The following is a 139,086-nucleotide window of genomic DNA, read 5'->3' on the forward strand; positions in this document are numbered from 1 at the left end:
GGCCACTTGGCTGGTCAGTTAAACACAGTAATACCATGGTCAGCACACCAATTACTAGTAGTGTTGGCACTGTGGGCAGGTGACAAATCGAGCTGGAAAGGAAAATCAGCATCTCCATAAAGCTTGTCAACATACTGAAGCCCAGTGCTCTAAAATATCCTGGTAGATGGCTCTGTTGACTCCAGTGTGAAGTTTTCACTGTCAGTGGACCAACACCATGCAGATAACATGGACCCAAATCATAACTGTGTTTTATCAATTTTTAGAGACAACACAACCATCTATTAGGATATTTTACAGCACTGAGGGCTGATTTTCATGAGCTGTATGCCAGAATCATCAAGATTAAAACAAAAAAAGGTTTTAAATATTTCACTTTATGCGCAATGAATCTAAAATATATGAAAGTTTTACTTTTTGAATTATATTACGGAAGAAAATGAACTTTTCCACGATATTCAAATTATTTTAGATGCACCTGTATATATGTTAATATTGTCTTTAATTAGCCTTTTCTCTCTTTTGCAAATTTGATAAACTTGTGTACTTTGGGAAACCTGATTACCTAGAGTAGATGTTTAGTGTTATTGTCCTGTTCCTATGGGAAGCAAGTCGTTTAGGCCTTAACTGAATAGTCAACTTGCACATAATATATGCATACTTCACTTATGTGCAAGTGAAGTATATACATATGTATTTTCTAAGTGTCAGAGTTTGGAAGCAGTCGTTTATCAGTAAAGCAACCTCCTGCTGCCTCCTGCATTATGTGCACATTCTATACAGGTGGTACACATGGACTGTTGAGTGATAGTCAACGAGCTCTTCCAAACTCCAGTAAAAAATCATCTGCAAGGAATTTCTTGACAGGGAGTAGCTCATAACATGTCTACTGTGGATTTTTATTAAACAAACACATTGCAGATAGAAATAATATAATTCAAGCTTTCCGTACAGCTGCAATGTTGGTGAGTTTGACGTTATTTAATACAATTAGATAGGACTGTTCTGTTTGGATGAATGGGCTGTCTATGGGAAGTTGCACCTAGGTAGCACCTTGCTGGCAAGATGGCAGCTGTGTGCATATCATTAATTGCATCTTCTCATAACGAAATGTATAGTAAGTCATTTTGAAATATTAAGATTTTCTGTACCCAAACACTTTCTCCCACCCCATCAACTGAAGCTGCAGATGGTTTGTTAGTAACTATTGCCAACTCCCCAAAATACTGGCCTCTACCACGACAACGAGCAATCTCAACCTCTGACTCATCCTGCTGGCCAGCCTTTGTCTATAAGAGAGAGAAATTATGTTTATCACCCAGTAATGTCCACATCAATGTGACTTGTAATCATTATCCCCAATGGCAGTTGTGACTAGTTGCATTGGTGCGGTCTGACCTTAAAGCCCAAACCACACCAACGGGTCGGGTCGGGACAAAAGGGCTTAACGTTTTGTCCCGACCCGACCCTTTGGTGTGGTTTGGGCTTAACTTCAGACTCACATTTGTAATGGTACCTCCACATATTTCCATATGTGGAGAACTAAAACATTGCAACTTGCTTGCATGCCATCATGGCAAGAATTATAAGATAAGTCCAGAGGCAAAAACCATCTTGTGAAAAAAACAACACCACACACACATTTGATATAAAATGTATTACAACCAGTTCTTACTGGTCGCTTCTCGCCCTGACCTCGCCCTTTACACATCTGCCTGGCTGGGTGACGTCAGGGCTCCATATATGCAGATCTAGGTGATGATCCAGTCTTCTCCATGTATGGTTATCCAGGGTTAGATGAGGTCAGTGTCGTGATCTTCATATAACATATGACGTCACACCACCATATATGGCCATCTCCCTATTATGGAGATGGCCATATATGGTGGTGTGACGTCACGTGGCGTGATGTCATCAAGCGTTAAGGGTCTCCATGATGTCACGAGGTCAGATCCATATATGGAGATCTAAGGTTCTCCATGATGTCATGAGGCATGGTGGTTTTGCAACCATATATGGTGGTGTGACAGACGGACGCACCATATATAGTGGTGTGACTATAACCGAGTATAACCGATTATAACCGAGTGTAGACAAAAACACAATCACAACATTTCTGGATACAGATATTGCATTTTATTTACATGCTGACATTCAGTGACATGATGACTATTATTGACAGTTTTAATATACTGTAATTAGTCTCTTTATCGACAAAAAAATAGTTATTTGGTTATTGATACACTGGCTGGAATTCGGCCACACAGCAAGCTGATCATCTGAAAGGCATTTGTTGTTGAGACTGAATACATACAACACAAGCTGCACCTTTCCCCTGATTATGCAGACCTCACTGCAGATAACAAAGGTAAGGCACATGTCCATATTCACTTATTTTATAATAGGGGGGAAAATAAGTGTGTGTATGCATTCATTACTGTATAGCATTCAATATCTGCAGTGAGACCTTAGCTTCTACAGTAATATGAATGCCCTCTATGTTCAATACAGTACCATAAATTATCTTACAAAGGAACACAAACTCAAGCAGTACAATGTGTTGATGTTAGACAGTGTGTGTGTGTGGGGGGGGGGGGGGGGGGAGAACTAGAGATTCAAATAGGCTCTGTGCATAATGCACAACTGTAGTCCCAGTTTTCAGAAGGTGATATTCTGGTTTCCTGTTCCAGGAACCATGTGAAGGTCATGTGCGTTTCCAGTTCAAATCTGCTGCTGAGCCAATCAAAGAAAGCTATGGGAAAATGAACTGGAACAGGAAACAGGTTTGCCTCCTTCTTCCCTAAAATGGGCCAACAGTTTTGCACAGCCGATTATTGCGCATGTGAGTTGTGGACATTCTTCTTCTTAAAAGAGCTTCCTCGGCGATCGAGATGTGATTCATCACAAATTAGGTGCTGCCCAATTCAGGAGCTTCATAGACAATTCAAATCCTAAAAAGCAAGCCTGAAACAGAAAGGGTTTGTGTGTGAGAGAGTGCACAAGAGGAAGAGAAAAAGAATAGTAGTTTATGCAGGACGTCATTAAGTCCCACGTCAAATTCTGCTTGTTTTCTAAAAAGTATATATTCCCTTTATTTCTACTTTTATTTTTGTGGTTTCTGACATTTGTGACAATCTTGTTTAATGAAAAGCGCTTTATATACGTCATATATTAAAAAAAACAGAGCCGTCTCTGCAGATTTTAGGTGCATGTGTATTATTCATGAATAAATACATTCTCATCCCCCCCTTAGTTTCCACCAGGCATAAGCTGATTCCACTGGGGAAGGGGGGGTGGGGGGAGTAATGGAAATAAAGATCTTATATAAGTCTCAAAAGATGTGTTGAGTTTTACATACCGAGTTAAAACTGCACAATTGTGCAAATTCCCTGTTCTACCCCGGATTTGAACCTTGAACTCCTGGATCTCACATTTTTACCAAATACAAATACAAATACAACCACACCAATTGTACTTTTCTTCTTTACTTAAGAACTTCATTGTTCTTTGAAACCATTGGACTATAAATGTTGAATTACCTACTCCTACTCTCTGCTAGTTATAGCCTGGTTCCTGTAAATATTTCATTACTAGAGGTTCGGGCCAATACGCAGCCCTTATATCTAGTGTTTGACACCTATGTCGCACCGCTGATCCGACCAGTATGTCTGAGTCCTAGTGAGGGCTTTGTCAGAGTACCCGTTGTACCCGTCTGTCTGTGTCCCTTTTGTGCCCATATATGGGTATGTCTGCACTCCCTTTGGTCTAATGACAGCGACTGTAGGTGTGGCTTTGAATTGCTAGTATTGTTTACACACAATAGAAACTAAGAATTATATATTTCAAGAGCGAGAGATCACAGTAAAAATCATAAGCATTCTTCCTCCATACTGGGAAAAAACAGCATATGAAAGTTTGAAGGGATGCATTTTTACACTTGAGTGACTTGCATCTTATGAGCGGTCGTCTGATAAGGGGTTTATTGAACCCCATGCTTATGGAGGGAAGCACTGTCCTCTAGTGGAAGGTAGCATTTTTTTATCATCCTATTCTCAACTTTTTCCACACATTCCATATTGTTTTAACAGACAAAACCAGTCAAGCCATGATAAAAACGTCGTATTGCACTTACTGCATTGGCAGGGAAAGCTCTGAGCATGACAGCAGTGAAGCCTTTATAAAGAGAGGCCACTCCCTCCTCCCTTATCAGCTCACGTAGAACATCCCGGACACCATTTGGATACTTTCCCATAGGAGCTGTAGAGAAAATGTATTAAGACGAGTTCATATTCAAAGAATGTGTTACTGTAAAATGTTTCTCATTAACGGCACTCTAACATAAGTCTGGTATGCTAGCACAGTGTCCTGATGTAGGTGCAATGTTTTTCTTCAATATACTTGAATAAATAGTAAAGGTTTCTATAGCCGTCAGCCTGAACAAGTTTCCCAAGTTAAATAATATTGGTTTAGTTTAATAAGTCACAGAATTATTTAAAAAAGAAAGACACACCTGTTTGGAAACGAGACTTAAGAACATCGGGTGGAATTGCCACAGCCCAATTAAAGACCCCAGCCATTCCTCCCGCAAAGAGAATACTTGGAACACTGAGCTCGCTATGACTGTGGTGTAAAAGAAAATGCAACACTCAATAACAGATTTAAGCACATTAATTTCACACTATAACAGACATCTTCAAATTCTGCTCTAAACAAATGTACTCAATCACCTCTTTCCTGCTGGTGTGAGAAGGTTCTTCAACCATTCATAGGTCATGAAGTACATCCCACTTGCTGGCAAATCTAGATTGGGACAAAGTACAGACAGAGTCAGAAAAGATCAGGACTTTGTTTTGCTACAGTAAGAATACCCATTAACTTGCATAAGTATGAGAGCAGAAAGACAACCGGTACCTCGCATAAGTGTGAGAGCAGTAAGACAACCGGTACCTCGCATAAGTATGAGAGCAGTAAGACAACCGGTACCTCGCATAAGTATGAGAGCAGTAAGACAACCGGTACCTCGCATAAGTATGAGAGCAGTAAGACAACCGGTACCTCGCATAAGTATGAGAGCAGTAAGACAACCGGTACCTCGCATAAGTGTGAGAGCAGTGCCTCTGTAGATTCCTCTGATCCCACTTTCTCTGTAGATCTGTTTGGCACAATCCAGGGCCCCTGCATATTTAGCCTCTCCAGATGCTGCCTGGATCTGCATACACACACAAGCACACACTTTATTTCACAACTGAGAAGAACACAGGTACCCGCCATTTCTATCCAACATTTCTGGAGGTGTTGTGGGCCTATTTGAACAAAGCATCTGCGATGGCAGGTGCCCACTCCATAACCCAATAACGTACTTGTGTCCTTCCATGTTAAATAGCACATCAGATCCTGTGTGGTGGTCAAATGTATAGAAGTATAGCTGACCTGAAGAAGGCATTTGATACGTTCTCCAGGAGCCATGATGGCTGTGGTGAACACCCCAGACAACATTCCTGCAGCAAAGAGCTGTGGATACCTAGAAAAGGGTAATAATGCACATTGCAATCACATACAACCACCATCAGAATTTAGTTCAGGAGATAACAGATAACTGAGCAATCACCTACGTAAGAATATCATCAGGACTTTTCTGCTGTAATTTCTTTCCCAGGCCAAATCCAAAGAAACAGACAGCAAACATGGGTGTTACTCCAATTAGTGGGGCTGCCATACCTTTATATAGGCCTTTCACGCCCTGCAATAGAGGTAAGAAGGGAAAGAGGATAATAACATTTAGTGTGAAATATATAACAAATATTGGCTGTAGTAAAGATTTACAGATTATCATGCTCATTTACCTCTTTAGCAAGGGTCTTTTTGAAGCAATCAATGGTTCCCGAATACATGAGGGCAGCCCCAGGTTTAGGCTTTGGCTGAGTTTGCAAGCGCACCTGAAAGAGGAGCAGATGCATGCGTACAATCAATATTAATTTTAAAGCGGCAAAGAGACCTAGGGTAATTCACAGACAGTGCATTGCATGCATGGGCACATTCTATCATTTATTATAATAAAAACAGAGTAGTGACAAAACACAGCTCATCTGCCAGTAAACTTGGGTGAGCCAAAAGGAAACCAAATTAACAATAAGGAAGCCTCTGCAAAAGCTGTACAAAAATCTGATCTTTCTCTTATAGGCCTTCTTCTGCATTACATTATAATCAATGTTTTGCCAATTATTTAATATCCTCATGCCCCTCGCTGATGTAGAAAGTAGAAACTAGACGCAATTTGCAACTCTAGATTTTTTTATAATGGGATGAATCTGAGTTGCAATACCCTCCATTGACTCCCTACTCATCCAATTTGCTTTTGCGATCTGCTTGTATTAAACAACGTTAAACTCACCAACATTGCAGCTCTAGGCCAAGCAAGTTTCACTCTGGGAGCGCATTCAGTGCACCCTGTCAGTTTACATGACAGACCGTCTCCTCCTCCACATTGGCAGGAGGAGGAGACGGTTCTTTTGGATCACATTATGTAATGTGGGTAACTCACTCATTTAATGGGAAAGGGTAACTAGTTACCTTAATAGTTACCACAAAAAGTAGTTTAAAGTAACTCTTTAGTAACTAGTTACTCCCAACACTGGTTATGAGCTACTTTCTGTCAAGAAATTCTTTGCAGGCGATTCTTTTTCGAAGTGTTGGAGTTTGGAAGCACTCGTCGAAGTCACTGAACGGCCCTGCGTACCACCTGTTTCGCATTTGCACATAATGCAGGAGGCAGCAGCGCGACCCGTTTATAAAAACAAGTGCTTCCAAACTCCAACACTTCAGAAAAAGACCTGCACACCGCCTGCACTTGCAAGTTGCAATACGAACACTTTATTTAGGCAACGTTTTGGTCAAAGACCTTCTTCAGGCATCTGAAGAAGGTCTTCAGGCAACGTTTCGGTAGACCGAAACGTTGCCTAAATAAAGTGTTTGTATTGCAAGTGCAGACGTAGCCTGTCTCCGGACCCCCCGGGTTGAGCTCCTTTGGACCCCAACCCATAGGGTCCGGTGACACCAAAGCAAAGCTACATGCTAATTCTCAAATGCACACTGACACCATTGCTTTTGCTTTTGCTGCGCTGTGTGTGTGTGATGCTGACATATTCCCGCGAACGGCGCAGAAGCCGTTAAGTATTTTTAATCTTTGTCAGACCGTTTTGGCAGCTCTGAAATTCTCTCTTCCGTCCTTCCTTGTTGACATCCCATTGTACCGCCTCCAGCATCGGGGTTGGCTAGCTGCGCCTCCCTACACGCCTCGTAGGCGCAGCTAGCCAACCGAGATGTCAACAAGGAAGGACCGAAGAGAGAATTTCAGAGCTGCCAAAATGGTCAAGCAAAGTTTAAAATACTTAACGGCTTCTGCGCCAAAGGAAAGTTTCATTGATGTTTCCGTTGGCTCCTATAGCAGATATATGCTTCTTTTGGAACAAATAACTAGCACACACACACAGCGCAGCAAAGGCGGTTGTGACGGGAAATCGGGTTGTACATTATATTTAACATATAGATTAAGATACGTGGGAAGGGACCCTACGTCTAAAGTCATCAAAATGTCAGAAAACTTTAACGTAGGGTACAGAGAGGGGCTAGTGCAGACGGTGTGTGGGTCTTTGTGCACTTGTGCATATTTTCTGAATACATTGAGCCCTGCCTATGCACCCGTCTCAGAGCATATCAGGTGTGCATAAGACATTGTTGCCTAAACTCCAACACTTAAAAAAATAATCACCTGCAGAGAATTTCTTGACAGAAAGTAGCTCATAACATGTCTACAGTGGATTTTTATGAAACAAACGCTTGGCAGATTGAAAGAGGATAATTCAATCTTTCCCTACAGCTGCAATGTTGGTGAGTTTAACGTATTTTAATACAAGCAGATCACAAAAGCAAATTGGATGAGTGGGGAGTCAATGGAGGGTATTGCTCTAGATTCATCCCATTATTAAAAAAAATCTAGAGTTGCAAATTGCGGCTAAGTAGAAACATGACTACAGGAGTCAGGAGCCAACAACAATCCTCCGGTTACCTGACTGAGCAGTCTTACCTGACTGAGCAGTCAACCTGATATAGAATATGGGTCAAAGGGCAGCTGTTAACTAGCAGACTCCAGTCGAAAAATATATGCCTATTAACTAAATCTATGTACCCAAAATACTAATTGTCATTTAGTTTTTTTTAAGCTAAAATGACAATTCAACAATATAAAGCAAAGCAAAGCAAAGTTACTATATTTACCCAGGGTAACTGGACTAAGCATCAGATACTTGTTTACAGCCAGCCATATTCCTTTTATGCATTGCAATTGCTATTAGCACTCAGCCCAGCACTGCAGTAACGTTGGCTACAATGATGCCAAAGTATATTCGTTGACATACATGTTTATGTGAGACACTTTAAACAGACGCATTACTTTTATGGTATCGAGTGGATGTCCAGTAAAGACCAGGCACATTCCTCCAAACCCCCCGGCTAGGAAGTTCTTCCCTGGACTTATTGCTTGCTGCTTAGACATGGTTTCGGTTCTGTAAAAGCAAAAAAACAATAGCAAATTAATTACCTTCATTGATAATTTATATAGATTACATTAACGGTTCTTTTTAAAGGAAATCAGGGAAAAAAACAGACCGTCAGCTGCCTGCCACTGAGCTCTGAACTGTGAACCTTCTTTGCTGTCACTTCGGCTGTCCGGCAACGAGGAAGCTAGACCAGAGTAATCTGAGCTAGACCTTTCACCCAAATATTTACCCGGACATAGTTCACAGTAGCACAGACTAGTACGTCTCTTTTTGCCGTCCGACTAGATTCAAACCACACTGATTTAAATATGGTTGCTGAGCAGAATCAGTATGTAGCTGAATGGCAGGAAGACGAGTGCCCACTGCCTAGGCTACAGCACGCGAATAATAATGATTATAATCTATTTATAATTACTTTACATTTCTTCAATGGTGAATTCTCAAACATGACATTCACACAGCTCATTGTTATCATTTTGTATTTATTTTGTAAACGTTAGGAAAATACAGTTTGATACTATTATCCTCTACCAACATCTGTTCCAACCATTTCAATTGGGAAAAAATATAGTTTTATTGTGACAGTGGGAAAAGCAAGTTTATGAACAATGATAGACAAGAGCAGATGAAACCCAAATCTTTCACAATGTGTAAGAACAACCACTGTAGGTACAGTATGCATATACGCTCTCAACATATAGGAACATTCACAATAAGCATACGCTCTCTTTAACACTAAAAATAGACTTAGGGCACTATGCTCATACATGAGTGAATCAGGAAAGTGAGAAAGAGAAAGTTGGCAACATTTTAGAGCGTGTTTAAAGTAAGCTTCCAGAATAATCCATGAGAGGACAGTAACTATACAAAAAAAACATAAGAATGCATGAGATAATGGAACAAATAAGGATATGTACATTTGTGCATTTTGCTTTTTTAAAGTATTAGACCTTGATAAGACTAAAGGCATGCCCCCATGTGTTTCTACTTCAGTAATTCTCAACTGGACCTATTAATGGAGCCAATTAATTAATTTAGAGTACTGCATTGGCTGATTTATTGGCACCGCAGCAATATTCTGTCTATTATTGAGCCACTTACATGTAATGAAAACTGTTACTCTTGCCTAACATTTTTAGACATCTAGGCCAAAATAGTCCATGGATTGCCTTGAGGTAAACAATATTAAAAACTCAAATTTCTCTAATATAAATAATAACAGTGGAATACCTTTCCCTTTCAACGAGCCACTGCTCATACTGTAAGTAGTCAGCCAAAATGTTATGCATTGAAGAAAGCTTAGGCCTATTCCTTATTATAAAAGCTTTACTGCAACAGTTAGTCAATATTAATGCAGTATACAAGTAAATAGAAGAACACAGGAAAAAACAATAGGCCTAGGCCTATATGTAAACAGAAAGTGACTTTTGACAATTTAGTAACTGATTATTTTCCATGCACAGTAATCTGTATTCATTATATTTATTTATAGTGAAAAGTACAATACAGACTAAATAAGAGACCGGGCCATTTCAGTAAAGTAGACTTAAAAAGGTTATCTTTGAAAAACAAAGAAGAGACCCGCACACTGTCAGAAAACTTGCCAAAAATGTTGCTCTTTATTCAACGTTTCGGTCTATTCAACCTTCATCAGGACAGACAATGACCTTGTCTGTCCTGATGTCTGTCTGGCCCTACGCACCTGTCACTAGCCTTCTGAGGTGTGCATCGGCCTTTTGCTAAAAAGTAAAGTAGACTCATCATGTAGCAGCATTGCCAATTCAATAAATAGTGAGTTACAAAGATCATAGCATTGCAATTGTAACCACTAAAGCACGCTGTATTTTTAGGTAACCAAGTTGGGTAACTAACTTCTTGTATTTGACAGGCCATGCCAGTTTGCGAGATGAGAGAGATGAACACCATGACAGACTAAGAATATAGCATTCTATGAAATGAACAGTGCTCTCAGTAATCCACAGTAGTTTGGTCCCTTGGGTGTGCACATCATGGACTTCCACTACGCTTAACTTCTGTATGGCTGAACATCAATGTCTCTCTTTTTGCATTCACATGTTTATTCCTTTCTTCAAATGTATTGAAGGAGAAAACTTGACCATATTGGTCAAACTTTTGAAGAGAGAAAAAAAACCTGCATGAAAGCAAAATAAGCAAATTCCTGTTTTACCCCAGGTCTATGTATAAATGGAATCCTGAAAGACAAGTCAAGTCAGATTCCTGTCAGTTGGCACTGGCAGAAAGTTCAACCTCATCAGTGCTATCCCACGCCATAAGGGACCATTCTAGAGTGTGAGAGCATTATGCTGGTATGGTTAGTCCTTGTTCTCACAGATCTGGGGGAATTCCTTGTAGATCTCCTGCACTATTAGCTTATCCATCTGTTTCACTGTGGCGCTTCCACTGTCCTCTCCTGGATCCTCTTCTTCCCTTAAAATCCTCTGCAGCGCTGACTGCAGGTCGGAGAGGCGATGCTGGTGCTCTAGGTAGTCTGTTGAGCGCATGATGGAGTGCATGAGGGAGAGATATTCCATCCTCAACTGCACATAAGAGAGAACATGGGAAAATGAGACCATTTGCTGAACGGCATTAAAGAAGATTTCTAGTAAATGAGGCTTTATCAGTCAAAAGATCGGAACAGGAACAAGTTGTCCCTATGTCTGCATTTTACCTTGTCTCCGGGTGAGAGGTCAGATATCTGTCGAACAGCAATGTCGATCATCACCATCATATCGTTGCGGTAGAAGATGTCTGAGGAGTCTTTGCTAGCAAAAACATCCTGCAGGAATTTAAGTACTGAGTGTGGGGCAGGTGGGGTATGTTTGAATACACATACGGGGTCATCTAGAGAGGGGACACATAAAGAGTGAGTTATAATAAAAACAAAATAAATAGGAAGAAATTATTATAATAACAGAAAGTGAGATTACATTTTGGATTATTATTAATAATAATGTATTTACTTTCATATTCATGTTGTTGTAATGTTAGTGAGGTGAATCTCCAACAATGAAAGAAAATCGAAATAATATGTAATATATATATATATCTGTGTAAAAAATATCAAATTGACTAAATTGATAGACCGCTTAACCACTTAAAGGAGCATATTTATAGATATATTTGATATAACAAAACCATCTTACCGCCACTGTTTAGAAGCAGCAGGACTTTCTCTGTCAGGACCTTCATATTCTTCTTAATAAGTTCCTGCATAATCACATTGGTGCTGGGCACTGAAAAGACAACATGCACACGCACACACATTTACAGTATATTACAATAATTATTAATAGTTTTGTTGGTAAAGTGTTGCAAGAAAACTGAACAGACTTAAAGATGGAGTGCCACAATTTTTGTATTTTTCCAGTTTTTCTTGTGTTTATGAGGTGCCAGTACTTCATTAGACACCCTGGAGTCGTTTTTATGTGCAATGGTGTATTAACTTTGTATTTAGGGTTTCTTCCTGGAGGCTGAACCCTTGACAGTCAAACGGGCCAATTATATAAACACTGATAGTGTGACGTATAACTATTGCACACGCACCTCCCCCTCATTATATATTTTTTTAAATAGGACAACCTCTGTGGGCGGAGCTGCCTGTCACATACACACGTGTGAACTGAACGGCACAGTTTGCTGCTCTGTGCCTAACTGTGTGACAGATTTTCAAACAGTCATTTCACACATTACCATACCACACATTAGATTGTTTTTCGTTAGATTGGAAGCAAGTAAATGTTCATGTCCTCAGGATTAATCAAGGAAACCACAAACCAGCCTCTGCTGTCCAGTTGCTCTGCTGTTCTCAAGGAGTTCAGGTTGTTTCTTTTATAATCACAGTGGTCGGGCTTTGATTCAGAGTGTAGTGTCACAGTGTGCATTCTTGTTTGGCTGTTGTCAATATGTAGGTCCTAATACTTATACAAGGCTGTAAAGTCAAGAATTAGAAGTTGTGTCGCGCTGGAAGTCATGTTGCCATGTCTGGCTATTACAAGCTACTTGGGCTTGTTTTCATATAAGTAACTTATATGACTGTGGAATGCACTTCCCGTTGCAGTCAGAACTGCAGCATCACTCCCAATCTTCCGCCGTAGTCTGAAAACCCACCTTTTCAGACTCCATCATGGCCCATAGCACTTACCCTACCCCCTTAGATAGCATTTCTGTAGACTTAGATATCATTTGATACAGACTTATAGCATGTTATGTAGACAGCACTATAATTGCATTGTATGTAGTCATAGCACATCGAAGTACATATGTATAGTATAGTATATATGTATAGTTTTATATGTATAGCTTAATTATATAGATATTCCACTGTTACATTCTTAGCTTACGGTACGCATGTTTCATGATAAATGCTTTTTATGTGATGTATTCCCATGCTTTTTTGTTCTTGCTTAATGTAAATCGCTCTGGATTAAGAGCGTCTGCTAAATGCCTAAATTGTAAATTGTAACTTGCAGGGGAGATGTGGTTGACTTGACCAATGGTTCATGTGAAGGACCCTCAGGTTAATATGTTGTTAAAAGGATTGCTGTTGTTGAAACGTTTTCATAAATATTCAAGGCAATTTCTGTGACTTGTTTCTGTGGACCTGGCCACTTGTTTCTTTAAATCTGGCTCAAACTCAATGCAGTCAGAAGGAAGAAATGGGCAGTTTCAATGCCAGGGTGCTTAGCTGGAGGAAATCAATAGCCTGCCCTACAGTATATTGGGAAATTATGCATGCTAAATTATCTATCAAACGAATTGTTTCTGCTGTTAAACTATGATTTAATTGGATGATGAGATGAGATGATTGTGACAATAGGGTCAATATAATTGGAGGAAATAAATAAATTAAAAAAACCCAGAAAAAAACAGGTCTGATATGGTATGGATGCGTGGATTATAGGCCTATGCATGGATAAATGGTGGCAGTATAAGTGCATAATGGTGCTTATCCGACATCTCAGACATATGGGAAGTGTTAACTTCTAACATTCACAAAAACATGAGTTTTTGTTACATTACAGACACCAGTCTTAAAGGAGGAGTCGGAGGGACTGGATTAGGTGGGTGGTGCTAAGGTTAAACTCATGCATACCTAATGAACTGATGTCCGCATAAAACCATAATTTTAACAAATACTGTACACTTTTTTGTTTTTTTAAGTTCTTCCTCCTTATATAATAATAATACCTGATGATCATGTTTAAGGGTGGAAAAGAATCACGGCACTCCATCTTTAAACAAAGTGTCAGCTCACCTGTGTGGTGGAGGTTGAAGGCCAGGAGAAGGTTTAGAAATAGGTCAGGAAGCTGTTCTGTGGGGTCTGATGGAAGCCCCTCTTCCACCACATTCAGAAGGTACTGAACAAACTCTGCATTCAAATGCTCTGAGAACAGAGTCAAGGAGGCACTGTTATCACAAATGTGTGGTGCCCCTGAGCAAGACACTTAATCCCTAACTGCTACCACAATGCCTTATTAATTAATGGCAGCCAGTCACTGCTCCCAATAGTTAGGATGGGACAAATTCCACGTATGTGCAAATGTGCCATATACCCTAAAAACAACAAAAGGGGACACAATTATATTATTAATAATATGTGTCTCTGTCATCAATGTTGGCCGGGTGTGGCTGATGCTGTAGCTGGTTGCACCTCGTGATGGCTGCGCCCGGGGCGCCCCTCTGTCTGGATGAGAGGGGCAGTGATTTAGCCAATCAATGCTGACCCACCAACTGGAGAGTGTAGTGGTTGAGGGTTTATCCATTAGCAATGGAGTATAATCGCATCTTTGATGTATTTACAAACTGAACTCCCTGGGCAACCAGTGACTTCCAGGAAAGTCTTGATGGCAACCGAGGAAGGTCGGTGACGCTGGAGAGACAGCTGACCTCCAGGAAAAGACTAGTGGGGTAACACGGGCCAGCGACCCCTGTTGCAGCACTCGCAAGAGGGCACCAAGCAAGCTATACAGATCGTACAAATGAGCAATAGTCTCCCGAGAGGAGGGGAGGAAGAGAGACTCGCTAGGACAGATTCAACGACAACGACAATAGTGACACAGACTCAGAGAAGGCTCCCTTGACTCAAATACACCAGAATAAGGCCAAGTGTGGGCGGGTGCAAGGACGGATGCATGGACACCACACAGACAAACAGTCTGGTGAGACATAGGAGGACCCTGGGCAGGAGGCAAACCATAGAGACCTCTCAGTGCCTGCAATCCCCTAGAACACACAAGGCAGAGAGAGCCTCCTGTTGTCTATTATCGTAAATGTGTAGAATTACTGGTGTTTTGATTTATATGAGTGATGTATATCTATCTATAACTTTCATTTATGTAGCTGCATTATACAATGTAATAGTTCTTTCACAAGCGTATCACAAATAATGTACATACCATAGTGATGATATGGCACCTGCTCCCCCATCGAGAAGATCATGGTAAGTACCAAGGCTGTGTAACACATCTTCTGGTGTTCTGGGAAAGGGAAAGACATGACAATAAAGTATAGAAGTGTGAATTGCAACGGCATGTGCGTCAACATGCTTTGAGTTTGTAAATGTTTTAGTGCAGGACACTGGTATACGATAAAGGATAAATTAGGCATAACACTCTGGGTTCATATTGAGAGGAGCTGTGCAAAGGGTAAAAAGTAGCAATTGTTACCCTGGTTCTCAGTTTGCAGATCTCTGGCCAGCTCCATGGGCAGAATGGAGTTGATGAGGGTGGAGATGAGGGCAGCATCCAGGCTACATATTGCTCCAAACACCTTGAGCAACAGCAGCCGCAATGATACACGATTCTCCTGCAGAGCCACACAGCAGCAATGACTTAGTTTCTACCAAGTGACCATTTAATGGGAGAATGTACTGGTCCGAGAGGGAGGGGAAATTACTTTTCTGCTTCCACCCAGCCAATGGCTGCTAAGATGGTTCAGATGCTGTAATCAGTAGTGTCTTGCTCAACAACACTTTAAAGTAGGGTCAAAATGATGACCTTCTGGCTCCCAGACTGCCTCTACTGACTCATCATTCATGAAATTACATTTGCGTAATCAAATATTGGTTTGGTGACACTGATGATGTATCATGTAAAGGTTTCAAATATCCATCCTTTGTTCCATGTTATAAAATGAAAGGTAATGGTTTTGACTGCTGGGTAAACATATTGATAACTTGTGATGAGTATTTTCATCCTTTTATGGTCTAAATGAATTGCATATATATAATATCATCCTCATATAATTCCAAATAATAGATGCAGCAATAATGTCCTACCATCTGATAATATGACACTAGAGACAGGACCGGCTCAGAGTGGTTGTCCTTGCACATCCTCTTGCACACCACTGGATCTGCATCAGTCTGGAGACAAACATAGAGCGACAATGATATTCATTAATTCATGGTGATCCTTTGTATTTGACACTATGGCCCCTTTTCCACCAGGGTTGAACTGGCCCAGTTCTTAGTCCATGAGTCAGAGCTCCAAAATTAGAACGTTAATTGTGAATTGAGTGGGAAAAACCATACCTATATTGAAATGTTATAATATCAATATAAATAAATTAATATATGATAACCCCTCTACAGGAGTAGCTTTTTCAAATTTATCACACATTGTTATTTTCATCTACTATACATGAGGTGAGTATGTACAAATTAAATTAATAGTGAAACTTCCCCAGTTGATTGACATGAAGACATTATGATTTATTACAAGTTTTCTAAAATTTACATTTAAATATGCAAATTATGCATTATATATGCAAATAAATATATATGAAAAAGATACTACCGTGTTAGGGTTATTTATTGTATATTAATTTACTAATATTGACCCTATAAACTATTTAATATAGGTATGGTTTTGCTCACTCAATTCATAATTAACATTCCAATTTTGGAGCTCTGGCTCATGGACTAAGAACCGGGCCGGTTCAACCCTGGTGGAAAAGGGGCCTCTCTGGACTTGGAAAATGATAGGTGAAAGTCACAATATGAATGCCTTATTACCAGTATCTTCAACAGTTCCTCTAAGTAACAAGCGATCAGTTGATGATCTTCATGAAGGGCCCAGCTACGCTGTTGGGAATCATCACGGTGGCGTGCCAGGTCCATAAAGATAACCTCCAGACGTTGTTCATCATGACAGACCTGACCCTGTGGCAACGCGAAGCTCAGGTTCTGCAGAGACACTTAGCCATTAGTACACATCGCTGCTATCACTGACAAAGCAGTCAACTCCTGTCTGTTTGAAGAAGCATAGTCCATCTATGAAATCACAAAACCTGTGTCTGTCTATCTTTCTATGCGAATGCGGGTCTGTACCGTTTGACCGGTTGACTTCAAACTTGGTGAGTGTCAGCGATGAACTGAGGGTTGTGCTAATGGTTTCTTAGAACATATCTGTATCTAATTTATCGGTCTGCAGGTCTGTGGAGGAAACACTGAATCTCTGTGCGTTTGGAGGGGAGTAGGCATCAGTTTTTTAATTGGCAAAATCGACCGGTAGGCTTCACAGATACTGTAGGCGTGGTTTGCATCACATTTTTACCTCTGCATCATTGTAAGGCGCGATTCATACTCCTATTTTAGAGCCGAATAAAAGTCGGTTCGGCTCTGTAGAGCCTACAATGTGACGTCATTTGAGGTTCGGGGGGGCGGGTACCGTCCTAAAGTCGGCGCTTCGGTGCTACTGAAAATTTCTGACGAGCCGAAATCATTTCGGCACTACAGCGCCGAAACAGCGGTAAAATAGGAGTATGAATCGGCCCTAAGTGGTGGCGTGCACTGCACATTAGAACTCCAAATATGGACATCCCCACTTCTCCATCTTTAGTTGGTTGCATGATAGTCAAGTGGGTAGCACAATGGGTACTCCTACAACGGTACTCTAGTTAACCGAGTCGAGACCCTTGTTGGTCATGGACACATTTTCATGGGTCCCTTTATTTTTTGTTTACTACATTTTGTTTAATTATTATTATTTCAAAACATTTTCAAAAAATATTCTCATCTATAATATTTGTATCACTAATTTCATGAAGAAATCAAAGAAAATCTAATTAGTTACAAATCTAGTTACGGGAGTGTAGATAAAACATGACTAAATACTGAATATTGAAATCTGGTCAACTAAAATTATTAGTTTTAACCCATAGTCTATACTTTATATTGGACATGTCATTATATATAGATCGGCAAGTTTTGTTAGGCCTACTTGTCATACAACTAAGTTTTTAGGGCTTCATTGGTTATGTTATTCACTGCACATGTTCGTTTCATCTTGAATTTGGGCAATTTTTCACAAGTTAATCTCACCTTGCCAACCAACGAGAGAAGGACTTTCTCCAAGGCAGAGGAAGCTTTAGGTAAGGTGATCTGCAGATGGCCCACAACCACACCAACAGCGACCCGCGACAACTCATAACTCAGGCCTGTGTTCTTCCGTACCAACTCGATCAGTTCGGCCCCAGTTGTCATGGGAACTGGCTCAGAGGTAGTGGGGCTGCCAGGAGGGCTTTCAGCGACAGAAGGAGGGGCAACTGGCCAATCGCTGTCAGGCTTGTCCTCCTTAGTGGGTAGAGTGGGGGCAGTTGGCTGAGGGGGCTGCGGTGCAGGGCTCTTCCTGGCCGGAGCTGCTTGGGGAGAGGAATCAGAGGGCAGCTCATCTGGGGCAGGTGGGTTTGGCTTGACAACGCGGCTTGGCACAGGAGGGGGTGGGGTGCTGGCAACACTCGGGAGGCTTACATCAGTAGAGACCAGTGAGCGGGAGGAGCCAGATTCTATGGAGGCGGTGCTGATTGAGAGGGAGGGGCCGGGGGACGGCGGGAGAGAAGAAGCCCTGGAGGGGACTTCTGGTTCTGCACAGAGGATCAGAAGGAGACATAGAACAGGGCTCCTGTTACAGTCACCTAACTATAAGGAAGTGACCCGACTAAGAATAGAGTACGGGTGTTGAGGCCAGTTCACACCAATGCAACTCCTTGCAACATGCAACTACTTACAACCACTTACAACCATTATCCCCAATGGAAGTTGCAAGGAGTTGCATTGGTGTGGACTGGCCTTGAAACTGTTTTGTTGCAAGGAGTTGCGACTAGTTGCATTGGTGCGGTCTGGCCATTAAACGTATGTCAGTAGCCAGTAATATGAGCAAAATAAATAGTTGTAAACAACTGTGGTATGGTGTATTACAACATAATATGCAGTTGAATGATAACGCCGTGAATGATAAATCAAGGAATAGATATAGAGCATATCAATGAGAACATGGGATAATATTAATGCTGCTCTCCGAGTTCTGACCTAGGCGTCGGCTGCCTCTCTGTTTTTCGGGGGGTGGGGGGGTGATGGGTGCAGCACGTCGGGGCTGAGGAGGCACCTGCATGAGAGGAAAAACAGTGTGAACTGTGAAATGCATTAAACTCTGATTAAATTGTAAATTGGCCCTATACTTATACAAGTACTAGTATAAAAACGAGTAGGTATAAATAAACTAAATAACGACGAGTAACTAAAATAGCTGGTCTGCAAGCTCACAACACATCGCTATGCGTTTTTCCTTTTTTTTAATGTTCAGCTATAATGATATGCCCAAAATATGGACACCAGGCTGAAAGTGGTTAAATTAGCTGCAAAATGCTTCAGTGTGTTGTGCAAGCATTTTACCTGGTAAAAACCCTGTTCTCCTTGCATATTGTCCAGACTTCCTGACAATGGCACACTGCCCTGTCGCCCATAGTCTCGGTTAAGGCCATTGGGTGGTGAAGGGGTTTGACTGAGTGTTATTTCACTGGAAGACGAGGGGAGGCCCTGCTTTTGACCAGAGGTTACTGGGTTTCGTCGTGCCAAAGTCTCCTTTCTGTGATGGATCAACTTTCTGTTAACAAAAGTCATAGGGGAAATAATTATCTATATACAGTATTATCTGACTCCACAGTAACTGTATTTATCGTGTCTTATTTGCACTCACTGTAAGACATCTCGTTGCTCCAAGTTGTATTTGCCTCCATTTTTCATTGCAACATTATGGATGCCTTCGATAGCTCTATCAATGGATTGCAACACCTCATCCTGCTCTGGAGCCTAGAAAAGAAAAGAGCACATACAAAATAGGGTTAAGAGAGTATTTTCTTGTTCCCTGGGGAGCCCGAGGGCAAATTGCTTTTACAGCTTCACCCAGCTGATGGGTGCTAGGATGGCTCTGATGAGATGTTGGGGGTTAAGTGTCTTGCTCAGGGACACTTTGACTTGGGCGAGCTGAGCATCAAACTGGTGACCTTCTGATTCCTAGCGGGCCTCTCTACGCAGTACGCACTCATCTACTGCCGAGTGGGTAGAGAGGGAGTGAAATATTCATTAATGTGGCAGCATGCATAATTATGAGATTGGAACCCAAAGGGAACAAATGTGTGGCCGGAAGGCATATGGGACCGCGGCTGTTAGAACTAGGGCAGTTATCTAACATAATAACGACTTTTAAGCAACGTAACACACATAGCTCAGCATCATAGTCTCCCAAAAAGAACATAGCCTAAATGACAGTAGACAACCTGTGTACATGAACAGCAAAGTACAACGCAATCAAAATATTATGCCGTTGCGAAGTCTATTATGTAATAAATTACAATGCATGTTCTGACAAGTTTACAGTCTGTATTGAAGTTTATCAAACCCTTAAAACTCTAAACAACTAGGCTATAAGTAAATGAGTACAAACCAAAACTATATAGGGTGGAACACAGCACTATCTGTCAAGAGTCAGCTAGATTAAGACAATTAATGTCATAGGTTTCTTTGGTGGGACCTGTTCTGTCCTGTCAGTCCTCTTGGTGAGGTTGCAGTCAGAACTGTCTGCGCGTGACACTGTGACAGGAAAGTACGCACCTCCACACCTTTGTCGCAGTAACAACGTCTGTCTGACTGCAGTGACATAATATTATGTAGTATGTACCTTGCTGGAGTATTTGTCTGTCCCCAAAATGTATCAAAATCACTACAAAGTATTGGTTCTTCTGCACACACACAAACATCACTAAAACAAAAAGCAACATCACTTGCTGGAGAATATTCTTCTGGCCTTCTGATTTACAGCATGCATGCAGACAAGCGGCAGCCCCTTTATCATAACTCTTCCCAGTACGTAGTACCCGACCCGTCCCACACAGTGGCACACACCCTACGACACGACTACACGATCGGACCCTTTGAAATGATCGTTACGGTTTCATTCACTACACACGTTCAAGTTAAAGTCCCTACCTGGATTATTTCGATATAAGAGGATGGTATGTAACCGGTTTCGCCCGAGCTGCAGCGCGACCCCAGCCACCAGTGTTTATTGCTCCTCTCCAGGATTAGGAAGCTCTCTCCAGCAGCGAAGTGAAGCGAGTTGGGCTCCGTTGATCGGAAGGAATACAGAGACCGATACATACTTCCACTTAATCCACCACAGTGTCGCCGAATACCTCTATGAGTACTACTACGAACGCCGGACACCCCCTTCTATGGTGGGTGGTTGTTTGTTGAGGCAGAGAGATGATTCTACAAGTCTCTTCAAGACATGGCCTGATCACAGATCTCTGCCTCCTATTTACAACACAAGCTAACCTGAAATGTTACCCAGTAAACAGCAGGGGGCGCGTGTGATCTCTGGGCACGCCCCCTAGGCTAACGTAATCAATGGCAGATATAATTGTTTAATCTGCGAAGTCACGCTGTATGAACATGTGATTCGTTTTTGTTTCGTTTTTTTTCTTTCTTTTTCGTAAAAGTCACGTGTGAGTGTGGGCATATTTTAGGCTGTACTTGTTAAGGCCACCAATAAATACAAATGTATATTATTTTGTAAATCACTCGATTTCACCTTGCAGTACACTACCGGAAACTGTGCCTGGTGTTACAAAGAATTCTGTCCTTTCACACTAGACTCCATCAACAACAAAATGCTGTGTGCCAGAGTCCTGCAAAGTTTGAACCTCTCCTCTCGAGCATCGCCCGTTTTGTCGAGGTATGGACATGATTTGATACGATGTTTTATGAGACAGGCCTGCCTGGTAGCCTCGCACTCTCCCGCATGTTAGTAGTTTTAATTAAAGCAGAGTATCACGTACGTTATTCATAACAACTACTACTCTGTTTCCCATACTTTTAATGAGGTCGGGAATAAATTGTTAAATATTCTGTTGACTAAAATCTAGCAAGCCAACCTGTCAGAACTTGTGCTCTTGGCTGCCTCTGGCAGAAATAAGCCCACATTCTTTGCTTGTCTACCATATGACAGTTTGTTTTATTAGGGAACATTTTGCCTTTAGACTACCCACTACCCCATATGCCATCTGTTCTCTCATTTGGTTTGATCATTGATGTTGGACAAAATAGTTTGTAAAGACGAATGGATAAGTTTAGGGCTGCAAATATTTTTTCTTTGAATTCGTGGAATAATAGCCTACACACACACGAATATCGAATCGGTGTGAAAATATCAAATTGATAGATTGCTTAATCATTTAAAGGAGCACTTCGCCTATTTTCAGCCTTATCTTCATATGATGGTACCTAGCCCCTTTCGGGACCCTCGGTTACCTTTTCTGAATTTTGGACACGGTACCCTAGGGTCCCTCGTAGCTTATTCCACCCTCCATAGGACGCAGATTTACCCACTCTCTGTTCAAGGAGAGCCGCGGGCGCCGCTTGTGTGTTGGTGAGATGTTTCCAAGATGCATAACACAGAGGAGACAACGGAAACGTGTGCGAAACCGCATGGGAAGTGAGAATTTCAGCGAAGCAAAACTTCAAAAGAAGATTCAAAATACTTAACGGCATCGGCGGTTAATGCGGTTTCGCACACGTTTCCGTTGTCTCCTATAGCTGTGTTATGCATCTTTGAAACATCTCACCAACACTCAAGCGGCGGCGCGGCTCTCCTTGAACAGAGAGTGGGTAAATCTGCGTCCTATGGTGGGTGGAATAAGCTACGAGGGACCCTAGGGTACCGCGTCCAAAATTCAGAAAAGGGGGTCCCAAAAGGGGCTAGATGGTACCATTTCTGTCTACTTGCTGTGCATCTCAGAGGTGGGCTGTGGACAGTTCAGAATTAAGTAAGTAAGGTTTCTGAACAGTCTAATGACAGCGTACTTTCCTGTCATTAGAGTCTAATGACATCATCGGTTTCCTCCAGTGACATTGTTGGTGGTAATTTCATACAAGATTTAACTAGAGTTTAGAGTTTCTGATACCTTGGAATCCCCATCAATGAAGTCATTAGACTCTAATGTCCACCTCTAAGACCCAGAGTGAGTATAGACAGAAATGCCCTTATAGTGTCATACAATGTTGTCATAAAAACCAGCAGAGTTCTATTCAAATAGATAATTGTTTATAATCTTTTAAATCGATTTGTTCCATCGCACCTCTAATCATGTTTATACATTAAATATTGCAACATAGAAATTATTCTATACAAAATAGACGTTTCAAAAAGTATTTAATTTGATTTGATTTTTATTTGGATCTCTTTTAGCCTTTCGGCTAATCTTCCAAGAGTCCAGAAATAAATTACAGAATACATTACATTACATTACAAAATAGTACATTGCATTTCAAAAATACATAAAAAATTACACTGATGCTAAAAGACAACAGTGAGTATTACAGCGTAACAAAAATACCTATACCTCTAATCCTCTTCTCATACAACCGCACACACTCACGCACACACAGGCACAGCATATGCCTGCCCACAGACAGATACAGTACATTCACCTATCTATAGTGTACTATGCAGGGTCGTCCTCTTCCCTGAGCCAGCTGAAAACCTGACCGCATACCAACAAAGACCTTTTAAGCCAAACTAAAAAGCCAACTCTTGTTTCGACAAAACGTTGTGTTTATCGTCATGATTTAATCATGACGATAAACACAACGTTTTGGGCCGATCAAATAATTGGAAAGAAGAAAAAAGGGCAGGGTACAATACTTCTTTCTAATTATTTGATTGGCCCTAAACATTGTGTTTGTTGTCATGATTTGTCACAACAAGAGTTGGCTTTGTCCAAGGCTTAAATGTCTTTAAATAAATACTTTTTGAAACAGGCCTGTCGTCGTCATGAAAGGGGGCGGGACTGCGATGCTCTATACTATAATTACATTAGTTCTCTTTTCTTTAAAGCAACTGACCAGCTTCAGGAATATTTCGTAAGAGCTCACATGACCCTTGCCAGATTATGTCATATCTGTCTTTGTCTGAGCATCATGTGCCTAGTATTGTCTTAAGACAGTAGTGACTGTTCAGCTCTGTTCAGCTCTTTATCTGACCTATTCAATCAACAGACTATCACGTGACTTTTGTGTCACATGTAACATCCACTACAGATTTCTGCCTTGACAATACTGCATACACTAAATTAAATAATACTACAGTATGGTTTCTATATACTCACAAACCAATATTATTACATTTGGTGAATGTAATTAAGCTTGTGTCTACTATTCATTCTGGTTCCAGTCTCATTCTGTTCCGGGGTCACAGACTTGGTCCGAGTGATGATGAGATGTACCAGCGCACCACTGTGTCTATCATGAAGAAGGAGCCAGGCGATGGGGTCATGATCCGTAGCTACAGTGCCAGAGGATTTAACATTGATGGCAACAAAGTGTTTGGGCCCTGTGCTTTACTGCCTCCAGCTATCCTGCAGTGGAATGTAAGGATGCATTTAGTTGAGATGATGCTCCAACCTCTTTATTGATTTTACTTTCTGCAGTGCTGTTCACGAACATGAAGATTTTGCTTTGTGTGTGACTTGGTTTAGCAGCAGGTAACTGGAAGAGTGGACACCACTTGGGCATTATTATTAAGTCATTATTGGCAAAAATGATCACAAGCTTGTAGAATGTCCATTTCTGCTGTGTGACACACTGTTGTAAACGAAAAGTGTAAAAAGTATAAATAGTTTAGTTGAGTTTCTTTCCCTCTGCAGGTTGGCAGTCATATAGACATCACAGAAGAGAGTGTCGCACTTTTTCACATGTTATATCCACGAATAGGTAAAAATAGGAGAATTCAACATTATAAATGTCCCATTTTACGGAAAGCTGGCACCAAACATCTCATTTCTTTCATGCTCTTTTGTCATATTGTCATTACAGAGATTCTTGTGCTAGGAACAGGAGCTCGGGTTGAACGGATTGATCCCAACGTCCTATCCCTTCTGAAGAGTAAAGGCATTGCTGTGGAGGTTCAGGACACGGTAAAATAAACATAATCTGTTTATCAATTCAATTAAAGTTTTGTGCCGAATCTCAAGACACTTTACATATAAAGAAGTGCCCCCCCACCCTAATATAACATCAGGCAGAGAACTATTTGCCTTGACCATTCGGAGGGGGGGACGAGAGAGAGGTAGATACAGAAAGATGTCTTTCTGACTGTAATACCTATTTATTTATAATTCTCTAATTCTATTTTCATTTTCGTTTCAGCCAAATGCATGTGCAACCTTCAATTTTCTGTCCAGTGAACGAAGAGTAGTAGCCGCTGCTCTGATCCCTCCACCTATCAGCACAGCACTGGACCTAACAGAATAGGTCAACGAGAACCTCAATGTTCGTCTGTCAGTGTGCAAGCCTTTTCTGTTGTTTATCAACAAAGTGTTTTTGAGCAAGGCACTTAACTTCCAACGTCTACAGTACAGCTGCTCAGCAGCATGCATAGACTGGTTGTACTGAAGCTCCCAGGTGTGAGTAAGTGAATGATTGTGAAGCATGGCGTTGGCTGCTGAAAAAGAGCATTTGATTTGTGTCCAACAAACTGTGCAAACAAGGCTAAAATAATAGTATTTATGATCTGCCATGCATTAGTGTGGGGCAGTAAAATGTTTGACACCCTTCATGCAGTGGGTGGGTATGTATTATTTGTGGGTAAACTATGCATTTGTACAGAATGACTGCTGTCAATATGTTTATGAGTATTTTGCTATAATAAATGTGTGTTATTGACTAGGTATGCTGTGTGTAATAATTAAAAATTAGATTAAACATTAAATTACTTATTTTGTTATCTGCTGTACTATTTAGATTGGACTCTGTAAGAGTTTTCTTTTAACATCTCCAAATCCAAATATATTAAACTTTGTGTAAACTTGGCAATAATATTAATACATTTTATTTATAAGGTGCCTTTCAGGGCACTCAAGGTCGTCATACAACAAGTTAAAAACAGTTAATACAAAACAGTTAAGATAGATACTTTATTAATCCCGAAGGAAATTTGTTTTGTCCAACAGCTCCAGTGTAAAAACATACATACAGAATAAAAAAGAGCATGTAAAAGTACAATAAATATAATATATATAATAAAAGCAATAGCAAAAAATATATAGTACAGCTGAGGCAGACCTAGACCCAAATCTGTAATAATCATCTCCTGAAGGTGGCAGACTGTCCTTCATATGGATAAGCCTTCCTAATCTGTTTGTTTGCTACCCCTGCCAGATGGCTAATTTTGTCATACGACTTGCTCATGGAGACAAAACTAAAGTAAACAAAAGTAAAGTTTATTTGTACAGCACCGTTCATATGAAACATGAAGATAAATTAGAGCTAAAAAAGGAAACATTAAAAGGAAGCAAATTAAAAACAGGTCTTTGCATTAACAAAGAAAGCAAGCAAAAAGGTTTAACTTAAGTCAAACAACGTTTCATAGAAGGTTAAATTAAACGTCGAGAAATGGTAGCCTGGTTAATAAACCAGACCGAATCAGCCGTTGGCAAAAATAAATTTGCCTGCCAGCGGATTAGGGTCTGGCGAGGCTCAGTAGCACGCCTCTTTCCTACAACTGAGAACAGGTCGGGCCAATCGGGACACGGTATGCAATATGGGCGGGCTTTGGTACAGTGACGTTCAATGCTTGAGACCTTTGACTGACAGTAGCTCTGACCAATTGCGTCAAAGAGAAAATGTTTGAACCCGCCCCCCGGGAAATGAAATCCAAGTGGAGCCAGCCCAGACTAATATTGTGTGATATTAGTCTGGCTTATTAGCCAGGCTAGAGAAATGGTGCCATAGAAAGGCTTGTTTAAAAAGATGTTTCTAATTGTTAAAAGATTTAAAAGAGCCTGCCTCTCTTTAGGCAAGATGTTCCATAATTTGGGAGCATACCATAAATAAAGAAAGCTGCATCTCCAGTTTTCTTTTGGATTGGATTATGCATGCAAGCTTGCTGCTAGTTGAGGTGAGGGCTAGTGTAGGAATATAAAACAGGAAATCTGTGATAGGCCGCTAGCTAAGACTGGAGTGATGTGTTCTCTCTTTTGTTTTAATTAACAATCTAGCAGTATTATTCAGAGTTCTGAATAAGCTGTAAACTTTCAATGGACGTTTTTCAGCATCTTGATTAGTTAGGAATGGTCGTACCTTGGCAATATTTCTGAGATGAAAGAATTATGTTTTCAGTACTTGGTTTTGTTTGACAATGTGTAAGTATTATACCAAAATCACTTTAATGATGGATAAGACAGATGACAGTAAAATTGCACCCAACAGAATTTCAAGGGGTGCTGGAATAATTTAGTTTTATAACACACACAGAACTACCACAACTACAATATAGGTGGGCAAAAACAGAATGCAGGCCTATGTTTTTTTTTAAATGTCCAGTGTGTGAAGAAGATAACTACACATTGTAGGCTTCTAATCTATATCACATCCTGTCATGCCATCATGTCTTTATTTGTCATTTCTCATTCATCATCATCCGAGTCCACCATTTGGTCTCTGCGCGCATCAATACAGAGCTCTGTTCCCGTGATTCTGCGATACATGTCTTGAATGTCATCACAGTCATTGTCAAAGTAGCTTGTTGCATCATATGAGCACGACACAAATATCTACAAACCAGAACAGAAGATATAGAAAAATCAGTACTTATAGTTCTACAATTAATTTGGTCTGTCAGATGCTATAATATTCATGCAGCCACTTGACTTAATCCATTGAGACCTGGAACGCATCCATGTCACGTTAGCGTTTAACCACATTAACCATTAACCCATTTTGGGCGGGAACCCCTTTTGGTGTTATAAACATTGTTATAATTTAGCTATTGAAAAATAGCAGATCTACAAGCGTGGCGCGCTATGAACTTGTAGGTCTGCTATTTTTGAAAAATCTTTAAAATGTGCCTCAAATCTTTCCGAAAATTGTCATGATTTAGAAAACTTTTTATTTTTAATTTCGACGTCAGGCCTGAATAACAAGAACCCCATTACCTGGCTCTTACTGCCATCATCTTACCTGGCTCTTACTGCCATCATCGTTGGGTGCAAAAACACTATGAACAGAAAAGAATCTGTGGACAAAATAAAGTCACATCAAGCAGTTTTTAGTGAACGGAAATTTGATAAGAAGGTATGAAGAGAGTTACTTACTTTTGCTTGATAGGTTCAAGAAGCTCCATCCCAGGTAGCACCTCTTTCTCTGGGCTGTTGGTTTCAATGGCTGTGCTCACTGTGGCAATGTACATCCCTCCTGCAGCCACACTGTGGTTGTGCGACACCACAGATATGTAGATGTCTACAAGGAAAATAGGGTGAAGTTTACTTTCCAGGACAATTAAACACATGTGCACACACACACATGCATGCGCGCACGCGCACACACATAATTCATCCAGTCCGCCACTCTGACAGAACTCAATTTGAGAATAAAATACTGTCTCACTTTTTTCCTCCTTTTTTACAGGTCCTGTAAAAAAGAAAGAAATCTGCCTGCTTTGAGTGACTGAAAATGATCCCCAGTTATGGACATGTACTGGTTAAGGACTATGTTAAGGACTATGTTGACCTATGGTCCATTCTTGAGTATGTAGTTGGAATGCAGTACACTCTCCTTTCTCACCATTTTGCAGACAGTATAAAACTAGGCTACCTGATTTCCTGTTGACTTGGTTTTGGGGGATGATGATTTGACAGGAACTGGCATCATGGGTGTGTTTGACTGGATGATTCAGTAAACAGATGACCCGTATGACACTACCCACTTTCTTCACACGATCGGGCACATAGCTGGGATCACATATCAACTGTTTACACCGGAACAGCTGTTAGAGAAGATGAAAAAAAACTAAAGACACCCTTGCATATTTCCATTCATAACTGCTTCTTCACTGCTTCTTTCCACTTACTTTCCCTTCTGATTTCACAGCTGTCACTTTGCCATTCTCCATTACAATGTCTTCCACTCCTCTGTTCATCATATAAGCTGAGGCATACCGGGCACTCAGCCTGCAAAACAAATTGAGAAGGGTTTGAGCCTAATTGTCTCCACCAGGCCGAAGGCATGGGGAGAGAGTATGTTTTGCTCTCCGTCCGTGTGTGTGCCAACACATTTTCCAGAACAGCCTGTTATAGCGCCACCATGAGGCAGCTTTTCACCATTTTTAACTATACCGATCTGCATGAAACGTTGCACACTCCCTAGAGGCCATTGGCCAAGGACAAACCTTTGACCTGCAATTTTCACATCTGCCTTTTATAGCGCCACCAGGAGGCAGACCTTTGTAAAACAATTTTTTTGTTATTACTCCTCCAGATTTTGTCCAAAAATCCCACAAATTGTTACACAGTAACTGTATAGTCATGTGCCCAAGATGGATCTGTCCGATATTTCATATTCCATCCTAATTGGCTAACAAAATGCCTCAAATAATCCAATTGCCATCAAAGGCGTAAGAAGAAATGGCACCCTTTTCACATTGGTCTATTATAGCGCCACCAGGAGGCCACAACCTGACTTGGCCTGGTGGAGACCTGTGCCTTGAGGGGCACTTTTTCTAGTTTATAGGCCTACTTCGTTTTGGTGTCCCTTGCCAAATAAAAATATTGTGATGGATGGTAAATGTTTTTTTACTTGAATTTCAGCTAGTTCAGATGAGCGACCACCTCCAGTCCACACTGATTCTGTGTATTCACATACATGTTTGCTTGTGTGTATTTGTTTTGTGCACATGAATATTGTGTTAGTATAACCTGGCAAAGCCCTGTGGTATCTCCCCAAGCCCATGGATGGGGTAGAAGTATGGGCTGGAATTTGAGCGGATCCGAGATTCAGCATACAGTTTTATCCTCTTGATGGTGTCGATGCATGGCTCATCCAGGTAACTATAAAGGCACGGGCACAGCATCAGGAGGAAATATGATCACATAATATAGTAAAACATCTGACATTTATAATTGTTTACTTATCGTAGTTAAAATGTGCATTTGTAACAATGAGCACAAATGTTTACTGACGATTCTTTGCCATGCCAAGCTAACGTATGGCCTGTGAACTCCACAACATCTGGTCCCAGGTCAAAATGTTGAAACAGCTCCCGCATGGTGGTTCTTTCTATATCCATTTCCATGTATGTCCGAGGTTCATTCTCTTCAAAGTTCTCTATGAAAAGCAGTAGTTTTCGGAACCTCCTCTTGTCAAACATGCCCAGCAGATCTGAAACACAATATACAGACTAGTATTGAATCAGAAACAGAATCTTAATTTGCATCATTCTTAAGGATGTTATTTGTCTTCACAGGTTATTGATGTTTTACCTGAAGCGTGGACGTCTGCTTCTGTGGTAGGGACTTTGTAAAGTTTGCCTGCTTTGTATACAAAGATGCCTTCAATCATTTTGAAGTCCATGTACCTTGTGACCTCAGTTTGAACCAATATTTTGACCAGAGGACCTGACACAAACACAAGTGACTATTAATCACCAAAAAAGAAAGCTCAGGCGCTAGGGCTGGGAAGATTATTAATTTTGGTGGTACAATTATATTGAGAGAAATAATCACAGTTTCACGATTATCATGATTATTATGCTCATTTATTTATTCCACAAAACTATTAATGTATACAATCACATGGGCATTAAAGGTTGTATTGTATTTTCCCCACAAAATGTCTTTGTTGGCTTTATTGTCTCCACCAGGCCGAAGGCATGGGGAGAGAGTATGTTTTGCACTCCGTCCGTGTGTGTGTGTGTGTGTGTGTGTGTGTGTGTGTGTGTGTCCGTCCGTCCTTCCTTCCGTCCGTCTGTGTACAGCTAATCTCCGGCACCGTTAACCCGGTCGATGCCAAACTTTGCATACACACTCCCTGGATGCCAACGATGAACCTCTGCCCCACATTTTCCAGAACGGCCTGTTATAGCGACACCAGGAGGCCGACTTTTGTAAAACACATTTTTTGATATTACTCCTCCATATTTTGTCCAAAAATCCCGCAAATCGTTACACAGTATCTCTATAGTCATGTGATCAAGACAGATCTGTCCGATATTGCATATTCCATCCTGTTTGGCTAACAGTGACTTTCAAAATTTGCAGGATTGGCCCGATTTGAACAAAAAGCCTCAAATCATGAACGCAGCGTGCAATTTACGTGACATCTTTCACAGACTTTCCTACTAGGCTGAGGAATATATCCCACTTTTTCACATTGGCCTGTTATAGCGCCACCAACAGGTGGATTTTTGCAAAACACATTTTTGGAACAAAATGCCTCAAATCATCCAATTGCCATCCAAGTCGTAAGAAGACATTGTACCCTTTTCACATTGGCCTATTATAGCGCCACCAGGAGGCCTGACCTGCCCTGGTGGAGACCTGTGCCCCGAGGGGCACTTTTTCTAGTTTTAACTGTTACTGCCTTTCAAAACACAATAGAATAGCCAAATAATACATATATACAAAATGTATAAAGTATCTCTTTGGAAATAAATAAAAGCTACTCTTTCTTTAATCATCCATGCGCTGCGGGACCTATGTAAACTGTATTACAAAACAATGTTTTCAGCTCTACATCTCTTTTGGACATGAGTGAATAGTTTTTTTTTTTTTTAAATCACAATCACAATTATCCTAAGCCTGTACGATTAATTAATTGTGACGTTTAAAATAGCTGTTAATAGTAAACCTATCCTCAGCATGGCCATGTATTGAGCATACACAAAAATATATATGAGTCATGTATATACACCCTTACGTGTCCATTATTACTCTCTGAGTTAAGTTAAAACATGTGAAGGGTCAATAAACAGAGCTCATGTATAGTGTAAAAGTTGTAAGCTGCCCTCACCATTAGAGAGAAAGAATTTGGGGATGAGGTCAACATTCCACTCTTTCCCGCGTCCCATACTTTTAGGTGGACCTGGAACATTGAACTTCGTGTACAGCTATAACAAGTCATAACACAAGTCATAATCAGAAATTCAAAACTCATATGAATATGCATTCCTTTTTTAAGCGAGGGGGGCTGTGTGCATTTCTGAGCTTGAGAACAGACCTGCTCAAGGGGGCAAATGGTAGCACTCCTTCCTCCATAGTATGGATTCACATCAATGTGAAGAACCTTTTTTCCATCCAAAGTCAATAAGCCAGACAGGACACATTCCTGTAAGTGAGGGCAGTTTGTAAGTGGATAACTGTTCAATTTGTTGTGTCATTTACAAAAGATGGGCATTGAGAATTTGAGATACACTGCAGCATAAGTGCCTGTCAATCTCCAGAGAAGAGGTGAAAGGGACAGCTCATTCTTATATTAATAATGCTAATCCTTCCAACAACATCTTACATATCATTCCTTGTGGGTGTGTTGATCAATTCTGAGGTGCAGAAGTGAACCTCACTTTACAATCAAGTTCTCCAACATTTTATGCATGCTTGATTGATTGATTGAATACTGTATTAACAGTTTGCAGAACAAAGGAAAATACAGTTCAATACAAGGTCTGCTACAGTAAGATGATTTAAAACCCAAGAAAGCTGATTTCCATTGGCGTTCTTCATATTCAATTCATCACTATATTCTCCATTACTTCAAAATGAACAGCCTGTTTTCCATTCAAAGAGTTTAATGAGTTATCAGTCTTTCTTTTCCTTTTTTTCTGTATTTTCTGTGAGTGACAGACTGTGTAGGGCAAGCAGGCTACAAAGAAAATGCATTTTACTCAAGTAAAGGTATTATTAAATTCTCAGCCATAGGTAAAAATCACACCTGTGTGAAGTGAGGGGCACTCTTATCATCACACATCATCATACACCATCTCATTCTGGCCAATCACAATTTGCGTCCTCAATTTTCTGCCTTCACTTGCCTTCAGTGTTTGTGTTTACACAAACCTGGAAAGCTGAGCATAGGAGGGAATAGCTCCCCTCAAAAATACAGACTTTCACCATCTAATGAAGGGTGGCGATCAGTTGCATTGTGATCAGTTAAATCATCATAAATCATTCATATTGTCCTCTACAGACCGCGTTAGTATTTTAGTAAAGTTCACTTTACTGTCTTTTAAAGGTTCAGGCGTGTGCTGGGTGCAGATTCAAAGAGAACATATAGAAAGAGAATAAAATCTGCACTCTCAGTCGTAGTAAGAGTCTTGTTTAATAATGTTGAGGATCCGCAGCAGCAGTCAAACCAAACAAACGCGTTTCGGTGCGCAAGCCTTTGTTAGTGTCAGAATTTGACGAAGGCCTGCCTGCGTGTAGTAAGACTCTTACTACGACTGAGAGTACGGATTTTATTCTCTTTCTATATTTTAGTAAAGGTCATTCTGATTCCTATACTGACAGTGCTGTGCTGTACTTGCATTCAAATGATACAGTAACATTTAGCAATTTGTTAATAACCAGAAGACTTTATGATGAATTCCTGATCTGTTCTTTGGCTAAATAGAAGTGTATATTTGTACGTCTCTAACTGTTTTGATTAATTGAACAAGGTGGACCCTCTTGTAAACAAGTGTAATGCTTTATTGGGTCGTCCACTCACAGTTAACAGTTTTTGTATTGAGTTGTGCTTGAAATGTACTGTAATTCTACAAACTGTTAATAAATACTTCAATCAATCAAAAAAAGACTTATGTCAAACCCAATTATGTTGTATTAAATGTGATTGGCAAAATATTGCTTTCAAAGACCAATTCCAAAGGACACTCTTGTAATGCTAATGAACATTATAAATAGCAAGTTCCCTTACCTTAAGTTCTGTTCCAAGCACTATAATATCATACTCCTCCATCCTAATCCTGCAGCCTTCTGTAATTAATAGTTTGTCAGTTGTACAGCGTACTGTACACTCACACGCACAACATGCATGTGTATATTCACACCAGGCCTGTTTGGAGGTGAGAGAGATACATACAGAGGGGCACAGCCGCACAGGTGATCAGTGATCACTAGTGACAAGGCATGTTTCATCTATAATAATCCTCTTAGCATTGATATGGTGCTTAAAATGTGGCAAGACAGAAAGGCTATAGTCGCCTACTTGCCAATTGTCATTGCCAAAAGGTGGCCTGGGCAAATAACTTGACAACCTCTTTGGAACAAGCTTGATTGTATTATTCTAATTACAATAACACGAAGCTCTATTTTGTGAATTATTTCTTGTGTAGTATTGTGTAGTAAGCTACATCCAAGAATCCTCTTATTGCGTACGTCGTACAACTACATTACCCAGCATTCCAAGAAAGGGAAACGTATTGTGTTGCATCAGGTCGTAAAAGGAGGTACACCCACTGGCACAGTGGCACTGCTGCTAACTGCTGGAGGTGTGACCGTGTAAGAATGTATGCAACTTTCCTGCAATAAATCTAACTTTTCATTTTGACGGGACGTTTTACCGGTGCGAGACATGTCGGAACCACCAGTAAGTTAGTTGCTTACTTCATTATCTAATATTTAACACAGCGTCGCATTTTCCTGCCTTATTATTTTGTTATTCATATTTGACTCGTCTCGCGCCATTGACATGGACGCAAATATTTATTAAAAAGTAATCAGACACTAATATCCTTACTTTAGTAGTGTAGGCCTACTCATTTCCTTTTGGTTGACCTGTTTTGAAATGTTGTGATGATAGGGACTGGCTAGCTCTGACCCATAGCCTTACTGCTGCAGGGCAGAATAATAGAAGCAGTAAGGCTATGGACCAGAGCTAGGGACTGGCCTGGGAGACTAGCATTCGACTTCATACCTAACATTTGAGTCCGATTGAAATTGAAAGCTAGCGGAACTCGTCTGATTTTTCAGCGATATCTAGGCCAAATCCCAAATTGCAGAGCCTGACAACTTTTTAAACTAAATTCTAAGTTAAAAAACCCATAGGCCTAGACCTAGCTCGAGGGAACTTTGATTTGGAGAGCGAAACAAGTCCCATAATAAGTTAAATTTGAGTTGAAAACTATGCAGGAGGCAGGACTCAGGAGCTTCATTACCATTATTGCCATTGTAATGTAGTGTTGCAATATGCTAGGTCAGTGGTCACTAATTGGGATTGAAAAAAGTTTCTGTGTTGATAAAACAAAGTCTTTACAAATAATTACATATTGGTTCTTACTTCTTATCAAGCATCTTTTACTGTTCATGAAAAGTAAATGAATGCTATATGTGATTTTTCCTATGTTTGTCTCAGTTCTCAGGTGCGGAGAGAGATGGACATACAAGCATATCGAGTAAATCCAATCCTGGATTTCTTGAACGTTTGAGTGAAACTGCTGGGGGAACGGTCGTTGGCGTTGCGTTATTCTGCTTATCATTTTATGTTCTCTTCACCAATGAGGTGGGAAATTCATAAGAGCTTTAGTAATATTGTTTAAGTACTATAATATCTGTAATATTAACACATTATAAATTATGCATGAATTGTCGTATTCAATAATAATCTAGTAGCCTATGTGTTGTCTCAAATATCTCAGTATGTGCTATCACAGTAAAATGTGGAGTGTTTACTCTGAAAATAACAATGGATCTGCAAGGGTTCAAGAAAAGTTGAATTAACACACTGGATTTGCTGTGCAGGGTAGGGCACTGCAAACTGCAGTTGCTTTGGATGAAGGACTGTCTCAGGTTGTTTCCCTGGACCCATCATCCAGCTTGGACTACCAGAACAACCACCGCTTAATTCACCTGTCTGTGCGGCTGCATACCTCACAGGTAGGCTATGGGTGGTGGCTGGCTGTGCCTCATCCCTTTGTGGCAGTTTCAATACTTTGGTGTGTGTGTGTGTGTGTGTGTGTGTGTGTGTGTGTGTGTGTGTGTGTGTGTGTGTGTGTGTGTGTGTGTGTGTGTGTGTGTGTGTGTGTGTGTGTGTGTGTGTGTGTGTGTGTGTGTGTGTGTGTGTGTGTGTGTGTGTGTGTGTGTGTGTGTGTGTGTGTGTGTGTGTGTGTGTGTGTGTGTGTGTGTGTGTGTGTGTGTGTGTGTGTGTGTGTGTGTGTGTGTGTGCGCCCATTCCCTTCATTCCTGTTTTCACGCCTTTGTCATCAGCCATGTCTTCCTGATGCCATTTTCTTTGTCTTACTAACTTGACGTATATCTGCCCAGCCCTTACATGACCCCAACTACAGAGTGGTGGTGCAAGCTGTGAAGCTGAGGAGACAGGTGGAGATGTATCAGTGGGTGGAGTACCAGGAGAGCAAGTAAGTCCAGGTTGACCTTGACCCCTGCGTTAACAGGGTGGGGCCTGCTCTAAATGGTGATTGGTGAACGACAAGATGACAAAAACGAAACGGTCAACAAAAGCATGGCTGTTGGAAAAGGTTCCAGTCTGAAGCATAGATATATATAAACTCTAGATAGCTCACCCGCGCTGTTGGCCAATGGAGAGCGACGTCGTTACGTGGCGGCCATCTTACCTCGGGCCACATAACATTGTGTCTATGGGGCATGTACTCTTAAATGACCATAACTTGCTCAATTTTCAACCGATTTTCAAACGGTTTGGTTTGTTATAAACGTCAGAGATGTTATAAACGTCAGAGACGTCCGCATACTTATATGCTTTTATACGATGTTCATATAAAAAATAAGCAGATAAGCGTCCTGAATCAGCCACGTTGACAACGTTTGTAATAAACCAACCCGTTTGTAAATCCGTCAAGATTTGAGCGAGTTATGACTGTTTCTGTTTGAGCTGCCATTGAACATACTGTACTGTAGCCCCGAAGTAAGATGGTTGCCGGGTGAACGACGTCAGAAACTCCGCCTTGAGCCATCTAGAGTTTATATATATCTATGGTCTGAAGTAGGGAGTTTAGAAGTTTTAGTCAGGTTTGTTTTGTTTTTATATTTGTTGTGTTTTGATATGTGTTGTATGTATTTTTCTGAGGACCACAAGTTGAAAACCCCTGCTCAGTCTAACGTGTTGGCAGTGCAAATCAGTCGCCGGTGCAGTTTGCATGACACCGGCGCACAACCATGTATTACTCAGGCTGCTTTTTGCCTGAAAGAATTATATCATGGTTATTTGCAGGGACTACCAAGAGGATGGTGAAACCAAAACTGAGACGACGTACACATACAGTGAGTTGTTTATGAACTTTTCCGAGAGCAGGCTGATGTATAATTATTAATATAATATTGTGATATATCAGGAATTTTAATTGTAGTAGATAGTGTCTACTTATTAGGTTTTGCCATCATATACGGTATCCACCTTAATAATAATCGTTTCTCAAAATGTGATTGTGTACAAAACTACAAATAGATTCTGAAAGCACCAATAGTCATCTCCAATATACCATCACATTAGAACATTGCATAATATATCATTATCTATTTCTATATAAAGTGGATTGATGTGCAATGTGTGAATGAGCATAATTTCCTGTCTTCAGACACAGAATGGAAATCGGAATTGATCAACAGTTTGAACTTTGACAGGGAGATTGGACACATCAACCCAAGGTATACAGTACAGCTGATTTTGTCAGACAGTACTCCCAGCCCCCCCCCCCCCCCCCCCCCCTTTTTTTTTAAACAATTTTATATTTGATCCATGATTTTTTTTATGTTCTCTTTGTAATGAATTAGTGCCATGGCGGTTGAGAGTGTGACAGTAGTGGCTCCTGAAGTCCAAGCTGGGCCTTTTATTCTGTCTAAAGGTATCAGTCTGAGAGTTTGATAAAAATGAACCATGTTTGTTTCTTTAAAATATACTTTTATATTCATGCATTTTATTATATTTCAACCACTGATTGATATGAATTTACAATAGGGCTGGTGGAGCAAATCAACGACTTCCAGACATTGAACCTGGGGGATCTCCCTCAACCTGACGCTGATTCCTTTCTCACTATTGATGGTGAATATTTCTATCACACCCCAAACCCACGCAGACCAGAGGTGAGAATTGCTGTTTAGAGACACAAATAAAGACTCCACATGCATCAGATTCTTGAACATACTGCATATTCTTTGTTTTACTAGCAATAGCTGTATAGTGTGTATTCTCTAATGGTGTATACAATAAATCATTTTGTGTAAGGTGGGAGATGTGCGTGTGAGCTTCTCCTTTGCTGGACTCAGTGGAGAGGGGTCTTGGCCTGGCCCAGTCCTAACGGTAAGTATTTTAACCCATTCAGGCCTGACATCGAAATTATTATTTTTTTTTTCTAAATCATGACAATTTTCGGAAAGATTTGAGGCACATTTTAACGATTTTTCAAAAATAGCAGACCTACAAGTTCATAGCGCGCCACTCGGTGGCGCGCTATGAGCTTGTAGATCTGCTATTTTTCAATAGCTAAATTATAACAATGTTTAAAACACCAAAAGGGGTTCCCGCCCCAAAATGGGTTAATGGTTAATGTGGTTAAACGCTAACGTGACATGGATGCGTTCCAGGTCTCAATGGATTAAATGACATGGTCGTCTTTTGCCTCATTGACTTTCAGTTTGGGAATTGAATGCAATCTTTGCATTTAGTGCATGAATTTATATTAATTATTCGATTATTATCCAGGATGTTTGCCAAAGTAATGTGATTTCAGTATACATAAAAAAGGATGTATAAAATAAAGTGAGTTAGTACTGTAGCTGTTGGTCTATTCATTATTTTGTATTAGATACAGATAATCTCTGAATCCTTGTCATACTCCAGGTCAGTGTGGTGGCCATGCAGAGAGGGGAGAATCTCGCTCCATTTAAGACCAAGTCAGGATACACCCTGGAGTTGTTGTACATGCAGGAACTTACAGCCCAGGTTGGTGTGCATTTAATTGTTATTTAGTTATTGCTTTTAGGCAAATATATATTACATCATATAGATAATCATATCATGATGCAAGGATAATACCACGATAGTGTTAGAAACACATTGGTTCTGATTATGGCTTTGGCTATATTTCCGTGGGCAGGAGGTATTTGAAAAGGAGCACCAGCACAATGACATGATGACATGGGGACTCAGGGCTGCAGGCTGGGCACTAATGTTCCTTGGCATCAGTTTGACCATGCGCATTATCTACACACTGGGTAACTACTAACGACTGTTGTATGATATAGGCATATATTGTACAATTGATTGAATCCCTGGATATGATGTATTTACTTTACCCATTTTCCTTATCTTTCTGCAGTGGATTGGATCCCCATTTTGAGAGAGCTTGTTTCCTTGGGGCTGAAACTCTTTGCCCTGTGTGTGTCCTGCTCTCTTTCACTTCTCACCATTGCAGTTGGTTGGATATATTACAGGCCTTTAATGGCAATGGGACTAATGGGGCTTGCTCTACTTCCACTGCTTATTGGGCGCACTCGTGTACCAGCCAAGAAGCACCAGTGACATCTAATCTTACCTTTACTTTATCATTAGGATTGTCACAACTCACAACACTGCGTGTTGCTACCTTACCAGTTGCTCCATCGTTCGGCTGGCATGTAGGGCAGCTACAAAGGATCTCCACTCCTGTGTTTTGGGCCAGCGTCTTTATAGATCCCCAGGTGTAATGTTATGGTGCACAATCCTGTATTTCCACACAGGTTTTTGTACATGTCAGAACTTAACACCTTTGTTCAATAGTTATATGGCTTGCCTTTGACAAGTATAGCAATATGCTTGATCCAGAATATATATTTTTTAACAGGCTAAATTAATTTGCACATACAGTATATTATACTGTATAGTTTGGTTATTCAGTGTGTGTGTGTTCTTAATCAATGTGTTTGCATACTGCTCATATACTGTACATGAACACTATTTGTGTAAAAGGCAGTCATAATTGAGTCTCGATAATCTACTTGAATGTTTGCTATCAACAAACGTAAAGTTGGTAGTAGTTCCGCCTCTATTGCACGATAATCTCATCCATTTTCACAAAGCCATGCTGTAAGAGTAAAGCTAAGTGTGCTTATTGTTCAAGCTGTAATACACAATTTAAGGGAAAATCTGCTGATATATTAATCCTCTGGAATTTTGTTTTATAATGCAATTTTTGGTTGAGTGGGATAGCTGATGTTTTATAAATATTATCATTCTGTTGTGAGGATTTGAAAATCTGATCCTGCTCAGCAATGAGAAATCACAGCTGGAAAAGGATCAACATATGGAATGTCGAAACAGGTCTGCTTCATATATGGAGATCTAAGGGTTTGAGGTCAGATGTAGAGTTGCTGGCCAATATTGATATCGGGGATCTCTATCCCTGATGTCACGAGGCGTGACCATATATGGAGACGTGGGGTGATGGACGGACTGACTGGAAATGCACGTTTTAATAGTAAATGCAACCTGTGGTTGCAATTAATTGCATATAATACATCAAGCTCTAGTAATTGTAATGCATATACAATAGGGCTAACATTTAAAACTGTTACTAAATGCCCCAAGAAAAATGTATACAATACCAGACTTAGAAAATTACATGATGGCGTTCTTAATAGCAAATACCAAAGGACAACTATCGATACAATTGTGTGTATGCAATGTACTGTATGTTAAATGGTTTTTTTTAAACACCATTTAATTCCTCATCAAGCAAGTGATAGAAGTATATTCCGATTCTTACAAAGTTATTTATTACACAAACACCAAGAGTTTTCATTTGTTTTAACAAAATGAGTTTCCAGTCTTTTCAGATTGCATTTGTGCATGGGTTCATAATGCACATAGGGTTTATATCTGAAGCACATAAGAAATGTTGGGCTTGATGTACACAAGTGTTTCTTCAAATAATTAAAGGAATATGGGTCACAGTGTATAGGTACCTCACAACAATTGGCTGTGGAAACATTCTTTAGATCAGCAGGCAGGACTTCAGCACTGTAGTTGGCAAGTACTGTATGACTTTGACAATAGGCCCATTGCTGACCTCTCAGATAACATAGTATGTGTTCACGTAAAGTAAGGTTTCAATATGGCAGATTTACTCATGTTAAAGTATAAAAAAGCATTTTCTATAACCTCAAAATTGAATACTGACAAAAAACCTGACTACTTTTGCTTAAGACGAAGAAAAAAAAAGAAAGGGTAAAAGCATTACACCTTTAGTAAAAACTTGTGAGCACAGTCTTTTGTGGGTGTGTCCAGGGAGAGTTTTACCTAATCTTTCCCTCCCCGTGGACCCGTGCAGGAAGCAGTCCTCATGCCTCCATTTACAGTAGAAGACATTTATTCTTATTCTTTCCTCTCCGAGCCTGTAGTGCCGCCCTGGTGGCCATCTCAAAAACTTCCCTCACACCATCCTTTGTTTTTGCAGAGCACTCCATGTATCCAAAGGCACTGATTCTGTTTGCCATATCACGGCCCTCCTCTGGTTTCACAGGTTCCTATATTAAAACAAATTAAATACATTATAATACATACATTACACACACACACACTACTGTATTTCATTGACTTCAGCTCAGGATTGACAATTACCATTTATTGCAAAGCTATTGCATTTAGTTTTTGGCAGTGTGGCTCTGCTCATGTGATATTACAGATTACCTGAGCATAGTGAGCAACATACAGAATCTGAGATCACAAACCCCCCAGAGCAGAGCATAAGACATTATATGAACAACTTTCAATGACGATGTATGCCATATACCACTTGGATACATATCACATTATCAACCATTACAGAACTAGATACCACATCATAGTACAATCCATAAATCACGGAATCACCCATTACAGAACTAAATGCCACAGGGAGGAGGCCGCAGAGGTGGAGGGAATTTGAATGATGACATCTGAACAACTACCGTCTCAGCTAGCATGTAAAGTGAACGCAGAATAGTGACTGCTTAAATGGACCGCCTTGATGTACTGTACTGTGGGCGTGTGTGAGTTAGCTTGAAGCGAGTGAAAAACAGACAGACTGATAATTAACTATTAGCAAATTAATGGGGCATCTGTAATGCACTATTGCTGCTGGATATAGAGAAACCGAGCAGAAGACAATGCCAAGGGCCAGCGGTATCCGCCCTGTTCTTAGCCTACTCACTCACTATGCTGTCAAGAAATCCCAGTGGGACTGCTATGTTATTCACCATTGCAATCTCTCGATGACATTCATGTTAAAGCTGCAGTATTTTACCGAATGTCCATCTATCTATGCACATTAACTACAAAGACAACTGTGTGTAATTGTGTTCTAACATCAGTTTACCTGCTTCATTTTGGCCAGCTCCCTACGGGTGTGCTCATCATTGCGCAGGTCCTTTTTATTTCCCACCAAGATAATGGGAACATTAGGGCAAAAGTGTTTGACTTCTGGGGTCCACTTCTCTGGGATGTTCTCTAAACAAGGGGAGGAAAGGCAAACATCGGTGTCAGTGAGAGCAGACAAAACAGTTTTGGGGTGGGGTTACATGTTTAGGTATCACAAACTAACACTAATGTTTTGGTTTACTATGAATTAAAACAATGAATGGGTGGGCACACAGAATGTACAAAGAACCAGTTCACCTCAGATTACCCATATCTGACAAGACAAGATTATGATATCTAATGTTAGCATGCCTGTTATTGTGTGCATATGTGTGTGCGTGTGTGTATTCATATTTTGAGTGTGCATGAAAACTAATTCTGGTTTCATACAGCTAAAGAAAAATATTGTCACAATTTCAGTTAAAGGTTTATTTATCTGGTTACTTCTTACTTTATCAGCAGTTAATTGAATCTGAAGGGTTCTGTGAATTTGCTTATAATTTTCCAGGATTGAATATTTTTGAGTGGTGTAAACCACTCCTACAACTGGCTTTGTTAGTCTGTGCAGAAAAATGAGCATGGTTGCTATGTTCACCCGGGTGTGATTTCATTACGTCAGACATGATTTCATTACGTCAGACAGGCTATATAAGACCTTACACCACTCAGTTCACACGGGTGTGATTTTTTTTATTTAAGACAAAGAAGCATGAAAAGGAACTATAAACTTATAAAGTAAAATTATAAAATACTAAGCCGATGACTGTCAGGAACAATGCCTTTAGGGAACTCATTTCTCTCCAGTTATGCAAACACGATGTCAGAGTGCTTTACTGTTTATCATAGTACTTGGAGGCCAGTCTATGACATCAGTACCGAATACCGATGACATATTGGGGGGGGGGGAATAAAAGATCTCCGTATATGGACAATAAATGAGACGATCAGATACATAGCCAGACAAACATACAGAGATTTTAGGAGTTTCTTCAACTGCCTCTTCAACTGAATTCCCACTCGGCAAAACACACCCTTGGTCCTCGGCAACACAAGCCAAGTTTGCAGGCTGACAGACAGACACATAGTGATTCTGTGCATTTATAGATGATCAGTGCCCATGGATTTGGTGTTCTCGAAATTTGCTTACCAAGACTGTCCGGGCTATCAATGGAGAAGCACATCAGAATGACATCTGTATCTGGGTAAGAAAGAGGACGCAGCCTGTCATAGTCCTCTTGACCGGCTGTATCCCAAAGCGCTAGCTCAACCTACCAAAAATAATAATACCAACATCAGTTAACAACACAACATTTCACCATGTTTATTAACAGTGTTTAACACTCACGGGTGATTAATATTTATACACATACACATAAATTGAAAAATAACGTAACACAGTATTACTTTATCTTCAGCCCAGGAATTATTTATGGTACACAATATGTTGATTTCTCATTTCTCTGTGTGTCTGTGTCCAAAGTGGTTTGATGGTCAAAATTACTGTTGAAATTCACTGTTCAAATGTTCTTTTGAAAATAGTTTGTACCTGTTTGCTATCCACTTCAATGTCAGCGACATAGTTCTCAAAAACTGTAGGCACGTAGACCTCTGGGAACTGGTCCTTACTGAACACAATGAGTAGACAGGTCTTTCCACAGGCTCCATCTCCCACTATGACCAGCTTTTTCCTAATTGCTGCCATAGCTTGACAAAAACATGACATGACTCAGGTTAGGATAGAAGCCGGTGAACAACAAAGTGGAGCAGCACTGTGAATGAACAACAATAATAATAACTGGGTGGGTGGGTAACTGGAAATGTGAGGGAAATGGTCCACTGCAGGCCATTCCTGGATCCAGAAATGGTTGTTGTGTGACCAGAAGAATCGTTCTACAGGTTTGTCTTGTGGTATCTGCTCTAATGGGTTGACCTGGAAGTGATAATAGGCTGCAAGTAGGGTTGCCAACTACCTGAAATTAAAATACAGACACGCAGCCTGGTGTCCCTTATTGCAAAGTAAAATAAGAGACATGGTTGTGAGAATAGAATACCAAACGACCGCCCCTTTACCAACTCGCCCTGGGCGTACAGCTGGCGGAACGGCGCGGCCTGGTATAATTCCTAAAGTAAATTATGCTTAAACGTTTAAACCTAACCTAATTCCTAACCTCATCCTCAGTAAAACTATTCCTAACCCTAAACTTATTTAACCTTATTCTCAGTAAAACAAAATAAAGAATACAAGAACAGTCGGACCGAGCGGTCGGCGGAAAGATCGAGGGGCGAGATGGTTTAGGGGCGACCGTACCCGATACCGGTTGTGAATGTGAATCAGAGGATGTTTCTGTGAACTATTAACAACCTTTATTACATGGCTTGGTATTCCGATTGGTCAATCGCTGAATTCAGCGGTCTGTTATTTCTTGATAACAGACCGCTCTGCTCTGACTATAACAGACCACTGCCTAATCAAACGCTCTGAGCACCAGCTGCGTGGCTGCTGTTTCCATGAAAATGGATTCTATTTGATCAACTCACTTCCTTATTTTCCCGCTCCAGCCCTGCAGCTGGGCAGACACAGCCAGCGCGAGACTTAGAATACTTTTTTTGTTGCGTTTTGGGTCAATTTATTAATTTATGTTAGGTAGCCATGTAATAAGCGGGATAATATCTGGATAGGTGATTATTGTCGGGATATAATTCACCTTCAGGGTGATTAACCACCTCGGCTTCGCCTTATGTATTAGGATGAGCTGTTTGAACTTGTAAGATGACACAGTGGCCCCATTTACATGCAGAACTTCATTCGGAATGAATGGATTCATTCCAGTCATGAGAATAAAAATGCTCATGTAAACACCTCAATTGGAATAGAATATCCCATTCCGAATGAATTTTCATTCCGGTCTGGAGGGGTGGTATATACCGTTTGAATCGGTATAGATCACCATATAAACACTTTATTCCGAATGCTACTGGAAGTTTGGAATACATGTATTATTTTACACATGTCTGCCCTTAGTAGACTATAGTGCTTTATGCCCATGTCCAAGTAGGGATGGCCATTTGGATACATTTTATGTGCGCAGAAATGCGCTATTTACAAACCTATCTGCAAATTACATGTGCCATTGCCAATTGCAGTGTATGGATGCTGTGTTTTTTAGTAGTAGTGGGTTGTTTTGTCTGGAGGTCGCATGTGGTTGCAGGGACTGCGCTTCAAAATATATTTTTATCTTATTTCATCAGATAATAGCTGTTAGTGTTTGTCGGTTATTCATTTCTTAAGGGATAACGGTTATGGGTTGGCCATGTCTGTCGTCCAAAGTTATATTCCGAATTAATGCTTTGGTCATGTAAACAATAAGGAATAGGAATACTTGTATTCAGGTTCCATGTAAACAGTTGGGTATGAATCTCTGTTCGGAATGAATTAATTCATTCTGAATATATTTTGTGCATGTAACTGAGGCCAGTGATGGATTGATTCTCCAAAATAAGGAACAATACGTGTCCCTTATTAATAAAGGGAGATATATATATAATTTTTTACAATTCTGTATCCCAAGGGTCAATTGGCAACCCTAAAACCTAGTAATGCTGCATAGTGTTGAACCAAAAACTGCAACCAGGTATGGCTGCCTGGTGCAAAACTGCCATCTATCACAACTGTAACTGTGTTGTTGGTGCCACATATATTGTGACCGGTAGTAGTGATATAATATTATTTAACGCTACTTCTGCTTAATCTGCTACAAAGGCAGAGATGCTCATGGCGACGAAGAATATATATCGTGTTAATTAATGGGTGTAATAGACGTAAGCACTGGACTTTGCCTTCCAAGTGAAACATTTCCGTTGCCTTTCTCATCCACACCCCGGTTAGCATTGTTGATTATTCTGTAGCAAGTTACATCATGGATTTACGTTTATTCGGCGTTACATACACATGAATAACATCCACCCACCTACACAACAAATGACAGCTGTTCGCAGGGGTACGTTAAGAATTAAGTTGGCTACATTAAGAGCTAGCAGTAAGTAGCCTAGGATACAGAGGTTACCAAGGATAAATCTCTGACGTCACAAACTACCGGAATCCATTTCTTTTACGCGACGCGTCCAGTTTAACGAGTACCGTGACCGGCAGACGAAAATTGCGTTTACGAGTTTTAGTTGGACCGTCGGGCGAAAAGGCTCGTGCTATTCAAAGTATAAAATACCCCCAAATGTATCGTGACAGACAACGGCGCGGTTTCTAAGTGTTTAAGGCTCTATGGTTTAAGGGCCCTTATCACACTTCCGCTACACGACGCTTGGTTGTGACATCACCGCCGTCTCCATGGTATGTTTGTTCCAGCGGGTAGTTGTTAAACATCGTTATCACAGTAACTTACACGTTACATACACGTTCCGTGCAAATAAACTACTGTGTGCGCATAATAATATAATTCGCTGTCGATGGCAAAGTGATTCCGATTACTAGTAACGCACACAACTATGTTATTCCACACTGAACACAAAGCAGCTAGCAGATAGCCCAAGCTAGACGGAAGCGAATGACAATGTACTGGTCAGCTAGCTTTATTGCCTAGCGAGCATTAGCACACTTTGAGGAAAATACGGGCAAACTAGCTACAATATGTAACGTTATTGCGCAGACCATTACGTAAAAACGATGTTACAGTTTACATGACCGATATCCTTACCTGGAAAGGTTTTTCAAAGCTTCCCAAATGACAAAATTGATGCTTTCCTCCTGGCCTTAACTGCGTTACTACTAGGCTCAGTAGGCTGCTAATGATTTGTGGGGGTCGAGGATGTGAGGACTGAGGAGGGGCTTGTATGTGTGTGTGTGTGTGTGTGTGTGTGTGTCAATGGCTACTGTATGTACTGTATGCGTATGTAAGTAATGTAGGGGATAGCGGGGTAACATGAGACACTTTTCACTCAAGTTGTCCTGGAAGGCAAGGCAAAATGAAATAGCAGTCAAATTTAAACATAGGCCTATACCTATATTTCAGGATGTCAATTGGAATCATTTAAAGGACCACTTCACCACTTTTCAACTTCTCTTCCTATAATTGGTCCTAACTAATGTTCATGATAAAATACCACCATTTTTTTCTACTCAGTCTGTGTCTCATTCAGAAACCCGTCCACCAGTGACATCATCAATGGTGAATCCAAGCTAATAGAAACGGCAGGCTTTCTTTTCCTGAAAAGTTGCAATGCAAAAGTTGAAGCCATCGTTCTCACAATAATAAAAATCTAAATATATTTTAAAACAAATCTTGTTTAAAAAAATCTGCCTAATGATGATGTCACTGGTGGACGGGTGTCCGAACTGCCCAAAGCCCTCCTATGAGACACAGACCGAGTAGGAAAAAATGGTTGTGTTTTATCATGAACATTAGTAATAGTGAGGACCAATTATATGAAGAGATGTTGAAAAGTGGTGAAGTGGTCCTTTAAGCATCTGACAAAGGGCCATACAAATATGACTCCGCCTAAAACAAAGTGGTCCTAGTGTTCCCCAAGTTAGGGGTATTAGTTGATCCACATAATTAAAAAGAAAACACCAAATGTAGTCACTAATATCAAAAAAGAATGTAATACAAATGTCCATTTAGCAAGTAGTGTTATTTACTTTCTTAACGGTTATTTAAACAATATAAATCCAATTCATATAACCTTTTAATATTTGCTATATTGAATCCCTGTGCTCCCCTATGTAAGTAACATTATGTCCTCTGTTATCGCAACTTTAACAAAAATACAATTTATATTGCTTTTAGGTTATTGATGTATTGATTATTGATTCAATAGTCTATTCAACTTACTTCAGTTTTGATTGATTGATTGAATAGCCTACTTTGTCGGAAACTCAGAAATGTAAACAGCACAAGCATACGTACAGCCAGCCATTTTTTCATCAGTGCCTTACTCCTTATCCCTAAACTTTTTTATGCCTTTTCTTTTTACTATTTTGATTGAAAAACATTTTAAAATTGTTCAACTAGCCGATCTACATGGACACGTGTGGCTATATGAACTATTTAAAAATGTTTTTCAAAATAGTAAAAAAGTCAAAGAAGTTTAGGGATAAGGGTTAAGAAGAAGTATACTGTAGGTCTGGAGTGGCTTATTGTCTGTATCAGCCGGTAAGTTGGTAACACACAGGAGTCTGTTCCCGTAACAATGCGCCCCCTGGGAGATGGATTTTGCTGAAGCGGAGCGCCACACCTACCATCAGCTCCCAGTACGACTTGCCGCACCCAAGCCGTGCTACAGTCATACGCTCAGTTGGCAGTGCCCGGGATCGAACCCATGAACTTGTGGTCCAAAGGCTAAAAGGATAACACAAAAAGGTCCTGGAGACTTGTTTCCATTGTGGTCGGTCCTAAAAGTTATATGACTGTACGGCGTACGCTAATGTGTCTGAATGTAATGTACTAGCAAGAGAAGTAAATAAGTCTGTTAATATGTCTTGTGAGTTTAGTACACCGGCAGTCCGACACCCTCAGTATAGTTATTGTCTCCACCAGGCCGAAGGCATGGGGAGAGAGTATGTTTTGCACTCCGTCCGTGTGTGTGTGTGTGTGTCCGTCCGTGTGTCCGTCCGTGTGTGTGTCCTTCCGTCCGTCCGTTACCAGCTAATCTCCGGCACCGTTAACCCGGTCGATGCCAAACTTTGCACACACACTCCCTGGATGCCAACGATGAACCTCTGCCCCGCATTTTCCAGAACGGCCTGTTATAGCGCCACCATGAGGCAGCTTTTCACATTCTTTACCTAAAACTGCACCGATCTGCGTGAAACGTTGCATGCACACTCCCTAGAGGCCAAGGACAAACCTTTGACCTGCATTTTCCGCATCTGCCTTTTATAGCGCCACCAGGAGGCCGACTTTTGTAAAACACATTTTTTGATATTACTCCTCCAGATTCTGTCCAAAAATCTCACAAATCGTTACACAGTATCTCTATGGTCATGTGCTCAAGTCGGATCTGTCCGATATTTCATATTCCATCCTAATTGGCTATAATTGGCTTTCACAGTTTGCAAGATTGCCCCGTTTTGAACAAAAGCCTCAAATCATGAACACAGCATGCAATTTACGTGAAATCTTTCATACATTTTCTTACTAGGCTGAGGAATATATCCCACCCTTTTCACATTGGCCTGTTATAGCGCCACCAACAGGTTGATTTTTGCAAAACACATTTTTGGAACAAAATGCCTCAAATCATCTAATTGCCATCAAAGGCAAACATGTTTATTACTCCTAAACATTTTGCCAAACATCTCACACAGTCCTATCCTCCTGGTGGAGACCTGTGCCCAGAAGGGCACTTTTTCTAGTTAAGCAGCTATTTCTCTGTAGGCAAGCGGCAGACCCAGACAGCAAGACGACAAGTGAAGTTTTTGCGAATGCAAAGACAATGTTTCTCGCATCAGGTGACATGATTCTGGCTAAAGCAGTGACTCTGGCCTCGGAGTATAGCACTGGGCCTTCCATTCTCAGTCGATGAGAATGGAACACATGACATTTCTTAGTTGGTCAGAGGCGCAGCACATTTCATAGCCAGGCAGAAGAGACTCAAGTGCTGAGGAATGTCAGTCATCAAATAGTATCATAATGTGTAGGCTAGTACCCAATGAGGTACGGTGGAGTGTGCACATGGTACGTCTGTGGAACAGAATACTGGGGTTGAACTCTAACAGAATTGTAAGAAAGATTCTTGAGTGGGATATTTTGATCAAGGGCGCATGGGCTACGGACATGTACGATATTCTTACGAGAGCTGGTTATGAAGACCATTATTATAATAAACAACAAGTAGAGGTTAAGGTAATAAAATCAAATCAAAATGTAAATGTAAAGGATAGATGGGCACTGGACATATGGTGTAAACCAAAGCTCCGCACATACTGTGAGATAAAACATGTCTACGAGACAGAAAACTATGTACTGTATAATCTATCAAAAAAGAAACGATCCTTATGTGCTCAAATTAGAGCTGGCATACTTGGTCTGCATATTGAGACAGGTAGACATGTAGGCACGGTGGAGGAGGATAGACTATGTAGTCTGTGTGATCTAAAGGAAATCGAAAATGAAATGCATTTTGTTTTTTATTGTCCATTCTTTTTTTTTTTTTACAATATTTATTTTATTTGGAAAAAGCAGTACAAAAACATCGTTTCTATGCATACATAGGACACAAGTGCAGTTCCCAGGATTTTTTTTTTTCACCCCTCTTCCCTCCCTCCCCCCTCCAAGTGACTCCATCTCCAGTGTCTCTGTGTCCTTGCTTTCTTCAGGACTACATATGGCATCAGGTCAACACTTAACAGGGGCAAAGGACAATATTGCTTCAGAGTGTACATTTCAGGAGAAAAAGAAGAAAGAGTGGGCAGACAAAAAGAGTAAGACAGACAAAAGAAAAAGACAAAAAAAACAACAATCAAGAAACGAAAGTATTTACAATATTGCTGAGGGGGACAAAAACAAAACAACTTTGGATTTCGACCATGAGAGGAGGAAGGGTGTCTTAAACATTATTGTCCATTCTACAACTCTATTAGGGAAATACTTTTTAATAAGATAACCCAAACCATGAATTTGTATGGTTGGAGGACTTCGAGAGACTGAAGCATAGACATATATACATAGACGCCCCTTCCGGCTCTGAGGCGTGTGTCAAAATTGAAGGCACTATTTTCCCCATAGACATATATACATGTCTATGATTTTCCCGACATTCCTTGCGAAGAATAGCGGAAGCAAAGACAAGCTTCCGCGTGCGTAACATAAGTCCCGGAAAAGACGCGCTGTGATTGGCCAGTAGTCACTTGAGTGACAGCGAGAGATACACCGTCTCCACACCTGAGCGCAAAAAGGTTTTAAGCTGCGCACTTCTTAAGCTGCGCGCAGCTTAAAGCTTGAGTTTTTAGACAGCTGGTGGATGGAAAAGAAGCTCCACCTCCGCTGAAGACTTGAGCGGAGGAGAGCGTTTCCGGGAATCTGGCCGTCGCGCAAGAATTCAGCGGAGGTGGAGCTTAATTTCCATCCACCAGCTGTCTAAAAACTCAAGCTTTAAGCTACGCGCAGCCGAGAACGTGCGCAGCTCTTTTGATGGTGTGGCAGCGGCTACATGGAGGATTCACATGAGTGACGTCACTCGGGCAGCGACGCAGTCGCCTTCAGCAAATGCCTTCAGCACTTCTAAATAAGAAAGCTGCGGAGAACTGTTGCTTTGTGTTCACTCTTTTAATGTTTTCTGTTAGTAATCTAATCCCCCCTGGCTCTGATGTTGTATTGTTAATAACTTTGTTGTTTGTGTTTGTTTTTTGTCTTGTTTTGTAATGTATATTGTCATGACTGTTATAAAGATTTGTTTAAAAAAAAAAAAAAGCCTTCAGCACTGCACTTCCGCCTTCATTGGGATACACGTCGCTCCAATGAACTGCAGCGGCAAATGAGGCGTCTATGTATATATGTCTATGGACTGAAGTGCCTGTTTCAAAAGTACACCTTTTCATTTGCCTCATTCCTTGAAAAGGCCTGGCCATTTACATGCCATAACAAGGCCATTTAAATGGCCTTGTTATGTTTATTTTTGTTTTGTTTTGTTTTTTGTTCGAATAATGTACAAATATGTATGAACAGGAAGGACTGTAGTGTCAGTTGTATTCAATGTACTCTGTGAAATGTGTCATATAATCCCATATGGGATGGGCCAAAGTGACATGACACGAAAATAAATATTTCATTCATTCATTCATTCATTCATATTCTTGTAGAATATGCTGCTCCAATATCTAGATCGGTTGCCTTCTGAGGTGTACTGTACACCTTTCCTTCTTCCATCACTTTTCCTTTTTGAGCGGTGCCTTCGCTCCATTACGTAGCTATGTGTGTCCGTATGTATATGTATCCCAATACGTGTCTCTGTGTCCAAGCACGGAAAGCTGCAACACGGTAACTCCTGGGGGTCTGAATGTTTACTTTCTATTCTTTCATTTTATTTTCTCATTGTTCAATTTCTAATTATTATATTACATAATTATTGTCATACTTTGTACTGAATAATTCTTCTAAATTGCATATTAGTATATCAGCTCTTCATTCTCACAATGTTCAATTTCCACAACAGCAAGCATTACGAACCTACGAAATAGTGTGTAGCTCATTCAAGTTAAATACTGGACTGATGAGGAGTGCAAAAATGCTAAATACATTGACAACTCCATACATACATAGAACAAAATAGAACTCATGATTATAACAGTAATTTAAAAATAATTTAAAGAGGTGTAAAGAATGTGGTATTAAAAGGTGATGAATGATGTACAGTGAACTAGATAAAGTGCCCCTCTGGGCACAGGTCTCCACCAGGGCAGGTCAGGTTGTGGCCTCCTGGTGGCGCTATAGTAGGCCAATGTGAAAAGGGTGCCATTTCTTCTTATGCCTTGGATGGCAATTGGATGATTTGAGGCATTTTGTTCCAAAAATGTGTTTAGCTAAAATCCACCTGTTGGTGGCACTATAACAGGCCAATGTGAAAAGGGTGGGATATATTCCTCAGCTTAGTAGGAATGTGCGTGAAAGATTTCATTTTTGGACAGAATGTGGAGTAATAATCAAAAAATGTGTTGGTCAAAATAACAGGCTGTTTTTTTTTTTTTTATATATATAATTTTGTAACCCATTTTTCACCCCTGTGTCAATTATCTAATGTGATCCTGGGCTCTACACACCCTCCACCAACCTGGGGAGAGCAACGGACTTGAACTCATGCTTCCTTCATGCATGAGTGTCCAAGTCGCTCCTTTACACCTGACAGGGGGGAGTTTCCCTGGTTGGACGTAGCACGTGGAAGGAACACGTTATTCCAACTACTTCCTTTCCCAGGCGCCCCAGCTGGCCAGGGGGAGGCAGTTTAGAGACCAGGATTACTGCATGTTTTTGTGAGGGTACCTACTCTAGGGGACACGGGGAGAACATGCAAACTCCACACAGAAAGGCCCTTTCGCCAACCCCGCCTCGGGTATGGGCACTGATGATGCGGAGGAGAGGACACGCAGCCAGCACCCACAGCAGGCCATTCTGGTAAATTTGGGGCAGAGGTTCATCGTTGGCAGTGTGTGTGCAACATTTGGCATCAGTTAACGGTGCCGGAGATTAGCTGGTAACAGACGGACGGACACACGGATGGAGTGCAAAACATACTCTCTCCCCATGCCTTCGGCCTGGAAGTAAATGTAGTCCAGTGGGATTACCTAATAAAATATAGTGGTTGAATGAGTTTTGAGATTGAGGGCCCTATCTAGCCTTACACCTGTTAATGTTTTTTGGGGGCAATTTCTTATTTTATTTTATTTTTTACAATTTTGCCCTATAGGCTACTTACTGTAATATGGCAAATGGTGAAAATAGGCGATCTACAAGCTCTACATCGGCTTTTTAATGTTTGAAGATTTTTGAAAATCTGCCCAAAATACAAAATAGGGGCACCAGGGTTAATGTGGTTAATTAGTATCTTCAGTGACTTATTGGACAGTGAGAAGTGAGAATGCATGGTAGGAAAAGCATTGGTCACACATACTGTAAGTATACAAACTACTGTCTTCCTACTTTGTAAAGGAATGGTGTCATAAAATGGTAAGAATTTGAAAACTGCATATGTACATCTTGATTTTACATAGAAAATATTTTTATTCACAAAATCACGTCCAAACCACACATGTAAAAATATTTTTTTTTTAATAAACAAAATGCTGTATGTCAGTACTAGTGAGGGTTAACAGTGACAGTATATATAAGCTCATCCTTGAGCACAATGTGCACCATCATAACATTTAACCTCTGTGCCATTGTCTGATGTTTGGTGTCAGTACCCATCCCACTTTCACAGTATAGGCCTATACTGTGGTCAAAAATCGTTGTTACGTTCTACGATTTTCACTTTATCTCAGACCCAAAGTATGCCAAAACACTCCTATAAGCCCCCAATTTACTGTATATATTGAGGAAGTATAAATGAGGCTAGCTATACCTGGAACGGATAATCCTGTACATACTGTAGCAGAGGCCTTGGGAAGTTGGGAGTGGCAGCCGTGTGAGGTGCTGCGATGATGGGAAGGCTTGTGGCCGGTGCAAGAGCTTCAAATGTAACCCACTGTCCTCAGCAGTGGAAGTGGCAGAGTCAGGTTTATCTTTGGGAGCATTATTGTCCTCTCTGGCCCTGTGGAGTCTGGCCATAACCAATGTAGTGCTGCACCAGGCTGAGGACATCGGGAAAGGATTGCAAGAGAGTCAAATCTGGAGAGCTGGAATCGAGACAAAAACAGCCCCTGCTATATTCTATACATATATATCCTATATCCTAGTAGGTCCACAGCGTGTCTTCACTGACAGAGTCAGCATGTACTGGGGGTGACTGTTGTCGCGTACCAGGAATGTCCCTTCAGATTCTTGTAGGAGTGCATCTCGTGCTTCACTTGCTGAAAAGGACCCCCAGTACCAACCTGCAGTTAAAGAAATACATTGCTGTGCCTCCTCCAATTGCTGCTATACATTCTGGGCTGTTACACAGGAACCCAACCCAGATGATGCGTCTAAGACAGTATGTGCCCATGCATTCTTAAATTAAGCAATATTACACGAGAGCGCCGGTGTGCTTTACTGTTATTAATGGCACGCCTGCGTTGCTGCTGCAGGAACGAGCCAATAGGTGAGTTCTGTAGGCAGCGCAGAAGTGTAAGTCTACCAGGATATATTTACACTATACAGTATGTCATTTGTACCAAATGAAAACAAACTAGAACAACTGCCCCTCGGGCACAGGTCTCCACCAGGGCAGGTCAGGTTGTGGCCTCCTGGTGGTGCTATAATAGGCCAATGTGAAAAGGGTGACATTTCTTCTTACACTTGGATGGCAATTGGATGATTTGAGGCATTTTGTTCCAAAAATGTGTTTTGCAAAAATCCACCTGTTGGTGGCACTATAACAGGTGATGTATCTGGAAATCACAATTAACACTAAGATAGCTTAAACAACTGTTTAGTGTAGTGTGACATTACATTGTCTTCCAGCAGGGCAAACAAGTCAGGACACAGTGGCTAGGAATCTCAGAATAGCCAGTGGCTTGATGACCACTAACAAATGGTTGGGTGTCGCTTGGTAGGCTTGCATGTTAGAACACCTACTGTGCCTCCTAGCACTGGGCTTCCTGGTGACCATATATGGGGACAATTTGGGACGAAGGGGGTTTGGGTAACCTGAGACCACCTTTGTCTCTGCTTTCAGTTGTATAAAGGTCTACTGTAAATGCCTATCTGTACGTGTGTTAGTCTGGAAGCCGAGAGGCTGAAGGATCCGTGGGGCTCTGTCCCCATGGCTGATGCTGTATTGAACTCTGCAAATAAAATGGAACTCCGGAACCTTCATCTGCCTGTCTCTGCTGTTGACTTCATGCTCCGTATTTTTGCCTGAGTATTTTCTAGTCTAAGTATTCAAAGGTCTGTGTATGGGCCTTTGATGTTAGAACAGATTCTTCAAAGTGGTGCCGAGCTCGGTCGTGTTGATGCATTTTTGCGTCAGGCGAGAGAGCCAGTGGACAATTGACAATTCAGTCTAATAGATATTTCGGTCGGCAATTTTTTGAACGGAGGAGAACGACGACGGCTCTGCGCGCTGCAATCGAACCGACGGGGTTCAACACGGCGATCACCGCCGCAACAGGGATGGCCTGCACTGAGGGGCGACGATGCACAGCTGCGGTTCCTGCCCGGCGATGGACGGAGGGACTACAGTCGGAGTTGAGCGGCGTTCGAAGGGGGGCGGCCTACAGTCTACTCTACACGGCGGCTGCGGTGGAGGGCGATTGTGCGTGCCTCGGCGATGGACGGCGGCTGGACGGCGGGGAGAGGGGTGCTACGGAGCACAGCGTGCCCCGGCCCGAGGGCGTTCATCGGCGGTCTGCGCCGGTCCAAGGGAGGCGATGGCCACTTCATTGACTCTTCACGGCGCGTCTCGACTCGACAGGCGCCGGCGGCGAGGCGTCGTGGCTTCGTTCCATTCAGCGGCTCGACAGAGCTGATCTACAAGCTCGCAACGCGGCGAATCGCAAGTTTCTGCCTCGCAGAGGCCTGCAGGCTCCTGTGATGACACTAATTCACTTTCTCGTTTTTTTAGTCATGTTGTATTTTCATGACTGAAAGGGAGGAGGTGATGAAGTGAATTCAGATCAGAATGAAAGTTTTCGGACAAAGGGCAACTCTCGACAACAGAGCGGCCTACGCCATGCGGTGCATAAGTGTACTGCATCACAACCTCGTTTGGCCCGTGTGCGCTGACTGATGGACACTGACGAAGGTGAGACAAAAGGAGAAGAAACGTTACAGAAGATTCTATTATATCAGATGGATATCGTTCCATTTGATTCCAAATGTATGTTTACGTTTGTCTAGTTCAACATATAATGGGCATGTGTGTTGATTTTATGTGTCAGGTATTTAATTAGAGAAGTTGGCTTAATGGGGATGATATGCCTAAGGGAGATTTGGAGCTGAATAGAAATATTTACCGGAGTAAAATTAGTTAGATGTCTCTTTGTCAGGCGAAAGACAGCGCTCCTGTCGTACGCATAAGTATTAATCATCCTAATTGTGCATAACGTTCTTATTTTTGTTCGAATAAATTTGTGAATGGGAAAAGTCAACGAAAGTATTTCTGCTATGACATGTGGGGAAAACTCTAAAGTTATATAAATTACTCTAGGATTTTAACGTAAGTGAATAATAGTAGCATGCACGGGATCTGGAAAAACATACAGCTCTTTTAAATGGGAAGGGGGTAGGGTTTATGGTCGCCGGTGGTAACAGTGCTGTTATTTGTACGAGCCTTGGGAAATCTAGAGTGTTGAAATAATTATGGATGATTTCTGCATGTCCTAAAAAGATGAGTTAACTAAACAAAAATGAATCATTTTATGAATGACTATGGTAAAATTTATCCTTAACATTAACTGATGCTAAGAGCATCAGATGTAAAGTTTGAAGAACTGTAACACACTTTGTATTCAATAATTGGGTGCTTTGGAGTGAAGCAAAAGGGGTTGGATACAGCGACGGTGTATTGTGTTTAAATGTCAGATATATGTTTACGGGTTATCATTTATGTCAATGATCATGTTTTGAGTTATGTACAGGTTAAAAGTGTTGATTACAGTACAGAGAAGTTGTTAGTGTGTAAGAGAGATTCTTACTGTGGTTTTCGGGCTGGAATGTATTTTTTACTATTTACTTACTTACTTATTTTTATTCATTGTATTTCCTATGTAATGTTTTAGCCTGAAATTAAATTGAACACAGAAGGGAGTTCTATAAGCACACCGATGATAATACTGTAATGGAATGAGAACACTGGTAACGAGTTATGTGATTTGAATGCCTAGAAGTCTGCAAACCATTTTTGAATTCTACTGTAATTGTTGATCTCTTTGTGTCATATTTTTAATGTTCCAGTCAGTGCCAAAGGGAGGACGAGGGTCAATTGTGTTTCCATATTCGTTTTTATGAGGCATGGTTGCCTCAAAGGGAGGTCTGATGTATCTGGAAATCACAATTAACACTAAGATAGCTTAAACAACTGTTTAGTGTAGTGTGACATTACATTGTCTTCCAGCAGGGCAAACAAGTCAGGACACAGTGGCTAGGAATCTCAGAATAGCCAGTGGCTTGATGACCACTAACAAATGGTTGGGTGTCGCTTGGTAGGCTTGCATGTTAGAACACCTACTGTGCCTCCTAGCACTGGGCTTCCTGGTGACCATATATGGGGACAATTTGGGACGAAGGGGGTTTGGGTAACCTGAGACCACCTTTGTCTCTGCTTTCAGTTGTATAAAGGTCTACTGTAAATGCCTATCTGTACGTGTGTTAGTCTGGAAGCCGAGAGGCTGAAGGATCCGTGGGGCTCTGTCCCCATGGCTGATGCTGTATTGAACTCTGCAAATAAAATGGAACTCCGGAACCTTCATCTGCCTGTCTCTGCTGTTGACTTCATGCTCCGTATTTTTGCCTGAGTATTTTCTAGTCTAAGTATTCAAAGGTCTGTGTATGGGCCTTTGATGTTAGAACAGATTCTTCAAGGCCAATGTGAAAATGGTGGGATATATTCCTCAGCCTAGATTTCACGTAAATTGCACGCTGATTTGAGGCTTTTTGTTCAAAACGGGCCAATCCTGCAAACTTTGAAAGCCAATGAGGATGGAATCTGAAATATCGGACAGATCCGTCTTGAACACATGACTATAGAGATAGTGTGTAATGATTTGCGGGATTTTTAGACAGAATCTGTGTTTTTCAAAAGTTGGCCTCCTGATGGTGCTATAACAGGCTGTTCTGGAAGATTTGGGGCAGAGGTTCATTGTTGGCATCCAGGGAGTGTGTGTACAAAACCTGGCATCGACCGGGTTAACGGTGCCGGAGATTAGCTGGTAACAGACGGACGGACAGACACACGCACGGAGTGCAAAACATACTCTCTCTCCCCATGCCTTCGGCCTGGTGGAGACAATAAATGTCCCGAGGTACCTGAGGTATGAAGATACTGTAAAGTTGTAGTGATGCACCAGAGGTCTTTGGTGGCATCCCATAGTGGGGGTATCGGATGTGGGCAGCATGAACCTCCTCCTCTCTTCTCCGAATAAGACATGGTTATTTCCCTGGCAACCATATCTGATGGTAGCCCTGCTGAAAGAGTCATAATGGAAATCAATAGCAAAAAGGGATTATGCCTGGTGGTTAGAATACCTATCTGATAATTATATCCACAAAACAGAAGTAGCCTAATTAATTACAAATCAATGATTATTAGAGGTGTGACATGTTGTGGTATATTACTTTTGTGGTATATTATTTAATAATTGCAGTTAAGCTAGCTTGCACAATAAGAGATGAATGAGTTTGACAATATGGAATATTTCATGATGTGTTAGTTATTCAAATAGTAGGCTACTGTTATTGCAATGCATGAAGGGAACTGTTAAGTCTTCTGGTAAAAGTTTACCAGAAGATGTGTTTTAGAATGAACTATAACTATTCTAGACTTACAATTTAAGTTCACAGTTAAATGAAACTAGCAATGTAACTTTCAAATAGGATTACAGGCCACCTTTCCCCAGCAGGGCAAGTAGGCAATGTGATATTACAGTCGAATTCAACAATTTAGTCTATCAGCAACATAAAAGTCTGACAGGTTTATGTGATTCTGAGAATGAACACTGAAAAACTTCTGGGAAATGGCCACAAAATTGAAAATGAAATTAAACGCTACTAAGGCATAAGTCTGTATAACATTCCAGACAGTTGGTCGCCACACAATCTTACCTTTTTGAACACACAATATCATGGAAAGGATTTCCACCGGATTCGAAAAGATTAATCCAAACTTCGGTCTTGCGGTTGCCAATCATTAAAATAATAAAAATGCACCAGGAGAAGATGAAAAACATGCAAAACATTTTATAACAAATTATAATGGCATGTCCAAGGAATGAAAAGAAACATCATAGGCCTACATCTCAAATATCGTCTAAGGTGCAGGGTTATCCAAATTGACTGAGAGTTTCGATAAACGATAAACACAGACGACAGAAACGCATTTCTCCAAGTTCAGTTGCTGGTTGACAACACTGAAGTTCCGGGATTTTATTTCCAAGAAAGGTTTTGTATTTCAACGCCCGCAGAGTGACAGACAGGGGATGGATTGTCCAGCAGGTTTCACTCTGCTTCAACTGGCCTCTGTTCATCCACGCAGTCGTAGAGGCTCAATGCCATGGCTTTAGCCGTCAGCAGCACAGCTGATGGCTTGTAAGTACACAGCTTTCCATGAAGGCTGGCTCACCCGCACAAATTAGCCCTTCACTAAATCCCACCCCAAAAATCGATTGTCCAATGCCAATCCAAATAGTTTAGCAACGGTTGCTATGCAGGTCAAGCTTTCTTCGCTGCTAACGTGCCTATTGGACAAGGATGGGTTGGGGAGGGACTTAGTGAAGGGCTAATTGACCTTCACTGTTTTTTTTTAGCCTTGATCCCTTGCTCCACCTTACATGCTGATGATGCTGTTGTTTGAGCCTATATGGCGGCAAACAATTGTTCAGTGCATTATTTTTGATGTTATGCATTATCTACTTATGCTTATCCGTTGACATATACTCTTATCTTACAGCATATGCATATCGACTGTGAACTGTCTGCATACAAACAAAAAAACAATTTCTGCAATGTGCATTGAACCCTGCATTGAGGTAGCCTATCGTTTTCAAACTTGGCAAGAATGGTGAACATACACACAGATGTAGATAAGTAAAATACAGAAAAAAATATTTTATTTCTAGGATCATGTAAAACAATAGCCTTTAGCTGAATATAGTCAACCCTGGCTAGGGTGACCATGTGGGCTAAGGCACTTATACAACTGGTCTGGATGTGCTAGTGAACCATGGGCACAGTACGGGCCTATAAGTAGGCTATTTGAAGGGTAATCCACCCTAAAACAAATTTGCATGGGTTTTTCCATATGATCTTAGATAGCTCGATCAATATTTATAAAACGAGAACAACTTGTTCCCAAAACTAAGATGAAATAATGTGTCATTAAGATCTTAGATAGTTCAATCAATATTTATAGACTGGAACAACTTGTTCCCAAAGCTAAGATTTCATTAAGATATAAATTGTAGGTTTAGTGACACTCAACAAGAAGATGTAATCTGAGGCACATGACACAGCAACATTTAGAGGCTGTTGCTCTTGAGTTAAGACAACAAACAATATGCAAATAGGGTGTGGGTGACCATAACATATCATATTGCTGATATATTGCTCAAAGGTATTAACAAAGATATTGCCTGAGAAATTATGCTTGCTTGATTGTCTCTATATCAGGGGTGCCCAAAAGGTGGATTGTGATATACCAGTAGATCACTAAGGTTGTGCAGGTAGATCACATGACATGGCCTAAAAAAAAAAAAAAAAAAAACTTGATTGACTTCAAAAGGAGCCCGTCAACAAACCAACAATGCAACTTTCTTTTCAAGAGGATTGCGCACAGTAGTGAGGGTTGAGCACAGTAGTGAGTATTATTACAGAGTTATTATACAAAACCCTACCAATTTCCCCCTCTATAATATTTTTGGTGAGTAGATCTTGTTGAGCTGGTCATTTTGAAAGTAGCTCTCAAGTCAAACAAGTGTGGGCACCCCTGCTCTATATCGAACAGTTCTGAACCACACAATTCAAGGATATTTACTAGTAGTGTCACGGCAACTTATTAATTCAATGGAATGGTTCCTGCAGATGATCTGACCTGGTACCACAGCACCACCACTATCTTCACAAAAGCACAAAACCACTACCTCTGCTCTGCTGCACAAATACCATTCCCAACGACCTTCACTATTGAAAGCATCTCTGGAAGTTGCACTACAGTTTGGTGTGACCAATCTACAGCGTAGGATTTAAAATCATGAAGTACTCGACCCAGGCTCCCACACGGTTCTCTCTGCTGCCACCAGGCAGCATATGAACAACAACTTAAGTATTATTGAGGACAGCTTCTTCCTCCAGGCTATTTGTATGGCCATTGGCCAACAACAAATAATTGGACGAATGCACATTACTGCACTGCACTTTATTGTTGCACTTTAACACAGGAGGTGTTGCAGTTTTGCGCTCGTTCTATTATTGACTTGATTTGTGTGCTGTGACTCATTGATGTGTGTGGCGTGCGACGACTGTGCGTGACAGTTATCTGCTGTGCTGTCTGTTTCTGGATGAGTTGGCATAAAAGAGCTGTGAATAAGCATTTCTTTGTTTCTCAAACAGTGATCTGTATTTTAACTAAGCCCTATTTTATTTACTTGTGTTTTATGTTATAAATCTGCTCATTTAGAAAATGTGCCTATAATGACATGCCCAACATAGGGACACCAGATTGAAAGTGGTCAACATAAACTCGAATTGAAACCATCTCTTGATATCATCACAAATTAGAGGTTAGCGGCTAATTGGTGGTTAACATTCTCATATAGCAGAGATTTGTTAGTTATACATTTTTGACAAACCACTGATCACAGGAAATAGGAATTCTGTTTTTGGGTGGATTAAAAAAAAAGTTTTACATGAAAACAAATATGCATGTTCTTGTACGTCAACAAGTAAAAATGAAGAAATGGCTAGATACTAAGCAGTCAAAGATCAAGTCAATTCATAGATATGGTGTTTGTCTGCTGGTGTACATGTGCTTGTATGTGTAATTGTGTGTATACACGTCTAACTTTCATCCCCATTCTCCCCTGCACCCTTGATGATCCTTTTGTTGCCCCTCTTGCCTCCTGGTCCTCGGGGCTTGGCAAAGGCTTGCTTGAGAGTATGTTCCATCGGGTGGACCTCCTCATATAGAAAGTCCTCCGTCAGGCCGTCTCCACCATCAATCTCCATCTACACAGTGGATGGATGGACACACACACACACACACACACACACACACACACACACACACACACACACACACACACACACACACACACACACACACACACACACACACACACACACACACACACACACACACACACACACACACACACACACACACACACACACACACACACACACACACACACAGTTAAATGAATGATAATTTAATGATAATGACTATAGTTTCTTATGCTAATATTATGACCAAACAGACTGAAAGGTGTAGAGTAAACTATGCTTCCAGATTATCATCACTGCATTTCAACTGTGATTTATTGTACTGTGTGTGCGTGGGTTTGTTGATCTGCACCTTTTTGGTGACCTCGAGTTGGTAATCTCTCTCCACTTCATCCAGTAACCTGTTCTTACAACTGGAATACAACATCCGCTCCTTGATGCTACAGCTATACCCGGGCATGGAATAAATGAACACTGGAAGAGAGACAAATTGATCTTAAAGCATATGAAAGGACACAAATACAAGCTTCTGTTGTGCTTATATCAACTATAATATTAAGTGCAATTTACAAGTTTGTACAAAGCTTATTTATATTTTTATTTCCAGATGATATAAACAGATGATCGTGTTTGCCACTTTATATAACACATTTGTAGTTCAATTCTGTATGGTGGCCATACATTTACCAAACTCAGGATCTAATGCAATTAACGAACCTCATGCTAGGATAAGAGCCTATAGTCCCAATCATCATCATGACATCCCCACAAACCAAACTTTATTTCAGGGTGGATATCACTGACAGCACCACACTGGTGCAGAATTATTCTTTAACCTTATTTTTGTTAGAACAGATCACAGGTTGACAAACTAAACATAGCTAATCGTATTGGTCACATTATCTTATATTGTATACACATCCACCTGGAAATACCGCCCTACTTGTTTACAAACTGTCTGATTTGGTCTATTCAGAAACCTATTTTGGAGGATACTAGAGAGGAAAGCAGGTTGGGTAGTGAGGGTAAAGCCTCATTTCTATGTATATCTACACACCACCCTACACTCCATCAATGTACTGACCCAGTGCATCCTGCTGCTGGCCCTGGTGGGAATGTTTGAAGACGAAGAAGTGGTATCTGGGAGAATCAGTGGGAATCCTGTACGCAAGCTCATGGTTCTCTGTAGGCTGGGTGTGAACAAGCTCAATTGTCTCTTTATCTACGTCCAGCCTCTACAACATAAAGGCACAAGCACAAGGGAAAGAAATGTTGCATCCAGATACTATTTTCATTGCATGAAACATAAAAAAATCACACCCGTGTGAAGTGAGTGGTGCAACTCCGTGTGGGGGTTCCCGGGGGGGGGGGGGAGTTCCAGACCCACAGGAACGCGCCCAGGGGGCCGCCCCGGTTCCGGTCTGCCGCCCCGCGTCCGAAACGGTTGAGAAATGACAGAGTTACCGACACCGTGTGGCGGTCCCTCTACTGTACCCTCTACTGTACTGTACTGTCACTGTACTGTACTGGCACACCCGAAAGCATCATATATACAGTTAATACATGCGTGTGTGTTTGTGTGTGCGTTAGGTTGCGCACAGGTGGTGAAAAACAACCATGCTGTTTTCGTGCTCATACCCAGACACCCAGCCACACACTCCGTAAGGGAGTGGTTGCACCACTCAAAAACAAAAAAAGCAGGATGGGCCTATATGTTCAAATATATATGGTATATAATTGTTAATCTCATGGAGCTCACCAATTGTATGTAGTTGATGCGCTTTTGTTTGAGCTGTTGCAGAGCTCGTTTGGCCTCCTCTTGTAAAGGGAATGCAAGACCCTGAAGAGTCTGTGGCCTTCTGTCTAAGCCAAATTCCACCACCTGCAGGGGGAGACAAAATCATAATACACCTTTTTAACAGTGATATTACACACCATCAAGCAAACAAAAATGAAACAGATGAGATTAATATGCAAGTTCAGTCTGTGCACATGCAATGTAGGCTTTAACAGAAAAAACAGACCAACCTTTGCTCGTGCTGTCGGAGTACTGAGTCGTCTACGTTCATCCTGAAAACATCATGGACAAATCTATTTTAATCCCTCAGGCTTTTTTTCCCTCATTTGCGCGCACACACACACACACACACACACACACACACACACACACACACACACACACACACACACACACACACACACACACACACACACACACACACACACACACACACACACACACACACACACACACACACACACACACACACACACACACACACACACACACACACACACACACACAACTAATTTATTGTAACCCTTACCGTAACCTTGTGAAACGGTAGTAAAAATGTAATTGATTGTTCACTATCAAAATGTGGCCTATTAGTGGGGTTCCGTGTACATCTATGATAACATAGGTATAGGCACCGCACCAACATCACCATTCTAGGCTCAATGGGATATAAATTGGGTGTAATTTGAAGTAATTTGATGTACATTGACAGCAATCTTTATTTTTTTCTATACCAAAATATTAAAAACATTAATATTTGAAATATTATCCTCACACCGTATTGAAAAAAAGAAAAGAAAAGTGATGCCGATTTTGGCCATTTGGAAAAGGGGTAAAAATATAAAAAAAAAAAATCTGGTTTCTTGACACTCAAACAAAAATTGTTCCTTAGACCATTATATACAAATTAGAAGTGAAAAGTAACTTTTACATGAATTGTAAATGTGTCCAGGGACCCCACTATATGGAAGGAACACGCAGATGCATGCACACACACTCACAATCTCTACTCTTAGAATGAACTTACCCATACAACCTTATCCTGCATGACAGCGAGAGAGAGAGAGAGAACAAAATACACATCAAGAATTATGCTTGCATTACATAAGTGACACCCTAATTATGACATGCCTCTCATTGCCTGCCCTACCTCAGTGAGCTTAATTCGTTGCAACTCCTGCTCTGCTACTGTGAGTGGCGCAGGGGAGGTACAGGAGGACATATATCGCAGGTATCCCTGGAAGGACAGGTCATCCTGCAACACAGAACGACACTCAGCAAACAGACCAAGATGTTGATACACTTTAACTGTGGCAGCTTTAAAGATACACTGTAAACACATCACTCCTCAAAGCATTCCACAAACCTCAACTGTCCCGAACATTTCATCTTTGATATGTCCCCCTCCAAACTCTTTCTTCAGAGTGGCACGGGTGGCTGCGTATACCATCTTCTGCCTCACCTGGCATGGGCAGAGCAAATGGGAGTTAAAAAACAGTTGGTAGCCTACTTTTGTGAATGATTGATGGTAAAAGTGCAGTTGACAGGAATGAATGACATGCGAGTACAGTTCTCTCATAAAATTGCGATTCCACATACTGGTGATTGGTCGGGTGACCAAGCAAGAAAGATCCACTCATAGCCTTGTGCGTTCTGGGAATCGAGGCGGTACAGGATGTAGCATGGCTCCTGGGCAACGAGCAGAGGAAGTAGGAAGGGGTCATAATCGTTGTCCCAGCTCTGTTCTGGCTCTCTGTATGAGCCTAGCACCAACTCCTCTGTAGAGCAGAAACACCATGAGAGCCACAAATGCACAATTTACCATTTAGTATGTGTCAAGTTATATTATGGTGTGCATGCTAGCATTCTATGGGTTGTAACAAGGAGGACACATGCTCACCATTTCTGATAACAATCTTTATTATTCTGATGGCACCTCCTCTTGCCTTGGCCAAAAACTCCTTCAGTTCAGACGTTGCTAGAGTAACCAGATATAAGGCAGACAAGTCAAAACTGAGGACAGTGGGAGAGAACGAAAGAGACAGTTGGGTATGTAAGAACTTGAGACTTAACTCCAGGGAGAACATTTGATCTACTGCCAGGTAGTCACGGTATCGTCTTGACAAAGACAAGTGGCATAGGCCCTAAATCCTCCATGTAAGAGGGGCACAGCACACTGGCCCTTCTCTCTTCTATTGAATTCTAGACAGGTATTGAAAATTTGATATATAGAATCCTCAACAAAATCTAGTTACGTATTGTACGTGTTCCTTCTCTCTAACCATGGTTACCAAACACAGAAGTCTCATAAATGATTTAAGATCAGGTGAGAAAGGTGAGAGAGGTATGCTTCCGCCTCCCTTCCCCCTATCCTCCAATTGAGCGAATGCCATAACACATATTAATATTGATTTAACTGATCTCAAATTCAGAACACATACTGAAGACATGCATTAGTCCTATTATTCGATAAATGGGGGTACAATGTTCTATGCAAGTCAGGTTGTCTTCACAGCATGTTGAACAAATAATTAGATTAGAGCTAAAATGTCAACACATTTCGGGCAATAGTTAAGTATCAAAACAGGTAAGAGTTACCAGATTACTTTAATTCGAGAGTGAAACTTCAGTGAATGTTCAGAAATCATCTAATGTAAAGGTATCTACACGCCATAAATCAACAACAAAAAACTCTGCAAAGAAAGCAATGTATTTTGGAGACTGCTGTAAGACAATATAAAGATGTCACAGTCCCTAAAATTACTTTACCATCAATTCCAGTTTGGTGGGACATCTTTTGGCAGTCAGTGTCACCTCTTCAAAATCCTTTCCTGCAAGAAGGAACCTGTCCAGTTATCTGTGTCCTCGCTCTTATTGCTCAGCAGGTAGGTTACCTCTCCACTGACAGCAGACAGATGGACCCACGCACCAGTGACATAAACGCCTTGAGGGTGACTTGGGAGATTCCTAACACTTGAAAGGCGATCTGCGGAACTGTGGCTGATGAGTAATAACGTGTCCGTCAGTGGATATGCCACCCTAACCACTGATCTAAAATTCGTTGCGTATCAGTGACCAGAAGCTTGAAGTTCTCAGTGGGGGTCTCCTCAAACACTTCAACAAGGTTCCAAGGAACTGAATGGACTCAAGAGAACGACGTTACTCATGACATCATCGATGAGCACACTGCTCTCTCAAATGCTGTTTAAGTGCTACAATGAAATGTTATCGCTCTTTCATATAGTGTGCCCTATCAGTTCACGCAGACATGATCTCAAATTCCAGCCACCTGGTCACAGAAATGTGACACCCAACAAGAATCTGACTGCTACATTTCAACATTACTCCACGGGTGTGAACGGGCAATTTAATGTATTTAATCCAAGACATGTTCAATATGAGCATGCTTTATACTGATTGTAAGGGCATCCTGGTCAACAAATGACAAAAGATGATAATTTCCATGTCAATAGCAGGCATTTGTGTGTCATGTAATACCGGGAACAGAAGATAAAGGGTGCTGGTTCAGTTAAATGGTTTGTGCAAATACATCAGAACATACAGTGCCCAAAACTAATGATTATACTATGCAGACATGTGAGAGTATTGGAGGGAGAGAGGAGGAAAGCAAAGGGGGGAAGGGAGGTTGCCAGTAAAACGAGTGACAAATGCTTGCACGATCACAACTTATTCCTACCTCTTTCCCTAAAGACATCCACACCATTCATCACGCTTGCAGTGCAGTGAGTGCACACAGTCACACATAACATGCACACACAGATAGGTGGGTGAGACAAAGATAAGTGTGTACCTGTGAGGATACCTTCGATGGCTTCATCCATTATTCATTCCCTGGTGAGTACACAACCCAAGCTCCTATACATTATTCAACAGTTGCCCCCTCCACTACAAACGGACACACTTTATCTGCACCGATGCGAAAAAACTAAACAAAAAAAAGCACTCATTCACAATTACATAAAATCAAAACTAACCTTTCCCACACTCACGCACGCATGCATAGGTTTTTTCATTTTCCATCCAAGTGAAACATAATTGTGTTTAGAGACAAGTTCCATAATAATCTCATAATTGCTTAAAGTATTGGTAATAATCAATATATTAAAGTTTCTAGTAATTCACCTCCGATGACAATGTCACAGCCTATAACAAACATAAAATCAATCTGTACATACGTACATGTTGTATAAAATGTGGCACTTTTAATGAAATAAGTGGTTGGGAAAAAATAAGCACAGCAGTACCTCTTACTTCCATGTAAAACACAATTTTGAGTACTTAAAATGTATGTAAAAATACAGTAAAAGAAAATGCCATACAGTAAAAAAAAAAAAAAAAAAAAGATCAACAGAGTACTAGTTAAATTATACACAAGTTATCAAGATATAGAATAAGACATTACACAAATAAACCTAGGCATAGGATGAACACAGTAGTCCATAAGGACTATACAGTATTTTAGCAATTAAAATGCTGCCGCACAAAAGTGTGCCATCCACACAATAGTAAACGTAGAGTCAGACTCCTCAATAGTTTGATTCCGACTGGAGAACCTTCACTACACTACACTGTCCTGTCTAAATGAGAGGACAAATATTCTTTATAAAAATAAACGTGTTTGTAGGACATCTTGTCCGGACGAGATAAAATATATTTTGAATGCATGGCCAGTCCAGGGCTCCGTAGCTTTAAGTACAGCATAACAAATAAAATAAGGTGGTGGTGTTGATGTGCTCTTACATGGATGACATCCCACTATAGGTCATCAACACATGGGAGCCAAAATGTCTGTTGAGATAAAACAAGTAGAAAGAACTCCATTTACAACTTGTGACAGTTTAGCGATATAAACATGGCACGGGTTGATTCTGTGGTAGAAATTATACAAGAGTTATGTGATGTTTTTACAGCTTCTCACCATGTTAGAACAGGCACTGGCAAATGTCATGTATCTGGGATTGAACTGCAGTGTGTTGATAGGACCAGAGTGCTTGCCATCCAGCACAGCTACCTTCATCCCACTTAGAGTGCTCCAGACATGGACTCTCCCATCTTCTGAGCCTATTAGATCATGACACAAGATAACATTAACCTTTGTCAGTGAAACTATATTTAGTTGACTACTCTGTAGATAAAATGTTCGACAATAGCAGAACTACAGAACTAATATACTGACATAACCTTACCAATCATTACAAACTGCGAGTCAGGAGTAAAGCAGGCCTCTAGGGATATGCCTTTACTATTATTGTAGCCCTGGAAGGAGTAAATAAGATAGATCAAGATCAGCATTAGATCGGCATGTGTAATTCATTAAGGTCTTGAAAATGTAATGTTAATTGTGTTTATTACTGTAGGCGTCTTACAGAAAAAGTATGCAGCACAGTTCCATTGAAGGCATTTAGAATGTGTATTGCACCACCGTTGGTAGAGATGAGTATCTGTTTTCCATCCTTACTGAATTTGAGTCCAGTCCACTCACTGACACGGGTGAACCTGGTCTCAAAGGAGGCAAATGGACCCTGTTCATAAGAAAGGAAAATATGGTCAACCTATTCTACATATCTGAGAAAAGAGGGGGGGAAATATATATTTTGTCCTCACTGAATTAGTCCAGAATAAAGTCATGAAAAGGGAATCACATCTGTGGCTAAACTAACTAAAATATGTGGAATATGAGACATTATAATGCTATGTAATATACACACATTCAGTCCAAGGACAAATAACCATAGGTGATGGAATAAAATAATATCTAGTGGAAAAAAAGAAAGACTTAATTTGTAAAACACGCACGCACGCACGCACGCACGCACAATGTACAGTTTTGTATATTAACCACTTTATCCCCAGCATCTATATTCTGGGGTAACAGTAGCCAAATATAGCAGATCTACAAGCTTGATCTGCTATTTCTGGGCGAAGAGATTTTGTGTAGACAGAAAAAAGTACAGAGAAAAATCAGGTCCAGTTTAGGATTTAAGTGGTTATTATAACCTGTTTGCGACCGTAGGTCGCCGTCAGTCCCTCACGCCTTGTGACACACTCCGTATATGGCCGTCTCCATATATGAAGATCACAACACTGACCTCATCAAGCCCTGGATAGCCTAGCCATACATGGAGAAGACTGGATCATCACCTAGATTTGCATATATGGAGCCAGCCAGCAACTCTACATCCGACCTCAAACCCTTAGATCTCCATATATGGAGCTCAGCTGACCTGTTCTGACATACAGTATATGTTGATCATCCCCACCAGTCCTTCCTCTTCGATGTCTCCCTTTTGACTGATAAAGAATTGTCCATTCAAACTCTAGACGGGCCGGCCCCAAAGTTATTAGTGCAGCCGCACCCTGCAGCCGGTGAAAACTATGGTTCTCAACAGGCTCGAAAATGAAGGCCCCGGCCCTACCCGGGCTTGACCGTAAAAATCAAACCCTGTATACTCAAGATCTCTTAGATCTCCATATATGGAGCTTGTTCTGACATTCCATATGTTGATCTGACCTCATCAAACCCTGTACACTCAAGACACGTTCCATATATGGCCAGTACAGAATTCATTCCATATGTTGATCTGACCCCACATGCCAAAGCGCCAGCACTCGCCCAGGTGGATGCGTGCACGCGACCTCGCCCTTAGGGTGAGGTCGCTTCTCACCCTCAGGGTGTCTTAAGTAAGTATATGTAAATGAGCCGTTTGAAAGATGTGTGTCATTGTTGATTGTGTGTGTGATTGATTCTCACACACACACACACACACACACACACACACACACACACACACACACACACACACACACACACACACACACACACACACACACACACACACACACACACACACACACACACACACACACACACACACACACGTGTTACCTTGTCAAAAGCGCGAAGGTCGTACAGGTTAATTGCCTGTGATTCAACTCCTGCAGCAAATATCACACCCTCTGGATCAAACGAACATACTGGCTTCCCCATTGGATTAGTTACGCCCTGATTCACAACAAGGGGTGCAGTATTGGAAATGAAAGAGGAGAGACAATTAGCAATTAAAGCTACATCTGGCTCCTTAATAAATTATATTTCACATACAAATACCCATTAAATGATCATCACTATATACATAATACACAATATCTTTATCTTCCATCTCGTCCTTCACGAAACGTGTGTGTGTGTGTGTGTGTGTGTGTGTGTGTGTGTGTGTGTGTGTGTACTATATATCCATGTGCCCGGGGCTTAACATGGGTGCCGTCCGACTTGATGGCCTCAAAGTCACCATGTGTCCCCAACCTGGGGGTTTGCAGTGCTGAGTGCCAATTTGGTCGGACCAACAGCAAACCGAAAAGTGTGAATATCGGTGCAGAGGACGCACCGAATAGTGTGTTTGGGGTGTGTGTATGCGTTGTCTACGACTCTACGGTAGCAACCCGACCCATCAGCTTGACAGAGACATTTGTGCCGTTTAGCCAATATAACCTGACTGACCAACCCGACGGCTGAACTAATTGGCCTAGCTTCGCTGCGTTTGTGCCAGCCATTGCTGGCAACATAAGTGGCAGCGTGTGCAATGGAACATTGCACACGCTGCAATGGTACAAGAGCCGTGGTCATTATGAGATAAGTGAACAAAGCGGTGACGCATTTGTGTGTGTGCTGACAACATGAGAATTGCACAACGGTTGTGGCAGGTATGCATGCAGGTATGCATGGCCCAACTTGCATGGCCCGGAGTAGGCTGGCGCACTTTGGCCGCAGGGCCAATCCTATTAAATTGGATCTGTATAATATAATAATATTATAATTTACCCCCAAAAAGCCACGCAAAACCTTGAACTAAAGCCGCATAGACGCCATTGCTGGGTGTGCCTTCTTGCTTGGGCACCCAGGAGAAATGACAAGCGGGGCCAGATTTACATTACATTCAGTTGATAGTCCACCCACTGAAGTTAAAGTAGCTCGCCCATTGGCTTTTAACAATGCACACTGCACAAACACCCCCCTCCCCGGTTGTCGGCCAGCGCCAGCTGTCATCTGTACAATTACGTTGTTAAATAGTATATGTTTAGACATTTTGAACAGACTACTTACTTGACAGTTTTGAGAGCGCAGATCCCAGATTCTAATGGTCTTATCCAATGAGCCTGAGATAAAGTGATCATCCACTGGTGACATGGAAAGTGCAACAACCCTGGCAAATCAACACAGCACAAACATTACATTAGTGTGCATTTGTATACATAGAAATGTAAAACTGTAACTAACTACGCCTTATTGGGGCAATAAGGCACAAATAAAGATCTGTGGATCACATAATAACATAACATTTATAATTAATGTGTAATATTTGATGCTCTGTTGATGAACTGAATACATAGGGCCACAATGGAAACAAGTCCCCAGGACTTGTTTGTGTTATCCTAGCCTAAATGTCTTACTGTACCACTGTGCTGTTTACATTTTTCTCTAATAAAGTATTAACTCAAACAACAAAAAAAAGATTCTACAGATAGTTAGTGTGTAGTCTACTTGTTATACATACATTTATAATTTAGAAAACAGTGAAACAGTGAATTTGGGAGATCTCATCATGTCTATGATGCATGTTGCCTACCCTTGGTCAATTTCATGCAATGGGTACTTTCCATTTTGAATCACCTGTTTAAAAACAGGCTGTTATGTAATTTGATTGACTAGATTGGTAACAGGTCAGGTCGCCCCAATTCCATCTCGCCCCAGCTTTTTTCCGTCGACCTCACGCCGACAGCTCGGTGCGGCGGTTCTTGTATTACCAACTCGCCCGGGGCGAGTTGGTAAAGGGGCGAGCAGTCTCGTATTCACTAGATTTATCTGATAATGATTTTGTAATTCCTATTAGAGTGGAAATGCTATCATATCACCCAGCATGCAATGTATCTTCAGAATAAGCGCTGCATGACGGTAAATCTTTTGCCTATCTGCTTGCATATACTCACCTTGCAGTGTGACCAGGAAAATAACGAATGAACTTGTTGTCGGTGAGTGACAGCCATCGAATAGTGTCTGTGAAATACAATGACAGAATTAAAGAATAGATCATGCCTGAGGGCTGTGTTGGGTAATTTCTACCAACAGTTGTACTACCATCTAGTTTGTTGGAACTGTAGACCACTGTGTGGGCATCTCCATGTGTGTAGCGGATAAGGTCGACTCCATACTTCTTGCTGTATATGGTTTGTTGAGGCCTGAACAACAGAAAAGAAAAATACATTGTTCTATTAGGTACAGGCACATGTAAAATGGCTATACATTAGGTACAGGCACATGTAAAATGGCTATACATTAGGTACAGGCACATGTCAAATGGCTATACATCTCTGTTCGTCTCTCTCTCCAGCTAGACCTGTGCCCGTTGGGCACCGCATACTTGGGAAAGATGCATGTTGGGAATAATGAAAATCGGGAATGCATACCCCAACCTTGTATAAAATACCCATTATATGCATTGTCATATTTGTTTAACAGTCTGTCATTGTCCCTTTTATTTCCATATATGGACATGATAGATATATCCCTGATGTAATCAGTATGGGCCTGACCATATACTGTATGTATGCCCATGGCGATGCAGACGAAATTGGAACTGGAGCACTTTAAGTTGTTAATGGGGTCTCTCTTATGATTATCTCTCCTGATTGGATGAAATTTGATACCCACCTGAACATTTCCCCCCTGTACTGGAGCAGTGCAGAGCACCACCTGTTACCGAACACTTCTAGTCTAGCAATGATTACTTTGATTGATTGAATACTTTATTAACAGTTGGGCGTTGGCAAAAAAGCACAGAAAGTACAGTTTAATACAAATACATTTCTAAAGGGATTGAACCCAAGGCGGGCCCTGTGTCTTCAAAAAACATGCACTGAAGGCTATCACCCCTCAACAAATGGAACTTACTTGTTATCACAAAATCGGAAATTATTTAAACTTACTTTCCCTCGCGGATGTCATATAACACAATGGAGTCGTCGTCACTACTTGCTACTGCACTTTCACCATTCTCACTGTAGTCCACACAGTTGAATTTCACGGAATGATCCCGATATGTCCTGGCGACCCGAAAGCTTCGTAATACACTATCTGTGATCTTCATCTCGGCAATGACATTAAAATGCAAAGTGCTATCAATAGCTGGAGGCAGATCTTATTACAGACGTGCATGTAAGATTCTCTGATCGGTCACAAAATGCATTCATTTACGCTAATAATGCATATCAATAGAAAAACGAACGGCTGCTGAAAATCTTTAAACATTGTTCAACACAACAGCTTCCGTGCGTGCGTGCGTGGTGCGTCCATTTTACACACCACCAATGTTGAATGGGCGGAGTTTTCTGACCCCCACAATCACAACACACTACTGTTATCCCGCCAGTACGGCTAGTCTCGGAGTGAAAAACAAGCCAACCAACTGACCCCAAAAAAGGAAATGACGAAATATCACAGGAAGAAAAACACGTCACGCACGGTCCATGGATGGATGTGTGGTTGACTGACTGACAGTATATGACCTCCTGTATATATTATACATATAGTTTATATGTCTATGAGTTTACCACTCAAGCGCTACCATGAACACGTGTAGAGGAATTCGAGAATCTTGCTCCACGTTTGCCAAGTTATCACATGCTCTCACACGGCGCCATGCCACTGTGGCTAAAGGAGCCCCCAGCCCACAGAGCCCTGATGGCGACACACCTCGGCTGAGAGCCATTGATCTGGCACGGAAGATTCAGCAAGAGAACAAGACGGAGCAAGACAAGAAGACAGCGTCCCCACGGGAGAAGGGGGTCGCGGAGATTAAACAGTTCACTCAACAGTTACAGAATGTTCACCCTAATGTCTTAGCGAAGCATTTGCATAATACTGTGCTGTTCCAGAACGACGATCTGGTAGTCATCAATAAACCATATGGGGTTCCTGTCCAAGGTAATTCAAATGCTGGCACGGTGTTATTTGAGTGAATGTTTTATACCAGTGGTTCTCAAACTTTTTAATTTCAATGACCCCCAAATGGAGGACCCTCGTGGGTCCATTTGGTTCTCAGACCTGTAAGGATCAACTTGGAATCCACTGAAGGAACCCCCTGGACCCCACTTTGAAACTCTGTTTCCATTTATTTCTCACAGATAACTCGGGGGCCACCACATCTATTTCCTCTGTGCTGCCAGTCCTTAACAAAATGTTATATGGGATGAGAAGCACATCAACCCTATATCCATGTCTCCACCTAGAAAAGGAGGTCACAGGAATTCTTCTACTGGCAAAGAGTGAGGAGATGGTGGATCACATACTAGCCCTCAGCAAAAATAGCCAAGTGGAGAGGAAATATTGGTAAGACATAGAATATGGATTAATGTTGTTGAGTCGGCAGTCTGTTCTTGCCCACATGAGATCATAATCTGTCCAGATGTTGTACATTACAACCAGAGAATGATCAGTTTCCCTCCACAGGGCCATCACTGTTGGTGTGCCAGTACCGTCTGAAGGGGTGATTGACATTCCTGTTATAGAGAGAGAGGTCACAGGCCCTCGGCGCCATTACAAGGTTGCTCATCTTATTTAAACACTTAAAAGGGTAGAATGGTGAGAAACCAATTATACACAAAGATCCTTATTCAATTCTCTCTTCTTCAGATGGGACTAAGTCCAGTGTACAGGGTGGGTGACACAGGAGAGGGAGTGATCAGAGTTCGTTCCCATCGGCAAGCTCAAGGTGCTGTGACTCAATACCGTATCCTGGAAAGTGATGGTGGTTGCAGCCTTGTAGAACTCCAACCACTAACTGGTAAGATTGGTATTGGGGGCATATTGACTGCTAAAGTGAAGTGGTTTAGCAGCTAAACCACTGACTTCAGATGACTGACATGTCTAAGTACCCTCAATCTTATTAATCTACTACTGCATGCTATGTTCATAGGAGTAAAACACCAGATGAGGGTTCATATGGCATTGGCTCTGGCATGCCCCACCCTTGGGGACCACAAATACTCCCATGGGACCAAACTGGCACCCCAGGTATGTGACAATTGTTTTTCCACTTTCAAAATAAATTGGAGGCTTTAAGTATAACCATATCACTTGTATAAGCAGACTGGACATTTCTCTTCAATTCAAACAGTGTTTGGTTTATGAAAGTAACTGAACAACTGCATCCTCAGAGACTACCGGAAGGTGTGTTGGGAAGGTTGGGAGTAGAACAAAGCAAGGTCCGTTACCTTCCTCTTCATTTACATGCCCGCCAGATGATACTGCTGGGAAATGAAGGTCAACCCGACGTCTCTGTGACCTGTCCTCTGCCCAGATTCTTCACCAAATCACTACGTCAACTTCGGTTACATCTTAGAGCTTAATTATTTCAATAGGCTCATTAAGAGTGTTGCTTCCTTGAAGCATGAGTGCTGTACATACATTAGAAAGCACCAATTTAATTGGTAAATACATCCCATAAATCCTGTTGACTAGTTAGTTGTTTTACACTTTGAATGTCAATCTGGCAACTACTGTATATAAAATAAATGACTTGCCAATCATTTGTCAGTGAATAAAATGATAGAAACAAACCTTTGCTTGCATTTCCAGTAGTTACAGAAAGCCCTGTAGATGACAATTTCCATTGCCAAACCTTATTTCATAGTTTTTCCTCAACATATGGAGCTGGGGATTATTCTACTCTGGTTTCAAGGACTGATGTGCTAAATAACCAAATGTTTTTCCATTGGTGTATCATGAATCAAACAATGGCTAGTGTAATTAGAACAACCCTTGATTAGTGTATGGGGTCACTCTGGAGTTAACTTGAACAATATTTCACCAGGTTTAAAACTACTTGAACTTCAGCTTCATTTTTCACATATGCACAGGTTCAAAATGATTACACAATTTCAATTTGGGGAGAAAAAAAAGACACTCTTCAGCTTATAACATTATAATACATACAGGGGATCAAAAATGCAGGATAAAAAAAAGTTGTGAGCAGAGGCCCCATAATTGTCTATGAAAGTGTTCTGGGACATGAGAAGTTAAGACAACGTGACGTGAAGAGTGAGCTTAACATGAAAAAAGTCAGTGCCCTAATTTTATAATATTGACAAGACTTGATTTCATTACAACATTAATCATTTCTAGCCAAGTTACTTACAGAGCAGCAGCCTGAAGAGTTCAACGGTGACCCGACACAGGTCAGATGAAAAGCTTTTTCAAAGGTTATCAAGGTGACAAGGTCATTGAGGTGACAATTTAGAAACCTAATGTAGCAGTCCATCACTACTGGTCATGAAAAGGAGACATCTGTACTGTAGATGAGTAGAGGGATCTATTTGAAAGAGCCAAAGAAATCCCTTAGGTGAAAAATTGAAGAAAGATGTGTTCATTTTCTTCCTTGAAGACCATTTAGGCTAAAACCTAGTTTATAATCTGTAGTAAGACAGTCACTTACAAAACAATAAGGTTTTCAGCAAGTGACACGTCCTGCAATGAATTATAAATTAAGTAACAGATTTAGAAGGGGATACTGCATAGAGTCAACAGTGGAGTACGTTCCATTTCAGTCCATCCTCAGTGCATGTTCCCTTGCACAGTGTTGATGGCATCCTGAATCTCTCGGACCACGACGATACGCGCAAGCATACTCTCCATTTGTTGCTCGGTGATGGGCTGGGTCGAGTACCATATTGGACTATTGGGTGCAACAACTGGCTCTGGCGTCAGGTAGTATGCATCGTTGCGTCCTTTTGCACTCTGAGGACTGAGATAAAATGAGGGATTTTAGTTTTGTCATAATGGAAAAAGATCTACAGGTCTAAACAACTGCAAGATTGATCTTTTTGAATGGCATAGGTTATGGTTAAACAATGAACCCAAAGATGGGTAAATTTATATCTGCACACAGAGTTATAGCTTTCAAAATAAACTTTTATTACAGGGCAACCATATAGGTCCATATAAGTCTTCAAAATTACCTGATGAATGAAAACATTGCCCTTGTTGGGTAACAAGTGCCAAATCGAGCTGGAAAGGAAAATCAGCATCTCCATAAAGCTTGTCAACACACTGAAGCACAAAGTGCTCTAAAATATCCTGGTAGATGGCGGTGTTTTCACCGTCAGTGGACCAACACCATGCAGATGCCCAAATCATCACTGTGTGTGATCAATTCCAGAGTCAACACAACCATCTATTAGGATATTTTACAGCACTGTGCTAACATATGTTGACAATCTTTATGATACTGATTTACTTTTCCAGCAGCACTTTACACCTGCCCACAGAGGCAAAACTACTAGTAATTGGTGTACTGACCATGGTAGTACAGTGCTTAACTGACCAGCCAACTGGCCTGAACCCCACAGATATTCTAGGTTGTATTGTCAATAGTGTGAGACACTAGATTCAACAATACAAATGAGTTTAAAGCTGCTATCAAAGAAAATCTGGGCTTCCATAACACCTCAACAGTGCCACAGGTATTTGACCTCCATGCCACGCCCCATTGAATAATTTGTTTAAAAGTAGCCCAGACCAATTAGAGTGGTTTTTTGTGGTCTCATAAAATATTCAAATATTGAGATATGATTTTTTGATTTTCATGAGCTGTATGTCATAATCATCAAGATTAAAAAAGTTTATATATATATATATATATATATATATATATATATCCCCCCATCTCTCTCCCCTTCCCTGTCAAACTACTGTGGATCTATCAATAAAAAGCCCCAAAAATATCAGAATAAATAAAAATTATTTGAATTGGTGTTTACTGTTTACACTGAAGCCATTCAGCTTAAAAACAAATGGTAAGATAAATAAAATCATTACAGCAATGAGAGAAAAAGCAGAGATAAAAGTACACAAGTGATCTAAGAGAACACCTTGGTAATAGAGGTAGGTTTTCAGAAGTGTTTTAAAATATGCCACTCATGTCCCTCAGGTCCTGAGTTAGGGCATCCCAGAGACTAGGTGCCCAATCACCCATAGTGACGAGGCACGCTTGAAAAGGAGTCAAGAGATCTCAAATTTTCCCTCGTTTAGCTGGAGGACGTTTTGGGACATCCAGCACTTAATGTCTGAGAGACATGCGAGACTCCGGGATACATACAGTACTGTATTGCCTCATTTGCCTGCATCATAATTGGGAATCTGCATAACAGTGGAAATTGATGTTGTGGTTTCTAATATGGCTCAGTGGGAGCATGTAAATTAAGGTGGTGTACACACGAGGACGTATTTTGAGTTACCTGGGCAAGTAATTAGCCGATCTGCCCTTTTTGCCACACGGAGACGGCGTTTTGGGGGACTTAAACAGCAAATTTTGAGTGGGAAAGTTTGGACGCGACTTTCTCGTCTCCGTGTGTATAGCAAATGCCGCCTAATTTGCTGAAACGGTGATGTCATAGTCCCCTCGCCCCCTCCAAACTAACCAGTGTTAATGGTTTATTTCACCATAACCACTTACATATCACTTAAGTATCACAGCTATTTTATATTTGCACATAATGTCTATAAATCTCTTCTCCAAAAATAGCCGATCTGCAGACCGCACGCATGAGCTTGTAGATGAGCTATTTTTGAAGAACAGATCTAAATTATGGGGGGGGGGGGGGGGGGGGAGAGAGAGACGAGTGCATTATATTTATATATCAATTCTCTCCCTCTCTCTCGCCACACGCCGGTCATAATGCTTATCGCAGTGGTCAGCTGCGCAGCAGCTACACACAGCTACTCGTTCGCAATGCCCGCCTGAATGTGTGAATCACTTACTTTGTGCTTGCTGCTCGTTTTCAGAAGAATTAATCCAAGGTTTGTTATATTATGGTTTAAAGTAGGCATAAACTTTAGCTGGCCAGTCAGTGTGTGCAGAGTGAAAAGCAGCACTGCTCTGCAGCCTCTGCTGATTAAATTGATACGACCTAGATATGTCATATGCGCATCTGACTGGCAAGATAATTAGTTATTTGGCAACACCTGTGCGAAATACCAATAGTATAATTTATAAAGGGCTTTCATATAGCCTACTCCTTTTTTGGTGGCCATCTACAGGCCGGCCATGTGTACTACAGCTTTCCCTTGAATCCGGAGCAGTTTACCGGTCTCGTCTATACAGCATAATAATTAACATAACCAATGTGCAATGTCCACAATCGCAATGTGGACGAAGGAAAGTTTTATATCGTTCACAAACTTGTGCGGCTAACAGCCCGAGCCTCCCCAATCACCACAGAAAAGCTCCTATCTGTAAGGTAGGAGGTGCAGCCAGTATTTTCTACACTGTTGTTTGATTTCCCTTGTGTGGTCATTTAACCAGTGGAGGACATTCGGTTTCTGACATTTGGTTTTAAAGGGTGCAATTTTGTCAACGATATTTGTGCAGATAGTTAAAATCAACTGAAGTGGGATGGAGGGAGCAGCCAGGAAGGCCTGCTGGAAGCGAGAGGCAGAGTTCACATTAAAATGACAGGGGCTTAGGAGCCGAGCATGGAAGCAGGGTTTGAAAGATGACCGCTTTGTGATCAGATTCTTATCCAACACCTGTCCTAAATGCATTAAGATGTGCACACAATTTTATCATTGAACTGTAAATAATGAACGCCACTTGGCCACTTACCATTTGAAGAGGTAAAAGTCATACAGTTTAATGGGACAACGAAGAGGGTTCTCAGGGTCCTCGATCTGCTCTTCATACATATCGTCACTCACTGAAACACAGGCCACCCAATGGTCAACATCAGTCAGCAATGGGGAGACTAAAACTATGAAGTCAAATGTATTGATCACCTTTTTGGCCAACGTGATGTTGACCTTGTCCTTTTAGGAACCGGATACTGGTAGTTTTGTCCTTGGGATTGGAGGGGTTCTTTTTGGTGTGTCGTAGCACCTTGGAGAAGGCCACCTTCATATGCTGCTCAACTGTTGTCAAATGGAAATACCTGGAAGGAAGAACATTTTCATTGAAACGTATACAAAAAAAGCTATGTACGGTATTTGTGGCATCTGCATGATCGATGACTCGATTTCAGGTGCCACAGTTCAGAAGACTTGGTGACTCACTTGGTGTTGAAAAACATTAGAGTCGTAAGTAGTGTGGCTGGGGAATGTGCTCCAAGTTGTTTGCACTCCCACAGCATCTCTTCTGTCACATGACTTGGAATATAGTACCCTGAAAAAGGGCACCTGTGAGTAAATTCACGCTAACAAATACACTGTATATAGTTTTTAGTTTTGTGTGCGTTTAGAAAACAGAAGCTAATTATCCATTACCTAGAGGATGAACGTTGGGTCTCCAACCTTCTAAGAGTTTGTGTAAAGACTGACCGAAACGTGTGTAGTATGGATCCGAGAAAATATCATCCACACGTCCGTTTTCAGAGAGATACTATAAAGAGAAATGCACATGTAACCTACCATGTTGAATACACAGGAGTCAATCAATGTGTGTATGAAGGAATGCAAACCTTTTGTATACACAAGAAGACATAATATAGGACATCCGGTTCAAAACACTCTTCCTCTAGTCCTCGTGCCTCCTGGGTCATCATAGCTAGACCAGCATTTAACTCAGCTACTGCACTGGACACCAAGTCCTCTTGAAAACGTAAGGGCTGCCGACCTGAATACGCACAAGGAAATTAAGAAAATGGTTAGAAACTTAGAAAGAAGGAAATTTAAGTCAAAGGCATTACATCAAGGAAAATCTAATTTAACTGCAGGTACAAAGCAGTGTGTGTGTGTGTGTGTGTGTGTGTGTGTGTGTGTGTAAACTCACGGCCGATAGGAGCAAGCTTTTTCTGCTCGTTCTTTTCCAGGTCCGCATTTTTTCGCTGCACCCAAAGGCGCCAGACATCCAAGCCCTCTTCTGGCTTCAGACAAATAGGAACTAGAAGTTCTGCAGGAGGCTCAGCTTGTGACTCTGTATCTGCTTGTCCCTGTATCAGACAAGAATTGTTTTTTAGTGTTTAAGAGAAACGAAACTCCAAACTTACTTGTATTGTACATGGTTGTCTGCATTTCAAAATTGAATTAAGGCATAAACTCCCAATGGAGACCTTATGAAAAACCACACCATAGTGGAATTGAATGATGCATATCTACAGAAAAATACAATTTCAATGGCCAGGACTAGAAGAAAAAGATACCGTTTCTGTTCTAACCTGCAGGTGAAGCTGCTGTTCATGTCCTTCTTCTCCTTGGCTGTTCTGTTGATTTGGGTCCCAGATTTGTACTGACTGTGTGTTGTATGCCCCTCCGACTGTCTGCACAGCTACAGGGATGTGAATGTTCCCGTTCATGAACTGTGCTGGGAACAGGGTCTGTACAATCTCCTCCTGTGTTGCAGCAGAGAGTGTGCCAGACCTCGATGAGTTGGATGCCATCTTGTCCTTATTTTGGGTGGCAGCAACGTGAACTGTACTGTATGCCTCCTGGGGGATGGCAATGTGAGCAACTCCCTGCTGTTGTGGAGTGGAGTACACAGGTATGGTCCAGGTCTCCCCAGTGGGACCTGTGATTGTGCCTGTAGTGCTGTAAACCTGAGTGCTATCGACAGTGAGCAGATCTGGCCGTATGGACACATAGCTCTGCTGCTGTCCTTGAGGGATAGCCAGGACTGTGGCCATCTGCTGACCCTGTGGAACGGCATAGGACACTGACAGAGGCATGTCCACCTTGCGCTTCTTGGCAGGCTGGAGGACAGTGGAGACATTGCCTGATCTCCTATCCGTCTCCCTAAGAGAGCCTTGATGCTGGGAAGGAGACATAGCCTCTATGGTCTGGATCTGGATCTGCTGGCCACCTGGGAGTTGGATATGTTGCCCCCCTTGCAGTTGGATATGTTGCCCCCCTTGCAGTTGGATATGTTGGCCACCTTGCAGTTGGATATGTTGGCCACCTTGCAATTGAATCTGTTGGCCGTCTTGTAGCTGGATATGTTGGCCACTCGACAAGTGTATCTGCTGTCCACCAGCTACAGCTGCTATCAGTTGAGCCTGTATCTGTGAAATAATCATGGATATTTTACAAACCAAGACTTGTGCATTATATGGTTGTACTTGACATGGGTAATGATTTTTTTCTCTCTCTCTCTTGGTCTGCACATAAATTAACAGTAAGTGTATGCCTGTGAAACCCAACAGTAACAATGAAATGCACACTTGCAACACTGCAAGATTCCACAGCATTTCATTAAACTGGTACCAGAGTGTAGAGTAGCGAGTCACACTTTGATATCGCCACAAAGCGGGTGCCTATGGGCTATAGTTCCAAACATTTCTCGTGTGGCTGGAACTATCCCATTGAGATAGAATGAGCACTTCCGCATTCCATTGTTACAATGGGAGTCAACGCTAGTGTCGCCACTCTTACTATATTATTCTGACTGCTACAAACTACAAAGGTAACTAGAAAGATGCAATTCGGCCTGGGCCGTGGCTCAGTGGTCCAGGGACCTTGGCTGGTAATCCAGTCTGGCAGTGAGCCGCGGGTTCGACTCCCGATCCCGACGGCCTTTACTGCATGTCTTCCCCCCATCTCTCTCCGCATTTCCTGTCAGCCTACTGTCTGTCCCTCCATAAAATATATAAAATAAAGGCGAAAGCCACAAAAAAAAGAAAGATGCAATTCTGGAGTGTTACAGTTGTGTTACAGTAACTGTAACTGTAGTCTGGTTGCCCTGTTACCACACTAATTACTCCAATCATCTGTCATGGCCTTGGGATCAAACAACATTAAAATGTGGGAAGTTTTACATTTCCATTTTCAGTTTTTAAGATTAGGAACTTTCTTGAAATGTTTACTTTTGTAGATACAAGGTTCATTTTGTGATAATACTGATGAGAAAACTAAAACATACAGAAACAGAGTAATATTGTATGGAAGGCATTGGTCCAGCCACTATGCTATTACTGGTCTGGCTCTCTTCTGCCATCCTGATGATCTGTGGTGTGGTATAAACCAGAGACTATGACTGTAGTAACTGGCTCTGAACACACCAGTAGGCATGGGTAATGAGGTTTTAATAAACAAAGTACCTGTTGGTGCTGCTCCTCTGTAAGCTCTTGCTGTACAAGGTGTGCTCCTGCTGAGAGGGCCTGCAGCTCCTGCTGAGACGGAGAGGCCACCTGCAGTATCTGTCCCTGCTGTCCCTGAATCTGAACCTAGATGAAATAAACGCAACACACAGCATTCATATGCATTAGTAATAGGGTATGGTTTATTCATTATTGTCTTAGTTAACAGCATAAAAGCATAGAATTTGATTTGACTATTACCTTAGAGTATATTCTAAAAAAAAGAAAAGAAAAAAAAGGCATAGCATCAAAGCACACATTTAGAGTGAAATTATGTAGACTTGGTAAGACATATACAAAAAATCTTGCCATCTCAGCTCATACTAAAGTAACGATAGAGCAAAGTTCAACAACTTAATGTTGTTGAAGTTTTTTAGTCAGCTCAAGATGTAAGAATACATTTGTATGTCTCTTTTTATTCGCCCGTACTCAACTGTCGTATGATTCAGACAAACTAATGTAGAAATATTTTAAATGCCAGGTATCAGAATTTAACCCTGCCTTGTACGCGGCAACCCTGCCTGGCATCCCTTTTCTAGGGGAACATTTGCCAAAACTAGCAGATAAGCTCACAACGTGTTGCATTTTGACACGTTGTGAGCATGACATGTTATCCATCCATCCATCCTGATCCAGCTTCAACCGCTTATCCGTAGTCGGGTCACGGGGGCAACAGCTCCACCAGAGTGTTCCAGACGTCCCTCTCCAGAGCAACATTAGTGACTTCCTCCTGAGGGATCCCGAGACGTTCCAAAGCCAGTGAGTCGATGCGTTTCCTCCAACTGCGCCTTGGTCTGCCCCAGGGTCTCCTCCCAGTGGGACGTGCCTCGAGGACCTCCCTAGGGAGACGCCCGAGAGGCATCCTAACCAGATGCCCGAACCACCTAAGCTGGCTCCTTTCCAGGCGAAGAAGCAGCGGCTCTACTCCGAGTCTCTCTCGTGTGACTGAACTTCTCACCCTATCTCTAAGGGAGATGCCAGCCACGCGTTGAAGAAAACTCATTTCGGCCACTTGTATAAGCGACCTTATTCTTTCGGTCATGACCCACACTTCATGACCATAGATGGGTAGGAACGAAGATTGCTCAGTAGACAGAGAGCTTTGCCTTCTGAATCAACTCTCTTTTCATCACAACAGTGCGGTACAGCGACTGCAATACCGCCCCTGCCGCTCCGATTCTCCGGCTGATCTCCTTCTCCGTCCTCCCCTCACTCATGAACAAGACCCTGAGATACTTGAACTCCTTCACCTGGGGTAATGCCTTATGAGAAGCATGACATGTTAGATCGGCTATTTTTGTTTAAGAGATTTCGTGTATAGGGAAAAAGAGCAACCAATTACAGCGCCAACCCGAAGTATACAGTAGAGGGCTTAAGTAGTTCAACTTCAGAGCTCAGAACTGGTATCTCTTAATAACAACAAACTAACCTGCACAAATTGCTGCTCAGACTCATGATGCGGCTGAGATGAAATATCTGTAGATGTCACCTGTACCTATCAGAATGAAACAGAATGAGGTGGGGAAGATATTAATAATATCCTTCAGGGTATTGAGAGAAGGCACTGGGATCCTCAGAAGAAATCAAATGAATTAAAATAGTTTGTGTCGCTAATCTGTAAAACCGCACCGTTTTGCTCGCCTTAGTTGTTTTTTGCCCCATGTACTGTGCATTGTAGTGTTTTTGTGCTGGGGAAAAATAACAGCCAATTGGAGATCTTTTCTACAGAGTCTCTGGGCAGAATATCCTCCATCGGGGGAGATACATACATATACCTCCCGTACAATAAAAACAGCACACAAGGTAACAATTACTAAAAGACACAGAAATAAGTGCAGGGAGAAAGGAAACCTGTATAGGGCTTATACAAGGTTCTCACCAAAAATAATAAACAAGTAGTAAGTTAAACAGTCATCAAACATAAGACACAACAAACAAGTACCATGTGTGCAGTTTAAAGTGTTGGTGTGTGTGTGTGACTGTGTGTGTGCTCGCAACTGTGCGTGTCTGCACATGTGTGTTTGGGTGTGTGTGTGTACTGTGTATGCAGAAGTAGGGCTACAATATATGAATATGGACAGTAGAAGCAAGTGGAGAGTCTCGATTCATTAGGCTGGCCCTCAATCTATGTTTAAAGTTACTGAGTGAAGATGAGGAGTTGGTGTGTATTACATAGTAAAGAACTTCTGTGTTTATTGGAGAACCAACTGGCTATGATGAGTGGTACGGCTGAAGGGTGGATGGAGAATATTATATACAGTAGCATCCTATTCAAAAGTATGCCAACAATGAAAAAAGGAGGCCTGCTCTTACCGGACAAGCCAGTTCTAAGAGCGAGCCAGCCACCTCTGTACTGTCAGTGTAGACACAGTTGGTGCCCTGATGGTACACCATGGTGGTGGTGGTGGCTGTATCACCCTGCTGGCTGAATTCCTGTAGCACCTCTGGTCCCTTTGCAAGGGATTCCAAGAACTCCTTCATCCGGTGCTGAGGGACACTGCGGGCTTTTTGTCTCACATACTCATCAAATGAGACCACACCACTCTCTTGGTCATTCATTGCACGTCAGTTCAGCCTGGAATTTGAAAAAGACAAGGGGTTGTTCAAGACTTAAGTTATATTTACAACCATAACAAGCCTAGCTTACAATGCAGTGGTGGTGGGGGTACACACAGTATGTAATGAAGCATTGTCTAATATTCAAAACTGATAATAGGATAAAAGTGTGAATAAATAGACTAATTCAATTCATTGCAGCAGCGTGCAGTGAGGTTATCCCAATGATCCCAGGGGGCAAAGTGAATATGTCAAGTTCCAAAGTTGTAGTACATCACAGTGCAGTTTCCTTCTTTGCCAACATTATTATTGTATGGTACCCACACATATCACAATTAGAATCTGTTTTAAATTAGCTGTGTGCAACTTGCCAAAATATAAGGCTGTTTTGCTTGTGGTTGAAAACGACAGAGTATGGTACACAACAGCAGGACATACTGACTGTCAAACAATAGTATCTAGCAAGTTAGCATAGCAATGTTAGCAAGGTATTTATTTTACCACAAGCTAGCTACTAGTTAGATTGCAATCTAATGTTAACGGCGATTTACGCCATCGAAAGACAACTTTATTCAACTAGAAGCCCTTTTAATTATCCAATAGGCATAAATACAACGACCAATCATAATGATTTCCACCAAATGTAAACTGGTGTTAGCTACGTTAGCTAGCTATAGCCTGACGGGTCTGGATCCTTTCATGCTACCTTAAATAAAACCAAATCCTCTCCTTTCCGCCAAGGCACGGCGTTTAAAAATAAAAAAGACGAAAAACGGCTAATCATCAAACAGCTACTACCACCAGCATGACATTTAGCTTCGCCATAATGTTGATAAAGCCACAATCTATGGTGCAAACGATGCCGTAATTATACTGCAATACAGTTAGAACAGCAGCAAGCTGGCGAGGTCTCTTCTTCTACGTGTGCTTATTTTAATGTTGCTATTGGTTCATATTATAACCAAGCTTCGACTATTACATTAATGCAAGTTTACCAGGTCGACCAAAGAACATGTGCAGTTATCCAGCGGAGTCTCGAGAAGTGCCACTCACTACCACCATAAAGCCCAAAACACATGCAATACCATTCACTGTATTTGACCAGGAAAATTATAAAATGACGGAAGTAGGCCCTGCCAAACAACGCAAATCCTCGGAGTGCTCCAGTAGGGGCCTCACTGGCTGCACTGAATGTGAACATTAAACAACACACATTCTTCTCATTATACACACACACACATACATTTTTTTATATATTGTATGGCCATTTACTCACTACTGGCCTCATTTTGATTCCATTCACATTAATTGTGAATCAATTTGATATTGAGTAAATTATTATTATTTTAGTTTTTTGTCTTTTTCAAGTTCAAGTCAAACCATTGAGGACATTAAAATGCCAGCTTGCTTGGGATATATCTATCATCTATTATATCATCTATATTGATGGAGCTATTTATAATAGCATATTGTAGTTATTTTAAACACTCAGAACCAGACAGCTTTTCCTTTTATCACTAGAGAACTCTTGAAACCTCAAGTCTGAGGTAAATTATTATATTGACTTCAAATCACTGGCCTTTTTTTACATATGCCTACATTTGGATTACTTGAAGTAATTTAGCCCCGGGTTGACACCTCGTACGTAGAGTTTTGAATGCATGTACCTTTAACTGAAATCTAACTTCCCCAGTCTGCCTTAAAGAGCCAGGCATGTGCCACTGAGGGCCTCCCCCTCCTCTCCCCACAACTAGCGGCTTCTTGCTCCTCTTAAGGTGGACCGTAGTCATGCATCCTTTGTATAGGTTAGAGACAATTCTTCGAGACGGGAGAAAGAGTTAATTCCCAGACCCCTTTTGAATTTCTGCTGACTTGTGAAAATGACTATAGAGTATTGTCCCCAAACACACATTAAAATAATAATAATAATAATAATAATAATAATAATAATAATAATAATAATAATAATAATAATAATAATAATAATAATAATAATAATAATAATAATAATAATAATAATACAACAGTAAGATGCCTGAGGGCGAGAAGCGCCGTGCTGAAGCAACAGAGTTTCTTAATACGGCACAGTTGAGAAGCAGGAGTTAAACTATTAATCTGATGTCAGTGAGGTCAGAAGGCCGTCTCATTTATGTAGATCTAGTTAGTCAAACCATGTATGGCTATATCCAGGGTTTGGTGAGGTCAGTGTCGTGATGGAGATCCAGGTGATGATACTAGTCAGCTCCACATATGGAGATCCATGTGTTGTACCAACTTGGTTGGTTTATTTGCAAGTGTGACTCGTGTCGCGGGTGACTAACGGACGGACGGACTGACGAAGATTCAGGTTTTCATAGTAAATGCGACCTGCATGCGGTCGCAATAACCAGTAAGGCGGCCTGAGTGCGAGAAGTGACCTCAGGGCGAGGTCGCGTGCACGCATCCGCCTGGTTGACGGCAGATGGCAGACTGCTGGGCGAGCCCTGGCGCTTTGGCATGGGGGATCAGATCAACATATGGAATGAATTCTGTAGGCCTACTGGCCATATATGGAGCGTGTCCTGAGTGTACAGGGTTTGAGTAGGTCAGATCAACATATGGAATGTCAGAACAAGAAGGACGGGTGGGGTAGAATCAACATATGGAATGTCAGAACAGGTCTACTCCATATATGGAGATCGAAGGGTTTGAGGTCAGATGTAGAGTTGCTGGCCGGCTCCATATATACAGATCTGATGAACGAACCAACGGGAAATGATATGGCCATATATTGACATTCCTATATATGGGACTATAAGACTATAAGGCCCCTGGCGATGTCGTCTACGTCGCGCCTACATATATGCCCATATATGGAGATCCCTGATGATGTCACGATGCGTGGCCATATATGGAGGCATGGGGTGACTAAAGGCTCATTCATAGTCTGGATTTTCGGTGGTGAGGTGACCACCAAACTACAACATGACGTCTAGAAAATTTGGTAAAGCTACGTTTTTTCTGCCATATAAATTTAGAAATCAAAGCATGTAATGTATTGAAAAACTTGATGGGTAGGCCTATAAAGTTATAAGTAGCTCTGCATCTGATAGAGCAGTCTAGGAAGGACATTCATTTTTATAATTGCTATGTGTCCAAGTAATGATACTGGAAGGGGTGTCCACCTTTCCAGATCTATTTTAAGTTAGATTAAGTTAGATTAATTTTAATCATATTGTTGAAATTAAAATCAATAAACACACCAAGGTATTTGAATCCATTAAGCGATGTTTGAAAAGGGAGCTCTAGGGCCAGTGATTTCCCAGAACTAATTTTGTAGTCCAAAAATAGATTATTTTATTATTTATTTATATTCAAGTATTGGAACAGAGTTCATTAGGTTACTAAGAAATTAAAGGACATCTACCACTATATTATAATGACTTGGTATAATGCATGCATGTCCTTGCTGTGCTGCATATGCGCAGATGCATTTGTGCTATCTCTTACACCGTCTCCACACCTGAGCGCAAAACTTTCTTAAGCTGCGCACTTCTTAAGCTGCGCGCAGTTTAAAGCTTGAGTTTTTAGACAGCTGGTGGATGGAAAAGAAGCTCCACCTCCGCGGAAGACTTGAGCGGAGGAGAGCGTTTCCGGGAATCTGGCCGTCGCGCAAGAATTCAGCGGAGGTGGAGCTTAATTTCCATCCACCAGCTGTCTAAAAACTCAAGCTTTAAGCTGCTTGCAGCCGAGAACGTGCGCAGCTCTTTTCATAGTGTGGCAGCGGCTTTACACCGTCTCCACACCATAGCGCAAAACTTTCTTAAGCTGCGCACTTCTTAAGCTGCGCGCAGCTTAAATTCTGAGTTTTTAGACAGCTGGTGGATGGAAAAGAAGCTCCACCTCCGCTGAAGACTTGAGCGGAGGAGAGCGTTTCCGGGAATCTGGCCGTCGCGCAAGAATTCAGCGGAGGTGGAGCTTAATTTCCATCCACCAGCTGTCTAAAAACTCAAGCTTTAAGCAGCGCGCAGCCGAGAACGTGCGCAGCTCTTTTGACCGTCTGGCAGCACCTTTAGTGTGACTGTGCTACTCTAAGAATCTTAATGTAATCCTTTAGAGTTCAGACTAAGGAGATTAAACACAATCTGCATTGTAGCAAAAGGTAGGGAAAGTCTCATTAACTCTTCTTATTAGTTAAATATATACTTTTAAAATAAACAAAAGTTAATCAAAACAAACATAGGCTATTATGCAAAAGTCCTTAAAAGTAATGATTGTGTTTAGATTCTGTTTCTTGCAGGTGACAAGATGGGAGGCTGTTAACCAACCAGCCGGTGCAGTAATTGGACCAAGACGTCAGCTTGAAGTATAATGACTCACAGTATCATACTAGTAATCCAGTGAGTTCTACCCTGATGGTGATACTCCTATTTATTTACACACTTTCACCATGAGTAGAATACATGGCTGCATGCTATAGCATACTAAAGAGGGAGGACAAGGAATTGCAAGTGACACAAGTGAGTATTATTTATTTTATTAGTGGACATAGCCTGCAAATGTGCAGGATCATTTTGGCAAAATGCAAAAGCTTAAAAAGGTGGGAAAATAATTCTTAAGAATTGCTGCAAAATGTAAAAACATACGCGTATTTAATGTACTGCAAAACAAGGCTGCAATTAAAATTAGCTGGACCTTTATAATAGCGGTGTGCTTTTTTAAAGTAGGCCTAGACTGTTAATATCCAATATTGAAATCAATGGTAAATGTTTATATAGAGTACATATTGAAATCATAAGTATACTGCTTACAATTATTCACCGGCTAGGTCCATTATGAAAGTTTACGTGTAGTAACTCAGTGAGAAAATTCATATATTGTATAAGATCATATTAGTTTGCTTAAATTGGATTTTTTATTTAATATTGTATTGTATGGCCATTTACTCACTACTGGCCTCATTTTGATTCCATTCACATTAATTGTGAATCAATTTGATATTGAGTAAATTATTATTATTTTAGTTTTTTGTCTTTTTCAAGTTCAAGTCAAACCATTAAGGACATTAAAATGCCAGCTTGCTTGGGATTTGTTTTTGTTTGGAAGCCTAGATTAATTATCTGCACAAAAAAACATCTGTATGACTCTTTACCACTAAATAAACGTTTTAAGTTTTCTACAGTGAAGTGATCATTATAAAAGTAGCACAGCAGCACACGTCTAGAAAGGAGATTTGAAGTTATAAAAGTACGAAAACTCCAACCTGAACTTTGCAAATGACAGTGACAACAGATGCTTCAAGTAGATATTGAATATCTCTACGGCCGTCGGTCAGGCAGCTAACTCCTAATGTTCATTTTTCAGGAAAATTAAGAAAATATTTTTAAAACAAAGCAATAAAGTTGGTATTGTGACTTTATATATTGTCAGATATTTGCATGAGAGGGGGAGGGGGTGAAGTTATAGCTGCTTTAGCAGACAGTTTGAGATGGTTTTGTCAGAAGCTTTTTAATACTTTTCATTGGTTCAATATTTTTTTAACCAACACACATACATAAAGGGTGCTCAATAGCATTGATTTATGAAAAGAAAAGAAAAGGTTTTAGCTGGTTTCTGCGGCTTCTGCCAGACAGTGACGATTTCGTTGGACTGTTTCCTGACACAAAGATTCAAAAGAGTCACATCTTGTCACTGACAGTTACATTGTAACTCTCCCTCTCTTTTCTTTATTTGTTTCTATCCAGGCCTTGGGATTTCAACCTGCATACTATTACTGTGTCAAACAATGGCCCATTTAATATTGTTTTTCATTGTTCTTGCATTGGTTCAGTCCTCAAAAGGAAATATCAGAGCTTTAAGCTCTATAGGAAGTTCTGATTCAGTCTCAACAATTCAGCACACTAGTAGAAACAATGTTGTGGATGATCTGACCAGTGAAGTAATCTCAGAGTTACAGATCAGTGATGATCCTAATGTGGACAGTAGTGGACATGTGGTTGAGGGCCCACAAAAGTCGAACTCATCTATTAACATCTACACATCGACTGGAGGTGATAAGAACAGGAATCAGCAAATGCATACAACAATTTCTTCCCCTCTTTTACAATCACGCCAGAAACGGATTGAATATGCAATTTCAGAGGACCCTGGAAGAGTCATACTTGCTGAATCATCTGCACTTAATATGCCCATTTTAGAGGCTCATAACCAAAAAGAATCTCAATCTGACCAACATGAGACAAACATTGAGACTTCAGGGTATTTTTACTCTAATGAGGATACATACATACAGTTCACAGCTGATGAGCGAAACGATGGAAGTCACCCACCCATAGAAAATAAGGATATTTTGACTGGTAAGTCAACAAGTAATTGTTTATGGAAATTGGAAAATGTAATTTTGATGTCCTTGATCTGATATTGAATGTTCTACAGGGAAGACGAATGTTCAGTCTATTCCTGATACGATGGATTTATCAAAATCACCACATCTGACTAAGGAGGAGAGAACTGGTGATCATGAAGCAGGTAAGAAGCATTTATTTTTTAACAAAAACAAAGAAAACTTCATTGCAATATTCCACAGAACCTAGCATCACATTATAATATGATACATACATATTATGTTATAAGAATCTTTCACATTATAACGCGATACCTATCATGTTACAATGTTCTACTTTTTTATCATGTTCTAACATGAGAGAATCAGGAGAGAGAACTCATACAGGATAAACAAGTGAAATTGGAATCAGACCTGTCTGAAGTGAGTGGTGCAACAGCGCCCCCTGTTGGTACCCTAAACATACATACATAGGGACACAGCCAGGGACAGTAGTGCAGGAAAAAACCCTCTAAAAGAGGCTTAGTTTTTGAGGTACCCCTCCCCGAGGTATAACAAAACGGGACAACGTTTTTTCATATCTTTAGGATGTCCCCTTCATGAAATGGATTGTCCCAAGTTTTACTTTTACTGCAAAAGTCATGAAATTAATCCATGAAGTGACTCACCACATAATGAAAAAACGCCTCAATCATGACAGAGGGAGATCCAAGTCATTTTCTACCTGCTGCATGGTTGGTTTTATGTCATGCTTGCACAGATGGTCTAGTTAGGTACATCCTAAAGCAACCTAAATGCCAATATTTGGTTCTATAGTGAATCAGCAGGCTTTAATATAAGGCCTTATTAGAGGCAGAAATAGCCAAAAGCATAGAAACTGCAGTATCAACCATCAATCTATTTACTTTGAATGCAAAAGTCATGCAATTCTTCAATTAACTTTTTGCACCAAAAAAGGTGCATACAGTGACCCCAGTGTCTACAGGTGTCTGTAGACAGTAGTGTCTACCCTACATGAGCAGGGTTTTATTAGCCTGGCTAATAAGCCAGAACGAATCAGCCGTTGTCAAAAACAATTGCCTCTGGCAATTTGAGTCTGGCTTATTAGCCAGGCTAGGGTTTTATAGGCACTCTGGGTTAGAATCATAGGTGTTACACTCAAGAGTACAGGTCTCCGCCAGACCAATTACAGGTTATTGTGGGCTGGAAGTCAATCTTAGCCAGTCAGGATGGAATATGAAAAATCTGAAAGAACTGTTTCTTTATTGAACAGATGAAGGACACACGCGGACGGACAGACAGGGTGAAAAACATAGAGATGCCATGCCTTTCGGCCTGGTGGAGACGATATGTTTTTACCCAGCCACTTCATATTCATATAGAATCTATTATTCTCAGATGGACCTAATATCGCTACACCTGAAAGCATCATCAATCATTGATGTTGTATTCTATAGGTCCATATAGCCTAAATGCAGTATGGTTTAATGCTGTAGAATTCACAGCTTTGTGTGTGCCATTCTTTTTTTTTTAAATCATTTTGATCCCACGATTTTGTAACCCATTTTTCACCCCTGTGTCAATTATCTAATGTGATCCTGGGCTCTACACACCCTCCGCCAACCTAGTCCCCATATATGGGGGACATGGGGAGAGCAACGGACTTGAACTCATGCTTCCTTCATGCCTGAGTGTCCAAGTTGCTCCTTTACACCTGACAGTGGGAGTTTCCCTGGTTGGACGTAGCGCGTGGAAGGAACACGTTATTCCAACCAGTTCCTTTCCCCTCCATCAGGCACCCCGGGTGGCCAGGGGGAGGCCAGTTTAGAGACCAGGATTACTGCATGTTTTTTGTGAGGGTACCTACCCTAGGGGACACGGGGAGAACATGCAAACTCCACACAGAAAGCCCCTTTCGCCAACCCCGCCTCGGGTATGGGCACTGATGACGCGGAGGAGGAAACACGCCGCCAGCACCCACAGCGCCCCGAGCGGGAATCGAACCCAACTGTGCCACCGTGCCCCTGTGTGTGCCATTATTAATGAATAATCAACAATCAGCAGCTTATGGAAACCAATTTGGCCCCAGTCAGTCAGTTCCCCCCACAATGCTCAAGATGACATTGAGAATAAGCTGCTGATTAATAAGTAGTACCATAGAAGACGTTAGGCCTCACTCACACCTATACATCTAGCATACATTGCCTTATATAACAATATTTTGTCATTCCAGCTGTTTTGAGGCATAGGCTCGAAACATCCTTAGATTCCACATGAATGTGAGTAAACTAAAAACATGGCATCAAAATATATTTCCTGTTATTAAGTTTGTATAGGCATTTTACAGTATTAGATCAGGATTAGAACATTTAGAAGTAACTCTTGAAAAGAAAAAGATAGATAGATAGATAGATAGATAGATAGATAGATAGATAGATAGATAGATCCACTTATAAGACGCCTGAGGGTGAGAAGCGACCGCGTCATAAAGGGCGAGGTGACGTGCACGCATCCACCTGGGTGACTGCTGGGCGAGCGCTGGCGCTTTGGCATGGGGGGTAAGATCAACATATGGAATGAATTATGTACTGGCCATATATGGAGCATGTCTTGAGTGTACAGGGTTTGATGAGGTCAGATCAACATATGGAATGTCAGAACAGGTCAGCTCCATATAGATCTAAGGGTGGCAGCGGGGGCAGTGTCTTGAGTGTAAAGGGTTTGATGAGGGCCCATGAGCTGGGCCTTAATTTTCAGGCCTGTTGAGAACTCTAGTTTTCGCCGACTGCCGGGCGCGGTTTGAGGTCAGATGTAGAGTTGCTGGCCAATATTGATACATCAGGGATCTCCATATACTGTATGGGCTTAATTGCGACATCAGGTTGTATTTACTATGACATCAGGGATCTCCGATGCCACGTGATGTTATGAGACCTGGGCACCATATATTGGGGCTTTCCCATGTATGGGGATTTAGAGTGTTACACTGACTGACGGACACAAATGTACGATTTCATAGTAAACGCGAGCTGCGGTCACAATAAGGCCTTATATAAACGGTTGCTTATTCACAATAGAACCAAATATTGGCATCCTGGGGGCAGAGAGCACTGAGGGGGAGGTGCCCAACCCCCAGAAAAGGGCACCATTTTGGGGTGGACTTTTTGTGGGGGTCCCTTGTGCCATTTCACATCAGAAATATCCAACTAGGATGTTCCACAATAACTTGGCCTGTGTCATTGGACAGTAAAATAATACATTCTCATTTCCATGTAAACATAAAAATATATAATATTGTGTGTGTGTGTGTGTGTGTGTGTGTGTGTGTGTGTGTGTGTGTGTGTGTGTGTGTGTGTGTGTGTGTGTGTGTGTGTGTGTGTGTGTGTGTGTGTGTGGTGGGGTAGGCGTTTCTCTCAGTGGGGATCACTTCATGGATGGATTTAATGACTTTTGCAGTAAAAGTGAAACTTCTGACCATCCATTTCATGAAGAGGACATCTTAAAAATATGAAAAAACAATGTCACATTTTGTTGATAAATAGTAGGACCAAAATTACAAGTGAATGTCAGAAAAGTAAACTTTTTGCTATTTCCGCCTATTTAAGGCCTTATATAAAAGGCTGCTGATTCACATTAGAACCAAATATTGGCATTCTGATTGTTCTGGGATGTAGGCACACTACCTGTAGACAATTTGTGCAAGTATGATGTAAAAACAAACAGCAGGTAATAAATGACAGAGGATTTACTTGGAACTCCCTCTTTCAGATAGGCGTTTTTTATTGCCTATGTGGTGAGTCACTTCATGGATTAATTTTAAGACTTTTGCAGTAAAAGTAAATCTCGGGACAATCCATTTCATGAACGGGACATCCTAAAGATATGAAAAAACTATGTCCCGTTTTGTTATACCTCGGGGAGGGGTATAGTCAACTTTTGGGGCTTTTGTTCCTGCACTACAGCCATTGCTGTTCCTTGGATTGGCTGCACCACTCAAAAAACAAATCAGCAAACAAAATTTGAACTGGAACACTATACAATTGAAGCTGATAAATATGATGGGATGAAATTGGCCACCCACCTGAAAATTTATTTTCTGAAGAGCTGGAAAAGAAAAATGCGTTCATTAAATTGTCAAGTTTCACAGTCATATAATTGTGAGACATAAAATCGATTGCTTTCTATTCATTTTGCATACCAAAGCAAATCAGACATTCCTTTATGTAATTGAAATCTTCTCTGCCTCTCTTTTAGGCAAACATGGTCTTGAACCCCCCAGACAGTATGGTGTGTTTACATCCATAATAAACCACAAAGTGTCACGTCCTGAAGGTCCCTGTGCACATGGCCTCGGTCCCTGTGCAGTTCTAACAAACCCTAATGGCACAAATCTGCTCTGGGATGATATGAAACGAACACTGACTTTTGCTTGGGAACTTCATGTCTTTGGATCTGCCAGTCTTTTTATATTACTGGCAGGCATTGCTGTTTTGGGAATGGCAGGTGCGTCCACTCTTCTTCATCCCCTCTGTGATGCCTTGAACCTGGCTAATGGACTCTTGCTATTGACAGGTGTTCTTCGTGCTGTCCTTCTTCTGCTTGATCCGTACGGTACACGTCAGATCCTGTCTCGTCCTGTTCTTGCAGCACTCCATAACATGGCCCTACAGATTCTCCTTTGGGTACAGGTTACCCTGAGTCTGGTTGCATTAAGAGGCATGAGACTTGTTGTTTTACCCTTGAAACTGCAGCAACCTAGGATGGTTGGAGGTCTTGTTGTGTGTCATTGCACTATGCTGTTATTAGCTGACCTACTCTCCCCATCTTTGTCTTCTGCCCTCCCTCTGTTGCTACAGACCCTCTCAGTTTGCTGGGGACTATCATTCTGTATTGGGGTCTTCATTCACTCTGTGTCACATTCCTTCCTAAGGACCTCCGTTCCTCAGTGGGGGGCTCCACAGATTGAGACCCGTGTGAGGAGGTTAACAGCAGTGTGCTCTGTCATAGGGGTTCTCTGCTGTGGCCTTCACATGTACAGTGTACTTTGGCTTTATGGGCTACTGGGAAACTGGAGGCGTTTTGGTTGGGGTTGGTGGCTTAGCCAATTCTGGGCCAGAATTCTTGAATTAGCTTGGGCATTCTCTTTGCTTGTTTTGGGATCCTGGATATTCTGGACACCCCATAGAAGCGGTTCAAGAAGCTTTCATGGGCAGGGCAGACACAAGTTATCAGAGGGCACAAAGGATAACAGTTGTTGGGGTACATTCTTGAAAAACACTAGAAAGGGTCCATTCAGGAAATCTGAGGAAAACTGGGAAGATCTAATGCCAAATAACTGGGCGATGTATAAACTGTGTCTAAGCAACAACACAATGCATTCTTATAATGACCAATCTATAACAATTGTTTCTGATCATAAAACAGGCCCTCTTCTCAGTAGCAGTTGTGACTCTCAGGGTGCAATACTGACGCACAGAGTAGGTGGACCATGTGAATGTATTCTTTCTCTCATAGAGGTTGACATGTATGCCCCATCTCCCATCAACCTAAAGCACACCATTGACAATGCCTTTCATCACGGTCACCTTGCAATGGGAAGTCTGTTTACACTGCCACTTCCCTCTTGGACACACAATGTGGGAGCAGACATAGGAGACAGTGACACAAAGACTGGCTCTCTGGCTAATGTTGGCTATAGATGGGCACTTAAAACTGCCTCTACCTCTGCAGATCATTTTCAAGGTGAGGAGTCAATGCAGTCACCCATGGCTGATCAGACTCCCTACCAATACCCAAACACTGAACATCAGGTAGAAGGAAAAAACATGAACAAGTCAGAGATCTCAGCGACTTTGCATCAGGAAGACTGGTCTGATGATGATCTTACAGATCTGTAAGCTTTCAATTACGTCTTTACAGACAACAACAACACTCATTGCTCATTTACCAACCAGAGCACTGCGGAATTAAGTAAAATGTTGATATTTCACAGGAGAGTTGAGTTCTCTTGAGGGATACAATGTTAAACATGGAAATTAAATGATTACCTTTGCAACCAGGATAATAAACTTGATGCAGCAACACACACAAATCTTGATTTTGAAAAGGTTGCTTATCATGAAACCATGATTTTACGGTTGCACTTGAATATTTTTTGTTTATTTTTTATATGATTCTTTGTTTTCATGAATTTGAAGGAACACATGCATACCGTTGTTGTTATATTTTAAAACAACCCTTGTCAGCAATGACAATAAAATGTATTAGTTGGTTTGTTCATTCACTGTCTTTGTGCTGTGGATTGTAAATGGTAAATGGTGCATTTATATAGCACCTTTATCCAAGGCCTTTATCCAAGACACTGCATTGTCAGTGCTAAGACAGGATTTACACAGCCCCTTGCAAGGGATCATGCATAATACCATAGCCATCTTGTGGCTAGAGATGGAACTGCGTGTGAACGATGCCTACATATACAGACTGTATTTTTTTGTGGCTTTTTTATTATTTAAACCCCCAAACACAACACAACAATGGTCAAAGTCAAAATATGAGAGTTTATTTGCCAAATAATACTGAGGTCAAAAGTACATTATAACAATATTAGAGTTTATTTGCCAAAATAGAATTTAGCCTACTGTTACAAAATAGAATAAATTGGTAAAATGGTAAAATACCAAAAGATTATTAAGGAATTGTCAAATGACACTGACTGGAAACTGGAATGTAGGCTGCATCACCTGCATATCACCCTGATGTTTCCCCTGTTTGTATGTTTGTTTTTTCCATGGCAAGCAATTTGCTTTTCACTCACTCGACTGATTGTATTCGTTTTTGTTTTGTTTTTTGTAAAAAGAAATTAAATGCACTTTTGAATTTCCTGACTTGTTGTTTTCTTGAGTCTGGACTCTCTGGAGTCATTTTAATTTAATTTCATTTCATTTCATTTTGGAGTCTTGTGGAGTCTTGTATTCAGTGTTGGGCAATATTACGCAAGAGAGTTTTACTATGATTTACTATGAACTATGAACATTTCCCGTTTGAACGTTCGTTGCGTCACCCATGCCTCCATATATGTCACGCCTCGTGATATCACGCCCCCATATATGGTCATGCCTCGTGACATCATGTGACATCATGGAGACCCTTAGATCTCCATGGTTGTCAGTCCAACCACTGTGGTTGCCGCAGCGCAACTCAGACTTGCAAATTAACCAAGTACAACACATGGATCTCCATATGTGGAGCTGACTATCATCACCTGGATCTCCATATATGAAGATCACGACACGGACCTCATCAAACCCTGGATAGCCATACATGGAGAAGACTGGATCATCACCTATGTCTGCATATATGGAGCCGGCCAGCAAATCTACATCTGACCTCACTGACACCAGATTAATAGTTTAACTCTCAACTGTGCCGTATTAAGAAGCTCTGTTGTTTCAGTCCTGAAAACGTCAATTTAAAAAAATCCATATATGGGCATAACAGGGATTGTATTAGGCAACGGCTGGGAATGACCATATATGGAGATCTCTGATGTCAATATGGGAATGTCAATATATGGCCATATTGTGACAGTCTCATGATAGTGGTTGCCGACGCAAGTCACACTTGCAAATGAACCAAGTTGGTACAACACATGGATCTCCATATGTGGAGCTGACTAGTATCACCTGGATCTCCATATATGAAGATCACGACACTGACCTCATCACACTTGGATAGCCATACATGGTTTGACATACTAGATCTGAATATATGGAGCCGGCCAGCAACTCTATATCTGACCTCACTGACACTAGATTAACTCCTGCTTCTCAACTGTGCCATAATAAGAAGCTGTGTTTGTTCAGCGCGACTTTAAAAAAGTAATAATATATTAGCCTACTTATTACTTGGAATCAAGAGTAATATATTATATTTCACATTATATTACATATTACTTCCCCCCCACCCTAAAAAAGGGATCCTACAACAACACAATCTATTAAGTCAGCTTCTTTTAGAACTGAATCCAATTGTTTTGAATAATAAGAGTCACCAATCAGCCAAAAAGGCTATAAAATAAAGCAGCAATCTCTCTTGACCGTTTTAATGAATTGTTTTCAAACGGTAGCCAACAAATCCCAAGTATTAAAGTAATATGTAATATGTGCTATTTATTTTACAAAGTAATATTGTATAATTGTATAACTGTTTTGGCAAAGTAATACCTTACTTTACTTTACAGGGTGAAGATCCATTGTGAGTCGCATGCGCAGAGAACACATGCCAACACAACAGTGATATGTTACCATGCATTCTGAAGTTTATTACACACAGAGTAATATATACAGTAGGACGTCAGTAGATCTATGACGTCCCTAGTAGATTATGGAAACCATGATAAGAACAGAATGAGCAGGAACACGCTTGCATTTCATATCTCATATTGTACGTACAGTCAGTCCCTCTGATACAGTAGTAGACAATCATCATGTCATGGTTATCAATATGCTTATGCTGAGTCAGGCAGCTGAGGTTACGGAAACCATAACACTGGGTAAAGTAATATTACAGTAATATATTACAAGTAATTAGGCTAGTTACTGCCCAGTGCCCAACACTGCTTGATAAAAGCCATCATCAGCTCCAGTGTCCAACATCAGCCATCAGGATAACAGCCTCCTGTTTTTGTAACCTGACTTACCTGAGGATGTAATGGGTGGATGCTGCTGTCTGTGGTTGGTGTTGATGCGCGTGGTCCACCGGTGCTCTGACGTTGCGTACGCTGTTTGACGTCATCTTGGGGAGTGTTCCATCAGGAGATATTAACGGTCATCAACACAATCCTCTCTCAGCGCCCATGTAAGTTGAAACCTATATGAACAGCACCTTTTTTTACCAACTGCTGTAACAATTACATATATCCCTGGTATTGCTGAAAAACTTTGTTACTCTGATTGTCGTCGTTACTGGCGATGTCTTCGGTTTCAGCGCAGCTCAATGAATGGAGCAACTAGCTTAGCAACCTAGCATGCTCCTGTCAGCCGACTTGACAGACAGATCACTGTAGACAGACCGAAGGAGACGCGTATTTTGGCGTCCGAGCAGTCCCAATGGGCGACGTAAATGTTTGGTTGACAGGTGCAATGTTCCAATGTTTATGCATGCATGGTGTCATTTCTCAGTTGAATTTGAGTGTATGGAGGAGACTGGAGACAACACCCAGATTCATGTCATGTGGCTGTTTTCAACAGCTGATAAATGACACGGCGCTTCGAGTTGTGTGATTAATTAGTATTAAGACTAATGCACACGTATACATTGACAGCTTAAGTTGGTGTAATTTATCAAATCTGTTCAAGATGGTGCAATTACACAACTTTGCCTGCCGTGCATGTCCCCTTTACATCTGAGAATCTATGGGATTTTTTGAAATCCTGCAAGAGAATCTACTGGAATTTACTATTCAGTTAGTTTAATACCCTTCAATGATATTAGGAGGACATCTGCCCCTTCGGATGTTCATGTTGTTGTGATTAATGGGCGTTTTTGTAAAGGTGATAAAGACCAACTCCAAAATAGGGCACACATAGGTGAAAACACTTTGTTTTTTATCTCTGTTACCATATGTATAGCTTCAGCTTCCCCCCTCAACAGAACTTGTGATTTGTCTCGTCTAGATCTATTCTTTTAGAAGAAATGTAGAAGTTTGGCAAATTGGCGATCTGTTTTCTGTAGTGTAAGTTGGAACACTGTATGGGTAAATAAACGGTGCCATGTTATTCCGACATCCCATTATTCAAATAAACGTGTCTGTTAAAGTGAATGGAAACCACAGTGGATGACAGTGTCACACAAATGAATTGCTTGAGTCAGCTTGACCACCTGCCTTTTCTTTTTCAGAAAGGGGTATTGTAGACTATATGATATGAATTTGAAAGATGAGACATTTTGCAACATCAGGTTTTGTTCATCTAAATTAGTTGACTCAGTACACCGGCGGTAAAGGCAAGTACCTCAGCAGGATCGAGTAGGAACCCCGGCCCACGCTGTAAACTAAAACGAACACCTCTCCGGTGTCATCAAGTTAGCCTGTATTGTAACGTTAGCTAGCTGGTCCTGGTCCACTTGGGTAACAGATAAACCGTCAGAGAAGGACCAGTGTAGTCAGCCTTATCTCATACAACAACTAACAGTACCCTTAAATAAAACGATTAACCATATTCTTGTTTTCACCTATATGTTTTCCAATTGAACGCGTTAAAGGTCAGGCCTGCTAACCTTAGCTAGCAAGCAGCTAATTTCATCCCCTCTTATCCCTAAACCTTTCGGACCGGGCTCTGCTTGAAACGATGATTCATAGTACATATGCACGTGTTTTTGTATAAGCCTATATTCTCTTTGACCAGCAACGTCTTAAATATTATTATAAACTAATACATGCATGACTTCTAACTGTCCTGTCACAACTCTGTATAGTTTATTCATTCATAACATGATAAATACATATGACACTAGCAGGTGTGTTTCAGGAAAAGTTACTATCCGCCCACCACACCCAGCTGTCAATTGAACATATTCCTGCCACAGTGAGGTACACTGATACATACAGTATATTCACAACGTCCTTGTGATTAGCTTTGCATTGTGTCTCCAGTCATACGATGGGACTCAGGACGATTGATTAGATAGCCTACATTTTTATCCATGTCATTTCTATAATCATGTCATGGTCCTATATTATGGAGGGGTGTTTTACCCAACTAATAAGTGAGCAATTAATCCTGTGGATTTGCAGTTATGTTGTTAAAAATGTTTCCATACAACCAATTCATGGAATAGGCTAATTTACAAACAAGAAACATGTATGACGAGAAGTAAGCCTATGGTAGCCGGCTAGCCGCAATTTGTTGGCAATGGGTTAAGGGTCACATTGCAAATGTTGGGTCTCTAGGACACTTGATGAGGAAGGTTCTGTGATATATTAAATGTCTGATTTTGAATGAATGAGAGCAATACTTACTTTATGCTTTTATTAAACTGTTGCACACATTATTACAAAATAAAATTGCAGATTAACAAAGTACTGTACCGTATATTGCACATTTGCACAACATAGCTAACGGCAAGTATACATTTTAGGTGACTATTTGTTTTATGAACACATTGCAGGGTTACATAAAGAAGACCATGCCATGCCTATGTATGTAATATTGTAGCATTTAATCAGCTAAAATAGTAGGAAGAAAGGAGGGTGCATTTCTGAGATTGGTGTCAGACTACAGACTGCTATTCTGATCATAGTCAATTTAGCACTCCCATCATAGCAAATCACATCGATTTTTCCTGTTCTTTGCAGCATGTGATTTTTCTAAATGTGCATGGCATTTTGTGCAGGAAAATTATCCAGAGGAAGGGGCGGTGGAAATTCCCATGGAATAACAAATCATTTCCTGTCCTCAAAGACATCACAGAACATCTGCTGATGACATCAACTGAAGGTATGCATATGTACAGTTAGACATTGGTGAATCATTTCACTCTCTGGAAATTGTATTCTTCCGGGATGATAATAGCTAAATTGATATAAGCTTGAGAATGCTGACAAAACTGCTATAATAATAATCTTCATTGTCCTGAAGGATATTCGTCTTAACACCTGCATCAAAAACAACACAGAGCACATAACACCAAGACAATACAAAAACATGAGGTCCCCACAGTATACAGACCCATCCTATCGGCGGGGCAGTTTGTTTAATGCCGCGATGGCTGAGGGAACAAAACTCTTACTAAAACTGACCTTTTTGGCCTTTGACCCCATGGCAAGGTTCTGTATCTTTGTCCAGATGGCATGAGGTTAAAGAAGCGATACAGGGGATGATCAGTGTCATTTGATATCGAAAGTGCTAGCCGTGTGATGGCCTTATTGTTCATATCAGAAAGTGTGGGTGTAGGAAGTCCGATGATCTTGGAAGGATTACGGGAAATACTGAAAAGTTTGTTCCTGTTGGGCATGGACAGTATGGTGTAGAAACATGCAGAATAGTACAACAGAACAGGTTGAATAATGCTTTTGTACAATAATAGCAGAAGATGAGGAGCAATGGATATAAATTATCTTAATTTATGGATTACAGGGAGTCTTTGCTGAAAGCGTGACTGGATAGATGTAATGTGTTGATCAAACCTAAGTCCAGTGTGAGTCCAAGATATGTGAAACTGTCAACCTGTTCTACTGTTTTACCATTAATGAGGAGTGGGTTAAGTCCAGTGTGGGTTTTTCAATGACCAGTTATTTTGTTTTGTCTACATTCAACTCTAGATAGTTGTCAGTGCACCACTGTGTAAAATGAGAAATTGTAATAGTCCGTAATAGAGAATATTGTCGTGGAGTAGTCCGAGAATGGCAGTATCATCAGTTTTTAAAGTATGTGATGTTAGTGGGTGAGGGGCTAATACAGTCATTTGTGTATAGTGTGTAGAGGAAAGGACTGAGGACATAACCTTGGGGGGGCCCTGTGTTGGTGATAACAGTTGATGAGAAAGATGTACCTACTTTAACTGTTTGTGGTCTCTTACTCAGGAAGTTGTGAGTCCAGTGGATGAGGAGTGGAGGGATGTTGAGGTGATGCAGTTTCTTGATCATGTGATGACGTTGAATGGTGTTGAAAGCAGAACTAAAGTCAACAAAAAGAATCGTGGCAAAATTGTCCGAGGCTGAATCTAGGTGTTGGAGAAGGGAGTGAAGGAGGCATGCCACAGCATCCTCTGTCCCCCTCTTGGCCCGATAGGCAAACTGGAAAGGATCCAGCTGTGACCTGACAGTTGGCAGAATGATGTTCAGAATCAGTCTTTCCAGGCATTTCATCATTATTGAGGTTAATGCAGGTTAAAACAGGTCTATAGAGCGTCGCAGTCCCGCCTCCTACCCTGGACCAGGAAATGAAACCCAATGCATTATTCTCATAGACATTATTTATGTATTTATTTAAAGACGGTTACGCCGCGGACAAAGCCAACTCGAGTCGTGACAACTCATGACAACACAAACAATATTTTGGACCAAACAAATAATTACAAAGAAGAAAAAACGGCACTTTTTTTGTTGTTTTTCTTCTTTGTAATTATTTGTTTGGTCCAAAATATTGTTTGTGTTGTCATGAGTTGTCACGACTCGAGTTGGCTTTGTCCGCGGCGTAACCGTCTTTAAATAAATACTTTAAGAAATGTCTATGAGAATAATGCATTGGGTTTCATTTCCTGGTCCAGGGTAGGAGGCGGGACTGCGACGCTCTATAGTGGTTAGGTTCTGAGGGGCGGGGTTTCTTGGGTACCGGTATGATGGTGGATTTTTTCCAGAGGGTGGGTACGGCTGCTGTCCTGTAGGACTCCCAGAAGATGGAGTGAAGGATGGGGGAGAGCTCCTTGGTGCAGACTTAAGCACCTTTGACGCGATGATATCCAGCCCTGGTGCCTTGCCAGGCTTACACCTGGCCAGCAGCTGTGAAGCAGCCACCTCTGCGAAGGGGGGATGTGGCGGCTCCTGAAAGGGGAGGGTTTCCAACAGTTCCTCACAGGCAGCATAGTAGTCGTGACTGTCAAACCATTTTAGAAAGTGTTCCGAATATTTGCAAATGTGGTAGGATCCGGAGTTGTACAGTTCTTTTGTTTTGTCTCACCACCAGTTTTGTGTTCATGTTCCTAAACTCCTCCTATATTATTTTTGTATTTTAATTTGGCCTTAAGAATTTCATTCTTTTTACTGAGACTATATTTAATATGAGGAGTGATCCGTGGTTTGGATATTTTGTTATTGTCTTTGTGGGTATAGTGGTGGTGATGCAAAACTTAATGTAGTCTGTAATCACGGAAACCCTCTCATCTAGGTCGCCTTCAAAGACGTCCCAGTCTGTGCATGCCAGTGAGCCCTGCAGCTGTGCAGTTGCGTCCTCCGTCAACTGGACGGCGCAGTAGGTCTGTGGTTTGGACCGATTCAGCTCCGGTTTGTAGTGCGGAAGCAGCAGCACTGTGTTGTGATCCGAGCGAGCCTCCCAGTGGAGGATGCGCTCGGACGCTAAAAGCATCATCGATAGTTCCATAACACAGATCCAGGATCCGTTCTTTCCTTGTGGGAACGTCCACATATTGATGTAACGAGGGCAGGACCCCCTCGAGTCTACAGTTGAAAAAACAACGGGGCTTCGGGGTACCTAGCCATTAAAGAATTAGCTGCATCGGCAACTAGCTCTGCTGCTATTCTATAGTTAGCTTTAGGCTGGATGTACACACACCCGACAACCACAGTTGGGAAGTCTCTTGGAAGATAGAAAGGGTGAAGTGACAGGGTTAGCATCTCTAGGTTAGGTTTAGACTGTTGTGGATCTTGATGTTATTACACCACCTGTCGTTGGCGTAGATGCAGACCCCTCCGCCACCATCCTTGTCCGACTAACCCGTCTTGTCCGCTCGTATGATGGTGAATCCATCCAGACTGACATCAGAGTCCGGTATGGTCTCATCGAGCCAGGTTTCAGTCAGACGATGATACAGGCTTCCTTGTAAGCTCTCTCCAATCGGCACTTGGCGTGTAATATGTTCATCTTGTACCTGAGAGAGCGAACGTTAGCCAGGATGATGAGGGGACATGGGGTCTGAAGCGACGTCTCCTCAGTCTAGTCCGTACACCCCCTCGTCTCCCCCTCTTTCTGGGACGAATCTCAGGTGGAAGATAATCCATCTGTCAAGATAGAGGACCGTAGTTGAAGGAGATCATCCCGGCTGTAGGTGTGGATGAGTGTCCCGTAGCCACCGCTAGCATCCGGCGTTAATGGTGGCGGGCTAACCACCGGACCGGAGCCACCACGGAGCTGTCATTTATTATCCATAGGATAACAAATACAATCCAGGTAGTTCTGTACATGTCCAGCATGATGGTCGTTTAGCCAGACAGAGGGGACTCTCATGGACAGACGAAAAGTAAAAGTAAACACAAATGACGAAAAAGACAAACACCCAGCACCAACAAACGAACAGACCGTGTCGTCGCAGCAGAGCATGCGCCGTGCTAGCCACCTCTGTATGGTGTAGAATTCAAAATTGCAAGGTTGCATTTATTTTATAATATAAATTGGCGTCCCAGAGCCATTTAATGGGGGTCTGTAGACTAATATGCATGTCAAACTGGGGGTCCTTGAAATTAAACGGGTTGAGAATCACTGCTAGAGCCGCAAAAATCTTCTTTTATGGGGGTCCCTGGAATATCTTTTCAAATGGGGGTCCGCAGGCTAATTGGTGTCAATTTGGGGGTCCTTGACATGAAAAAGTTTGGGAACCACTGTTACAGTACATAGAAAGAACCTGCATTTTGGAGCAACTTCTCCTCAGCAAAGCAGAAGCCTACAGTATGCTATCAGATACTCTTCGACAGATACCCACTCTGGATAGTGTGACCTTGGAACGCTGTATGTGCAAAGCTGGCAGGGAATAGGCGAATGTTGGCTGACCTAGTTCAGACAGAAAATGCCTTTCCCCAGGCAGTATGAGGTTGTTTTGAGAGTACTGCATGTAATCACCTGCACCCAACAGCAGTTTATTCTTTATAACTAAAACTGTCGGTTTTGCAGTGAAAGTCCAGCTTACTCTAGTATGACTTCATTATTAGTGTAGTTAGTAATATAGTTTTTGTTACATTTAGCTTGCCGTGTTAAGTGATACACAATAGCTGTGCTAACTCTTGGAGTCACTTCTCTATTTGTCTGCTAAATAATGCATGCATGACACAGTCAGGCTCATGACTTTAACTCTGCTTATTTTCTTTAATGTTGAAACATACATCAGATTCTGCCCTGTAAACCAACTCTCCTCTTACAATCCACTGAATCCAGTGTATCAGAATACAGTTTCTATTAGTCATTGGAAACCATCAGAGGAGGTAAAAAGGGAAAAACAAACATGTATATAGTGAGGGGGAAAACGTGTGGGTGGGGGATTCCAAATTTACGGGGGGCGGTTTCGAATTGCAGCTGTCCGTAGGTGTCAAGGGATTTGCATGTCTTAATGACTGTTGGTAGGGTGTTCCACATTTTGGTGGCATAGGAGCGAAATTAATTTAGTCCCTTGTTTGTGCCGAATCTGGGTTGCACATGGTTTGTTGAACTCCCTCTGGTGTTGTGGGTGTGGACTTCGTTGACATTAAGGAAGTATTTAGACAGGTACATGGGTATCTTGGTGGTGTAGCGAATCTTGTGGACCAGACCCATCGCAAGATGCTGTACTCTGTCGTCAACCCTAAGCCATTCCAGCATGTGGGCAGGGGTGAGGTGGGTTCGGGGAGTGAGGCCAAATAGTAACCTGACCAAGTGACCAGTTTGTTTTGGGAAGTCTGGAGCCTGGTTTTAAGGGCCTTTGAGGTGCTGTGGTACCAGGAGGTGCATGCATAGTCGAAGAAACCTTGTACTAGGGCACTAGGGTACTAGGGTACCTTATGTAGGACTACACTGGCTAGACATAGTGAGTAGTGATGGTACGTAATTGTCATCTGGCTTGTTGTTACATAGCTGTCTTTTCATAGATGAGAATCAATGAGGGAATCAATGGCCACTACATACTGAGACTGACCCCACTGCTGGCTCTTAGGTTTTAACAAAACACTTCATTAGTATCATTACATGCATTACTACTCAGACAGGACAATACTTTACTTTATGTCTTCATTACTAGCATGGTGAACTATGTTGATGGTTGTGTGTAAACTATATTTAATAATAGATTAGGCCTTAAGCCGGAGTAAGTTGTAGCTTCATTTCCTGTGACCTACAGGTGTGCAGTTGCTTCTAATAAGAACTTCTCATGTTTAACCTCCTCATTTAGCCAACCCTGAGTTGTGAGTCAGAAGAGGAGAGGCTGGGCCAATGGTAAGATCTCCTCTACTGTATCTCCTTTTCTCTTTCATTCTGTCTTTGTTTCTCTGTGTCTCACTGTCACACACCCTCTCCTACTTACACTGGTAAAGTAACAGTCTTTATATAACCTGTCATCTGAGATCAGAAGAATTGGAGTAGTTGTGTGCACTGTACTGTACGTCTAGCGTTACTAAGAGGCTAGAGCTACACAAGAAGGGACCGCACTGGATCTTTGGACTCCTCAATCAGATTTGATCTTTCATTATCTAGTATTTACAGTAGAATTGCATTGCCTTTATCCTTTTTCTTTCACTTAGTTTCTTGTTACCCTCATCCAAACACTGTTTATGTTACTTATTTATCCAATTATATGAATATTTTCTGAAATGTGAGTTACTTAGCCAACTATTACTATGGCCTAAGCTCTGTGGTACTTGCAAAAATGCATCATTTTGAGCATTTCAGAAATTGTTCTTGTAGAGTGATTGTTCTTGTTCTTAGTGTTGGGTTGGTGCTGTCAGACATAGCAGAAGACATTTTACAGAAATTAGTTTTACAATCATAAATAAAAAAAGGTTAAAATGGACAAGAAAACATCTGTCTCATAATTAAAATGAGGCACTAAAATGCTCTGCGTCTTGGTGCCAACCCTTTTATGCTGCTTGGTATCATTTTATATTCTGCTTCTGCTTATTATACTTATTATGTTGAATCATCACTCATTGTTGCATGTCATAATTCATTTTATTTTCCTTCTGTGGTAGACAAGCATGACACTGAGCCAAACCACAGATGCATGCACGCTCAAAAGGCTCAACTGAGCGCCATCCCCTCTGCTTCCTGGCTTTGAACCAGCCTCTCAGTGGAGGGGGTGGCAGTGGCAAATAGCTAGTTCCCTGCACCCCCGAGTAGACCGTCACTGTGAGACTGGAGGCCCCTGATGGATCAGGGTAGTAGTGAGCAGAGTCCAGAGGAGCCGGACACAGGGGGCAGAGCGGAGCTGGAGCTCGGAAGAAGGGCTTCAGAGTCAGAGCGCTTGTCCAAAATCACCCATAATGCCCTGGAGAACATGGGAGTGCTGGGCTATGGCCTGAAACAGTTATTCCAACCACAGCGCCGCCGTTCCTCGATTTCGCCGCACAACTCATCATCCATTGGCGTCCATGCCCCTGAGCTCCCTGATGCGGTGCCAGAGGTAGCGGATGCCCCTGCCCCCTCGGCCCCCTCCACAGATTCTGACAACCCTGCTGCTTCCGCCCCCCCCGCAGCTTTGAGCCGTGTTCTGCAGCAGATCCGAGGTGCCCCCCCAATGATGAAGCGAGGTACCAGCCTGCAGAGCCGCCGCGGCAAGGCGGGGGGGAGTACCGATCCCCCCCAGAAAGGTAGCCCCCAGATCCACCGGCGCAGTACCCACGAAGCTCTGCTGCAGGCTGGACGCCCACGCTCCTCCTCCACCACTGACACACCCACCAGCCCAGCACTAGCAGACATGCTGTTGACATCTGGTTATCACTCCACTGAGGAGGCTGACAAGGTGAGTGTCCCAAAAGGCCTGTAAGTGTTTCTAGTGAGAGAAGCAAACTTGTAATGTTAGCTGTGGAAATGTAAAACACAAATGGTGGTGGTAGTCTCGCATGGCCAGACTGTTGCCTCTGGCAATTTTCAAATGTTTCCGTCATACAGTCTGGAGAACGGAAGCTCTGATCATGAGTAAAATATAAAGCGGAAGTGGAGCCTCCTCCCCCTTTCTGTTTCGTCTTTAAACTTGCGCAAATGTATCCTAATATGAATAGAAATCATCTAAGCATATAAAGCTTTCTGCTTAGAAGAAATGGAAATAAAAAAATAAGCTCTAAAGATATTTTAAAATATATTTTTGTGAACGGAAATGACAAATAAATTACGAGATTGTGGAATAGTTGTCTGGCTACACGAGACTAGTTAAAGCAGCACTGTGTAACTTTCCTCTTTTACCCCATATCTTAAACTGGTTTCCTGTGCAAGTGCTTAAATGTTTTATCATTGAGCTAAAAGAGCCGGGCTGCTTGCTCGGCATGAATGGAATTAAAATACTTGTGTCAGATCCTGTGTCTAGTTGAGACATGACCTTTTGACACAATCTAAATGTCTCAGTAGAAGAGCAGGCAGACAAAATGCAACCACCCCAATTGTATAAGTTATATTGATTTTAACATACTCTACCATACAGATTGGACAACATTACATTGTGAGGCTTTTAAAAAAAAAAGGTTGACATCAACCTATTCAAACCCAAATGTCTTTTCCTGGAATAGTGTCATGTTTTCCTTTTTTTTTTATTTTTTATTTAAGGCTTGTGCAAAGAGTATATGCATAAATGTCAAGAAGACTAATTTAATAGAGGAAATGACAGTTTCCTCATATCGTTTGGATGTGCCTGCACGGGTGAATGAGAAATGAGCGGTCTACTGGAAGGTCAGAGATTGCCTGTGAGTGAGTGCTTGGTCGCTGTCCGCTCTAAGCCTTGCTAAATTTAGCTCTGTGTCTGTAAGAGTACTTCAGGTCAAGTCTTACAGAGACAAACAAGCCTAAGGTTTGACTGATTTTCTTATTCATTATGTTACAAAAAGAGCTATTCAAAAGTGGTAAAATTCCCAAATACATTTATGAAAGCATATTGTTGGTGGATGACATTCTCAAGGAAGTGAGGGTGACTGTTTAGTAACTTGTCTTACCTTATAATGCAGTTGACAAATTAGTTATAGACATTTTATCAAGCAAATCATCACATTTTACATTTGTGAAATTATAAAATGGTTATATTCAATGAATTTCAACGGTTTTGTTTTTGTTGAAGGAGAGTAAAAAGGAGTAAAAACAAGTGACATTTAACAGTTTTGTTTACAAAACAGTTTTTCCCCTTTTAAATATCCTCATGAATTAAATCACTAAAACAAAAACAAAACTTCCTTTTGTTTCTCTTTGCTTACATGTTTGATCAGCCGGATCAGTTTGATGGATCAGGCCCTGCTGTATCACCCAATGCCCTCTCCTACGGTGCGGATGGATATGGAGTTGATGTAGTCGACAGTACACCGGACCCTCAGCGAACTAAGCAGGCCATTGCCCAACTACAACAGAAGATCCTGAAGCTCACTGAACAAATCAAAATAGAACAGACTGCACGCGATGACAACGTGGCAGAATACCTTAAACTAGCTAATAATGCAGACAAACAGCAGAGCACTCGCATCAAGCAAGTTTTTGAGAAGAAGAACCAAAAGTCAGCCCAGACCATTCAGCAGTTGCAGAGGAAGCTAGAGCACTACCATCGTAAGCTTCGCGAGGTGGAACACAACGGCATTCCACGGCAGCCCAAAGACGTGTTTCGAGACATGCATCAGGGTCTCAAAGATGTTGGAGCCAAGGTATGCATAGGGCTTTGAAATTACAATTGACTTAATTGAATAATAATTGTCTTGCAATTAATTGCGATTAAAGATGTAATTTTTGTCATTGAATATTGGAACATATAAGTTTCTACAAATTAAATTTCAATAAATACATTTTTTAATGCACACAGCAGATATGACAAATAACTGTAAAGCTCTATTATGTAATGTTTTTGGTTGTATTTGATCTTCTATTCAAATCAAATCAACCTTTATTTATAGAGCACATTTAAAACAACCGAGAGTGACAAAAACATTAATAGATGTAAAATGAAAAACATCTATGCATGTGCACCCACATATCATCGAAACACATCATCTATTGAGACATAGAGAGCCAGTGTCTAGATTGGATAGAGGCAGGCTCTATTACAGTAGGTCAAGTGGTAAAAATGTCAGCACTTGGAGACCTGGGTTCAAATCTGGGGTAGAATTGTGAAAGTTACAGAAATTTGAAAATGTATGAACATTTCAACATGGCAAATCCAAAGATAATTTCTCAAATAATTGCGATTAGGCCATTATTTCATAATTGTGACTGGCCCCATGTACTTGTTATCCCATATTCAATTAAATGTTTAATTTAATTGAATATCATATATAGTTTGCCTTTGTCTTGTTTGTATTTTATTGTTGACCAAACTCTGCCCTTTTCTGCCAGGTGACAGGTGGCCTCTCTAGCTTTGGTCATGCCACTCATTCTGCAGCTGGCGCTGTGGCATCCAAGCCCAGGGAGATTGCCTCCCTCATCCGGCACAAGTTTGGCAGTGCTGATAATATCGCAGCCTTCAAAGATTCTCTGGAAGAGGTCCAGGGAGATGAGAGTGTGGGCCCAGGACCAGTGAGGATCCTTGGAGCAGCACAGCTGCAGCCGTCTAGTCCTAAGTATGGCAGTGAGGAAGACTGCTCTAGTGCTTCATCTGGTTCTGCAATCGCAAACAGCACCACAGGAGCCCCTGGAGGTCCACCTAGCTCTAAGGGGAATACACTTGAGCATGGACAGAGCTCAGGCTTTGACCCTCTGCTCCATGAGATCCAAGAGTTGCGGGACAGCCAGGGTCGACTAGAGGAATCCTTTGACGACCTAAAGGCCCACTATGAGAGGGACTACACTATGATCTTGGAGGCCCTTCAAGAGGAGCGATACAGGTAGCTTAGGCTTACATACTATAGTTATAGAAGAACATATCTGTCCCATGTGTGACTGTGACTTATCATTATCTAACATCTGCATTTGACAGGTGTGAACGTTTAGAAGAGCAACTCAATGATTTAACAGAACTGCACCAGAATGAAATCCTGAACTTGAAACAGGAGCTCGCCAGCATGGAGGAAAAGATTGCTTACCAGTCTTACGAACGAGCCAGGGACATTCAGGTATGCCCATTCACCTGTAGTTGAACATTTCTGTACAGTGCTGTGGTAAATTGGAGCTATTTTAACACAACTTGTGCCCAAGACGTCCACACACAGACGTCCTGGGAAATCCCGCTATGTAGTGCCCAAGACTAGCAAAGAAAATGAAGTTTTCTTTTTTGGGGGGGGGTTTTATAAAATAAAATGTAAAAAAAAAAATGAATGTAAAAAGTGGGCACCCTGGGTTACTATTTTGAAAGTGTTGTGTGGGCACACCATGTGTTTTAAGAGACAGTTCTCTCCCTGATATGCAGGAGGCGCTGGAGGCCTGTCAAACACGCATCTCAAAGATGGAGCTGCAGCAACAGCAGCAGCAGGTGGTGCAGCTAGAGGGCTTGGAGAATGCCACAGCACGGACTCTTCTAACCAAACTGATCAATGTGCTGCTAGGTGTCATGGCTGTTCTTTTGGTGTTCGTCTCCACGGTGGCCAACTGTGTCGTCCCCCTGATGAAAACACGCAGCCGCACTCTTTCTACACTGCTCCTTGTCATCCTCCTTGCCTTCCTCTGGAGGAACTGGGAGGCCATTTCACAGTATCTGGATCGCTTTCTAGTGCACCCTGGATGATCTGCTTAAAGAGCCTTTATGAAGGGACAGGGGAGTGAAGGGAGGGGATTAACCCATACAGGGTCGAATCTCAGGGGTCCTGCCTGTATTCCTGTTCTATCACCTTCTCAAAATGCACAGGAAGTGTAAATCAGATGTTTGTCCCTGAGATGCATTTTGAGAAGACTGAATGGAGGACAGGGGGTTTGAAGGTTGGACCTTTGGGATTCACATATCAACTTGGGTGCAATTGTGGCCCGTGCACAAACGGGTGGCACTTTTGCACAGTTGAAGGTGGTGGAGCCGAGAGAACTGCACACTTGATTTCTCTCTTCTGAGTGAATTTGTTTACATGTGGAAGACTTCTTTTTTTCACTGGAGAAATTGTAATTAAGAGTTTTATTCTTTTAGTTTATTCAAGTGGTATTGTTTCACTGTTACCGCTTTTTTTTAATGCAGTTGACTGATTGCTCTCTCTGTCCTTTTAGTGAGGTTGAACGGTGATGGGCTCACTTTGGCTATGTTCACACTATCAGCCTAAATCAGATTTTTGGACCTATCCAGATTGGAATCAGTTTTTCTTTATCAAGTGAACAACAGCAGAATCAATGGAAACTGATTTTTATTAATCAGATTTGAATAATATTCCTAGGTGGTTTGGAAAGCAATTCAAATCTGATTTCTATATGTCTGGTAATTCAGACACTGAAGCCTAATACTATACATCGTATGATGGTGTTGCTCGGTGAAAATAGCTGATTTACATTTGTAGTTTGACTCTTTTCACAGAGCGACACCGTTGTGTGACAGCATTACTCAGTCACACATACAGTATGTAATTTGTCTTTAACACAGTAAACAATGCAGATAGGTCGATGTCTGAAAACAAATCGGGACGGATCAATTGCAAATAATGGTGTGGACAGTCTGTCCTAAATATCAGATTTGCCTTAAGTCTGAACAAAGCCTTTATTTGCTAAATTTAATTGTCCTCATTCTGGTTTCCTTGTCAAATTATTTCCTTCTATAACATTGCCATTCTGTTACCTTTTCAGTCTGCTCTTTTTAGTTTCAGCTCGCTTTTAAACAATCTTCCTTCCTCCTGTTCAATACACTGTGTGAAGATTGATGAGAATTAAACGACATCACATGGCATCAGTCACTGGATCAATCTGATGTATTGGGTGATTGTGTTTATTTTTTATTCTTTTACTTCGAGTGAGTCCGCTTCAACCAGAATGCAGAAATGGAGGAATTGAAGGTACCACCCTGCCGTTTGGGTCAGCTGGCCCTGCCACTGCAGAAGAATCTATGAACTGAACGAACATACTTGAAGAGCAGTAAAAATGCTCAAAGACTCAGTGCTTCCGTACTGTTTCTATTAGTGACAATTAAATAAATTAGTATACTTTTTAGTTCATTTTTATTTTTTAAAGACAAATAAACATGCCGTTTTAAAAATTAAATGGAAAGTAATGTCTTTGTAATAACCCTTTCTGGTTTGTGAACTTGACAATTATAGTGGTGGCACAACTAGACCATTAATACATCTAGGTATATAGGGTAATTGAGCGTCGCAGTCCCACCCCCTACCAGGGCCCAGGAAATGATTCTCCGTTTATTTTCCTCAGACATTTCAAAAAGTATTTATTTAAAGACATTTACGCTGCGGACAAAGCCAACTCTTGTCGTGACAAACACTTTTTGGGCCGAACAAATTAGAAGAAAAAAAACGGCAGGTTACAACACTTTCTCTTTGTAATTGTTTGGTCCAAAATAGTGTGAGTTGGCTTTGTCCAGCGACAGTCTTTAAATAAATACTTTCTGAATGTCTGAGATAAATGCATTGGGAATAATTTCCTGGGCCTGGCGTTGTCATGAAAGGGGGCGGGACTGCGACACTAGGGTAGATGAAGGGACCCAAGAGGCCTCATGTAGGCTATGGAATGCATTTTGGAAGACTAGTGTGTTGTGGAAAATGCTGTGTACAATATTAGAAACTGTGCCGTAGTCTACACCAGTGGTTCAAGGCAAGCTTTTTTGTCAAGGACCCCCAAATTGATAATTTGCACCCCCCCCCCCCCCCCCCCCCATCTGAAAATGTGCCAGGGACCCCAGGTCTTTCAAACCGATAAAAGCTCACAGCAGGGCACAAAGTGATGCACTGATTGTAGATCTGATAGTCAACATATACATGTATGAAGTTTAAATTGCGATGCCATTTAAACCCAAAAAAAAGAATCCATCAATTACACACCCATGAATTCGAGATTTGTCACATGCCTAAGCCAATAATTTGAAGTCTTCTATTGACCGATGACAAAACATCTCCATGAATTCAAGACTTCATGGGGTGTGTAATTGAATGAATACACCATATCAGGACGTAAACTTTTTTGAGGGGGGGGGGGGGCAATGGCATCTTACAAGACTCAAGTTCGAAGGAGGCACACGAGCAATGACAATTTTTAAATCCCACTCCCTGAAAATGTTTGGCTATAGAGAATAGATAAGACATGAGCGTTAATGTTAAACTTTTATTTTAAATGGACAGATACTGCAGTAGCTACAAAATAGCGGTACAAAAATACAATACGCCATTACTCTGCCTTCTTTCCTCGTTTCCGTGTAGCCTTTGGGGCAGAATCTTCCTCTATGTCCTCTTCTTTGGTAGTCCTCTCTTTGATGCTTTGACAGGTTTGACTTCACCTTCAGAATCTTCCTCTTCATCCTCTTCTTTGGTAGCCTTTGTTCTCTTTGATGCTTTGACAGGTTTGACTTCACCTTCAGAATCTTCCTCTTCGTCCTCTTCTTTGGTAGCCTTTGTTCTCTTTGATGCTTTGACAGGTTTGACTTCACCTTCAGAATCTTCCTCTTCGTCCTCTTCTTTGGTAGCCTTTGTTCTCTTAGATGCTTTGACAGGTTTGACTTCACCTTCAGTTACCTTCTGAGTCTTTGGTGCGGCTTTAGCTTTGGTAGTCTCCACTTTTGGTGCAGCTTTTTCTTTTGGTGCAGCTTTTTCTTTTGGTGCAGCCTTTGCTTTAAGTGCAGCCTTTGCTTTTGGTGCAGCTTTTGCTGTCTCTTTTGGTTGGTCATCATGGTCAGAGTCTCCATCTTCTCCCACAGTCTTGGAAGCCTTCTTAGCCTTGGACTTTGGGGCAGCTTTGGTAGTCTGTTTTGGTTTGTCATGGTCTCCATCTTCTTCCACAGTCTTGGCAGCCTTTTTAGCCTTGGGCTTTTTGGGGGCCAGTTTTGAGGCAGCAGAAGTTGCACCTTCTCCAGAGTCCTAAGATGAAAATGACCATTAGTTTTTTGCTTTCCCCATTAACCCACAAAATGAAATATTTACACCTCAATAATGTCACCTCTGAAGTAGTGTCAGGCATTTTCTTGGTCTTTTTCTTCTTGGCACCTTTATAAAGATAAAGGCATTGGTTAGAATAGAAACACCCACAAAAGCAAATGAAACAATCCCACACAGTCGGATTCATGTTTCAAAAATAAGCCCAAAGTTTACCGGTTTCATCATCTACCACTTTAGGCTTTTTGTTTTTAGCCTTGGGCAGATCGCTATTCTCCTTTTTTGTCCGAGGCTCCTTCCTTATTTTCTGTGAAAGCTGTAAAGTATGATAGTGAAGTCCATGTTAATGGGGGATTCTTTTATAAGGATCACGTCACCCATTTTCAACCTCATCTTGGTATAATTGGTCCTCACTAATGCTCATGACCAGATAACAATTTCTGTGTATCATTTGCTTGGTGCTCAGAAGTGGGTTATGGCCAGTTCAGAAACCTGCATACCAATGACATCGATGGGGATGCCAAGCCAAACCTCTCCCTTACTCGAAAGAATCACACTAAACAGCCATGTTTTTCTTGTATCAAAATGACCAAACCTGCCTACCGATGACATCAGTCACTGGTAGAAGTTTCTGAACGGTCAACAATCCAACTATGAGATAGAAGAGCAACCGCAAGTAGACAGAAATATGAACACATTTGATGAAGACAAGGTTGAAAGTGGATGAAGTGAAACTTTAAGGAGCAATCACATCATGGGAAATGTGCAAAATATAGGCTAGACATTACCCGAAATTTTCCACGTATACCACTGACTGCTGCGTATTTGGGAGGCCTCACATACGTCCCATTCTCTATCCCTTTAGTCAGGGCTCTGTGGATATGGTACTTAATTCTGACCACATCCACAGAGGGATAGGTCCGTTTGATGTAACTCTGAATAGCAATCGAGGAGACACCATTTCTTGAGTCAAGTTCTTTGAGCGCTTCCTTTATCATAACCATAGTGGACGGATGAGCAGCAACTTTGCGTGATGATACAGCACCTGCCAAGAGAAAATGCAAGTTGCTTCTGGCCAGTGTTACAATAGACCAGGTCTAGCCCAAACATTAAGACTCTCGTAGAGGTTTTTTTCGATTCTAACGAATCTCTCTTCGTCAGAATCGAGAAAAAAAACTACGAGAGTCTAAATGTTTGGGCTAGAACAGGTCTATGAAAACAAGCCAAAAAGAACGTCCACCCACCCACCTTGTAGATCTGCCAAAAAGTGCATTTTGGAAACATTTGAACACAAATCTGGTACAGCGGGGGTCCATCCATGGCATAGGCTATTTATTCATTTGGGGGTCATTCACATGAAAATGTTTGAGAACCACTGGTTTTAAACAATACATTTGGAAGCAAGCTAGCCCATATAAGCAACTACAATTTAAAAGCCACCACATTTTACAAGCAGCTTTACAGAAAAAAACGAGCCCAAATTGGCTTACAATAGTGGCAACACAGTTTCTGGCGTCTGGCATTTTCAATGTTTGGTCACGGCCGGTTTTGAATTTGAAGGATTAAGATTTGTATTGTGGGCAGCAGCATTTGCCGAGTCAAGGAGAGGGAGCAATCAATTAGGCTTATCTCATCACATAAATACGTTAGGATACTTATTATGGATAAAACACCTGTTTCGCCGACTTTCGATGAAGTCACTTCATCTTCCTCGTCATCAGAGATGTCAGGGGACGGTGTCGGTGAACCATCCAGGGCAACTTTTCGAGGCATTGTTTGACCAGATAACACAAATGACTTGAGTTAAAATGATTAAAAGGACGCTACGGGTAGCCTACCAAGTTATCAGTTGCTTATACTAACTTCCCGCAGTCTGATATGTCATTTTATGCACAGCTAGTCCTAATTTAATTGGTTCCCCCAGGTGCAACCAATTATTCAATTTAGACAACTTTGCAACGTTCAGAGCCCAACGTTCTAGGCTACTAGGCTAGTAGTGTAGAACGCAGAGCGTATCCAGCACGTTTTAAGATGTTGTGTTTTGAGAGTAGCCTAGATGCTGCAGGTCTATGCAGATAGTCATAGACCAAAGTTATTTAAAAGTTGTGGAAAATAGCCTAAACAGTATAATGGAAGAAGTATTTCAAAAAAGATTTACTCCAGTAAAAGTGTCAATAACACAAAAGAAAGAAAAAAATACTACTTAAGTCCTGTATTAAGTTAAAAAAAAAAAAAAAAAAAAAGGAAACAAAAGGTATTGGCATCAAAATATAATAAAGTAGGCATATGCAGATCAATTTCCCATTTGATAAGTTGTCAAAAGGTATGTCTTTTGACAATTGCCAAAGTATAGGGCTGAAAGTGGTTAGCGTTAGGCCTATATGTAAATTGTATATAATAAAAATCTACAAAGAAAACTATAAGTTATATAGTTACTTACTTACTGTAGATTTTGATTATATTACACTGTCTGTGGCTGGTGTTGACACGCTCCATATATGACCAATTCATTCCATATGTTGATCTGACCCACCCCATGCCAAAGCTCCAGCGCTCGCCCAGCAGTCTGCCGTCACCCAGTCCAGGCGGATGCATGCACGCAAGCTTCTTGCCCTCAGGGCGTCTTACTGGTATATTAAACATGTGAAGTTGTGACTCAGAATGACTCAACCTTTAACAAATGCCAAAACATGATTTGTTCCATCTTGGATACCCTCTCTGTCTCTTCTATATCTCAAGCTGTCCAATGAGAATGCTGGAGTCCACAATGTGATCAGTTCTACACCTGGGAATGTTCATCTCACTGGTTTGTTCAAGTTACTTGATTCATTTACTTGAAAGTGCATGCAAAGTGAGTGGCAAAGTGAGTACATATATTGTCAGTTAGCTATAAATCATTTTCTATTTGGTGTAGTTTCTTTTAACGGTTATTTTGCATTTTCCAACACAACACACCACACAATATGATTACAGTATAGCAACCACTGTTCTTACGTAGTGCTGTTACTGAATGATATGTAGACCCTGTTACTGAATGTTATGTAGGGTTGGGTTGTCTGTAGTTCACTATTGACTAACCAACTTCAAAGTTGGTCTGCACGTCGCCGACAATCGGATAGGGTTAACTTGTCCAGAACCGCCAATATGACTGATATGCCTATATTTAGGCTTATATGGAGATCCGGTTGTTCAGAACCGCAGATGTACTTACAATAATGGACACTAAAAAAGTTGTGCTGGTGAATTATTAATACTGTACAAACATCATGGGTAAATCAGGCATTGTTGAGTTTAAACCTGGTTTAAAATTGGTCATGCTGTGTTCATTAATTCCTGTTATTTACACAACCCACCTTCCTTTTATCAGTTTAATGTGCACATTGTCACACACAGAAGAACTAATATAATCTTAATGGTTGCCTCTCTCTTGCTTGTCAGGTACAGTGGGGGTACGTTGATCAACATGAGTCTCAACATGAGGATGTAAGTAGCCTACAGTACAACATTTGGCATGGCATTCAGAGTGTCTGCTTTCTGTTCCATTTATTTTTAAACAGCGACAATCATTGTATCTCTGTCCTTTTCTAGTTGCGAACGCAGTGATTGCGAACGCAGTGAGCATTTACTATGAGACCCAGCAGATCATGTCTGTCTGTCTGTGTGTGTGTCACGCTGTAACACCACCCGCCCACCACCAGAGGGCGCAGCTGTATCACACACACACACAACTTAACTTTTAAAAAAACTTAACTTAAAAAAACTTAACTTAAAAAATCTTTAAAAAAAAACGTAACTTAAAAAAACTTAAAAAGAAAAAACTTTAAAAAAAACTTAACTTAAAAAAAGATCTTAAAAAAAAGTTAAAAAAACTAAAAAAGAGAATAAAAAAAAAAACCTTAAAAAAGTACGTAATTTATTCTAATTGTTATTGCAATTTACGAGCTGTGTTCGCTTCCCGCGTTCGCGCGTCTTACTTGTCTGATGTACACCAAATGTACTGCACCATGGATGATACACTCATCCATGGTAAACAACATGGAACACAGCCACATTGAAATCACAGCGTTGTTTCTCTTGCATATAGGTAGATCCTTTTCACTTAATGCTTTACTTACTAGTTCATTAATAAATATAAAAAATGATGACAGTAATGATAAACTACTTTATTTATATAGTATTTTCAAAACACAATTACAAAATGCTTTACATGAACAAGAAATTGATAACAAAGACCAAAACACATAGCAATGGCCTTAACCACAAGAATGCTAAAGGACAAACTAGTTATGAAAATCAGTTTTAAAACAACCATAACTTTTTAAATTTTAAGGTGAATTATTGTGGTTCTGATGCAAAATTCTCTTTCTTATTTATTTTCTGTCTTAGTCCACTACTGACACTCCTGTAATACATATTTCCTTTAACATTTCTTATAAGTTTCACTCATGTACATTTTACATTCATGTGTATTTTTCAGTTTATATCTTGTGGTATCAGTGGCTCATTAGCATTTCATTTTCATTGTAGCATAAAGTATGATTTCCTGCCGTGTTTATCATTGTGGTAATTGCTGCTTCCCCCTCCACACACACATGCACGCACGCGCACACACGCGCACACACACATAAACATTGTAAATAAGAAATCTGGGATGGAAAATATGTCTTTGTTTTTATTCAGCCGCTTTTGCCAAAGTACTGTTTATGAGTAGGCCTATATGGGTCAATGTGACAAATTATGCCTAGTTTTATAGTTAATATAACATTGTTTAAACATATTCTTTGTTTTCAACATGCATCCAATGCCGCATGAAAAGAAGCTGGCAGAATAAAATAAATCCAACAATATATTTTTTTCTCATCTGTATTTCATATGATCCATAATGAAGTTTGAAGAAAAAAACAGATCATCAAAATGAAGCTACAATGTTTGAAAAAAATTAAAAGATCACAGCATTAATGTGTCATATTACGGCAGCAGGTTTCTGCTAACATACACTGCTAACCAAAAGTGCAGCGCAAATTACATTTTATCTTTTTAATTTTGTTTGTATCATATTTCTTTCACTCACAGTGAAAGAAAATGCCCAAACTTGATGACAGCAATCCACATTATAACCTATTTTTATACTTTGACAAAATATATATATTTTCATACCTTTCATACATTGAGGAAAGAAACTGTAAATTGTCATTGCTGCGATCTGCAGTGTGCTGCCTTCAAGTCACTGAGCAGATCGAGTGATGATGATGATGATTACTATATTTACCCAGGGTATCTGGGCTAAGCTCAAGAACTTGTTTCCAGCCAGGCCCTGCTCATAGAACACATTTCATCGTAGTGGTTCAATGCCTTGTTCAAGGGCACTTCAGTAATTTTAACGTGTCGGACCGCTGATTCGAACTGGCGACCTTCCGGTATCAAGACCGCTCCACAATCCGTTCGGCCACCGCTGCCACATTAGGCTTACTCTTGTCTGTCTCTTGATAGTGTACACAGTATGTTGCATCACATCTGTGTTTTCCTTATGCATTAATGCACGTGGATTTAATTGACATGGGGAAATAATTCTTGATGCAGTACTAACAGTAAATTCAGCTCTGACTGGCCTTGATCTATGCGTTACAAGCTGTGTTTGTTGCTCTGTTGGTTGTGGTTGATCTATTCTATGATGGTGGTCACCTGCTGATGAGAAACGCTAGCAGCGGGGAGCACAGTGCTGCTGTGAGTGTAGAGGAGAGGCCTGTTGCTGACCCACATTCCATGGCATTCTCCTGCAGAAGAGAAGATGAACTCTGCTTTAAATACAGAATTGTAAAGCAGTGCAAAGATTTATCTCGTGTTATGCTACAGAGTACAGTAAAAAGTACTATATTTAAAACCATTTTCCTCTTATATTGGATAAATAAAGTAGTAAATAGTAAATATTCCTCCAGTGATTTGGAATTCATTACATTTTATAATTAATTCATATTATCTCGCAACAAATGCATGAGCATAAACTCACCTCAGCGTGAAAAGGATGACATGATTCTGGTTTCTTCCTGTCTTTCTGAAACTTCAGTCTGTCACATTTTTGTGACTCATTGTGTTCAAAGGGGTTAAGGGTGAAGAATACAACATAGAGAACACAACATAGAGAACACAACATAGAGAACATAGCTACATTCAATCATAGCTATACTATTATAGCTACAACATGTTGACAAGACAGATTTGGCATGATGTAAAGTTGTAAACCTAACAAACTCAAACAAGCAAGCCACAAGCCACGTCTACTCTCACATTGAATTATATGCATTTTCTTTGTGTGAAATGTGAAATGTATTGTGTCTTATATTATGATTTAACCCATTAAAACCGGGAAAGCATCTGTGTAATTTTAGACAGATCATTTTTAATTAGCCCACTTTTTTTGAATGAAAAAGTTTGAGAACTACTAATTTAAATTAAACTGAACAAGTGTGTAAACAAAGTCACCTCAGTTTGATGTAGAAAGGATATACATTACTTCAATGGGATCCATGCTAACTGCAGGCGCAGAGCTGCAGTCACACTTATTATCCACAACCACCATGAAGAGGTTACTGCTGGGAATCTGCTGAATGACAAAAGACCTGCAGCAGAGGGATGGAGAGATGCCAAATGAGATTGAGAAATACACCATACAATCCACCACTGTAGAGTTCAACAACATATTGTAACAAAATGTATTTGTAATTTCTGAAGTAGGCTATACTGTACCTGACACAACCCTCGCATTCAATGTTCCCTGTTGTCTCTTTGATGGTGCGCTCAGAGACAAAGGCAGGATACACCGTATCACATGGGACCATCCTGGTTTTACCATGAGGCCTTTGAGCTGAATACAGAAAACACAGTTTCCAACAAGTTTAAAGATGGAGTGCCACAATTTTTGTATTTTTCCAGTTTTTCATGTGTCTATGAGGTGACAATACTTCATTAGACACCCTGGAGTCGTTTTTATGTGCAATAATGTATTCCCTTTGTATTTAGGGTTCTTCCTGGAGGCTGAACACTTGACAATCAAACGTGCCAATGAAAAAAACAGTAATATAGTGACATCACATTATCAGCCCCTCACATAACCCCTCCCCCTTTATCATACAACTACAGCTGTGGGTGCGGCTTAAGTTCAGGTGGATCACCACCCATCACCACCCACCAGGCAAACCAGGCTACTTAATGAACTGGTGGGGGTGCCCACATAAAAACGACATTTTAACAAATACTACAATACACTTTTTTGAAAAATTATCTTTTTTCATGCAAACACAGTCCTATTGCGATGTTCACTTTACCTTTCACATTCAGATCAACATTCCACCAGCTGTAGAGATTGAACTCCAGCAGAAAACTGTAAACAGACATAGTTATTGTCTATACAAATTAGATTCATAGCCGTTACAGTAGGTATCCATGCAAAATAAATAGTTCTTATTGGATGGTGGTGTAGTTCTTACATAATGAGCTCAGTCAAAAGCCACCTCACAACTGAGAAGGGCTGAAAGACAGGACAGAGACTGCTTGAGGATCTTTGTTTATTATAATGTAATTTTTGAGACTGCAGTACTACCTCCCTGTAACTTGCAAACACAAACACTTTTGACCACAAGCCCATAGTCCATCAAGCCTGTGTGGTTTCTTACCAGTAAAACTAAGGGCTTACAGTTTCAAATTTACCAAAGAGGAAATGGGAGACCAGAGAGAAACATGAACTGAAACATTCACAGCAAAGAGTTCAAGTTAATCTTATTTAATTCCCATTGTCTCCTTTCAATTGGTCAAATAGCAGATTTACAAGCAAAGACATTTTTGTGTAAAGTGTGGGGGGGGGGGGGGGGTCCGTGATTACTATCCACTATTCTACTCTTATTTGCTCACGGTATGATGCTTAATTTGCTTATACTTACATTTGATAAAGTGCGTGAGCTGTCACTGCTCCCAGCATACTCTTTACAGAGGGCCTGGTAATCATACAGAGATGTCCTGCAGACATGTACAGTAGGAACACAGGCATTTGTAATGTGCTGGAAAACAGGCATTCAAAATGTGTAATGTGCTGTAGACATGAGGTCCTTTACTGAATGCCGGGGCCAAGTTTACAACTACTACTACTAGGAAAGGACTGTGGGTGTTTTTTGGGGGGCTGACCTTTTGAAGGACCCCATTTGGAGTAATTTGCTCATGACAGCACGTTCCACCTCTCCAAAGAAGAGCCCTGTCTAAGAGAGAAGTTATGTCAACTCAAAACACATAGAAAAGGACACATACGTACAGTACACACGCAAACACACACACACGGACGCACGCATGCACGTCGTGCACACATGCACGCACGCACGCACACACGCACGCACGCACACACACACACGCACACACACACGCACGTGCACACACACACACACGCACGCACACACACGCACGCACGCACACACACACACACACACATACACACACACACACACACACACACACACACGCACAACCAATACCTGAGCGTGGTCTTCTGTGACTAGAATGAATCCATTGTTATCTATGAGGTAGCAGTTGATGTCCTGTCAGGTGGTGAAAACATACATTAGGTCTGGATTTCAAGGTGACAAAACATTACAGTAACAGGTGAGAGAGAGAGAGAGAGAGAGAGAGAGAGAGAGGGTGCTTACCTCATTATCACAGCTAATACTACATTTCCCATCCAGAGCTGCACACTAATCAGAAATCAGTAAACAGTTAATTTATTGTTAACTATAGTAAAGTAAATGAAAATTGGTGTTGTTGTTGTTGTTTTGGCTAAACAGTGTCACACCAGTCTGTAAAGTTACCTGTCTGCAGGCAGTCCAGAATTTCCTTTGAAAGAACTCCAGCTTCATCTGGATGCCTACAGCTAACATAAGACACAGAAATCGTACATATAATCCATCGCAATGAAAATATAACTAATGAATGAACGCTTATTTTGAGACCCTTACCAGCAACAATTGGAGACTTTCTGTCATCTAGGAGCTGAATAGCAGTGCTGGCCAAAACCACAGTCTTGTTTTCAGCTGTCAGGGAATAGAAAAGTCAGATAATGTTTTGTGCCCATTCCAATAATACTAATTGGTGAATATTTTGTTGCTCACTAGATGGCGCCACAGGCCCATCTAACTGTGAAACAGAAATGGTGCTTAAACTGATAAAAAATACTCATTGATGTTCCTAAATTAAACAAAGCTTAATAAGGAATACAGTACATGGGAAATGCATTACCATATCCTAAACACACACACACGCGCGCGTGCACACACACGCACTTGCACACACACACACACACACACACACACACACACACACACACACACACACACACACACACACACACACACACACACACACACACACACACACACACACACACACGCACTCACACACACACAGGGCGCCAATGGCCTAGTTAAGGCGCATACCACATAGGTTCTAATGTAAGCCTGGCAGCGAGTCACAGGTTCAATTCCCCCAAAAACACACACATATAGAGTGAAAGTAATACAGTGGCTAAAGTATGGAATGATAACCAGAACAAATCAACAAAAATCACATAATTCTGTTTCATGATGGAACATAGACTACACACTTAAACGTTTAACTTTGCCCTGCACAGTACAATCCTGTGTCAATTTATCAATTGGGGAAATGGGGAAATGTAACCAACTGGAACTGAACTCTGCATACCTTGTCCGAAAGGAATTGAGTAGACGAACGTCCCAGGGACCTGTTCTGCTGCTCGCTTATACCACAGAGGGAAGTGGTCACCATTGAAGACCCCTTCCGTGTCCTTCGCTGTCAGGAAGTCTCTGAGAACACAGAATGGACGGATTTGTCCATTTGTCGTGGATAATTATATATTTGTTTTACTTCATTACACAGGTGTCTGTTTCTGTTGAGTTATGTTCAGTGGTGCACAAAGTACTCAACCCCATTATGTGAAAGTAGATACATCTGATCAAATATTACTGCGCAAAGTGAAAGTTTTTTTTTTATACCGTACAAATGTCAATTTCCTATTGATTTCACTATTTGAAGATTCAGCTCGGAATCCGTGGATCCAGTCCTGTTTTCTTCCAATATATAGTTAAACCCAACAGCATGAGGTTTTGTGTTGTTCTATACTACAGTATATTGTCAGATTCAGCTTTGTTTACATTTGTTTACATGCTAAGAGAGTGACGTTGAGAGTTGTTTCAGCATACAGTACATACAAAGTCAATGAGGAGCATATTTTGAATTATCAATTTCTAATCAATGGAGCAACTATTTGTGATATCTCACCCGTCTTTGGAGTTACATCATGGCAAGGTACACAACCCAAACCTCTACCAAAGTGTCCTCATAAGTACGGTACTCGAGTAGGCCTAAATTCACTTTATTATGGTCCACCACTGGTTATGCTTAATTCCTAGTAGTTCAGAGCTTGTAGATCTTTTGTTTACCACTGAGTGATACTGTCTACGACAAAGTCTAAGTCTAAGACTAAAACAGGCATTAATGATTAAATCCATCAAGTAATGTGGAACCAAGCAGAGGGAGAAAAAAACAAACAAAAACATTATTAGAAAAATGTTCGTGTTCCACTCACTGATTGGAAAGCTGCTCAGGGACAACAAACAAGTTGGTTCTGGACAGGCCGGTGCGTGTACCCAGGTAAGCAATCTCCACTCCTTTGTCTGAGTTTCTGTATGTGTAGTAAAGATCAATGAATTTGAGGCCAACATCACTGCTTACATTCTGAGTGCTTTCACAGAAGGGAAGGGAAGTCTCACAGAAGGAAAGTTTCACAAAAGGTTAAAATCCTTGGTGTCTTACTGATGCAAATCTATTTACAGTACGTTATTAAAACAAAACAATTACCACAGTTTAAGATTCCCCTTTCTGAACAATCTCTTTAATTCAAGTATAGGCTAGGCTACATGAAGTTTACTGTCCTTACAAGAGGACAATGTTGAAAACGCTCACGGGGCTTAGGGCTATACAGTATGTACATAGCCTATACAGGTAATCAGAACGCTCGTCCAAATACCTGCTCGCCCCCATTTTTTGTTGAGCGCTCGCCCCCAGCGGCGGAACACTCGCAGGCAACTCACATATTGACGTGAGACAACGTGTCGGATACGTGGAGGTGAGGACGGGGGGATGCTGCCATTTCAATTCATATGGAAGTCACGTATGTGGTTTTCAATCATTTTACAAAACGGCTGCGTCTTTTGGGTTTTGGGAGTGAGCTTTCTTGTATTCTACATTCACTATAATAAAACATAATACACTCTAAGCCCACATGGAGATTTGCTTACTCTGACTTGTTGAGGGCCAGGCTGGTCCAATAGGCCTCCAATGGAGCCGTGACCACAGCATCAAACAAGACTTCCTGGATCAGTTCTCTGTCACCTGCAGCGGATGCAGTAGGACAGGCTTTACTCAATGATCTGACAGCACAATGTAAAATCATTAAATTAAGGACACGGTTCCACTTCTGCACTCTCTTACGGGCCCTTTTTTAAAATCAGTGTTAAATCAGGATTTTGCAGTGCAACACACTTCAATACTGGTTTTAGAGTCAGGCCTTCTTCAGCTTCATTCTCATTTGTACTAATCACAGTTCCATGATTAGTGCCTTCATGTTTCATGTGATGAATAGGGTTTGATTAATTTCACTCCATAGATTATATGGTGTGTCTGAAGCTGTATGTAACCTAATTAGCATAGATATTCAACAAGATGTCACTCACAGTTGAGGTGTGGTTTGCGCCCAGTGAGATAGAGCTTGATGGCTTGGATCTGGGTCAGGGAACGGTGCTCATTATGCTCCAGGATATTGCAGTAAGTCCTGTAGTCCAAGCAGATCGAGCCACACTGTTATATCAAAGGCCACAGTGTCCCTGATGATTACAGGGCAATAACCTATATAACGCATGAATGCCCTTCTCCATAACCCCTGCATTACCATTCATCTGCCAAGGCGACATCTGGTTGTTCCAGATCGTGGAGCCCTGGAAAACACATGGACATCAGCGATGCTTAAGTAATCTTCAGTCTGGGTAGAGTAGACTGATATGTGCCCTTACCAACCAACGGGTACAGATAAGCATCATGCCATGCTTCAGCGTTTTAGTCATAGGACAAAGTCGTGGTGACATACCTGCTTCAACTGATACATTTCCCCTGAAGAAGTACTTTCCATGGCCTCTGGACAGAGCCACTCCAACACTAGACACAAAAACAGGAAGTAAGAATATTTATTTTGAATTAGTCAATATTCAAATTAGCCTATAGGCCTATTAAAAACAAAACAGCAAGTAGGTACCGGATGAATAGTGATCTCGAAGATGCTCTTCAGTAAAAAGTTGCAAAACAAACCACTGGAGAAACACCAACAACTAACTTAAAAACTTTATTTCATGGCTTCATTAGAAGAACAATTAAACGATAAAACGAATCCAACATGTTTCAGCCTACACCATTTGGCCAGTGCTTGTTACCAAAAGAGCTGCTATTCCTAAAATCATAAAATGTTAAAATTATTTGCTGAAGTTAACTCGGGACAGGAACTAACAGGCACACAGTCATTGTAACTGGAAACAAGTTACAATGACTATAGAAACACTATCGAGTAAATGCATAACACTTATTTTTGCACCTGAATGGAGTTCCCTTGATGTCTGTGAAAAAATAGTCGTTGTGCATCTTTAGGAGACGTTTCTGCAAGAACATCAGAACAAGGGAGATTAGATTAGATTAGTGGAATGCAGTCCAGGGTGAACAGAAAGACTGGCTCTCGTCTGATAAGAAAATACTGTATATCTTAACCCCGGTCTCACCCCTTTATCCACTGTCCTCTTTGCCTCCATGGAGAAAGTCCCTGTCCTTCTATTCACCATTGCATTGCGCAGCTGAGAGACAAGACACACACGTGCACGCATGCACACACGCACGCGTGTGCAGACACACGTTGTTATACATAGTAAAGGGTCAATTTATAAAGAAATTCAGTTACAGTAAATCAACACTCCATATTTCGCTGTGTACCACGTCGAGTTGCTAGAAGGTCGAACTCCACTTAATTTCATTATATTTTGATTGCACAAGGACTCAAACCTGCTACGCAGTTACAGTATGAATTCACAACCATGTATCAGTTATAACTGTATTATGCAATATTATTGGTATACTGTACGTGTACAGTTGGGTGCCACCAATATTGTCCCTTATCATTTGACCCATTTAGGCCTGACCTCAAAATTTAAAAAAATCCTTATACATCCTCCAGTTTTCTGAAATAAATATTTTCACGATTTTTCAAAAATAGCAGACCTACAAGCTCGTAGCGCGCCACTCGGTGGCGCGCTATGAGCTTGTAGATCTGATATTTTTCAACAGCTAAATTATAACATAATGTTTAAAACACCAAAAGGGGTTCCCGCCCAAAATGGGTTAACTGTCCTTTTGCGCAGATCACGCAAACCTCAGCAAAAAGAAAAGGACAATATCGATGGCCTCCAACTGTACATATTAGCTTTTTTCAATTGTGAATGATTAGTATATTATTATTATTTCTGGGAGAAGGCATTGGATTGTAGAAACATACAAAGTCATCCCTGTCTTCCCACTCCACTTCAGAAAGATCCACACTGCTGTATAGGGGTTTTCTCCTCTTCCGTCCAACTTGGTACTGCACAGAGGCACACAAGGCACCCATGTTAATAATGAGACTTATCTGACAACACATCACATTTCTCAGTCAAACGGATCAAAGTTTAACCACTTGAACCCTCTATTCTTAGAGAAACGGACTTGAGTTATAACTGTACTCTGACCGCTTTTTTCCATCAACACCAAATCTACAAGCTTGTAGAGTTTTTGGGGCGAATGTTCCCCACAGAATAGGCATGCTGGGGTTAAAGTGGTTAAATCACCCCCCCCCCCCTAATAAATGTTTAACGCTAATGTGATTTATGTTACCCGGTCATATCGTGTATAGGATTTTGATCAGGCCTAATTTGGTGTCGTAACTGTGTGTGTTTCGTAACAATAATTTCACTAAAATATTTATAATACAAGGCAACTGCTTATGAAATAAATTGGCATCATATATTTAAAGGTAGGTAGTGAAAACATTTTTTTTGTTAAATGTTCTGATAGTAGTCATTGCTATAGACTTGTGTGTTTGTTCAGTACCAGGGGTCTCCCATCATTTGTTTAAGGTGAGTGACTGAAAATGCATATTCAGTTTACTGAAGAGCTGGAGTGACAGGGAGTAGGGAGACCCCCTGTTACTAAACAAAGTCACTCTATAGCAATGAGGCGGAATGTAGTGCTATTTGACACTTATTTTGAACACAACAAAAAATAAATCACATATGCACCGGTAAGATAAACTATCTTACACAGGTCTAAATCAATATCAAACACAGGAAATGGACAGGTCTGACATACAGTAGCTACAGCACTTTGTTCCAAGCTTTATAACAAGCCAATAGAGACCTGCGGATAGCGGATTTAGCCGCGGTTGCCGCGGTTAACCGCAGTTTAGGGTGGATTTGGGTCATTCAAATATATTATAAATTAATATTGGATAAACCGTGGGTGAAATAATGTGTGAAATAAATAAATGAATGGCATCTATCTATTTCTATAGGCTTATTATAGCTTTTAAAACGCACAAAATCTCTGCAAAATCTCGCAATCCGCAACCACGCGCAATCGGTGGGTGGTTGCGGATTTATAAATTGGAATAATTAATTAATGCGGTCGGATAACGGGCGGATTATAAATATACACACGCGGATTCGGGTGACAAAAAAGATCATCCGCAGGTCTCTGCAAGCCAACTACAACAATCACAGCACAATTCTTAGGCACATAGAGACACACATTAAGTGATACAGACTAAGACACAGATAGAGTTGCACACACAGGGTTAGCACTAACACAAACAGATCCACTAACACAGCCATAGATCCAGTGTAACCCAGGGTCTGTGGTCTCTGTCAGGGAGTGTTAAGTTACCTCTGGGAAATCTCAGGCCAGCCAGCCCTATGAGTGGCCCTTATCCCTGCATGCATACATCAAAGGAAAAGGTGGGGATTACAGACTAACCAGCCCATTGAGCCTCCTGACCTGTGTGTCTGTGCTCCCTCTCATCACAGGAGGAGGCTTTCACTTTATCATTGCAGTTATTATTATGTATATTATTGCTTAGAGTAGACCACTGGTTCCCAAACACTGGGCCGGGACCCATTTGTGAGTCACGGACAACATTTTTATGAGTCACGACTCACAAGTAAATGTCAAAACAGAAAATAATAATAATGATAATAATAATAATAATAATAATAATAATAATAATAATAATAATAATAATAATAATAATAATAATAATAATAATAATTGTAATAATAATAAAATGCAAAATCTTTCATGAATAAATAAATAAATTAAAACGATTCCATAAATTAGAAAACAAATGTTTGAGTAGTAGTGAATAGCCAGGGGCACGGTGGCACAGTCGGTAGCCTAGAAGTCCTGGGATCGATTCCCAATGGGGGCGTGTTCTGACTGTTCTCTCCTCCGCGTCATCAGTGCCTATACCCTATGTAGGGTTGGCAAAACGGCCTTTCTGTGTGGAGTTTGCATGTTCTCCTGTGTCCCCTAGGATAGGTACCTTGAAAAACATGCAGTAATCCTGGTCTCTAAACTGCCTCCCCCTGGCTAGCTGGGGCGCCTGATGGAGGGGAAAGGAACTGGTTGGAATAACATGTTCCTTCCACGCACTACGTCCTACCGGGGAAACTCCCCCCTGTCAGGTGAAAAGAAGCAGCTTGGACTCCTCAAGCATTGAAGGAAACATGAGGTCAGTCTGTTGCTCTCCCCAGGTTGGCAGAGGGAGTGTAGCGCCCAGGATTACATTAGACAATTGACACTGGGTGAAAATAAAAGGGTTAAAATTGTGGGATAAAACTTTGGGATTAAAAAAAAAGTAGTGAATATAGCCGATCTACAAACTCACAACTCGCCGCGAAGCGTGTTGTGAGATTGTAGATCTGCTATTTTCATTGTTTGGGTCCCAGGCAGACGTCTAATCTCTCTTTTGGGTCTCGACCTGAAAAGTTTGGGAACCACTGGCTTAGACAACTTTAAAGAAATGACACAGTGGGTGCAGAGAGAACAAGGGATAGGTCAGGATGTGTGCACTGTGCAGCTTGGCAATATAAGTGTGCTTTTGGTGTGGATTGAATTTGAAGAAAGCAAGTTACCAGTGGTCTGAGGTCCGGGTGGGTCAGGATGTAGCCATTGTTTGTGATGGCAAATGCATAACCATGGATCCCTAACTAGAGAAAAAAAACAAAAGTGATGTAAGGTAAAGGTACCATAATGAAAGATAAGATCTGCACATCAATTATAGCTCAAAATCTCATTAAAGCAGAAATACCACTCAGCTGGTCTAATTGCTCACATTCACATACAGTAATATGCACATTATGCGCATTAAGACAATAATATGATCACACAGAGATTTGTCTGAGGCTACTGTACCAGATGTTTAGGGATGACGGTCATCAACTCCTGCAGTGGGATGTCTGTGCCCACCACCCCCAAAAGAATACCCTGGTTCTTCTGCATGGAAACAGTAAAGGTTACACACATACACAGCTTTACATACTGTATGAGACACTCACTGATTTGCTCACTTGCTGGTTGCTGCACTGGCACACATGTTTTCTCATTCACGGTGATTCACCCATGAACACACTTGCTCACTCACGTACTGTTTCATTCTTTGTGCTGAAGACAGGCATGGATACTGTAGTCATCAGACTGGGGCCGGCACTTGATTTCACCTGTAAAACACACGCACACGCAACAAATGGAATACAGTTAAACTTGGCGTTAAAGGCTCCGCTCTGGTAGATGTTCTCTGTCCAAGCTGCATGCTAAGCAAAATCAGGGAATGTTAAAGCAGGGATACAATAGTAATACATGAGCAATACATTGACATTGAGATTTAGCTTGAATAAGCAGACATACAGTAAAAGCATGAGTATTTGAGCCTATGCCAGACTCTGAGCCTATGCCAGACGTGAAGACTTGCAATGCACAGTGTCCCAGGCAGCACACCCCCCACGCCTCCGCCTCCCAATTCTTCTGCGTGTGTGTATAGTGTCAACACGCTCAGAGATGACAGATCAGAATCACACACACACACACACACACACACACACACACGCGCGCGCGCGAGATAGAGTTTTGGTATGGAATGAACATACACAATATAATAATTAGGCATGCATCGCTTTGCCTAAAACACTGAATTATATAAGTAATATATAATTATATAAGCAATTGGAAAAAGCCTACGCCGGCTTCCATGCACTTCCAAGAGACATCTATACATTTTCAAATTATATTGTTATTATTGCATAAACTATCGCTTCGGCTAATCCCACGGAAAAGTATGCTATGTACATATAACTACAGGCATTAATAACTACATACCTTAGTCTACCGCATATGTACAATTAGCCTACATTTAACAAACAAGCTTGATTGACATTTGTAAATAGGTCAATACAAAAACTGGAGGATAAAACCAGAAAAGCACTAAGGCTTCTTTACATCAGGTATAAAGTAAAATGAAAACATGACAACCGTATGGAAAAAGGGGCAGAAGAACTGGGAGGCGGAGGCGCGGGGGGTGCGCTGCCCGGGACAGTGTGCACTGCAAGTCTTTGCATGCCAGACAGGTGAAGGCTGGGGTGGAGGAGGCAGCTAAGCACAGCGCATGCGAAGCAGGTAGAAAGACAAGCAGAGATCTAGTGAATGCAAAGCCGTATTTAAAGGGGCTGCTCTGTTAAGAGCATGAGCTCTGATTGGAGTAATGTATGGATGTGTGACGTAATGATCATCAGAGATGTGAATGAGGAATAAGAAGCTAGGCTGATTTACAGCTGGGGCGTGCAGACACCCGTGTCCTGTATGAACTAACGCTGTGCTTCTTTTTTTTTCCTGTCCACACTTATGAAGAGAAGACTTCCGCACACCCGGTTCTTGTTTAGAGCAGGTGCGTTGGCGACAAGGTAGGAGACATAAAAGAAGGAGGGAGACCCGCACACTGCCACTTGCTGGTTCAAGAGCTTTTATTAAAGAGCAACGTTTCGATCTCGCGACTGAAGAAGGTCTAAGACCGAAACTTGCTCTCTTGCTCTCTAATAATAATATTTGTACATTTAAAAACTGTGTACATTGGTGACTATAATGTAGTATTCTAGCTGATCTTGAGGCCTACAAAATCGGAGGGAAAAAACGTTTTTCCTTTTACTAGTCGACTAGTTGAATAGTCGACTAGTTGCTTAAAGCCCTAAAACACACACACACACACACACACACACACACACACACACACACACACACACACACACACACACACACACACACACACACACACACACACACACACACACACAATTGCTATTGTAGATAGCACACCACTTGAAAAAGTGGATGAGCTCAAAAGATCCTCAACTCTTACTTCTGTTGTGCAGAAAATAAATTGTAGTATGTTTCACCCTTCAGGTCGGCAAAAGAATGATCTCACAGTTAATATTACCAATATTAGACTAGATATTGTTTATCAAGATACCTCTGAAAAATTCTACTTAATGAAATTTAGAACAGTCTTTGCAGATTTATCTTGAGGTGGTGTCCTTTCTAAAACAATACGTCCTTACAGCTCACCATACAACCTAAGCCCTAAGGCATAAATTGTATCCTTACTAACCCCACCAAAATCAGTAAAGAAGTTGGTCGACATGCTTTTAAAATAAAGCCCCAGCCGATTGGAACAATGTTCCCAGTTCCCTTACATCTATTACTGCAACTCCTTAAAAAGCATCTATCTTTACTCATCTTCAAATATCCTGCTCCTGCTTCAAATTGCCTTCTCTGCCTTCTGTGAATCTTATGGAATACACTGCAATTTAATTTCCAAAGTGCTTGTTTGTATTCTGTGTATTCATATGGGCATGTTAATATATGCCCATATGAATTTGTGTCTGCCCACATATACCTCTATATATACCTGTCCTATATGCGCTGCAATTCAGTATACCTGACGAAGGCCACAGAGGCCGAAACGGTGTGTGTTTTTTTCCCCGCCATGGTAATTCAAGTTTCTGGGGAGCTTACAAAACGGTGTGTACTGTGCAGACTTCTTCTTTATTTTGCTGTTTGTTCTTTCTGTTCGAGTACCGTTGAATTAGCTTGGGATGTGCGTGCACCTCCTGACCACATGTTAATATCTGCATGTGCAGGTATGTAAGGGTCTGTAGTTTTTGCTTTTGTTTTTGTTCATTTAGCTTTACATGGGTATATTAATGCAAAAAGTCTGTTATTTTGTGGGTGTTCACTGTGGGTGGGACGTGGGAGTGGCCAGTTACAGGAGAGCTTTTGTTTTTGTTACGTTGTCCTTGTTTATGTATGCATGGATGTATTTGTTATAATGTTCTGTCTATTGTACTCTTTGTATACTTGTGATAAGGACCCTCTCGAAAACGAGATGATACATCTCGTATACTATATAGCTGAAGACAGCTAAATGTAATTGTAGTGATGCAATGAAAATATTACAAAATCATGAACATACATTTATTTAAAAAGTCTATGTTTTATCCATTACATACTGTATGTCATCAGACTCATCAATTACCACTAATGATTGTTGTGTCTACAACATCTAATGGCATGTTTGATATATCAATTATTTTAAATATGTTTTCATAAAGCTGTATGTTGGAGCATTATGTATCAGTTATGCATACTGATACGGGACAACTGATACAGTATGTCACAAGTTATTAGAAAATCCCTTAGACAATGCATATTAAATCCGGGCTGGTCCTATAGTAGCACAAAATTGGATGATCACTGAGGCATGATTTGATAATAATGTTAATGAATTCTGGATCCACTCACCATGCAATAATAGATTAACAAGAAAAATATGATATGGGATTTATGGAATTAATCTCAGCCACATGTTGCCAAATGTTTAGATGGGAAACAAGTGAAGTACACAGTCAGT

The 139,086-nt window shown here is 41.2% G+C and overlaps 15 protein-coding genes across 21 annotated transcripts in view; 5 read left to right on the forward strand and 10 right to left on the reverse strand.

The window, feature by feature from the left end:
- Positions 1-2,113: 2,113 nt before the first annotated feature.
- slc25a20 (solute carrier family 25 member 20) lies at positions 2,114-8,815 on the reverse strand. The gene is made up of 10 exons (XM_079511457.1): positions 8,665-8,815; positions 8,450-8,561; positions 5,844-5,936; positions 5,613-5,740; positions 5,431-5,521; positions 5,092-5,209; positions 4,728-4,800; positions 4,511-4,620; positions 4,133-4,257; positions 2,114-2,964 (listed from the first exon to the last, which is right to left on the reverse strand). The coding sequence occupies exons 2-10, from the start codon at positions 8,549-8,551 to the stop codon at positions 2,902-2,904; spliced, it is 903 nt and encodes a 300-aa protein (XP_079367583.1). The 5' UTR covers positions 8,552-8,561; positions 8,665-8,815; the 3' UTR covers positions 2,114-2,901.
- Positions 8,816-9,023: 208 nt separating this feature from the next.
- Positions 9,024-21,012, reverse strand: nckipsd (NCK interacting protein with SH3 domain; the record flags this gene model as incomplete). 2 transcript variants are annotated; one of them, XM_079511429.1, is made up of 13 exons in its annotated part: positions 9,024-11,113; positions 11,245-11,417; positions 11,720-11,809; positions 13,831-13,959; positions 14,972-15,052; positions 15,242-15,380; positions 15,853-15,939; positions 16,591-16,761; positions 17,899-18,440; positions 18,886-18,961; positions 19,249-19,441; positions 19,553-19,665; positions 20,842-21,012. In XM_079511429.1, the coding sequence occupies 13 exons, from the start codon at positions 21,010-21,012 to the stop codon at positions 10,889-10,891; spliced, it is 2,190 nt and encodes a 729-aa protein (XP_079367555.1). In that variant the 3' UTR covers positions 9,024-10,888. The 2 variants fall into 2 exon arrangements, with proteins under 2 accessions (XP_079367555.1, XP_079367554.1); XM_079511428.1 differs by having other exon boundaries at positions 19,249-19,459.
- ndufaf3 (NADH:ubiquinone oxidoreductase complex assembly factor) lies at positions 20,957-25,580 on the forward strand. 2 transcript variants are annotated; one of them, XM_079511463.1, is made up of 5 exons: positions 20,957-21,089; positions 21,508-21,589; positions 24,086-24,281; positions 24,558-24,827; positions 25,060-25,580. In XM_079511463.1, exons 2-5 carry the CDS (start codon positions 21,525-21,527, stop codon positions 25,162-25,164), a joined length of 636 nt encoding a protein of 211 aa, XP_079367589.1. In that variant the 5' UTR covers positions 20,957-21,089; positions 21,508-21,524; the 3' UTR covers positions 25,165-25,580. The 2 variants fall into 2 exon arrangements, with proteins under 2 accessions (XP_079367589.1, XP_079367590.1); XM_079511464.1 differs by lacking the exon at positions 20,957-21,089 and adding an exon at positions 21,296-21,359.
- Positions 25,581-27,174: 1,594 nt separating this feature from the next.
- On the reverse strand, positions 27,175-33,893 carry LOC306930456 (rab GDP dissociation inhibitor beta). The gene is made up of 11 exons (XM_079511440.1): positions 33,595-33,893; positions 31,903-32,010; positions 31,696-31,792; positions 30,168-30,302; positions 29,868-30,066; positions 29,604-29,735; positions 28,760-28,859; positions 28,504-28,675; positions 28,005-28,149; positions 27,871-27,925; positions 27,175-27,464 (listed from the first exon to the last, which is right to left on the reverse strand). The coding sequence occupies exons 1-11, from the start codon at positions 33,634-33,636 to the stop codon at positions 27,318-27,320; spliced, it is 1,332 nt and encodes a 443-aa protein (XP_079367566.1). The 5' UTR covers positions 33,637-33,893; the 3' UTR covers positions 27,175-27,317.
- Positions 33,894-34,130: 237 nt separating this feature from the next.
- Positions 34,131-40,310, forward strand: tmem43 (transmembrane protein 43). Its single transcript, XM_079511443.1, has 12 exons — positions 34,131-34,266; positions 35,032-35,178; positions 35,418-35,552; positions 35,940-36,034; positions 36,868-36,917; positions 37,232-37,301; positions 37,428-37,498; positions 37,612-37,739; positions 37,882-37,956; positions 38,497-38,598; positions 38,753-38,870; positions 38,975-40,310. Exons 1-12 carry the CDS (start codon positions 34,252-34,254, stop codon positions 39,175-39,177), a joined length of 1,209 nt encoding a protein of 402 aa, XP_079367569.1. The 5' UTR covers positions 34,131-34,251; the 3' UTR covers positions 39,178-40,310.
- A 76-nt stretch (positions 40,311-40,386) lies between these two features.
- LOC306930473 (transforming protein RhoA) lies at positions 40,387-46,979 on the reverse strand. Its single transcript, XM_079511466.1, has 5 exons — positions 46,740-46,979; positions 43,577-43,734; positions 43,178-43,298; positions 41,990-42,120; positions 40,387-41,159 (listed from the first exon to the last, which is right to left on the reverse strand). Exons 2-5 carry the CDS (start codon positions 43,730-43,732, stop codon positions 40,986-40,988), a joined length of 582 nt encoding a protein of 193 aa, XP_079367592.1. The 5' UTR covers positions 43,733-43,734; positions 46,740-46,979; the 3' UTR covers positions 40,387-40,985.
- Positions 46,980-54,086: 7,107 nt separating this feature from the next.
- cishb (cytokine inducible SH2-containing protein b) lies at positions 54,087-58,782 on the reverse strand (the record flags this gene model as incomplete). Its single annotated transcript, XM_079510725.1, is given in 4 exon segments — positions 54,087-54,278; positions 54,280-54,426; positions 54,429-54,568; positions 58,641-58,782. Coding segments are annotated over 4 exon segments (621 nt in total).
- Positions 58,783-62,335: 3,553 nt separating this feature from the next.
- Positions 62,336-67,141, reverse strand: twf2b (twinfilin actin-binding protein 2b; the record flags this gene model as incomplete). Its single annotated transcript, XM_079511454.1, has 11 exons — positions 62,336-62,552; positions 62,902-63,023; positions 63,634-63,784; positions 64,309-64,431; positions 64,578-64,619; positions 65,375-65,389; positions 65,498-65,602; positions 65,714-65,809; positions 65,947-66,125; positions 66,248-66,325; positions 67,117-67,141. 11 exons carry the CDS (start codon positions 67,139-67,141, stop codon positions 62,385-62,387), a joined length of 1,104 nt encoding a protein of 367 aa, XP_079367580.1. The 3' UTR covers positions 62,336-62,384.
- Positions 67,142-68,566: 1,425 nt separating this feature from the next.
- Positions 68,567-74,715, reverse strand: LOC306930466 (WD repeat-containing protein 82-like). The gene is made up of 9 exons (XM_079511456.1): positions 74,350-74,715; positions 73,502-73,602; positions 73,354-73,420; positions 72,470-72,569; positions 71,255-71,371; positions 69,735-69,890; positions 69,555-69,624; positions 69,287-69,429; positions 68,567-69,156 (listed from the first exon to the last, which is right to left on the reverse strand). Exons 1-9 carry the CDS (start codon positions 74,508-74,510, stop codon positions 69,124-69,126), a joined length of 948 nt encoding a protein of 315 aa, XP_079367582.1. The 5' UTR covers positions 74,511-74,715; the 3' UTR covers positions 68,567-69,123.
- A 140-nt stretch (positions 74,716-74,855) lies between these two features.
- rpusd4 (RNA pseudouridine synthase D4) lies at positions 74,856-76,952 on the forward strand. Its single transcript, XM_079511449.1, has 6 exons — positions 74,856-75,346; positions 75,547-75,751; positions 75,872-75,965; positions 76,055-76,205; positions 76,338-76,435; positions 76,579-76,952. Exons 1-6 carry the CDS (start codon positions 74,989-74,991, stop codon positions 76,768-76,770), a joined length of 1,098 nt encoding a protein of 365 aa, XP_079367575.1. The 5' UTR covers positions 74,856-74,988; the 3' UTR covers positions 76,771-76,952.
- A 283-nt stretch (positions 76,953-77,235) lies between these two features.
- qrich1 (glutamine-rich 1) lies at positions 77,236-88,452 on the reverse strand. Of its 4 annotated transcripts, none has more exons than XM_079511423.1 (12): positions 88,313-88,452; positions 86,794-87,055; positions 85,910-85,975; positions 84,442-84,567; positions 82,567-83,406; positions 82,182-82,341; positions 81,871-82,025; positions 81,677-81,791; positions 81,467-81,575; positions 81,194-81,345; positions 81,024-81,114; positions 77,236-78,164 (listed from the first exon to the last, which is right to left on the reverse strand). In XM_079511423.1, exons 2-12 carry the CDS (start codon positions 87,037-87,039, stop codon positions 77,975-77,977), a joined length of 2,250 nt encoding a protein of 749 aa, XP_079367549.1. In that variant the 5' UTR covers positions 87,040-87,055; positions 88,313-88,452; the 3' UTR covers positions 77,236-77,974. The 4 variants fall into 4 exon arrangements, with proteins under 4 accessions (XP_079367549.1, XP_079367550.1, XP_079367547.1 ...); XM_079511424.1 differs by lacking the exon at positions 88,313-88,452 and adding an exon at positions 88,032-88,226 and having other exon boundaries at positions 85,910-85,969; XM_079511421.1 differs by lacking the exon at positions 88,313-88,452 and adding an exon at positions 88,032-88,225.
- A 4,362-nt stretch (positions 88,453-92,814) lies between these two features.
- On the forward strand, positions 92,815-99,463 carry LOC306930451 (proline-rich transmembrane protein 3). Its single transcript, XM_079511433.1, has 3 exons — positions 92,815-93,371; positions 93,451-93,543; positions 97,613-99,463. The coding sequence occupies exons 1-3, from the start codon at positions 93,089-93,091 to the stop codon at positions 99,253-99,255; spliced, it is 2,019 nt and encodes a 672-aa protein (XP_079367559.1). The 5' UTR covers positions 92,815-93,088; the 3' UTR covers positions 99,256-99,463.
- Positions 99,464-102,050: 2,587 nt separating this feature from the next.
- On the forward strand, positions 102,051-117,117 carry tmcc1b (transmembrane and coiled-coil domain family 1b). 2 transcript variants are annotated; one of them, XM_079511435.1, is made up of 9 exons: positions 102,051-102,214; positions 104,750-104,853; positions 107,242-107,357; positions 110,225-110,268; positions 111,021-111,790; positions 113,238-113,663; positions 114,349-114,836; positions 114,929-115,064; positions 115,358-117,117. In XM_079511435.1, exons 5-9 carry the CDS (start codon positions 111,197-111,199, stop codon positions 115,670-115,672), a joined length of 1,959 nt encoding a protein of 652 aa, XP_079367561.1. In that variant the 5' UTR covers positions 102,051-102,214; positions 104,750-104,853; positions 107,242-107,357; positions 110,225-110,268; positions 111,021-111,196; the 3' UTR covers positions 115,673-117,117. The 2 variants fall into 2 exon arrangements, with proteins under 2 accessions (XP_079367561.1, XP_079367560.1); XM_079511434.1 differs by lacking the exon at positions 107,242-107,357.
- Positions 117,118-118,174: 1,057 nt separating this feature from the next.
- On the reverse strand, positions 118,175-120,830 carry h1m (linker histone H1M). The gene is made up of 5 exons (XM_079511446.1): positions 120,626-120,830; positions 119,741-119,997; positions 119,169-119,268; positions 119,017-119,063; positions 118,175-118,937 (listed from the first exon to the last, which is right to left on the reverse strand). The coding sequence occupies exons 1-5, from the start codon at positions 120,723-120,725 to the stop codon at positions 118,305-118,307; spliced, it is 1,137 nt and encodes a 378-aa protein (XP_079367572.1). The 5' UTR covers positions 120,726-120,830; the 3' UTR covers positions 118,175-118,304.
- Positions 120,831-124,574: 3,744 nt separating this feature from the next.
- The window catches only part of cacna2d3 (calcium channel, voltage dependent, alpha2/delta subunit 3), a gene marked incomplete at its 5' end in the record, with an annotated part of 42,053 nt that continues 27,541 nt past the window's right edge, over positions 124,575-139,086 (reverse strand). The window contains 24 exons of the mRNA XM_079511416.1: positions 124,575-124,726; positions 124,960-125,044; positions 125,459-125,569; positions 125,697-125,814; positions 126,275-126,330; positions 126,437-126,477; positions 126,887-126,962; positions 127,128-127,198; positions 127,469-127,531; positions 127,640-127,684; positions 127,799-127,860; positions 127,946-128,020; positions 128,688-128,809; positions 129,592-129,687; positions 130,304-130,397; positions 130,739-130,836; positions 130,954-130,999; positions 131,149-131,216; positions 131,647-131,708; positions 131,828-131,899; positions 132,595-132,678; positions 135,263-135,337; positions 135,543-135,623; positions 135,776-135,847. Coding sequence (XP_079367542.1) covers positions 124,631-124,726; positions 124,960-125,044; positions 125,459-125,569; positions 125,697-125,814; positions 126,275-126,330; positions 126,437-126,477; positions 126,887-126,962; positions 127,128-127,198; positions 127,469-127,531; positions 127,640-127,684; positions 127,799-127,860; positions 127,946-128,020; positions 128,688-128,809; positions 129,592-129,687; positions 130,304-130,397; positions 130,739-130,836; positions 130,954-130,999; positions 131,149-131,216; positions 131,647-131,708; positions 131,828-131,899; positions 132,595-132,678; positions 135,263-135,337; positions 135,543-135,623; positions 135,776-135,847 — 1,869 coding nt within the window. The 3' untranslated portion in view covers positions 124,575-124,630. The remainder of the gene's footprint in view (positions 124,727-124,959; positions 125,045-125,458; positions 125,570-125,696; positions 125,815-126,274; positions 126,331-126,436; positions 126,478-126,886; positions 126,963-127,127; positions 127,199-127,468; positions 127,532-127,639; positions 127,685-127,798; positions 127,861-127,945; positions 128,021-128,687; positions 128,810-129,591; positions 129,688-130,303; positions 130,398-130,738; positions 130,837-130,953; positions 131,000-131,148; positions 131,217-131,646; positions 131,709-131,827; positions 131,900-132,594; positions 132,679-135,262; positions 135,338-135,542; positions 135,624-135,775; positions 135,848-139,086) is intronic.

The sequence above is a fragment of the Electrona antarctica genome (genome assembly GCF_951216825.1).
Source record: "Electrona antarctica genome assembly, chromosome: 9".
NCBI classification, from domain to species: Eukaryota; Metazoa; Chordata; class Actinopteri; order Myctophiformes; family Myctophidae; genus Electrona; species Electrona antarctica.

Bases quoted from the DNA above. Each gene is read 5' to 3' on its own strand.
- LOC306930473 (XM_079511466.1), bottom strand. From the start codon at position 43,732: ATGGCAGCAATTAGGAAAAAGCTGGTCATAGTGGGAGATGGAGCCTGT. The intron at 42,121-43,177 runs GTAAGCAAATTT...CCCCTTGTTTAG, and splicing joins TGATAGCCCGGACAGTCTTG to AGAACATCCCAGAGAAGTGG. The intron at 41,160-41,989 runs GTAAACTGATGT...GTTTTAATATAG, and splicing joins AGCTGGCCAAAATGAAGCAG to GAACCTGTGAAACCAGAGGA.
- LOC306930466 (XM_079511456.1), bottom strand. From the start codon at position 74,510: ATGAAGATCACAGATAGTGTATTACGAAGCTTTCGGGTCGCCAGGACA. The intron at 69,625-69,734 runs GTAAGACGCCTA...TACTCCTTCCAG, and splicing joins CTGTGCTGCATACTTTTTCT to GGCTACAATAATAGTAAAGG. The intron at 69,157-69,286 runs GTGAGAAGCTGT...TTATCTCAACAG, and splicing joins CCAGTGCCTGTTCTAACATG to ACATTTTGGCTCCCATGTGT.
- tmcc1b (XM_079511435.1), top strand. From the start codon at position 111,197: ATGGATCAGGGTAGTAGTGAGCAGAGTCCAGAGGAGCCGGACACAGGG. The intron at 111,791-113,237 runs GTGAGTGTCCCA...ATGTTTGATCAG, and splicing joins CCACTGAGGAGGCTGACAAG to CCGGATCAGTTTGATGGATC. The intron at 113,664-114,348 runs GTATGCATAGGG...CTTTTCTGCCAG, and splicing joins TCAAAGATGTTGGAGCCAAG to GTGACAGGTGGCCTCTCTAG.
- tmem43 (XM_079511443.1), top strand. The intron at 35,179-35,417 runs GTGGGAAATTCA...TTTGCTGTGCAG, and splicing joins ATGTTCTCTTCACCAATGAG to GGTAGGGCACTGCAAACTGC. The intron at 35,553-35,939 runs GTAGGCTATGGG...ATATCTGCCCAG, and splicing joins TGCGGCTGCATACCTCACAG to CCCTTACATGACCCCAACTA.
- rpusd4 (XM_079511449.1), top strand. From the start codon at position 74,989: ATGAACACGTGTAGAGGAATTCGAGAATCTTGCTCCACGTTTGCCAAG. The intron at 75,347-75,546 runs GTAATTCAAATG...TATTTCTCACAG, and splicing joins ATATGGGGTTCCTGTCCAAG to ATAACTCGGGGGCCACCACA. The intron at 76,436-76,578 runs GTATGTGACAAT...CTGCATCCTCAG, and splicing joins GGACCAAACTGGCACCCCAG to AGACTACCGGAAGGTGTGTT.
- ndufaf3 (XM_079511463.1), top strand. From the start codon at position 21,525: ATGCTGTGTGCCAGAGTCCTGCAAAGTTTGAACCTCTCCTCTCGAGCA. The intron at 21,590-24,085 runs GTATGGACATGA...TTCTGGTTCCAG, and splicing joins GCATCGCCCGTTTTGTCGAG to TCTCATTCTGTTCCGGGGTC. The intron at 24,828-25,059 runs GTAAAATAAACA...TTTTCGTTTCAG, and splicing joins CTGTGGAGGTTCAGGACACG to CCAAATGCATGTGCAACCTT.
- slc25a20 (XM_079511457.1), bottom strand. From the start codon at position 8,551: ATGTCTAAGCAGCAAGCAATAAGTCCAGGGAAGAACTTCCTAGCCGGG. The intron at 5,522-5,612 runs GTAGGTGATTGC...ACCCTTTTCTAG, and splicing joins AGTCCTGATGATATTCTTAC to GTATCCACAGCTCTTTGCTG. The intron at 4,801-5,091 runs GTACCGGTTGTC...GTCCCAATCTAG, and splicing joins TGCTCTCACACTTATGCGAG to ATTTGCCAGCAAGTGGGATG.
- qrich1 (XM_079511423.1), bottom strand. From the start codon at position 87,039: ATGAATGACCAAGAGAGTGGTGTGGTCTCATTTGATGAGTATGTGAGA. The intron at 81,792-81,870 runs GTTTGCATTCCT...TTCTCTTTATAG, and splicing joins TCTTCTTGTGTATACAAAAG to TATCTCTCTGAAAACGGACG. The intron at 78,165-81,023 runs GTAAGTGGCCAA...ATTTTATCTCAG, and splicing joins GACTTTTACCTCTTCAAATG to TCCTCAGAGTGCAAAAGGAC.
- LOC306930456 (XM_079511440.1), bottom strand. From the start codon at position 33,636: ATGGAGGAGTATGATATTATAGTGCTTGGAACAGAACTTAAG. The intron at 28,860-29,603 runs GTTATACTAACA...TTTGTTTTGCAG, and splicing joins ATACCACAGGGCTTTGCCAG to GCTGAGTGCCCGGTATGCCT. The intron at 27,465-27,870 runs GTAAGATGATGG...TCTGGTTTGTAG, and splicing joins ATGATGGCAGTAAGAGCCAG to ATATTTGTGTCGTGCTCATA.
- h1m (XM_079511446.1), bottom strand. From the start codon at position 120,725: ATGCCTCGAAAAGTTGCCCTGGATGGTTCACCGACACCGTCCCCTGAC. The intron at 119,998-120,625 runs GTGTTTTATCCA...TTCTCTTGGCAG, and splicing joins ATCGAAAGTCGGCGAAACAG to GTGCTGTATCATCACGCAAA. The intron at 118,938-119,016 runs GTGACATTATTG...TTTTCATCTTAG, and splicing joins TGCCTGACACTACTTCAGAG to GACTCTGGAGAAGGTGCAAC.
- LOC306930451 (XM_079511433.1), top strand. From the start codon at position 93,089: ATGCATACAACAATTTCTTCCCCTCTTTTACAATCACGCCAGAAACGG. The intron at 93,372-93,450 runs GTAAGTCAACAA...AATGTTCTACAG, and splicing joins AAATAAGGATATTTTGACTG to GGAAGACGAATGTTCAGTCT. The intron at 93,544-97,612 runs GTAAGAAGCATT...CCTCTCTTTTAG, and splicing joins AACTGGTGATCATGAAGCAG to GCAAACATGGTCTTGAACCC.